This window comes from Canis lupus, chromosome 23, assembly GCF_003254725.2.
Source record: "Canis lupus dingo isolate Sandy chromosome 23, ASM325472v2, whole genome shotgun sequence".
Taxonomy (NCBI): Eukaryota; Metazoa; Chordata; class Mammalia; order Carnivora; family Canidae; genus Canis; species Canis lupus.
Window position 1 is genome coordinate 45,521,534 of NC_064265.1, and position 144,179 is coordinate 45,665,712.

The 144,179-nt window shown below is 44.0% G+C and overlaps 2 protein-coding genes across 3 annotated transcripts; both read right to left on the reverse strand.

Moving 5' to 3' along the window:
- Nucleotides 1-4,586: 4,586 nt before the first annotated feature.
- MINDY4B (MINDY family member 4B) lies at nucleotides 4,587-39,322 on the reverse strand. Its single transcript, XM_035705113.2, has 12 exons — nucleotides 39,216-39,322; nucleotides 38,958-38,985; nucleotides 37,073-37,240; nucleotides 29,390-29,509; nucleotides 28,552-28,643; nucleotides 25,380-25,545; nucleotides 24,748-24,813; nucleotides 20,445-20,515; nucleotides 18,755-18,827; nucleotides 17,800-17,961; nucleotides 6,859-7,039; nucleotides 4,587-4,797 (listed from the first exon to the last, which is right to left on the reverse strand). Exons 1-12 carry the CDS (start codon nucleotides 39,320-39,322, stop codon nucleotides 4,655-4,657), a joined length of 1,377 nt encoding a protein of 458 aa, XP_035561006.1. The 3' UTR covers nucleotides 4,587-4,654.
- Nucleotides 39,323-60,668: 21,346 nt separating this feature from the next.
- On the reverse strand, nucleotides 60,669-99,261 carry CLRN1 (clarin 1). Of its 2 annotated transcripts, none has more exons than XM_025436190.3 (4): nucleotides 98,695-99,261; nucleotides 76,058-76,237; nucleotides 62,779-63,071; nucleotides 60,669-61,716 (listed from the first exon to the last, which is right to left on the reverse strand). In XM_025436190.3, the coding sequence occupies exons 1-3, from the start codon at nucleotides 98,945-98,947 to the stop codon at nucleotides 62,806-62,808; spliced, it is 699 nt and encodes a 232-aa protein (XP_025291975.1). In that variant the 5' UTR covers nucleotides 98,948-99,261; the 3' UTR covers nucleotides 60,669-61,716; nucleotides 62,779-62,805. The 2 variants fall into 2 exon arrangements, with proteins under 2 accessions (XP_025291975.1, XP_025291976.1); XM_025436191.2 differs by lacking the exon at nucleotides 60,669-61,716 and having other exon boundaries at nucleotides 62,693-63,071; nucleotides 98,695-98,962; nucleotides 99,080-99,261.
- Between the last annotated feature and the right edge of the window lie 44,918 nt (nucleotides 99,262-144,179).

Consider the following 144,179-nt stretch of genomic DNA (forward strand, 5'->3'; position numbering starts at 1 on the left):
AGGAGAGTGGCAGGGGATGGATCAGGAGCTAAATCCTACAGGCTCTCACAGATCACGTTGAGATTTTGGCATTTTGTCCTAATTACATAAAAATGACGGTGATGTGAATTACTTATAATATGATCAGATTCAAATTTTAAAAAGAGAACTGATGGCTGTGTTGAAAAAGGACTGGAAAGGGTTGGGAGAGAAGTCAGGGGAGTACGTGGATGGCTCTCCTAATAGTACAGGGAGAGCAAGCGGTGCCAGCATCGGGGAGGTAGTGGTGCACGTGGGGCGATTCCCAAGTTAACATTTCTAGTTCTTGCTCTCCCCCTTGGAGCAGAGGAGAGCGGAAGACTCCTAGGTTAGAGCACTTCTACCCACCATGCTTAGAGATACCTGTTCCAGGTGCCACAAAGATGAAATATCCTTTACATTAATTTTATAATTATTTACTGGTTTTTGTGTGTGTGACCGAGTCACTCGCATGTATTTGATAATTAGATTTGATAATGATATTGAAAAAAGTCACTCTCATGGCACCACCTTGTGGAGGGTAGTGAGAAGTTTTCTTATTGGGTTCAACACCCAGTTCTCTAAGAGGTTCACCAGTTACCAGCCATTCCAAGTACTTCGTGGAAGAAAATGAGAAATGAATATGTTCTTTAGAATTAAAGTTAGACTGCTATCCTGGAAACAACTGTCTGGATTTATTCAGACTTGACTTGATCCCCCCTCTTGTTGACCTTAACATCAAGAATCATTGACCGAAGATACCTTTTATTTAGATATCACTGGACAGCCACCTCTTATATCCATCTGCTCCTCCTTTACCTCCTTCCCCGGCCCATCATACCTTACTCAACTACTGACCCTGGAAGTCCTCAGGGCTCAGTTTTAGACCAGCCCTCTTCTTGCTTCCTACTCTCCTTAGGCACATTTATTCCAGACCCTCACGTTACTTCCCATCAAGACTCCCAGATGTGTTTGGTCCAAGCCTCTCCTCTGAGTGCCTGGTCCCTATTTCTAACCCACTGTTCTACTTCTCCACATAAATGTTCCACACAAGCCTGACCTTAGGGTTTCTTCCTCTCCAAATCTGCCATGCTTTTAGTGTTTCCCAATTCAGTGGAGGCACAGCCTTCCACCAGTTTCCAAATCAGAAACTTGGAAGTCATTCTTGAGCCCTCCCTCCCCCTCCTCTGCCTACCCCTGAAATCAATCTCTTGGCCTTGTCTGCTTTACTGGTGGGTATCTCCCGAGTGGCCCGCTTTGGTCTGCTGTTTATTGCCAGTGCCTTTTCTGACTGTCTCTAGCCTTGTACCACAGCCATAGCCTCCTCACTAGTCTCTGCATCCCCTCCAGGCTCTCTCCAGCCCATTCTCCACACTGAGGCACTTGCTTCAAAATGCACATCTTGCCAGGCCCCTTACAACCTTCCAAGTTTGCCCTACAGCAGGTCCTGCCCTCCCCTGACCACAAGCTGCTTCCCGGCCATTCTCTGCCTTGCTCTCTGCACCTCGGCCCCACTGGTTTCTCTGTTCCTAAAGCACCTTCACCACCGGGATCTGCCCCTGCCATTCCCTCTACAACTCTCCTGGTTATTTCTACTGAGCTTCCTATCTCAGCTTAACCATCTGTTCTCAGAGAAGCCTTTTCCTGAACTTCCAGGCCTTTATTCTCAATGCTTATCTCAGTCTTCAAGCTTATATTCATTGAAGTGGTGTTATGATTAATGCCATCTCCTTGGAAGGGCCTAAGCTCCATGAGAGAAGAGAGCCCATGGTCGAGGTGCTCACCATATTCCTCTAGCACCCAACAGACTGCCTGGCACCCAGGAGCTGTTAGAAGAGTTCCCCGAATGAATGAACAAACGGTTGTGTCTCTAAGGCCCTGAAAAGGCCATTGCAACAGTCAACAGTATATATTCACAGTTTGGGTTACTTACCTGTAAACAGAGTCAGGCCCGGGGTGACTGCAGGTTGCACAGACCTGGTGAGCACAAGGCCAAACCCAGCCAGTATGGGGGAAGGGACTCTTGGGCTGCCCACCCCCGGGGCCAGCTCCCACCTAGTCTTGCCACATTGGTGAACATGTACTTGAAAAAATCACACATGTATCTTCTCTAAGAACAAACAATAATTTTTAAGGGAGAGACCATTCCGAATCAATATTAAGGAAACAAAAAGTATTTGCCATCTCCTCAGAGGCCTGGTCTCACTATGGATACAGTCAGTTTAGGTAACTATTCAGAAAAATTGTTAGTCTCTGTCTTCAAGCAATCAGCTTTTTCCTGATTAATGAAGCTGATAGGACAGGGGCACCTGCGTGGCTCAGTCAGTTAAGTGACTCCTGGTTTTGGCTCAGGCCATGATCTCAGGATCGTGAGATGGAGCCGCACGTAGGGCTCCAGTCTCAGCAAGGAGTCTGCTTGAGATTCTCTCTCTCTCCCTCTCCCTCTGTGCCTCCCCCCCACACACACTCATGCTCTCTCTCTCTCAAATAAATAAATCTAAAATTAAAAAAAACAAACAAGAAGCTGATAAGATAAAGTCATTTTTCGCAAAACATGAAAGTTCAAAGGTGATCTAATTGTCCCAGAGCATTTCTAGCTACTTTAAAAGAACATGTTTCCACCCTAAAAAAAAATTACTGGGTGCCCTGTTAATAAGACAAAATAAAAACTCATTTACCAATGTTGACATGAAAAGTGATTAACACCTTTATTTTTTATGTCAAAGTATATATATATATCTCAAAATTATTATACCTTTATATATAAGACATAGGTTCTTAATCTTTCCTCTATTATTTTACTTATTTATAGATTTGTTCCAGGAATAATTTAAGACAGATTACAACACATAAAATATGACAAAATGCCACAAATCATAAATAAATTAGAAATTCAAAGGAAAAATAGGGTAGGGACCAAAAATAGACTCAGAAAATGAGGCCAATTAAAAAATGCCTTTTGCGAGGACAGATACACTGCCAGGCGGTGCGGCCGGTTGTCTACACAACAGTCATCCTGTTGTAGACTCTGTCCTTTGGTAGAGCCCCGATTTTGTCCTGGTAACAAGTGTCCTGTTCTCAGCCTTAGAAGATGAATCATGATTGACCTAAGAGAGCCACAGATCCCTTGCTGGACCAATCTTGTTGGAAAAGCATGTCCTTATTGTTTGAGACACTTGGAGTGAAATCTCTTACTCATGCTGGAAGCTTCCTCCCTGAGGCCTGTGTGGTTGTTTCTCCGTGTCTCTAAGCTTTCCAGCAGTCCACTCCAACAGGGACATTTGGTTAGAAGTAACCCAGTACGCATAAAACAAAACAAAAAACCCAGATCTGCACCTCAGGAAAAGCCCATTATTGCTAAGACTAAAACCAAAGAAAACAAGGGTTGAAAAGGATCCACTTATTTGTCCAATGGATTTTAAATCCCTCATGAAAACACCAATGTAATAAAGATACTGTAATCAGCAATCCAAGCCAAACTGGCTTTCTTTTTTGACATAATTTATTATTCACCTTGAAGTTTCATTTTCTACTGCTCCTTAAGTTAAAATATTATTCTTTGAGCCAAATGAAAGTGCATTTCACAGATTAATTCGGACAACGGGTGCAGAAAAGGTGTTCTTAGCAATCTAACCTTTACCTTGCGAATACAGAGCCCTGGCTGTGCGTTGGCAGATGGGTGGAGTGGGTAGGAAAAAAGGTCTAGATGGCTTCCAAGTACTTTTTAAAGAAAGACTATGTGTCCTACTCTGTGTATGTCTTCAGAAACAAGCGTAAGCATTCAACAGGACAGGGAAAGATCACATTCTAAAAAGGACTGTTTCCCCTTTTAACAATGACATAAGAAGAGATTCTATTTTTACATGTAATTTTGTTTTATCTAGGAATAAGATTTCTTTCTCATTTTATCTGTGTGTCTGTCTATGTGTTTATATTCAGCTTGTAAAGACAAGAAACATAGCATTGGTAGAAAGAATGTCTCCTTCCGTGTGTTCGCCTTGACTGCTTGAACCCAGAAGTCAACTACTATAGCTGCCAGAACCAGGAATAGTCCCTGCTTCAAGCCCAAAGAAGCCCATTTACTATTTTAATGACCAGATCTTGCTAATGTGGGCATGTGAAATGTAACCTTGGAAAGGAATGCTCTCTCTACCAGGAAGTCTTTGAGAAGGCTTGAGTTCTTGCCATAACTAAAAATCTGATGATGCATTACTGATGACTTCATCCCCAAATGAAAGCTAACTGCCTGCGTCCATAATCCTCAGGGAGAGTCACACCAGGAAAAGACTAATTCGAAAATAACATACAGGAAAGACACTTCATTTGCTCTATTGAATAAAATGAAGGAACCAGTCTATGCAAGTATAGAGGATACACCTTGCAAGGCCCTGCTGGAAGGGCCTGTGTTTCTTCCATAGCACTTAGAGGAACTGCAGAGGGCTTCACAGAGATGAGAAAGAGAGAGAGAGAGAGAGAGAGAGAGAGAGAGAGAGAGAGAGAGAGAATGAGAATGGCTAACGTGTTTTTTCACTGGGGTTCATGAATGAGGAATGTATGAAGCGGTCTCCCCCCCGCCCCCCCCCCCCCACACACACATTAGCTTCATACCCCAGCAGCTTTCACGCTTCAGACGTCGTTGCACATCCTGGCTTTCTCTTTAGAGAAAGGGAATGGTTCCATTCCAGTTGACAGTGGCTTCTCTCCACTTGGTTCTGATTGCCATCTCCACTGGAGAAAACCGTCTTCCTGGTCCATGTTCATCTTCATGTTGGTTCCTTTCCCAGTGATGGGAGTGAGTATCTGAGTGGGGAAGAGCCGGAGTGTTTTTTTTTTTTTTTTTTTTTAAGATTTTATTGATTTGAGAGAGAAAGAGCATGAGCGAGGGGAGGGGCAGAGGGAGAGGGAGAGGGAGAAGCAGGCTCCCCGCTGAGCCTACTGTGGGGCCAGATCCCAGGACCCCAAGATCAGGACCTGAGCCAAAGTCAGACACCCAACTGACTGAGCTACGCAGGTGCCCCGAATGGCCAGCATTTAGGCCCTAGCATCCACACATGATTCTAGAGGAAGCCAGGAGGGAAGGAAAACACCACAGGTAGGCAGGAGTTGGGCCTGTGTTCCTAGAACTGGTTAAACAGAGGGGGATTCCAGTAGATGGTATGTAGAAATGCCCATACAAAACAAGTCTATGGTTACACGGGTTGTGTATTTTAGACCATGAATATTTGTGTCATGTGATACATATTCCAACACCATGATGTGACACATAGAGCCAAGTGTAGGTCACAGGATGTTGTCAGGAAAACCAGGAGAAAGGAGAGCTCATCGCTTCTAAGAATACAGTCACATGTTTGTGTGAAGGGCGAAGGAGTTGAGTGAGGTAGTCAAGGACTAGGTTCAAGAGCCAGCTTTGTCTCATGTGACATTTGAGAGGGCATTAACATCTCTCAGCCTCATTTAGTCAGTTAATAACTGCTTATTTTCTACCTCAGTTTCTTCTTTGTGAAAATAACTTCACAGTACTACCTCATATGACTTCTGGGAGAACTTAATGGGATTACATGTATAGCTTCCAAGACAGTGCCCAGAAGAGAATGCTCGCAATGCATGTGAGTTAATTAAAAAAAAAAAAAAAATATATATATATATATATATATTTTTTTTTTTTTTTTTCTGGGGTGCTTGGGTCACTCAGTTGGTTAAGCAAGACCCTTGGTTTTGGCTCAGGTCATGATCTCAGAGTCCTGGGATCAAGCCCCATGTTGGGCTCTGGACTGAGCGCAGTCTGCTTGGGATTCTCTCTCTCCCTCTCTCTCTGTCCCTCCCCCATCCTTGCGAGCACACATGGGCTCTCTCTCTCTGTCTCCAATAAAGAAATAAAATCTTTCAAAAAATGATACTTTCCTCAAAGAAGAGAATAAAGTAGAAACGATAACATACTTGAAGGAACGTCTTGTCAACGTCCCCCTAAATTAAATGAGCAAATATATATTTCTCATAATTAAGGAAAAATTAGGAGCCAGACAGATAAGAGTCACCAAGATACTTTTCCAGATTTGCTCATTAGACCAAAAAGTTGCTTAACACCAGGCCCATGATGCTAAATGCCAAGAGTGAAACATCAAACCAGCAAGGCTCCACCAGTAGAGCCGAGGTACCCAGTACAGACTCCCAGTCTCATCATGTTTATTCCCCTGTCCGAAGGGCCAGTGTGTAAACACACTTAAAGTTTAGTCCTTTTTCCTTACGAGTTTAAGCAAGTATGGTTGTAATTGAAATAAAATGACCTGCGTGGTCGTCTGCTTCTCCCATTGGACTGGAACCTCTTAAGTTTTGCTGGGACTCTGTCTTAGTTATTGTTGCTTTCCCAGTGTCAGGCACTTAGTAGGCCCTCAAATATCTGAACAGAAATGCCCTCTGGGTTTGCTTGCTTAGGTCACTGGATGATCAGCCCATCAGTTGTAGGATAGAACTGACCAAGTCCAACACCCCTGCCCCAATCCCTCCCTTTTTCCAGTTCTTCCTTCAGGCATTAAATGCCTCCTGCTCACAGATCAAAGACCCTGGAGGGGGCTTCTTGGAAATTTGACTCTCCCCCTTTTATTTTTTCTCATCACCCAAAGCTTCTGTGCTGCTTCTCAAGGCCCCTGCTCTCACTGAGAGCAGCTTTGGATGGCCCAGGCTGCAATGCTTGGGTTCAGGCCCGTGGGACTCGTGCACGGGTTTCATTTCAGAGCTCAAGCCGAAGCATCTTCCTGCAGAGCTAGTGTGAATGTGCACAGGGCTGTGAAACATCGGCAGGTGCATCTTTCCGAGCGCACTGCAGCGCCCACGAGGGGGGCCCTCGGAGCCAGAAATGCTCACCTACTGTAAGATGCACAGGCTTCTGCTGGGGGGGGCGGCCCCTGTAAAGGTACAGATCGAAGCGACGCTCCGCTTTCCAGTCTGACAAGAGCTGCCTGTTGGTGCTAAAAAGGACACTGGGATTTCCATTGATGTTGCACAGCCAAATAGGTAATTTGGGAGTCTTCAGCATGCTGCCCACCTGGAAGGGGAGAGCAAATGCAGATGAATATAGAAATTTGGTCACATCAAGGCAGATGCTGACACATCATCGTGATCAAAAAGCAGCTCGGAGGCTTCTTGTTGCACTTGCAGGTGTGCAGGGCGCCCCGCGTGCGTGTGCTTTCAAGTGGAGGCTGCGTCATGAGTGAATTTCCATGTACAAATGGTGTGGCCCAGGGGGGCTGCTGCAGTTTGGGGATGGCCTCACCGGGGACGTGGAAACGCCTCAGTTTGGCTTTGACGTTAAGGAGAGAACAAATAGATAAACTGAAATACAAGTGTGGGAGTGGAATACCAGAACTTCAGTTTGTCTTCATCACCGACTGGTGTCCTATGTCCTATGCCCAAGATAGGGCAATATTTCCTTCAGCAGGTGCTCAGACCTCTGGAAGCACTAACTATTTAGAATATAGGAAAAAAGAGAGGGGCACTTGGGGGGTTCCATTGGGTAGGTGTCTGCCTTCGGCTCAAGTCATCATCCCAGGGTCCTGGGCTCCAGGCCGGCAGCAGGCTCCCTCTGCAATTCCCCCCCCACCTCGCCCCTGTTCATGCTCTCTCTCCTACTCATTCTTTCAAATAAATAAAATCTTAAAAAAAATATTTAGAATAGAGAAATAGGGAATATTTTGAATGGAGGACAGGGCTCCCAGGAAATGAGGGGGATGCACAGTCATATACACATTCAAATGCTCATACATATATCCACGTATCTGCATATCAACATGCACATGGGATGGGAGAGGGGCTGAGAGCCGAGTACACTAGTTTAGCATTACAGTAATAATACGCAGTTCACTCTTTTAACTAGTTCATCTCGTTTTTCCAGGCAACTTTCAATCCGGCCTGGAGTTCTCATAGCTAGTGAGTTAGATTGGCCAAGTAGCACTCCGAGAGGCACACGCCACAGCCCCCGAGGGTATCTCGGTATGACAGTGCATTTCTATTTATGATATCTACCACTTTGTTTAAAGAGGCAAGAAAGCACATATTGCCATCAAGACTCATTAATATTAAAAACTTTTCTTTTTCTAGTTAGAGACATGAGCATGAACTACTTAGGGAAAAAAAAAAACACATCATTTTCATGTGATGCCAGGGAAACCTACTGGACCCTCAGCCTTAGTGTGTCTTCCCATAATGACCCAATTCTGTTTCTTTTCTTCGTCAGTCCTTAGAGTCTCACTGCGTGTTCAAGAACAGGTTCTGTGTTAGGGAAGATTCCGCTTTGAGAAATTACCACGTTGCATAAACCCAAGTATTAAGGGCTAATAACTTGACATTTTGATTTTTCAATAGTTCTATTCAAGTCTCTTCGTTTTGCTTTAAATTCTTCGGTTGTGGGTGAGTGGGTGAATCAGAAATGCTTTTGTCTTTAAGTTTTTGGCTTTTAGCTGCCGGAGGAAAATTTTATCACTGCGTTTGAAAGACACAAAGTCAGGGTTAGCGAGCAGTTTTGAAAAGGGGGTGCCGGCCTAGCACCTCAGTTTGGACATGCTCATGGGGGGTGCAGGATTTGCTTATCTACTCACACTAGAATTAGCCCCCTCTGGGCTGAATATAATATGAGCATCTCACATATCAAACGGGCAAGTCGCCCACTGGCTCCATCGGAAATAAAACACAGAGGATGTGCCATGGAAGCAGCCCAATGTGTTTACGTTCCAAGAATCCACCCACAAGTTCCAAATAACCTTGTAACCATTCATTAGTTATAAGAGAAGCATTTTCTTTCTTAGGCCTGCTTGCCGGGGCACCTAGTGCACTAAGGTCATATGTAATCAAAATACGATCTGCAGAACGTGGAATCAGTAAGGTTGGAAAACTTGGGCAAACTAGGAAATCGAGGGCTGTTTGGAATAAAGTGTTACTTCTGTTGAAATGGAGAAAAAAAAAAAAACCCTGAATTTTGGCTGATTTCCAACCAATGAAAGTTCCTGTAAATTGTGACTGGGGTGGAGGGGGGGATGTCATAGCGTATAGGCACGCATGATATTGTTGCACAGAGTTTTTGTAACGTAGGCAAAATTCAGCTGGCGCTCAGATTGAACACCCTGCAAGGTGCTGACACCACACTCTTGGTACTTCCTGCAACAAGGCAACGGTTTTCTCTTCTGAGCTCAAAGCTACTCAAGATTTTATTAGAGTAGGAGGAAGATGAAGTAGTTATAAATACAACCATCTCCAACCCCCAAAGTCACCATACAGAGACTGCACAACTGAGTGGGCAGGGCCTCGCTTGCCTTGAGAGATCCTAGTGGAAAGGAAAATGTCATGTGTGACTGTCAAGGCACTCTGGGGGTATTAACCCTGAGAGGCAAGCCTTAAGATCACAGCTGAGAATACACCTGGTGTAAAGTGAGTCCTGCAAAAAACCAAAAACAAACAAACAAACAAAAAAAACAAAGCACCTCCCGATGGAATCCAGCCGTATATTATAGCCCCTTCTCTTCTTAATACGCCACAGAATGTATTTGACTGGAACCTTCGGTGGAGGATGTGTATCGCTGTTGGGTAGACGGTGGATCTGCTAACCTCCAGCCCCAAAAAGCAGCGTTCTAAATATGTTTTATTGGTGAGATTCCCCCAATGCAGAATTTGTGCGTGTTGCCTCACGTTGCCATGGTGAACAAGGAAATTAGCTTGTGATACAGTAGTGCTATAAATAAAATACCTTTCTCCTTAAGTTCACTCATTGTGTAATAAGCCCAGCGTTACATGCAGTAATCAAGGCTTTCATAACCTGTATCCTTTAAGTCAGCGTGACACTATAGGGACAGGACGAAGGGTGGACAAATTGCACACATGCCAAGGCAAGGATGGAGTCCAGCAATTTTTTTTTGGGGCGGGGGGAGGGCATCTAGAACGATGGTACTTGGAACGTGCCCTTGCATTAACGAGCTTTGCTATGGCAAGTCCCAAGGGCCCAGGGTGGCAATCGGAGTGGGAGAAAGGTGGACATTTGTGCTTTCTTCCCTCATGCCTGGTGACGGTTCGCGTGCATAACCGTGAGAGGCCTGGCTTTCATCTCTGCAGCTGCAACACGGAGTCGATGGAACTCCCCTCAGCGAGTTTGCAGGTATGTGGTCCTTTTATGGTTGGATTCCTCCCTCCTGATCTCTTTAAAGGGACTTTAAAGAGGGAAGAGGGTATGGCTGGGATGCTGGTGTGCTTTGCCAGGCCTGCCAGGGGAGTGATTCCAGCAAGGCCTAAATGGCTTCGGTCCCTCCTAAAAAATCAGAGTTGATTTTTCTTCTCGGTGGCAGGTGCGAAGATAATGCGAACCTCCTAAGGCTTTCCAGATGGCGTTAGACTCAAACTGCTTTATGTTCTCACTTAGGTATTGGAACCTCACACTGAAACCTGTACCTCCAAATAGAAAAGTGACGGGAGGCTTCAAAACAGCGCCTCATCTTGCGGGTAGCTGGCTGTGTTCCGCAGGAGCTGTCAGTCTGGTGGGCTCTGGGGGGCTCGCCGTGTCATCTAATGAGAACTCCAAGGTTTTTTTTGTTTTGTTTTGTTTTGTTTTTTTTAAATCTCACCCACTGGGTTGTGACATTGGGACTGAAAGGCAGTGTGTTTTTGCAGTCTCTGCAATTTTACCCCAGACTAAGAAGAGATTTACTTTAGGAAGACAGATGCAGCATTACAGGATGGGATTCACCTGGCCAGCAGAATCTGTTGGCACGTTGGTTTTCTTTTGAACTCGGGAACCTTTCCTATATCCTATCTTTAGTATCCGTGGATACATACAGTCTTCTGACCTGCAGCACTCACCGGAGGCAGGAGCCCCTAAATGCCCATAAAGCGTTTAAGGACCCAGGTGGCACATTCGTGAGTCCTGTGTGGAGGAGTTACCCTGCTCGGAGCAGAAAGGAAGGGATTCTTCAATCCATCGGGGATCTTCAATCCAGTGATACAGAGAGCATTGTTCTGGAACCACATCTAGTTCTTTCTGAGCAGACTTTTGCTCTGCAAAGTATTTCAGTTCTATGATAAAATACTGTGAACTATTCGGCTTCTGGATACATGGCAGTCGTATGAGTCTTCTGGTTGGCACGAGTCTCAGGGCCATATAATTGGCCACAGGTGAAGGGGGGCAGATACTTTTCAGAGTATGTGCCCCACATATGTGTAGTTCACTATCAGCTCAAACTCGCATCTGTTTTAACCTAGAAGTCAATGTAAAAAGGTCTCGCTTGTTGAGTCATGACTTCTAAAACCTAGCCCTGGTGTTGCCACCAACTAAATGTTAGCATCTAGGGCATCTGGGTGGCTCAGTTGATTGAGCACCCAATTCTTGATTCTGGCTTGGGTCATGATCTCAGGATCCTGGGATTGAGCCCCCCAATTTGGCCTCTGTGTTCAATGAGTCTGCTTGAGGACCCTCTCTCCCTCTCTCTCTGCCCTTCCTCCTTGTCTCTCTCCAAAATCAATCAATAAATCTCTAAAAACAAATAAATGTTTGAGGGGCACCTGTGGCTCAGTCCAATAAGCCTCTGCCTTCAGCTCAGGTCACGATCCCAGGGCCCTGGAGTCAAGGCCTGAGTTGGGCTCTGTGTTTGGCGGGGAGCCTGTGTCTCCCTTTCCCTCTGCCCTTTCCCCCTGCTCATGCTTGCTCGCTCTCTCATGCTCTCTCTCTCTCTCTCAAATGAATAAACGAAATCTTTTAAAATAAATAAATGTTCGAGTCTAACATCAGTGCATCTATAATAGACACTACAGATGATATAATACACATCCACATCTATATGTAAATAGATAAGATATGATAGATTATAAAAGCACTTGTGAAGGACTAACATTCTAAGAACTGGCATTTTGCATTGAGCACTTTATCCGAAGACAAGAAAAGATGCTAAGGACAGCATGGCCCAGTAGCAGAAGATGGGCTTTGATACAGGTGGAATCTGGCATCCTAGCACCGGCTCTGACACCCAGCTGGTGGCCGTGGGCAAGTTCCTGCACTTGTCTCTGGCTGGATTTTCTCATATACAAAATTAATGGCCAAACGACAGACCCTGGACTAAAACTAATACTACAACTTTGAGGGGAAGGGAGGATCGGACAAAATGAGGCATCGCGAATGGCTCAGAGAGAACCTAGCACATAGTGCGTGCTCTATACAAGAGGCCGTTGGGCTACAACAAATAAATACACTTCGTGTATACTTTCTTTAATTACCACCCTCAGGGATGTGAAAAATACATTTAAAATTATATATATATAATATCGTATATTTATATATAAAGCATAATTATATATAATTATTTTAATAATACAAATGAGTTCTGAATGGCTTCTATCCCCAATAATGAGCTGCTCGAGAAAGAATAAAAAAGCACCTTCCACTAAAAAACTTTCTATGTATATGTGTATATGTCTAACACATTCATAGATCTCGGCGGTTCAAGCAAGCAAACTAACCACCAGCCAGTATTTGCTCTTTCATACATTTGTTCCGAAGCCAAACTCCAGGTGCATGACAGAGACAGCATAATAAACATCCTTGGGGCTTCAAGCCATTAGTGTACAATTGCAGGCAATTTTCACTGAGGGCAGGATTCATAGGAGTCTCCCTGGAGAGAGAACACTGAGTCCAAGAAGGAAGGATGAAGAGTCACATGAGTCACTTTTCTAAAAGATAGAAGCATTGCAGATTTGACTTCTACGTAGATTTTAAAGCTAACGTGGGCAGCTTCCGTGCTTTGCCCTACTTCCAATTTATGAGCAAGCATTTGGACGGTGGTCCTGTCGTCTGGTACATTTTGCCCTCTTCTCATAGGAAAGCTCCTAATTTTTTATCTATGCCTTGGCCTTTTGGCTTACTTTAAGGTCCCAACAAATATCCACTTTATTATTGGAGGATATTTTAGGCTCTGCAGGTAATTTTCTGTAAATCATGACTTAGCAGCTCTACGGGTCTGAGCTGACTCGCGTAGAAAGAAATGTGTTCCAGAGAAAACGGTAGCACTGGATCTCTGAATTCTTGACTCTGAGGCACGTGCTCAGTGTCACCTCCCTCCCTTCCATGTGGCACAGTCTTTGACATCGTCCCTTCTCTCAGAGCCACTTAGTAGCTATTTAGCAAACACCTCCTTAATTTTAATTGAAGATAAGTTCTTAGACTTGTCCCTAAAGCCTTGCAGATGTTTACAGGAGCAGAAAGCTGTCAACCATGCTGATACCACTTGAAAGAAGATGTGCTTTCTTGTAATTTTAGTTGCAATAGTGGGTTTTTCAATTCTACACACATGGATTTAATCAGTTAGATCTAACGAGAGTTTCCTTTCCTTTAAAGCATTAGTTCAACCAGGGCAATTTTGTCCCCCAGAGAATATTTGGCAATGTCTGGAGACAGTTTTGGTTGTCACATTGAAGGGCAGAGCTACTGGCATCTAGTGGGTAGAGGCCAGGGGTTTGCTAAACATCCCATGGTGCACAGGACAGGCCCCACCACAAGGAGATTATCCAGTCTAACATGTCAATAGGACTAAGGTGGAGCAGCCCTGCTCTAGAACAGAGGTTGGCCCATTAGAATCACTTGTGGGCTTTCAAATTCTAATGCTTAGATGTTCTCTAGATCAAATAGAATAGGGGCATTGGCCCTATTGGCTAGGACTGGCCTTGCCATTGGGGCCCAGGGTGAAATGAAAATGCAGGGATCCTTATTGAAAAATTATTAAGAATTTTTTAGGCGGTGACAGCAAGGGCAGGGCCTTCTGAGCATGGGTCCCTGTGTGCCTACACAGGTCCTATATCCATGAATCTGACAGTGTTCTGGGGGATGAGCTGCCACTGGTAGTTTTAAAAGCTCTCGAAGTAGGCCAAAGGCTTTAAGAGATGCCTCGCCAAACAAAATATACAGATGCAAATGAGCATATGCAAAGATGTTCCTCACCACATATTATCCTGGAAATGAAAATGGAAACAGCAATGAGATACCGCTACACACCTACGAGAATGGCCAAAATCCAGAACACTGACGACACCAAGTGCTCGTGAGGATGGGGAGTAATAGGAACTCTCACTCACTGCTGGTGGGGACGCGAGAATGCACAGCCACTGGCGAGACAGTTTGGCAGTTTCTTACAAAACTACACACTCTTACCGTATAGCCAGCAATCATGCTCCCCGGTATCTATCTAAAGATGTTGAAAACTCCCGTCCCCCAAAAATCTGTACATGGGTGTTTATAGCAGCGTTTGCCAAAACTCGGAAGTATCCAAGAGGTCCTTTGCAGGTGAATGGACGAATAAACTGTGGTGCAGCAACGGAATATTATTTAGTCAAGGGAATATAATCAGCATTATGAAGAAATGAGCAACTGAGCTGTGAAAAGACCTAGAAGAACCTTGAACTTACATATTACTACGTGAAAGAAGCCAATCTGAAAAGGCTACAGGCTTTCTCCTTCCAACCATACGACATTCTGGAAAAGGTAGAACCAGGGAGGCAGTAAAAAGAGCAGTTATTGGGGCGCCTGGGTGGCTCAGTGGTTGAGCATCTGCCTTTGGCTCAGGTTGTGATGCCGGGGTCCCAGGATCCAGACCCACGTCGGGCTCCCTGCATGGAGCCTGCTTCTCCCTCTGTCTATGTCTCTGCTTCTCTCTGTGTGTCTCTCAGGAATAAATAAATAAAATTAAAAAAAAAAAAAAAGATCAGTTGTCCCTGGGGGTGGGGGAGGGAGGGGTGACTAGTTAGAGTGCGGAGGATATTTAGGGCAGTGAAACTACTCTGTATCATGTTATAATGGTGGACACGTGTCATTATACATTTGCTGCAAATCCATACAGTATACAACGTCAAGACTGTACTGTAAACTATGGACTTTGAGTAATTTTGATGTGTCGGTGTAGGCTCATCAATTTTAACAAATACACCATTCTGGTGGGAGATGTTGACAATGGGGAAGGCTATGCGTGTTTGAGGGCAGGGAATATATGGAAAGTCTCTGTCTTCCACATAATTTTGTTGAGGAAGAAAACTAAAAAAAATAAATTCAGTTAAAGAACCAACCTCTCCAGGTGATTTCAGTGTACAGCCAGTGTCAAGACCACTGTTCTCCATCATTTAGTGCCTATATCCTTCCTCAAACAATCGGTGTATGTATATGTACTGGCCCATGTGTGACTCATCTTTGTATCTGGATACAGAGCCTCACAATCAGGAGATGATCAATGAATGCACTCTACTGTCCTTTTTTTTTTTTTTTTTTTTTTAGATTTTATTTATTTGAGAGAGAGAGAGGGTACAAGAGAGAGCACAAGCAGGGCAGAGGGAGAAGCAGAGGGTGAATCCAGGACCTCTGGATCATGACCTGAGCTGAAGGCAGACCCTTAAGCGGCTGAGCCACCCCGGTGGTGGTTTACTACTACTTCTTTATCATCCATCATAAACTTATAGGCATATGGGCCATTTTTGGCTTTTCAGTGGGCTTTGGCATTTATTATCTTGTTTGCTCTTCACCTCAGTCCTGTGGTTGCAGAGCAGATGTTAGGACACTAGTCTGAGTGAGGAAATAGGCCTAGAGAAGGTAAGTGACCAGCCCAAGTGATGATCCTGTGAGTGGCGGGGCAAAGCCTCCAACGGAGTCTCCTGGTTTTCAGGTCAGGGCCACTTCCTACGCATTATAGAACCTCCCTCACTTTTAAATCAGGTTTCCAAAGTGTGGCACAAATGCCGATTGGTGGCATGTGGCAGGAAAGCCAGTGGCCCTGGGGTGAGCTTTCAAACAAAACCTGTTTATTTACTTATGTGAACATGTATTAGGAAAAAAAAAAAAACAAAAAACACCTGTCAAATCCATGGCTTGTATTACTGCTGCAGAAGAGGTTACATTCAAATTTTTACAAGGATTTGATTTAAAGAAAAATATTAATCAAATAATAGCAGAGTGTGGAGCAGGTGTGGAGACGCGACAGAGCTGTGAATTACCTACGCAAACGACTGAAGTACGAGAAACGCTTTTTAAAATCTTTGTAGTTTATAATGAGAATATAGTGAAACAGTGTGAAAGAGCTTTGTAATCACAGACAAAGCAGTACAATTACTATTATGGTTTCTGTGCCCCACTCTTTGAAACTTGCCCCTGGTGTATCCTCCCTTTTTTTTTTTTCCAAACTGAGTCTTGGCCTCTTACTGGGCTGGGAGAGGTACGGAGTGCTTGACCCCATATGGACATCAAATGACCGTGTGTGGTTGAAAAAAAAAAAAAAGAAAAATACGTAAAATGAAATCTATAGATCCCTTTCCTGTTTATTATCGATATATCAAATTCTAAGATGAGTCCTCAGATGATCTAGGACCGAATGGTTAGGAATCTTATAACAATAACAAATCCTTTCTGTGTTCAGGATATATTCAAAACACCGTCTTTCATATCCACGCAGTGGAATTCTTTGCATCCATTACATATGACGAAGGGCATACATCCATTGACACATTACAGATATCTGTGTCAAATGATAAAAATCATGTTTTGAAGAGTAGAATAGGACATATTCATATAAGAAGGAAAAAGACATGGAAGCATTTCTGAAAGGATTGATCCCTGGGTGCTGGGAATGGGTTCATTTCTTTTGCTTTTAGCTTATCAGTCACTTCTCATTTTTCTACGATGGGCCTGGATTTCAAACCCAAGGAATAGCAAACAAACTTTTAAACATGCTCGTAATGCAACACGTACTTAATTCTGCTATGGTCAAACTCTACTCCTCTGGTGCCATCCGATATAGGATTTGTAGGTGGCACGAGATGCGGATTTCATGAACGAGGCATTGTGGCCGGAGCCAATGGCAGGAGGGAAGGTGAGAAGCTCTGGATGGAAGAGGATCTTCTAAAGCGTGAAGTCTCATGTCCATGAAAGGGATTCTGAGCTGAAGGAGGAGAGTGAAGGACAGGACAGGCCCCCATTTGGTGCTGGTGAGGGGGGAAGGGCTGGGGGGTCCGTCCTCATCCTGTTGAATCACAGCCCTGCTCATCTCATGGCCACTCCAGAGAAGCGCTGCTTTTCACAGGACCCGCCTTGCCCTCCCTGGGTTCTAGGGTGATGATCTTCGTGACACTATCACAGAAGTGTCTTTGATATCTGGTTTGGGGTTGGGTGTATTTGCCTCCTCACCCTCTCTCCTGTTTATTTCTGCAGAATCACATCTGACTTAATTCTCTCGTGATGTTTTTCAACAGCACATTCTCCTTTCTGGTTGTCGGAGGCTGTGAATCCCCTGAGCTGGAAATCTTTAGGGGAGGAGTTTCATAAAGGGGGAGTTTCATAAAAGTTTTTTTCCCCAGTGATTTTTTTCTTCAAGCTTTAAGCAATAGATAGGAAATATGGATTCATTTGCATAAATAAATTGGGACCATACCCATGGGCTGCTGACAGTACTGATCTCTGAGAAGGAGGCCTGTCCCTGGATGAGGATGAAGGGAGCTTTCTTTTCGTCTGAATATTTCAAGTATTGTTTTTCAAAAAGTTATTTGCATTTTACTTATACTACCTGTACTCTCTATACACAAAAATGCATAAAATAAATATGAAACAAGTACAGGAGACTCGGATATTTACATTTAGACTCTGAAAGTCTCTGTTTGTATATGTGTATGTGGTGGGTGGGAAGCGTGCGGGAATATAGTAAAGGACAAAGTTAGCTCAGATTTTCATTGCCTGAATATAGAGACCGAAAAAAAAATAGCAAAATGTTTACACTTAGGTTGTGTGGCTGAGAATCAAAGCACACTCACCTGCGCAAGCCTGTCATCCTCAGAGGCATCCTTACCCCACTGCAAATACCCGACGTCACTGCGGGTCAGGACTCCATGTAATATTTCTTGAGACTTGCCCTCCTGATAGCCATTAAAGACATTTGGACTTGCTCTTCCAGTTAAAATCATGTTCAAAATTGCCTGGAGGACATATTTTACAAATATTTACATTCTTGGTAGCAATGACAAAAGGACTTAATTTCTTTTTCCTTTTAATGATCACTGAAGAATTACCAGTTTTGCTTCAAAAATATCCACTTTTGGATCCCTTAATATCCACTTTGGGAAAAACATGTCAGCAACCTCTGGTAGGGTTAAAACAGGAGTCTATTGACTTGTTTCCTGAGCCATACCCCATATGGCCGCACTCAGATCTTATTGCCCTTCCTCCCTTTACATTCCTTTTAAACTCTGCTTTCTCATAGTTGCAATTTAAGAAGCAATCAGCTAAACTGTTTTTCTAGTACTTTTCTTTCCATTATTAGGGATTCCTGGTGGGTCTCGTCAAGGTATTTTCTAATAGGTCTATGGAGTCTCAGGGAGAGGGCACCTGGGCGGCTCAGTTGGTTTTGCGGCTGCCTTCGCTCAGGTCATAGTCTTGGGGTCTTGGGATGGAGCCCTGCTTCGGGCTCCCCACTCAGCTGAGAGTCTGCTTTTCCCCCTCCCTCTGCCCCAACTTCCTCCTGGTGCTCTGTCTCTTTCTCTCTCTCATTCTCACTCTCAAACAAATAAATAAAATCTTGGGGGGGAAAAAAAGACTCCCAGGGATATGGGGCCCTCAGAGGTTAAGTGGGAAGGTAGAGTCTGATAACAAACTTCTCAGTCCTTCAGAGGTAGCTCGATCACTCTTCACTTCAGGAGAGAATATACTTAATTGGGGGGGAAAAAGCCTTATTCAGATTCTACAATAGAAAGGCAAAGTCTCCCAACCTACCTGCCTGCACAGGAAGCCCCCCGCACTTGGCTGTAACAGATGAGTGGTGGAGGCATCTAGGTCCTTCTGAAGCCTGCAGAATGTGAGACACCATCAGCCTTTGGTCAGAGACGATGACTGCACCAGGGACCTGCAACCTCTCCTTCTCCACCTTCCAACACAAAGCAGCGGTCCAGTGGGTCACCTAGCCACTGCGTGCCTCACACCTGCGTATCTCCCTGGAAAAGCCTCTGAGGCTGCGGAGGTGATGGGAGAGCAAGGCATGCAGTTGGGGGAAGCTGCTGATAGGCGGTGAGGGAGAAGGCTCAAGTGTCAGGCTCACACGTGTGTGTGTGTGTGTGTGTGTGTGTGTGTGTGTGTTAGAATCCCAGTGGGTGCTGGGGTGGGGGCACGGGAGAGAAACTGTTTGCTCTGGGCAACAAGGGATGCTTGGCTTAGGGTAGTGACACATGAGCACTGCAGAGAGTGCTGGCCCAAGGTAGAGTTGAACAGATTGTTCAAGGGGGAAAATACCAGTTTGAGGGTTAAGCCCATTTCCTGGCAGCAGAAGGGGCGGCCTCTGCTGTTTCACCAGGGACCAGGACTTGGGGTCCTAGCCTGGACTGTGTGAGGTCAAGGTGGAATGTGGCTCCTGCTCTCACCCAGGGAGAAGTGCTGAGTACTGGCGTGTGACCTGTGATGAAGGAACCTATTCACAGGAGGCATCCTTACCCCACCGCCCTTCTATGAATAGGAACTGCAAACTTGGGTCAAGCATCATGAGTGCCTTGGTGGCCTCAGATATGCTTCAGGGCAGCATTGCCCAAAGTGCAGCGTGATTTAAAAAAAAAAAAAAGTGTTATAGTGATGAGCTTAATACGTTTTTCTTTAGTACAGCAAATACATGATTTAAAGGATATGAAGGTTTAGGGGGGAATTTAATAGTCAAATATGTATTGATTTAAAGAAAACTGTTAAGCAAATAATAATAGAGACCACAAAAATGTGACGATGTTATGCAAAAGCCAGGTGTTGGGAACACTGCTTTGGGGCCTGGAAATCTTCCTTTCCATCTCTCTCTAACTCTTAAAAGGTTACCTTCTTTTCAGAGCCCACATCTTCTAACGAGTCTTCTTTGACTAGTCTATCTGCTGAGGATCCTTCCTCCCCTGGAATCCCCTAAGACCCCTTGTCTTTACACCTCATTTAGTACATGAAGTACCACCTGCACCTTGCCTAGTACCCCTGTGTACACCTCCTGTCTTTCCCAGACCAGACCCTGCAGGCCAGGCCACCTCTTCTTTCATTTATATTTTCCATGGTGCCAAGAATAGGGCTTTGCATATCATAGAGGCAAAAAAAAAAATCTGTGGATATATCTTTTTGTGCATATAAATAATAAAATATTCCTATTATGAAAATTATGCGAAGAAGCTTCGGCGTTCTCTGTCCACAGTTATAACCACCAGAAGCAGGAAGCCACCAGTGTCCTAGAAAAGCAAATCCAAACCTTCCTGGTGACGTCCACTCACCCATTAATACAGCCAAACCGACTACAGAAAAGGGTAAATCCACCGAAGAGCATCCAGGAGAAGCCACACTGTACTCATGTTTCCAACAGGGCGTGAAAGTATTTTCCGACCCCGGAGTATATCACCTATGTGATCTCAGAGCTATAGGAAATGCCTGTGCAAATATTTGTTGGATTTACCTTTCAAATGTTCTGGAGAAGATCAGGCTATAAAGAAACAAGATGACACCATGGCTTCCTTCCCCTTTGAACTGTTTGGGAGGACAGAAAAAAAAAATAAAAATAAAAAAGCATGTTTGCCTTAAAGCAATGCAGCTATGTTTATCTCTAGGCATGAATTCAAGGATTTATAGCCCAAGAAGATTTTTTTTTTTTTTTTTTTTTTCTGAGCTGCTGATAGGACGCTGCCCTGGGTCATCTTCACTCTCAAATGCATTCTTCCCTGTTGCAGATCTGCCCAAGGCACGTCATTCTCTTGCTTTTTGACCTATTTTTCTTCCTTCCACTTGTATCACGTGAATCAGGGCTACCATGTAGTAGATCTTTCCTCTCCATTTTTCCGGCCTCCATCCTAGCCCAGGCCCGCTGTGTGTTCTTGGCTGGCCTCTCTCCCAGTCTCTCCTCGGTCGGGGTACCCTTCCCTCCTCGTTGCCCCCGGGGGGGAGCAGAGATCCTCTACAGACATAGCCTTGGCGCTAGACAGGTCTAGGTTCAAAACCAGCTCTACTCTTATTCCCATTTACTGACTTGCCTGTGAGTTTCAATCTCCTGATCTGCAACTGCAGATACATGGCAGGTTTGTTGCAAAAGTCCAATGAAATCAGGCACAGTACCAACCTTAGTTCTTGGAACGCGCTGGAACGACAGCAAAATTAGTATCCGTCCCTCTTTCAGGCATGTCTCTCCTGTGTCTTTTCTTGGCCAGGTTCTATTTCTGCTTACAAGTTTCCAAAGGTTCCCTGTGAGCTCCAGGATCAGATCCAAATTGCCCAACCAACGTTCAGGTAGTAGGCCTTAGCTTCCCGTCCGTGCTCCGGCTGCTGAAAAGTAGCTCCTTGGCTGGCTTTCAAGGTTCCCAGGGTGAAAGCCACTCCTCCAGAGGCACAGGAGGGCCTCTACTAAAATGCAGGTGCTTTCCCTTTCCTGGATTAATTTGTGCCCTTCATGCTCTGTGCCCTGGCAGGGGCAGGACCCTCAGGCAGGAGAAAACATTCCAGCACCACAGGAGCCAGACAGGAACCCGAATGGGTGTGCTGCAGGGTGTCGGAGAAATGAGCAGAGGTGGGGCCTGAGGCAGACTGGGGGCACTGGTGTGTTCGTTTCCTGTTACGACCATAACAAACCCCACAAAGTTGGTGGCGTAGAAACAGCACAAATTCATATGGTTTGGGATATGAAGTCCAACAGGGGTGTCACTTCATGAGTTTGATTCAAGCTGCTGGCAAGCCCGTGTTTCTTCTGGAGGCTTGATGGGCAATGCTGTTCACTTCCTTTTCCAGCTTCTAGAAACCGTCCTTATCCTTGGCTCATGATCCTAAAGTGTGACCCTACACCGCGACCCCTCTTCTCCCTCTGCTTCCCTCGCCACACCTCTTTCTTTCCCCCCACCCTGGCATCCACTTTCTTTTATAAGACTCCTCTTATTAACTGGGACCACCAGGAAAATTTGGATCACCTCCCTATTTCAAGATCTTTAACTTAATCACATCTGCAAAGTCCTTTTGCCAGGTGGGTGGCATCATCCAGCCTCTCCGAGCTTGCCCAATGGGAGTCACCGCCCCCATGTCAGCTAATTTGAGGACTTGCAGGGAGATAGGCCTAGGGCAACCAGATTTCCTGATTTTGGGGGGGGGGAGAAGCTACAAAATCCAGAGTTTTGTGTGGCATCTCCTGATTGTTTTCGACAGTTGCTGAGTCAAATTTTTAAAAATAACGCTGTGTGGGCTACTGCTGCAGATCATGTACGATGGGTGTATTGGTTTCCTAGGATTGCTGTCACCAATCACCAGAAATTTGAATGGCTTAAAAACAATAGGAATTTATTCTGGAGGCCAGCCATCTGAAACCAAGGTGTCAGGGCAAGGCCGTAGGGAAGGATCCTTCCTTGCGTCTTCTAGCTTCTGGTGCTACTGACAATCCCTGGGGTGCCTTGGCTTATAGGATGCACCACTCCAGCCTCTGCCCACATTACCACTGGTGCTCTCCCTGTGTCTGTGTCCAAATGTCCTTCTTCCTCTTACGACAATACCAGTCACTGGGTTAGAGCCGACCCCAATCCAGCATGCCTTCTTCTTAACTTGATTCCATTTGCAAAGACCTCCTTTCCCCATAAGATCACAGGCACTGGAGGTTAGGACTTGAACATATCTTCTTGGAGGATGAAATCCAACCCATTACAATAGGTCCTACTATTCACATGTAGCCCGCAGACCTCTGGCTTGATTTCTGTCTCGAGATGGGACACAGGAATGGGACACAGCACTGTGCATCTTGAGAGTGAATGGGCTTTGGTAAAGGTCTGGGATGGGGGCTCATCCTAGAGTGAAGTCCCTGGTCGGGGGTGCCCTTGAGAGGAGCATCAAGTGCCACCCTCACTGAGGAACTGCTGCCCACACTTCCCCAGAGTGGCTTTGGTGACAGTTGGCAGAGGTCTGTTTGACCAGGGTAGCTCCTGTGCCACGCTCACCCACACCACATGGTCTGCCTCTGCTTTGGGCCTGTTTTACTTATTCTGGCTTTACTCTTAGTCTTCAATGAGGATAGTTGTGATTCTCGACTCTGGCTACACTGAGGAATCGCCCACAGACGTGGGAGTCCTTCCTATTGCATCAGACGACCCCAGGTCTGCATTGAGGAGATAGAGGACTAAGAGGAAGGGGTTTGCCTATTTTTGCTGGAAGCCTTGTGCCTCACGTGGTTCTCTCTGTGTCACCCCATTAGACATCTCCTGCCCACAACAAAGAGTCCCTAAGCAAACTTCTCCCTTAATATTTCATGTCAGGTCTTTAAAGTCTATCATACAGCTTTGATCAGTTTTATAATGAGGCTGTAACAAATAACCATAAATTTCATAGCCTGAATAATACAAATTTTGGAGCTAATACAGCACTGCATGTTAACTCTGCCGGAATTACAACGAAAAAGTTGATAAAACGAAATACGATACAAATGTATTATCTTACAGTTCTGGAGGTCAGGAGCCCAAAGTGGGTCTAACTGGGCCAAAATCGAAATGTCAGCAGGCCTGCCGGAGGCTCTAGGGGGGAATCTGTTTCCCTGCCTTTTACAGCTTCTAGTGGTCCTGTCCGCCTGCTTCCATCTTCAAAGCCAGCAGTGGCAGGTGCCACTTTCCTCATGTTATACCCTCTGACTTCCTCTTCCACATCTAAGGGCCTTTGTGATTAATTGGGCTCACCTGGGTGATGCAGAGTACTCTCCTTATGTTGAAGCATTGTGCAATGCACAGAATTGCCAAATCACTATGTTGTGCACCTGAGGCCAGTATAATGTTGTGTGTCACCTATACTTAAATAATACAAGCTTTAAAAATGAAAAAAAAAATCAAGTCAGCTGATTAGCAACCTTAATTCCCCTTTTCTACAGAAGAATAAAATTCACAGTTTCCGGAGGTAAGGTATGGACACCTTTGTGTGGGAGGTGGCATTGGCGGGAGGGTCTTTCTTCTACCTGCCATACAGACCTATGAGACGGTGGGGGAGGTTGGCCTGGGGTAACTGGTTTAATCAAGATCGTGTGGCCAATGTATGGCCACAAGTTTTCTGCCTCTATAGACTTTGGAAGGAACGGAGCAGTGAGTTTCGTAGAACACATCTCCCCCTTCTGTATAATCCACAGTTGTGTGGCTTCGTGGCTACCCTACTAATCATCCTCTTTTACCTCTTAGGGTTCTGATTCTTTAGAAAATCAGTACTCATCCCTTTCCACTGCAAAGGAATCTTTAAAAAGCTCCTTAGATTTTCCACCAACACTGTCCCCACCTGGGAGGTGGGGAAGTTCCACTGCCAGGAGGACATTGCATGGAAGGTGCTGGTAAAACAAGGTGAAACGAGGCCACCTTTTTCAGAACAGAAGTCATTTCCTTGGAGTCATTTTGGCAATTTAGACCAGGGCTTTTGTTGTAAGGCATTTTTGTGTTTTATCCATCAGATGAGACAAGGCTGCTTTGACGTATTCTCTTCCCACAAAAGAAATCTTGGCATATGCCCTCTATAGCATTATTCTCTGGGTTTGATTAGCCAGGGACAAAGAGGCAATTGTGAGTGGCCTGTGTGTGAGCTGGCCTCTTTTTAGGTTGTGGGGAGGGAGAGGCGGGCTTCTCTTTCTCTCATTTGGCCTTTCCTTAGCTTTCAAAATGACCTGGTTTTCTTAATAAGCATCATTAGAAATACACTTTGTAAGAGAAAGAAGATTCCTGTAAGATCAGTTCAACATAAAGGAATTATCTCAACACTTAAACACTTACGCTTTGTAAATGATCATAGATGAATTTCTCAGTGGCTTCTTTCTCTACAAGTTCAAACAGCTGGAGCTATAAATCAGGAACAGAAGATAAAAATGAAAAGGAAGATGAAAGCTACATCTATAAGATGTCAACTTATGGCTATTTCCTCAAGGAAGCTTTTTGTTTCATTGCAAAATCACATTGCTAAAGCCTGACGTGTCGTCTTCCACAAGGCCGTGCAAAACATACATAGTGGAAGTGAATGACCTGGCCTCACTTCTACATTCCTTAGTTTTAAGCCAATATGATATCTTGAGCAGCAAAACCATAAACATGTTTTTCTCCTGATGGGTAGGACTCAGCAATGTTTAAGACAGTGGATGTGGAAATGCAGCCTGTAATGATCTCAGGTATGGGATAATCCCGATCATGATGAATTCTGGAAGGAAAAATTCACAGCAGGAGTCTCCTCTCCTCTTAGGCCGCCTGGATCACTTACAACCCTGGTGGTTACCTCCTTGGAAGATGCCTTTGGTCACATCGACACTTCCAGAAGCATCGATGGGGCTCTACCTTCATTTCCATGGTGAGCCTAGTACACTCTTTGGCTTCATTGGCCCTTTATGTGGCAGGACGGGCAGGGGTGCACTCACTCGCTCAGTGAAATCATCTCCAGGATAGTCAGGGGTGGAGGTGATGTAAGTGTCCTCAGTGACAAGGCAGACGGTGGCCTTCTCAGCTGCTCCTGCAGCCCACACGATGCTGGCCAGCGCCGCAGCCAGGGCTTGCTCTTGCTCCTGCTTGCTTATGGCACATAAACTACAATGCAGAAGGTTGGGTGGGGAAACACTGGCATCAATAGTCACCTAGCTGAACGCGAGGTGCGTCTACCTTTAGGTCCCTTTCTGAACACCAGGTGGGTCTCTTTGGTTCCTTCATCAACTACGCCGTGAGAACATCACGGGAACTGGCATCCTCACAGCAGCATATTATTTCTGTGGGTGATCTTAGCCAGTGCCACCCTGTGAGTCATCCCACCTTTTGTGACCCCACCAACTGTCCTCTCTCCTGAACGCCAGCAGAGACTGAGCCAACTTTTTTAACCCAATGACAGGCCCTTTGCAAGTGTGACCCCAAACAATCCTCCCAGCATTATCTCCCTGTGTTATTGTGCAAGCCCGCTGGCCCCCATGGACCAGTGACCTGAACATACATCCTACGTTGCCCCTCCACAGCTTTGCTCATGCCAAGGTGTATCTTTCATTGTCTGTCCTGCCTGCTCATGTCTGTCCTATGCCTCGCTGGAGGCCCACCTCGTGTTGTCCTTACTGACTTGTAGCTCACACTTACTTGCCTGGCATCACTGTCCCTGGCGTTGCTCTAAGTGCTTCATACACGTCACCTCATTTCATCCTCCCAAGAACCTCGTGAAGTAGATACTACAGCTACTTTGCATCTTATTTTATTTGAAAGATTTTATTTATTCATCACACACACACACACACACACACACACACACACAGAAACAGAGAGAGAAGCAGAGGGAGAAGCAGGCTCCCTGCAAGGAGCCCAATGAGGGACTCGATCCCAGGACCCCAGGATCCTGACCTGAGCAGAAGGCAGATACTCAACCACTGAGCCACCCAGGCGCCCCTGTTACTCACATTTTAGAGGTGAAGAAAGAAAGAGATGTTGAGTAATTGTCCCCCCCTACCCCGCCCCGGGGGGTCATTCACCCGGGAAATGGTAGAGCAGTGATCTGAAATCAGGCAGGCTGGCTCCTGACTCCCTGCTCTTAACCATTAGAGTCTATGGAGCAATCCCAGTCCGTCAGGATTTCCCAGGACATGGGAGCCAGTCTTTACATTGTAGACCTCTACTGTGCCGGTTTTCTAAATATTTAACACTGACAACTGTTGGAGAAACACATGATTGGGGTTCATTAAGGAACTCAGTAATGATTTATGTATATCATCCTTCTAGCTCTGCGGTGGTACAGAACTGGGCATCAGGGAGTTCCATACTCCAAAACCTAGTCTGAGGAGGTGGATGAGAATAAACCAAAGGGCTATGACAGTCCAGAAGAGGGAGACAGCTTTTGACTCAGAAGGTTCAGGAAGTCTTCATGGAGCAGGTCTCGGATAGCGGTTCCTCATCACCACATATTTAATATTTAAATTAAATTTGCATACCAGGTGCTGTGCGAGATGCTTTATGTGTGGAGCAAATGTGTGTGTACTTCATCTGGATTCCCTGAGGCCCCTTTTACTTACTTGGCGGACACCTCTCCCACCTGCTCTTGGGGATGGCTACCCGTGACTCCTACTTTTCAACTCTCTCTGAAGATCAGGAACCGCCTGGCCTGGGAGTGATTAGGAGTTATGCCTGCCTTTTGAGGGATGGCTGAAAGCCAAAGGCCGACTGGGTGGGAAGCCCAAAGGCCCCACTTACTTCTTTGAAAATGGGGCAGCTGAGGCTGCAGAACTCCCATGGGATCAGACCAAGGCTGGACATCGCTGGACACCACATCCCCAGCTTCTCCTTCCCTACCCTGCATCCCTCGCTCTTACAGGTTCCTCCTGCGGGCTGAAGGGGAGTGAGTCTTGCCACCCCAACCTCTTTGGCATATTGATTATTTTAAGCTGGTTTATTTTTCCTTTTTTAACTACAGACTTCAGAGCAGGTCTGAAAGCTCAGTAGAAGTTAGCCTTTTGCAAAAGACATTATAAGGGAAATCGCCATTTGTAAGGGTATCTCTCTCACTGGAAGAGGGGGGTGGCTCTAAATCTCCAGAAACTTCTATTGGTCAAGAACGCACGGATGTAAATCAGCACAACAACCTTACCCCTCGTTTGCTCTGCTTTTCCTGGTAATCTCCCATGACGGACTCCCCTCCCTCAACATCTTCCTTGGTCTTTAGCCAAAGATGGTATTTCAGGTGATGCCTTTGGCTATTCTGGGGAGTTACTCCATTTTCCTGGGTCTCTCCCATGTATACAGGATGTATACGTGTCATTAAACTTATGTTCGTTTTTCTCCTATTAATCTGTCCTCTGTCAGGTTAATTATTAGACCAGCCAAAGAAGCTAGAAGGATAAAAGATTTTTTTTTCTCTCTCCAACAAGGCATTCCCTTCATAAATCACTTGTATAAAGAACTCCCATCTCTGGCTCCGCTTCTCAGGAAACTGGCAATTCATGATCTTAGAATAAATTATACATTTAGCTCCTGTTTTGAGGGATAACTCACCCTGCTGAAGGCAGATACATACGTTTTACTTATTTTTATTTCTTCTGATATCGAGCATAGAGCTTTGCACACGATAGGGGTTTATTGACTTCTACATCAAGTCAGATGAACTGATTTTCTTAAGTTGGCAACTACCAAACACTGTACTTTATCAGCCTGGTTAAATAGGAGAATTAATCCTTCATTTACCAGGGTTTCTAAAAAGCAGCCCTTTTGTTCCTCCTTGAAATTGTTAGTCTGGGGCTTCCCATCAAATATTGTCAAGTAAGCCCACCTGAGACCAGGTGCATCATTTTACCTGACAGGATGGTTTGCAGTGGAGCATAAAAACTGTCAACATTATTCCTGCAGCCATTGAGAGTGGCTTCAGAAGAGTCCTCCCCAGTCACAAAATCCAGTCCCTCCAGGAGAACCAGAGCCACTTTGGTCTCATGAGGCAAGTCCCCTTCCAGAGCCCGCCCCCCATCCCCCCCCCCCCACCGCCCCACCAGCCAGGGGAACTTCCATATTGACTATTTGGCACATAAAGGTTCTCCTGAAATGCGTAACTCTTTCAAGTAGTTCTAGGCCTCTTACCTTTGAAAGTTGGAGTCTTTTCCCTTCCTTGTAAACAACAAGTATTTGATGATAGATCCTTGTACAGCCATCTGAATACTTCGGGCACCTCCCTGAAATGGGGAAGGTGAATACAGTGAGGCATGTGAAGGCTGGGAGCGGGGCTCTAATGGAATTCCTTCGGGGCCAACATGACAAAGGAGAATTCTTGGAAATGGATGCTGTCTATTCTCGGCAACTCTCTGCCTCCTGGGGTACAGCATCCCTGAGCGTGGCAAAGGGACACTGTGTTATATAGACATGGGGCCATGGTCAGATGCCATGGCTGGGCCAGAATCTGCAATGACCAGCTCCTTCGAGGAGCTCTGTAGACTGGCACCTGGGGATGTGTGTCCTCCTCCACCCTTCCTCCACCATGCCCCTGCTTCATATCAAACTTGTAGATTTGTAGGATGCAAGGAACTTGTTGGCTAGTCCTTGAAATTCTGTGCGACTGGTAACTGATGACATGAATTCCTGAGATTTCAAACAAGACAGAAAGAAGCTCCTGGGTCTCCTGCTGCCTTCTAAATCCTCAGGGATACTTCGAACCTGGAGGGAAGAGCCAGGAAAGCTAGAATTGGGGAGGGCGGGGTATATGGGGGGGATGGGGGGGAAGTTGAGACTTTGCTACAATCCTGGCAGTAAGTTTATAGTTGCAAACAGTCTCTTGTCATTTAAAGTTAAATTTTAAAGTATATTAAATATGCTTCTAGAAATGATTGTAATGAAAACATGCATTCCTGATGGGTGAGGATGGAGGGAAACATGGATAGGGAGTATAGGATTAGAATATCTACAAAATTTTGCCTATTATTACCTTTCCTACTTCCAAAGCGAAAGCCAGGTCAGAAAAAGGATCATGGAACCTGAAATAGGCCTTTTTCCAGTCATGGCTGAAGACATGGATGGTATTGCCAAAGAGGCTCTGCCGTAACTTCTGAGAAGAGGGGAAATAAATGATTCAAACAAAGATAATTCTTCTTGGACACAATCCTCATAAAGAGCCTTAAGTATGCTGGTGAAGTTATGGAGGGAGGCCCGTCCCCTTCCTTCATTCTGGTTTACATGTTACCTTATTCCCCTATCTTAAGTGTAGAGTCATGTGCAGAAGAATCACACCAGGTTCCCTTAGACTATTTTTTTTTAAGATTTTGTTTATTTATTTGAGAAAGCACAAGGGGCAAGGGTCAGAGGGAGAGGGAGACGCAGACTCCCCACTGAGTAAGGAGCCCAACATGGGGCTTAGTCCCAGGACCTTGGGATCATGACCTAGGCTGAAGTCGGACGCTTAATTGACTGAGCCAACCAGGTGCCCTTTGACTATTTTATCCTGAAGGCTCAGTGTGTCGACTTTGCACCCTGTGGTCCCCAACCAATTTTTGTCCCTTGTGTCTGTCTCACCTTCCATTGCCAGCCATGTCTCCCTTACACCTTGCAGTCCACCGCGGGCTGCTGCGCTGGCCCTCTGCCTCTTGTCCCTATCTATATCCATGACTCTACAGCCCCTACCCATCCCATCTTTGAGTCTTTCTCTCTTGCTCTAGGAAAAAGAAACAGGACGAAACAGGACTCTGCATTTCTAGCTTGAGTACAACATTGATTCCAATGACACTAAACAAAGCATTCTCCGTTCTCTTGCCCCAGAATCTTTAAGGTTTTCCTGGCTACTCTATAGCGTGTTGAGATTAGAGAGGGTCTTTTAGAGCTTCCCAGAAAAAAAAAAAAAAAAAAAAAGCCTTTATAAACCAAACACATGAAAAAAAAAAAAAGAGAGAGAGAATCTATTCATGATCAAGGACATATAAATTGTTTAGCATGCGCTTGGCCCTATTTGGGATATAGAGAAATAAAAAGTCTGATACCCCACAACTATGTATAAGATAGAAGGTGTGAAGTTCCGTAAGTACAAGGTAGCTTGAGAGAACAGAGGAAGGAGAACTTCTGACTGAAGCACTCCAGAAGGCTTCAGGGAAGGGGCGGCATTTGAACCAGGCTGGCAAATGGCATCTAGCGTTTATTGAGCATTTTCTATGCACCAGGCATTGGCCTAAGTGCTTTATATTCATTATGTTGATTTAATTCTTTGAGGTAGGTACTCTTATTATCCCCTTTTCACAGAGAAGTATTCGAGTAAGTTACCCAGCTGGTAGGAACAGCTGGGACTTGCATCCATTGCTCTGCTTCCCTAGCTTTAAGTATGTGTCATCCTATGATCGCTATTGTTTTTGCGTGCTGGTCTTTATTTAATTAATATTTTTTCACTAGCTGGAGCTACTCTTCGATAACTTCAAAAATATCTGTTTAGTAAGGACACTTCATATCACATCTTTAAGTAGGAATCAAAATCACTCGCCACATCTTGAAAAAAAAATAATGGAAATAAAACAATGTTCGATTGACTTATGCTAGGAACCGTTGCCTGTGAAAGCTCCACCTAAGCTGGCATTCTTTTTAAGGAATTAAGGAAGCAGGAAGTGTGAATGAGGTGTCATCCCTTACAGAGCCTTTTTCCAGGGTCTGCCTGGGTGAGGAAGGAGCTAACTTTCCCGCAAGGTGCCTCAGTCTATGTAATATGGCACTTAATGACGTATCCCTAAAAGCACTCATGCTCCAGCAGAGGCACATGTCTCACACTTTGGGACAGACCACACATTGGCCTATTGCCTGTAACAGAGGGGAGAGGAGGCAGAGAAGATCTGCAAACACACGCACACACAGAGTACTCAGAGCATCCTGGGACAGGGAGTGGTTCAGTGCAACTAGGAGACTCTGCGGTGTGTGCATGCGTATGCATGTATGTGTGTGTTCCAGAACCGTGGTACAGGAAGTCTGTGGAAGTTGAGACTGAAGAGTTCCTGGGGGCTGATCCTGGAAACCTTAATATCACATTCGGGCGCTCAAAGCCAACTGGACGGTGTGGACAAAAAAGAACATGCAGCCCAATTGGTCCAGAGCTAAATGGTTTCTAAGAAAGAGATGCAGGAGAAGCCTGCATCTGGAATGCTCGTCCCCTGGTGGGACCAGGGTCTGCTTCTGTGGCTGGAGTTTATTTCCTGGCCATCTCTGCTCCCACTGTCGAAAGAAAAGATCGCCTCTACAAAGAAATAGAGGCAGGTGCATTTCAGCATGAACAAGGGCCCAGAAGTGCACTTGAAGAAAAATAATTTGCCTGGGGGCACCTGGGTGGCTCAGTCGGTTAAGCGTCTGCCTTCTGCTCAGGTCATGATCCCAGGGTCCTTAGGATGGAGCCCTGAATTGAGCTCCCTGCTCCTCGAGGAGCTTGCTTCCCCTCTGCCTCTGCCTCTGTTTGTCTCAATCACTCCCATGAATAAAATAAAAATAAAATCTTAAAGAAAGAAAGAAAGAAAGAAAGAAAGAAAGAAAGAAAGAAAGAAAGAAAGAGAAAGAAAGAAAGAAAGAAAGAAAGAAAGAAAGAAGAAAGAAAGAAAGAATGAATGAATTTGGTTTCTCAGGGTAACAGCAAGTCAAGGAGACAGAAGAGAAGGGCGTAGAGACTGCTCTTGGGAGACACAGACCAGGTGTGTCCCATGGCCAACGGGCCACCAACCACAGGACATCCCCAGGAAGAGGGCTGACGATGAAATCGAGTGTTTCCCTGCCATCAAGGCGGCACAGCCCAGAAGACAGACCGAGCACCCCCCACTCCCGGGTTGAGAAGACGACGGGTTCGACTCCACGCCGACCGCGTGCCCTTGGACAGATTGCCCCTCCTAAGATTTTATTGCTTATCCTGACAGGCGGAGGGGAGGGGAAGTGTGTAAATATGAGAGCCTGAGACTAAGAAGGCTTAGAATTCAAATTCACTTAAAAAAACAAACCTCTGGAAGTCTAAACAAAGTCTTCTTTCTGTTGCCAGGTACCACTTCCAACTTAGGGAGTGTCACCAGCCAGCCCGACTGGGGTGGCCCTCCCAGCCTGCGTGACTTAGTAAAGGTGACTCATCTCACCTACGTTGACATTGACCTTCATAAGGTATATCGCTTGGCCCAAGCCCGGCCTGCTAGACTCAGGAGAGGTGTGGGTCATCGTGCTGTCGGCTAACGGGACGCAAATGGTGACGGTCCTAATGAGTGACCAGGACGATCGTTCTTACTTGGCACCCTCAAGCACGGTTCTGAGTTTTTCTCTTCTCCCCTGGTTAGTTTTCTAGAATTTGTAATGAATGCCTCTCTTTCCTGATCGCCAGGATGATGACAGCGGTGAGGATCGCTGTCTGACACGCTCACGCACACTCATGCACTCATGCTCACACACGCTCACATGCCCACATTCACACATTAAGTAGCATGACTTTTTGAAGCTTCTTCTCTAAACCTTTTCTTGCCTTAGGAATTACCAGCTCATCACGGGATCAGAGTTTAGAATTATTGGGTCCAAGGAAACATTACTCTCCTCGCCCGTCATATGGAGTGGTAGACGCTCGGGCCTGGTCATGTTCACCATGGATTCCTCAGCATCCAGGGCCCTGGCTGGTATGTGACAGGCTCCCAGTAAGCATCGGCTGAATTTTCTAAAAATTGAATTTGGCCCTTTCAGTGTACAATGAAAACATCTGGGGTGCGGAGCAGCTGCGTGTAGGCCCAAGATCGACTCCCTTGTAAATGGCAGCTCCAGGCCCCAAATGCAAGCCCTTCAGCTTGTACCAGTAGAGGGCCCGCAGGGACCAGATGGCGCCCTAGGTCAGGATGATCAACCTGAGGAAAGTTGAAGACAGGGACTACTTACAAAGACGTGGGCTGCATGGGTGGGGGGGAACCCAGAGGCTAATGGGGCTCCCACAGCCAGCGAGAGCATCTCCCCTAGACCTGAAGGGGGAGTGGAGGGAGTAGTGACCTGAACCACTCTGGGGAGAGAGGACTGGCTTTCTGCTGGCTGCACAGACCCTGACTCCTTTCCAAATCCTCCCTCCAGGCTCCCTCCAGGCTCCCTCCAGGTTCCCTCCAGGCTCCCTCCAGGCTCCCTCCAGGCTCCCTCCAGGCTCCCCCAGGCTCCCTCCAGGTTCCCTCCAGACTCTGTCCAGACTCCCTCCAGACTCCCTCCAGGCTCCCTCCAGGCTCCCTCCAGGCTCCCCCAGGCTCCCTCCAGGTTCCCTCCAGACTCCGTCCAGGCTCCCTCCAGGGCTCCTTCCAGAGCTCCCATGGGTCAAACTGAGTAGGGCGCCAGGAGAGGAGGGAGCCCTGTTGATGGAGTCCCTCCAGGTCAGTTTTGGCAGAGGGCAGGATGGAGAAGGGTGGAGAGTACAAGAGGGGCACCGGGATGGTACCTACTGCCCCACACTGGGCTGCTTCCCTGGGAGATTGTCCAGAACAGTGAATGAACCAAGTAAACATCCACTGAGGTCCATCTCCTGGCCAGACCTTCTGCGGGGGCACCAGGCTGTGCTTCCTACTTCCAAAAAGCCTCACCCGTTGCCTCTTAGGCTCCAGGGAAGCTCCACTCACCTGGGTCTCCACCAGAATATAATATGCTCCTGCTGGGTGGTGTTGCAAACACACCAGGGGCCTGCTTATTGGCTGCTGATGAAAGAGGCTACAGGAATGTGTTCAGGGCTGGGTTCTGGAGAAGGGCCTGGTTGCGGAGGAGGACGGGAGAGTGCCCTGGAGGGAAGGCAGGCAGTTTTGGGGTGAGGGGCGGGGAGGTGCAGGTGCAAGAGCGCAGAGGAGGCTGCTCACCTTCTCTAGTCTCTCCCGGGCCAGCCGCCTTGGCCATCATTCCTCACACCTCATGCACCCTAAGATGTTCCGTTGGGGAAAGGAAGAGGGCTGTAGTCTTGGAAATGAGTCACAAAAGGGGAGAAACAGGAGGGCTGGCATGCGCACTCCCCCCCCCCCCCCCCCCCCCCCCCCCCCCCCCCCCCCGCCACACACACACACCTCCTTTCTCAGCAGATTTCCAGCAAAGAGTGTGTGGTCCCAAGTCAGGAAATCCCATGCATCCCTACCCCAAACAGGAGGGAAGAGAGAAGGGCCCAATGACAACAAAAGGCATCCTCAAGTGAATATTAGGATTCAATAGCTCTGATAATGTGCCAGGCGGCTGCACCGCCCACCCGTCCATTAGACTTGGTCAAGCTTCCAAACCAGCTCCCTGGAACACGCGTACTCAGGATCCAAGGCTCAGCAGCTCGAAATCCCAGGGTGTGTTTAATTAATGCTACTGCTATTTAAAGGACACACTATCATCTGGCCCACACAATGGGAATAAGTCCAAATTCATTTTTTTTTTAAAGAAAAAAAATCAATTATCTCCACTTCTGGGACTTCCTTACCACTCCATCGACTCCGGATCAGGCTCTAGCCGTCTGATTCTCTTGTCCCCCAGGCTTTTCCAAAGGGAGAGAATTACCTTGGAAAAGTCACGGGGGAGGTCTGCAATCATATCACGTTTGTGTTGGTGGATAAGTGGGGGAATTCAGACCCAGGCTCTCTTGCTTCCAACAATATACGGAGAGACTAGAAGGCTTTGGAAACATCTGCGACTGCCTTTCTCCTGTTTTTAAAGTTTCTACATGTGTTTTTAAAAATACATCGCATGTTCACATGGTTCAAAATCCAGAGAGCACCAAAAGGTACACTGAGAGAAGACTCCCTCCCACCTCTGTCTCCTTCCTACCCCACTCTTTCCCTCCACCGTTACATCATACAAAGGCTTCTGGAATTTCTGGGAGCCCGGACAGGCAAATACCAATAGAGATTCATGCTTTTCTCTCTTTTTTTTTTTTTTTTTTCTCAGAGAAAAGGTAGTCTAATTTCCTGATATGTGTAAATCCTACAATGAGGGTCTTCATAGAAAGGCATCACAGAGCCAGGAATACATTCCTATTAGAGATTGCTCGTTATCTTGGAAAATGCACACAGTTGCCCTCGCTTCCGGTTCTACGGCACAGTGTAGACAGACCAATCACTGAGGCTGGAGACTCTCACGGGGTCACACGTGCATGGCCTGTCTTCGTTCCCTGAGAGGCTAGCCATTAACTGGACACGCAAGACACGAGTCAAGGTACCCGCCAGGGGCTGTGAGGCCAGTAAGCAAATGCGGCGTCTCCTGGGAGCCTGCTGACCTGTCTTCCTGTGACATCTGGCATTTGAGCAAGGGAGGGAAGGTGGATCGAGGCAAAGATTTGTGATAATAAGAAAGAACGGCGGGCCTCCTGGTACATCTGTACTGCAAGGATGACAGGAAAGAGCTGCTCTGTAAGGCCCGTGAGGATGCGCAGGGTAAAAAGGAATGTGGGGCTTGGTCCCTTACAAGTGACGATGTCCCCTCTGAGGACCTTAAGGGAAGCCTGTATTCGGGGTTGCAAATGCTGCAGTCGGGGCCAACCCAACAAGCAGATGGAGACTGTGTGGTTTCCCCAGAAGGGGTTCCAGTCCCCACTCCTGCCTGACCCTGTGTGCAGCGCACGGCCTGCGGCAGGCCTGACTACAGGGCAAGTGTTACTGGCCTTCAGCCAGGTGACCAGGCTGGTCCTGGGTGGTTTCTGCAAGCTTGCCCAGGCGTAGGGCAGCATGTCCTCAGGAAGGAAGTGCTTCCTCCAATTCTTGTTCTTAGGGCCCCCCAGGAAAAGTCTCTGCCTGAGGCTCCAGAATACAGTATGGAGGCTAAAGAGACAGGAGGAAAGTCCTGAGGAAGAAATTGTCCTAAGAAGCCCCGAGTCCCACTCTGATTGAGAGAACTATCTTGTAGGCAATTTGACTGAAGGGATCTCTCACCCTAGCTGGTCCTTTCCCTTCCCCTCCTGGCTTGACCCATGGCTTAGCTTCCCCAGTGCCCCACCGTGCCTCTTTGACCTTGACAGCTGGGCCTTCGGACCATTGCCAAGGCATTTGGCTCCAGCCCTGGCCTGTTTGACCCCATGAGATGCTGCTGGTTTGCCCCCTAGCTGGGTCTCCGCCTCAGCCCTTTGCCCCCACCCAGCAAGTTTGGAATTGAGCGAATTGTCCCTGGGAACAGGAGATTCCAAATCCACTTGAATCCTCAATGTCAGCTTCTTTTCAACTCTGCATGTTCATTGGCAGCCCCAGAAAACATTTCCTGAGACGAGCCCCTTGCCCCAGGACCAGGCCTGGCCCAGGTGTCCCACCACCCTCCCTCCCTCCCTCCCTCCTGCCTGTGCTGGGACAGGGCTGCGACCTGGCTTTCTGGATGCTTGTTTGTGGCACTTGTCACCTGCCCTATCTTACCTTATGTAGTGATTATTTGAACTTAACTCCCTCACTCCCTCAAAGTTAATCAACAGACCAAGGAAGTGAATGGAGAGACTCTCCGAGTTTGGGAGGAAAAGATTGTTAACACCACCGACGTCCTTGAAAAATACCATAAATAAGTCATTTTAATTATATTCTCCTTTTACCAATAACAACCGTCTGTGGTCTTATCTTCCGTAATACTCTCACATGACAGCAGATAAGATTCCCCAGCCTTGTTGTTTGGGGAAGATTACATTTCCTTTCATATTTAATTGACAAGCTATACTTACCATGGCCATTGCTAGGGAGATAGGGAAGCCGCCTGATTTTGAAGAGATGATAGAGGGTTTGGGGATAGAACAAAGGCTGCTTGATGGCAAATGTCCTTGTCCTGTGGGCTGAGGCTTTCCCGGTCCATCTTCAGTTTCATCCACAGTTATATGGTTGCCTTCATGATTCTGTGTAAAATGCCATCGCCAAAAAAACCAAAAAAACAAACAAAACAAAACAAAACAAAAACAACCAAACAAACAAAAAAACCCAAAGCAAACAGAGCTGGTGATGACTTGTTCCCCCCCCCCTCCCCTTTTTCTCTCTTTCTCTCGGAAATATCAGTGTTCAGAAAATACTGTCTCCCTTTTAGAGACCTCTGAAAATTGTGATAAATAGCAATAAAAGAGGCAGAAAAATCCCAGTGTCTGTGTCAAAGGGTTTCTCCTAAGTTTTACATGACTGGGAGAGGTTAAATGTAACTATGGAAACATAATTAATGCTATCAAGACCTTGACTTGAAATTATGTTTAGAGAAGAATGTAAATGTCGCTGTCTCTTGTTTTGAGAAGACAACATTTTATAAACAGTAAATGAACCTTCCAGTGTCTACGAGGGATTTCTCACTGTGTGGTTAACTGGCCCATAAATGAAGTCGGGTTACCTCCTTTTAATTTTCTCAGATTCCTGCTCCCTAATAAGTGAGTTATAATAATTTTCGTCTTTAAGAAAACCACCCCCTATCTTTAAGAAAAAAACTTATTTTTACTCTTCTTGACCGATTCTTATGGCATTTAAATATGTTAGTGTCAAGTCTTCCTCCAATTTATTTGACTTCTATACCGATGCCGTGAAACAAATCTGCCCCGTTGGTAGCCGAAACATGAAGGAAACTGTCTCCTTAGTTTTCTAGATTCCTAGAGGCCAAGATGTTTTCTTATCTCAGAAACACAGCCTCCAAGTTGCAGACTACTGCACTCCGTAAATCAAATGGAAAATCTTTACATTTGTGGCGATGGGTTTCCCTCACCTTGTATGAAGCGTAATTTGACATTTATTTAGTTTTTTCCTTTCAAAGATTGTTTTATCTTTTGAATATTCTGTTCTCCCAAATGGTAGCTATTTCCACTGAATACTTCCAGGACTAAAATGGAAGCATTATCTCTCTGATTCTAATTTAGACTGTGGTTAGGAAAGTTTTAGCACAAATAAGGCTTTTGATGACAGGTTACTGGAAGGAAGACGCCTTAGCGTTAACAGTTAAAATATTAATTATTCAGTTGTTTGATCATATCATATATTAGTGCCAGGAAAATCGCCCTCATGTTTTGTGCTGTGTTTGTTCAGAGATTGAATTAATATCTGAAATACCAAGTTCACTACTTCGTAACCTCGGGTTACAGAGATTAAAAAAAAAAAATCCTTCGTCTTATATCGTATAACAGATTTTAAAATGCCTTGTAACCCCTGAATTCAGTCAGCTTTCCCATTTTTGAAAATGATGAAGGAAAACAGTTTTTCAGAAGCTGAATAAAGATGATAGCTACTTTCAAAATTACTTTTCTTCAGGAACGCTGAAGCATTTGGATGTCAGAATCTAGTGTTGCTTTGCACGTGTAAGAACTCTAGATTCTAATATTACTTTTTTCTAAAATAATAACCATATGGTGTTCTTAATGATGAAAAGTACTTAAAAGTGGGAAGAGATTTTTATGGAGAAAAAAGAAAAAAAGGAAAGCAAAAGAAAAGATTTCAACGGGCTTTCTAGTTTTCTGTGTTCGCACGTTAAATGCCGGGTGCCTGAGTGACATTATGTGCATAGAATAAATGCCGATTATGCCGTTAATGTGATTGTTTGAAGAAGCAACCAGAGGAAAACACACTGGTTTTGAGAAAAGTAATTACCTGAAGAGTTGTGTTATTGGCTCCCAACCTATAAATGAAAGAGGGAACATCAAGTAAATGACTCCCTCTATTCAACCCTCAAACCTCCTCCAACCCAACCTTGCTAGCAAAGTCTCTCTCCACACATGGTTATACCTGAAGCATCTTAAATGTAAACCTATAATGGAGACTTCTCATGTAGCGAGCATAAAAGCTGATTGCCTGAACACCTGAAATCCCTCTGGTTCTAGAGAAATGAGAACACAAGGACATTCTTACCGATGATAACTAAAGATTTGCCGCCATTTGTCCAGAAATGAAATTTTCCTAGTTATCTCCTCCAAATCCAGCTCCTGGGAGCATTGTTCCTTGTCCGAGACTTGCATAGTCCTCTGGGTGATGTGGTGAACTGATGAAGGGAGCTGTTAGGTTGGGAGAAGAAGGTCGGGCAGTGGGGAAGCCAGGTGCTGGCTCTCTGGACTGGGCCAGCTGGAGTGCGGCCCCTACTTTTGACCAGCGAGGAGATCACACCACACACTTGCTGCTCTGGGCTCTCTGAAAGGCCCTGCTCTCAGATGTCAATTAAACTTTCATTGGAGGCGGAATACTTTGTGTATTGCTGTTCCCTGTATAGACGCCATGAATGTTTAATCCAAGACCCAGATTTATAAACAAAAGGATTGCAATTACTTCTCAGCAGCATCAAAACAATTGGGATAATTTAATTGGCCAAGGATACCATCCTGGTGGAATGTGAGAGTAGTTGATGCCATCATGCTTCTGTGGAAGTGTTTGTGGTACAGAGATACTTAGCAAAGGGGGGTAAGAGCCATCCTGTTGATATCTAAAAACTGTATCGACTACTGTTGGATAATATGTAGGCCAAGGAAGAAATTGGCCAACAGATGTTTGGCATCGAGTCTAGTACACAGAAATCTTGCGGACAGTTTGAAGAAGGACTGGTTTGATTTGTTTCAGGGAGAGGTCTAAAATGATATCATGCCCTATTGGCTGAATGAAATGTAGCTGCGATAACTGGCATAATAAAGAATATTCCTGTTGTGATGGGTAATTTTATGTCATCTTGTTAGGCTACATAGAGAGCCCAGTTTTGGGTCAAATGCCCATCTAGATGTTGCTGCGGAGGTGTTTTTGTTTTTTGTTGTTGTTGTTTTTTTTAAGATGTGATTAACATTTAAATGGTAGGTTTTGAGTAAGATAGATTATACCCCAAAAGGTGGTTGGATCTCAACCAATCAGGTGAAGGCCTTAAAAGACGGAGGTCTCGGGAAGAAGAAGGAATCTGCCTGTCAATAGTCTTCAGACTCAAAGTGAAGCATCAACTCTTCCCTGAGTCTCCAGCCAGAGAAGCGCCCTGAACGTTCCCAGACTAGTCAACCTTCACAGTCACGTGAGCCAATTCCTTACAATAAAGGTCTCTCTCTCTCTCCCTCTCTTTCGGGAGGACCCTGAGTAATATAAATGTGTTTATCAAAAACAAATACCAATACCGGCGACCAATATAAGTTTTCTTGTCTCTTCTGATTTGGTGGAGTATCAGATTTGAGCCTCAGGAGGTCATTTTCTCTTTGAACATTTCTGATGACGAGTTTTGTAAAATCCTAAGAGGGGAAGAGGCGAAGAGGCTTTTTGGATCTATCATGACTCGCATGGCCGGGGCTGAGGAGATTGGTTATATGCAATATGGCAGAGACCTTGAGACACAGCAAGTCACTAAGTAGACCACAGGTGGATTTAGGCATCCACGGTTTTGCTTTGAACTTCTCTACCATCAGTTTCTGAAATGAACTTTTGGTGGTCGTAGAACCAATTCGTATTCACAAGTCCCATAAACTTTCATCAGATTTCACATTTTTAGTGTCAACCTAAGAGGCATAAATGATTCCTTTCTTTTTTTTTCTTCTCAAACCATAAATCCTTTTTTTAAAACCCTTACTGTCCCACTCTTCATAATTTTATCTTTCTAATAGTGGCATTAGTATTTAATATTTATTGGGCACTCTCAGTATAGAAAAAAATAAGAAATTATGTGATCCTTGCTCTTGAACAATATAATGATGAGAAATGTCTTGTCTTGGGTTTCCCTATTTAGAAAGTCATGAGAAAAAATAAATTCCGCGTCTGCCATTTCAATTGTTTAACAATCCCAGCCCAAGAAAGGAGAGTCGCTAAGAAAGTCTTTTTCTTAAGAATCATTCTTAAATCTGCATATTTTTGTTTATGTCTCTGTCCTATTTTACAGAAGATTCTGTAAAGGTAGAAGCATAAATCCCAACGAATAGACAACTCACAAATAAACTTTCCTGTTGGGTTTCATAAACATGTTTTGAGTATTTCCTATGTGCCAGGTGCTTGGAAATGCCAAGGTGAATAAGATGAAGTTCCTGCTCTCTCTAGTGGTGGAAACGGACACCAAGAGAGGGAAACGCTGTGAGAACCCAGGCTCCGCAGGCTGTGAGTAGGTACGCAGGAGGCAGGCAGGAGAGCAGAGTGGGTAAGGACGTGGTCTCTGGGCCCAGACTGCTTAGTTTTGAATCATGGCTTCACCTCTTGCTACTTGTATGGCTTCAGACAAGTTATTTAATCTCTCCATGCCTCAGTTTATTCATCTGTGAAGTGGGGATGCTTTCATATCTTCACCATATTAAGACTTCTAATCTATCCAAATGGTATGTCACTCTACTTATTTAGGCCGTATTTACCTTCCCATTGTTTGACCCCAGAAGTGGAATGCCTGAATTAAATGGTATATGGTCATTTTAAAGACTTTTGATGCATAGTCCAACTTTCATCGCTGTTTGTGAGCATCCCTTGCCCAGCCCCTCTAATTCCCTTCATTCTCAGGTTGGAATTCATGGTTCTGCTCCTTGCAATAAAGAAGTTACTGCCTTTACTTCCTCACCATTCGCTCACTTTTCCATCGGATGTTGATAAGGGCTCCACAGATGGAAAAGGCTGGTCTCTGGAAGACACCAAGAGTCAAGAATGTCATTCAGCCACATCCAGAGAAAACCACCCATCTCTTTGAGTGTTTTATCAAGACTTAGAGCAGGAGGCCTGGGTGTAAGAAATGGGGTAGACTGAAAAGATGGGATTGAAGACCCTGGGCCAGGTTGGAACGACAGGGCAAGAAGGGAGGGGTGCAGAAACATGTGAAATATGGGATTGTCCATTTCTGCATTTTTCTACCCTTGCTTCTACCCCATGGCATGGCATGTGAAGTCACCTAAAGCTCCTGTTCCAAGACCATCCCTGCTGTGGCAAAGAATTGGTTTTGCATGTGGAGTCTAGGGCAGCAGTAGGCCTACAGCAGCAAAAGGAAAGAACAAGAACAAGCAGGGATAGTGGGGGAGGGGGAGGATTTTGCAGCCATGTTTTCGGGGCAGTGGGTGACGGTAGAGGGTCCGAAATCGTTCACCTGTGAAGGAAGTACACTACATAAGTGCAAAAACCTGTGTCTGAATCCATTTGCTTTCCTTGTGGATGATTTTGAAGTAATACCAGTGATTTCATGAGAAAAGCTAGTATCTATTCCAGACTTGGAAATTACTGTGTAAAAATTTAACGTTATTAACATTTGCTATCGTTTCCCAGAAAGCTATGACTGATCTTTACAATCATTTACTCAATCTGCCTTAGAGTCAAATTTAAAAACGTTGGGCTTGCAAGCATTTTGACTAGCTTGCAAAATCATCCCCAACCTTTCTTCTTGCTGTTTTCTTATGATGCTTCATAAACAGAAATCCGGAAGTAAAATTTAGAAACTTTTGAATTTTTTTTTAAAACAGAATCTCATTAGTGTTTAATTAACCTTACCCCTGGAAAGCTCTTCCTTAGGATTAAGTTAAATCCTTTATGCTTTGAGAATCATTCATTTTCTTTAGTTCTCCTTTCTGTGGAGATGGAAATTTCCTGATTACATTCCTTACCGAAAAGAACTCTGCCAATCCACAGGAAACCAGAAGATGGCTGATATCTTCTCTTTTTGTTCTTTGGTGATGTGATGAGGACGGTGTCAAATCCCAGGGCCTCCCCCATGACTTCGTAACCTTGGAAAAGTCAGTCTCTCTGAGCTTCGTTTGCTGTGGCTCCTCTGACTTAATTCATAGAATCGTAAAGAATAGGACTTATGTGAAAATTCCTAATCTTTAACCAATGTTTTCTTGCCTCCTATATGTTAAAAACTCTCCTTTAAACATTTTTTTTCACCGCTTTATGTATTTTGAGAGTCGCATCATGAAGCTAGAAGTCAAAGTCCTAAAGTGAGAAGATGCAGACATTGGTCCCAACCAGTCCCTCATTCCATGTGGCATTTGGTTGGTCACTCAGTCACTGGTGTAGGCCCCAGTCCTCATCCGAAAGACCTTAAAGACCAGTGTGGTATAATGGGAAATATATATTTGGTCATTGTTCCTGGTTACTGGCACAGAGCTCTTAAGAAATCCTTGGGATTTCCTGAGTGACAAAGGGTGATAGGACTGCCTGGGACTTCCAGCCCTAGCCCCCAGCCTCCAGGAAGAGGATACGGGCCACAGACCGAGTTGATCACCAATGGCCAATGTTTGATCAATCATGCCTGTGTAATGAGGCCTCCATAAAACCCCTAAACATCCACGTATCAGGAGGGTGACATATTCCATCTCCACTGTGGGCAGAGATTCCTGCACTTGAGACCCATCTGGACCCCCCAGCCATGTACCTCTTCACTTGAATGTTAAAGCATATAAATTAGTATATAAACTTGTAAGTAAAGTGCTTCCTGTGAGCCCCTCTAGCAAATTACTGAGCCTCATGAGGGAGTTGTGAGAAACCCCTATTCTAACCAATTGGTCAGAATGATCTGATACTTGTGACTAGAGTCTGAAGTGAAAACATTCTTGCGAAACTGAGCTCTTAAGCCCATGGATTCTAACTCTAGATAGTTAGTGCCGGCATTGAATTAATTATAGGACACCTAGTTCACCTACTCAGAGAATTGGAGAATGGGTCGGGGCGGGGGGGGGGGGGCAGGGGGAACTTCTCACTTAGTGTCAAAAAACAACTCGGCAACTAGCATTTAAAGCACACATCCTGGAGTCAGGCTGCTTGGGTGGGGACTCCCGCACCTTCACCGTATTAGTTATCTATTACTAACAGCCTAGCACAGATTTAGCCGCTTCAAACAACACCCATTTATTATTTCATAGTTTCTATGCATCAGGAGCCCCGCCGTGAATTAAGTGGGTGCTCTGCTCAGGGTCTCACAAAACTGCAATCAAGGCGTTAGCCAGGCCTTCAGTTCCCATCAACGTAGAGGGTCCTCTTCTAAGCTCACATCATTGTTGGCCGAATCCATCTCCTTGGGATTATAGAACTAGTTTCCTCAAGACCAGCAGACAAAAGGAGTCTCTGCTGCTGTAAGTCTCTCTGACCGGGGAGGAAAGCCCTAGCATCCCAGTAAAGAATTCACTAAATTAGGCTAGACCCACCCAGAATAATCTCCCTTTTGATTAGCTCAAAGGCCAGACTAATTAGAAGCATTAATCACATCTGCAAAAGCGCTTCACCTTTGCTGGATCAGGTAACATAATGGTGGGAGCGACATCCCGTAGTCCTTTGCCATATTCTGTTGGCTAAGTCAGACTGTCTCTTTTTCGTTGTGAGTTTTAGCAGGTTGTATCTTTCAAGGAATTGGTCCATGTCATCTAGGTTATTAAATTTGTGAGCGTAGAGTTGTTTTTAGTGTTCTTATCCTTTTAATGTCCGTGGAATCTGTGATAATGTCCTCTCCTGTATTTCAGATATTAGCCATTGAATCCTCTCTCTTTCTTCGCCTGGCTGGAGACTTATTGCTTTTTTGGTTTGGTTTTTAGGTTTGCTTTTGTTTTTGTTTTCGTTTTTTAAAGATTTATTTATTTATTTTAGAGAAGGGGTGGGTAGGGGCAGAGGGAGAATGGAGGAGAGTCTTAAGCAGACTACGCTGAGCGCAGAGCGCCAGGTGAGGTGGAGCTCAATCTCAGGACCCTGAGGTCATGACCTGAGCCAAAACCAAAAGTCCAACCAGCTTCACTGACTGTGCCACCCAGATGCTTTTATTGATCTTTTCAAAGCACCAGCTTTTGGTTTCATTGATTGTTTTTTCCTATTGATTTCCTGCTTTCAATTGCTCTAATCCTTTATTATTTATTTTCTTCTCCTTACTTTGAATTTAACTTGCTTTTCTTTTTCTAATTTCCTTAGGTGGAAACTTAGATGATTGATTTTAGAGCTTTCTTCTTTTTTAATACATGCATTCAATGCTACAAATTTTCCTCCCCCCCCAAAAAAAATATTTTTTTTTTTCCCTCCCAGCATGGCTTTTGCTACATCCCACAAGTTTTGGTAAGTTGTGTTTCATTTTCATTAAGCTCAAAATATTTTTCTATTTTTCTTGAGGTTTCTTCTTTGATCCATGTGTTACTTAGTGCACTGTTTAATCTCCACATATTTAGGGATTTTCCAGTTATCTTTCTGATACCGATTTCTGGTTTAATTCCATTGTCGTTCTGCGAGCAGACATTGTATGATTTTTATTCTTTTACATCTGTTAAGTTCTATAACAACGCTAAGAGGTCAACCAGTTAACTGGGCAGATGTGTTTTCTTGCCCAGAATGTGGTCTATCTTGGTGAGACTTCCATATGAGCTTGAGAAGAACGCATGTTCTGCTGTTGGATGAAGCAGTCTATGTATGTTAATTGTATCCAGTTAATTGATGGTGCTGTTGAGATCAACTGTGTCCTCACTGATTTTATGCCTGCTGGATCTTTCCACTTCTGAAGGAAAGGTGTTGAAGTTCCCAACTATGAGAGTGGATTAATCTCTTTCTCCTTGCAATTCTATTAGTTTTTGCTTTGCATAGTTTGACACTCTGTTGTCAGGTGCTTACGCATTAAGAATTATGATGTCTTTCTGGAGAATTGACCCCTATATCATTATATAAGGCCCTTTTCCATCCCATATTGTTTTATTTTATTTTTTTAAGATTTATTTATTTATTTATTCATGAGAGACAGAGAGTCGCAGAGACACAACCAGAGGGAGAAGCAGGCTCCATGCAGGGAGCCCAATGTGGGACTCAATTCCAGATTCTGGGATCATGCCCTGGGCTGAAGGCAGACGCTCAACCACTGGGGCACCCAGGCATCCCTCATCCCATATTCTGTTAATAAGCACATCACAGGTCCCACCAACACTCAAGGGACACTTGTTGGGAGGGTCACCTAGGGTGTGTCTACCACAAGCACATGCTGGCAGTGATCTTAGGTCAATCATTTCACCTAGGTGCCTCAGTTTCTACTCTTATAAAATGGGTATAATAATATTAACCACCCCATTGGTTCACTATGAGGACTCATTAATTAATACCTAAGAAGCATTTAGAACAGAGCCACGTAGTAAGTGTTTAATGACTTTTAACTATTTCTCTTCAAAATAGGGACAATTGCTGCCAATTTCTGCTACTACTGACCACCTGCCTGGGGTTGTTACAAAACTCAGAGGGGATGAGGCATCTCTGCTAACTGAAAAATAGCACGCAACTATGGGGTTGGTGACTGTTTTAGGGCGTGTTTTCCTCATTCTTTAACGAATGTAGCTTTTCATTTCTTTCCTCTGATTGTGCAATGACCCATAATGGTCTCTTTATATTTGTGGACAGAGAGAAGTAGAGGTTCTGGATTGATTCATCTTGCTGGTGTTTCACATTTGCCTGTTCCGTGATATCTTCTGTCCTGTTTTAGGGGCTGCTTAGGTGTCAGAAAGGTCATGGAGCAGCAAGTAATGAGATGTGGGTTCACTGAATCTGCTGTGTGACCTTATGGGAGTCACTAACCCTCGCTGGGCCTGAGGAGGTAAAATAAGACATTGGACAACACTAGATCATTGCCTGATAACCCCTTCAGTGCTTACCTCCTCTGACTGGGGCCTAATCTGTCGAGTCTAACTCCACCTGGAATCTCTTGACTCAGGCCCACGAGCCCTCTCTATTTATAGGCCGTTTGTGGTTTTATAATACTTTGTACCCTCTCCCTGGACTTCAGATCATGCAGTTCTCTATGAAACCAAGAAAGCCCCTTCAGAGACAGCAGAAGTCATTCTCAGGAATGTAATTCCAGGAACCAGAAGCAAAGTAATGCTAACAACATCAAAAGCCAGGCAAAATTAACAGATGCTCCGAGTAATGAACAAGGTGCAGAGAGGTTTTTCATAATGACTGCCTCCGTAGAGTATAAATAGGAATGCATCCCTTCCCTCCCCGTCTCCCCTCACACCATCTGTTATTTGTGTCAGGCAGGCAGTAATTGCTATATGTGACCCTTGTTGTTGGTAACGGGGACAACACCGTACATCGCAGTTTTCTTTGCTTTCACCCATCTCCTGGCAGCTGTGGCTATAAGGTTTGTGTCTATCCTAAGATGGCAGATCAGGATTTCCTTGGCCCTTGTAACTAAATATAAACAAATCACTCACCCTCCCTATTGGGGAATAAGTTATAAATAACAAGTCAGAGCAATCTTTCATCAGAGAGGCTGTGGTTACTAGGAGACGGGCCCTGCAGTCAGGCTTTCTGTTGTCATTACGTATCCATATGGCATTGAATATAAGCTCTGGCTCTCAGTCTTTGGCCTTTCGAATGGTTCTTAAGTAGACTGTTCCTGCAAATTATTCAACTCTTTTAGGCATTTTGAGAGATGAAGTTGTGGGTTCTAATCTGACCTCTGTCATCAGCACGCTGTGTGACTTTGAGCGAATTCATTCATTTCTCTGGTCTTCAGTTTAATTCTTGGTAAAAGAGATGAGAAAGTTGGCTGGATCGGGGGTTGGCAAATTATGACCCATAGGCCAGCAAATCCGGTCTGCTGTCTCTTTATGTATGGCTTGTAAGCTAAGAATGGTTTTTACATTTTTAAATGGTTGAAAACAAATGAAAAGAATAACATTTTGTGATGCAAAATATTATACTATGTCATAGTATAACAGTATATAGCTATAGGATGTAACATCTAATAATATATAAAAATATCTCGTGAAAATTATGATTTTCAAAAATTTACATCCACAAATAAAGTTTTATCAGAGCACAACCACTGTTTACCTGCCACCCCCTCCCCCCCATGATTGCTTTCACAGTCAGTAGCAGAGTTGAATGGTTCCAACAGAGGCTGTTGAGGCCTGAAAAGCCTAAATAATTACTATCTGGCTCTTTACCATAAAAGTTTGCTGACCCCTGAGCTAGGCTGTCTCTCAGGTCCTGGTCACTCCATTTTACAAATTGACTAATTCTTAGCACAATTCCCTCTCACCCTGGGGAAGAAATTCCAGGCTTCCAGTGAACCACACTTGGGCTGCTCTTACAGGAAATCTGGCATTTCCAGTGAGTCCTGATTGCTGCCCTGGGGTAGCCTGAAAAAAACTAGAAATGTCTTCGATCAATATGTGATGGAATGCTAGCCTCTGGCCTGCCCTCACTCTGGGTCAGCCCAGGCCTGGGGACCAGGGCAATGAGTCAAGGGTTTACCCTGAGAGTGGGGATATGTAGTAGTTCAGGCCTAGTGAAGAGATGAGGTGTTAGGATGTCCCTGCTATGACAGAGAACCCAAATAATAGTGGCTTAAACAAACCAGAATCTCACCAGGCTTTTCCATAAAAGTCCAGGTAACTGTTACATTAAAGATATCAACTGTTTGCAATCTATAGAATTTATTTGGATCCTAAAAAAAAAATGTATGAGATAATTGGGGAAATTGAAGCACTGTATGTTTGATAATAATAGAGAATTATTGGCATGCCGGGGTAGCTCAGTGGTTGAGCATTTGCCTTTGGTTCAGGTCATGATCCTGGGGGTCCTGGGATCAAGCCCCACATCAGGCTCCCTATGGGAGTGATGTCTCCCTCTGCCTGTGTTTCTGCCTCTCTGTGTCTCTCATGAATACATAATTAAAGTCTTTTTTTTTTAAAGAATTATTGATTTTTTTAGATGTGATACTGAAACTGTGATCATGTTTTTTAAAAAAGAGTCCTTAAGATCCATACTAAAATGTTTATGAATGAAATGATGTGGTGTCTCCAATTTGCCTCAAAATGATCCAGTTGGGGAAGGTTGAAAGTGGGTGAGGATGTATAGTTTAAAAAAAAAAAAACTGGTCAGGAGTCAGCTGAAATGTGTAATAGATCAGAGGGGTTCATTCTATTACTTTCTCTAATCATAGATAACCAGGGATTAAAAGTTTATACTTAAAAGGAATTTGGTCTATGAAAAATTTCACTCAACTGCCAAAACTGTATAATTACGGTCATTGTAGATGTGTTTATAATAAAAATACTTAGAAACAAGTTTTCCTGAGAAAAAAAATTCTTTGGGGAGGAATAGTTGTGTTGTGTCAAAAGTTCCAAGCATTTAAAAATTTCGATTGATGGAATATATTTTATTAATAAGCTTTTTATTGATTAAAAAATCATTTGAAAGTTTAAAGAAGATATAGAAATTACCATTAATTTCTTAGTCAAATCAACTTTTTTTTTTAAGATTTTATCTATTTATTCATGAGAGACCCAGAGAGAGAGAGAGGCAGAGGGAGAAGCAGGCTCCATGCAGGGAGCCCAACGTGGGACTCGATCCCGGGTCTCCAGGATCACGCCCTGGGCTAAAGGCGGTGCTAAACCACTGAGCAACCCAGGCTGCCCTTTTTTTTTTTTTTTTAATTTTATTTATTTATTTATTTTAATGTGTGCCTCAGTCGTGGAAACATTTACCATTTGTCAGGTGCGTAGTATGATACTATGCATGGCATGTGGAATTTTATTTCTTCAATGTAACTGTCATAAAATTATTCCTTGGACATGAAGATAAATCTGGGTTCTCAGAGCTTAGTACAGTGGCTTCTCAATCAGCAGGCATCTGGGGCTCAGGCCACAGACACTCCCATTTTGTGGCTCTGCCATCCTCATGCTTGGCTGCATCTCATAGTCCAATACGGCGGCTTCGCCTCCTGCCATTAACTCTGCATTCCAGAATGTAGGAGAGGGAAAATGGTGAAGGGCATGCCCTTGCCGGCATGATACAGAATTTGCCCGTGTCACTTCTGCTTCCCTTCCACCGGCCAGAATCACGTGGCCACTAGTTGGAAGAGAGGTTGGAAGGGCGAAGTCCTCAGCTGGGAGCCATCCATTGCACTAGGCATGTTTTATCCACACAGTAAGGGTAGAAGAGCTGTTGGGGCACAATGACTAGCCTTTGCCATGTATGTCTATGTTTACATTTATGTTGGTATGCGAACTCCAGGAGTCTCCCTCTTGCTTGGAGTTTATTTTTTTGCCTTTCCCTCTCCTCCATCTTCATTCCGACCCCCTGTCCCTTCCCTTTTCAATACCTTCTTGTAAACAGCTTGCTGTGGGAACCCATGTGACCACATTCCTTCAGGTCTGGTGGTTCTGATCCAGACACCCACTCACCTATTGTGCATGCGTTCCTATCCACGCAGTCACCCGGCCTCTCCCCACACCCACCCACCCACCCCCACACACACCCACACCCACACCACAGTCATGCATTTGGTTTCGTAGTTTGGGAGGCATGGGTTTTTAGTCTCGCCTCCTTCATTTACCCCGTATGTAGCCTCGGCTGGGTCAACTAAACTTTGTAAGCCTCATCTTCCTCACGTGGAAGAAAGCATCGCTGCATCCCAGGAAAGAGCCCTTGCAGAGCCTACCTTAGGTGATAAGTGAGGATGTGCACAGTCGTAGGGAAGTGCCTGGGCTTTGATAAGGAGAAAGCCACATTACTGGTGCCCTGTACTGTCGCTGAATCTGATCACACTACTCTTCTCATAGGGTCACAGCTGGGTGATTCAGACATAGAATCTCATCCCAATTGGCCTGTTTCTTTTGGAAACATGCATTTGGACCTCAGGGTCAGCTGATGATGATAGAGTCCTTTTAGTGGCCAAGGTCTGCAGGGACTTCCCAGAGTCCCCGCGGTCCTGGGGTCCTCTCCGTGTCCTGGAAGTCAGCAAGTCTTGGTATTCTGTGAGATACCTTATTTCTTCAATACACTTCGCTTCTTTGCTTGCAATTTGTTAGCCTGGTTTCTCTTCCTCACAAGAACCTTAAACCAAGCAACTGGGTTATTGGGAAATTTGGCAAAATTTAACATTTGATGCCCTTGTCTTAAAAATCTGTGCCCTTTAACCCTCTCCAAGTGACTGATAAATTAGTTTCTTCCTGTTGCTATGCTTCTTCCCAAGCAAAATTAGCCATAAGAAGAGGCTCCAACCGCCACCATTGACGCTGTGAAAACACATGAGTTTTTGGATCTCTGCCTCACCTACAGTGACCATGCTATCCTTAATTCTAATTACATAAAAAAAAAAAAACATATTTTCCCTCCAATAAAGGGATTGGATGTATCGGGAAAGAGATGAGGGTGGACTTCCTGGAGGAAGGGCAGATCTTTCAACCTGGCTGCCTAGATTGCCTGTGTGCCTGTGCACATGTGCACTTCCCCGCATTGGCCCACGTCCATGCCACACTGTGGGGTCACAGGCAGGCTTAGCTATCTGGCATTTGAAGACAGAAGACCGGGATCCCTGGGTGGCGCAGCGGTTTGGCGCCTGCCTTTGGCCCAGGGCGCGATCCTGGAGACCCAGGATCGAATCCCACATCAGGCTCCCGGTGCATGGAGCCTGCTTCTCCCTCTGCCTATGTCTCTGCCTCTCTCTCTCTCTCTCTCTCTCTGTGACTATCATAAATAAATAAAAAAAAAAAATTAAAAAAAAAAAAAATGAAGACAGAAGACCTGGCTCCTCACATGTTTCACCGGAGATTTCTCCTTTTCTCTGAGGCCTACCCTCCAGCCTCTAGACCGCTGTGTGGTCTGTGTGGCTTCTCCCATCAGCTTAATTGACCCATGGGCTCCGCTTCTGTGGCTGCAGTCCTGTGTCCTGTCCTCTCAGGCCTCACCCACCTCCTGATATTTGGGTGGCCTGTGTGTGGTACAGTAGAACACACTCTCACCAGACACTTGTTCAAAATGACAGGAGGGATTTTATTCAAACCATGGAAGCAAGGGGAAGAGGCTGAACTCAACTCTGAGTATGGCAAAGACCCCAGGTCCTCATTCCTCACGTTTGGTCAATCACTGGACCCCGACTTACTTTGCCTCATAGGCATCTCTGTGTCCCTCTGCTGCCTGAGACAGCCTCTCTTCTCCTGGGTGAATTTCTATAAAATGTTCTTGTTGGTTGGCCAGTCTCTGTTTCAGTCCCTCCTCAATGGGCCCTCGCAGGTGGTTCTTCCAGGGTGGAAATCCAGCTATGCCATTTGTCTTCCGTGATTTCTGGTGGAACCACCAGCCCACATGGCCCTTCCCTGGGGTCTGTGCTTGCTCTCTTCATGCCACCTCTACGTAGCTGGCCTCCTATGGATGCTGAGCACTCTCCACACTGCCGACAGGGAATAGATCTAATCAGCCTTGCACATGCCTTCTCAGGCTACTACCTCAGCTTGCTAAACCAACACAATCCTCCCTACCCTTAGCAGGAAACCTCAGCTAAAGTCAGTGATGAATTTGACTTGGAATCTAGAACATTTCCAATTCACAAGGCGCCAGTGTATAGCTTGAAACTTTCTGAGCAAGGGGCACATATGGAAAGCCCTCGAGGTGCCCCACACAGAAACTTCCAATTTCCAAAGAGAGCCTTTTAAAGAAAAAATGGAAAGTAGTACTGATATAAAGGAAGAAGAAAAAGGAGGGAAGAAGAAACCTCAAAGATTAGATGTGCCAGGAATACCGATGGCTTAAAAAACTGACGGTCCACCGTCTTGCCTCTCTGGTCTGCACGGAGGAACCCTACACAGAACAGGCTCCTGGATGCCCATGATGTGGGACCACTGGTTATAGCAGGCCCTAGTACCCTCTGCTCACCCTTGTGCCACTGAAATCTATGCTTGTAATGATGTGTCGCTGGGCCTGGCAGTGCTGTGCCCTCAGGATGAGCTGATTCCTTCCAGTCATTGGCTGTTTTGGCCGTGAGGGATCCTAGACATCTTTCAGGGGGATCATATTTCATGTATGAATAATCCAGCTGTGGATTGAATCCTGACTCTACAGAATGTGGGTTGGGGACCCTCCTGGATGCATTGATATGCCATTGACAAGAGCCGATAAGCATGGGGCTTCTCCTTTTGGGTTGGAGAAGAAAATGTTGTGGCTGGGTGTCCGGAGAGGAGAGAAAAAAAGTCTTGTGATAGGAAAGAATGCAAGCACTTGGGTGGCATTTGTGTCGTGCTCAGCCTGTGGGTCTGGTTTTGAGATTTCTCGGAAGATATGTGACATCCCAGACGCCAACAAAGCTGGTTGGGAAAACAGATGACAAAATATGTAACAGAGTGGAGGAGGAGCTCTTCTGTCACAGACTTCAGCGCATTCTGGGTCCTTAGGGTTGCAGAGTATCCTTCACGGAACAATCCCTTTGCTCTGGGAAAGCAGTCTCCTCACAGGGGCCTGGGAGGCAGGTAGGCTGTGAGCTACCTCGATGTAGACAGACTTGTTCCTGAGGACACAGAGCTTCAGCGCTGCCAGAATGAAATGACAGGGCCCTGGGAGAGAGGGTGGAGAGCGATGCCTTGGTTCTCTGTTTGGCAGGGGGCTGACTATTAAGAGCTATCAAAATTTGGAAATTTAACCTAGTATGATTAAATTTATGCTCATGTCCTGGGGAAGTCTGCAGACATTTAGATTAGTTTCAGATAAGCACACAAAGGTCAAGAAAAGGAACTCCTGGGTGGCTCAGTGGTTGAGCGTCTGCCTTCGGCCCAGGGCATGATCCTGGAGTCCCAGGATGGAGTCCCACATCGGGCTCCCTGCGGGGAGCCTGCTTCTCTCTGCCTATGTCTCTGCCTCTCTCTGTGTGTGTCTTTCATGAATAAATAAATAAAATATTTAAAAAAAAAACAAAGGTCAGGAAAAGTTAGATGTGCTCCAGAGTTGTGCAACTGGTGAGAGCAGGAGTTTGGGCTTGAACCAAGGCTCTCCCCACCTTCAACAAGCTGGCTTAACTTGAATTCTTATTGAGAAAATTGTCTGTAATTTAGCAGCAACCTTGTTTCTGTGATTTTTTAAAAACTGATTTAAGTTCTAAGAACAGGGACTGTGTCCTGTGCTTCTCTTTCCAGTAGGCCATGTGGCTGAAGCTTAATCATTACCTCATGAATCATCTTACTCATTCCTTAGAATGGACATCATGCATCTTCTCTCGTGTGTTGTGGGCAGTTGCTGGCAAAGGATTGGGCATGGGTGGCCGTACAGTAGGCCTTATGTCTCCAAAGCATCACCCCCTTCGAAGTGAAGGCCCTGGTAGATTTATGGTTAGATGGAAACCAAGAATGGGTACGTGCAAGATGGAAGGGAGGGGACTCAGTTTAGGGACTCCAAAGATCTAGAAGCAGTCAGCTTGGGGTGTTTTGGTAGCACAACCAATTAAGTGTCTGACTCTTGGTTTCTGCTCAGGTCATGATCTCAGGGTTGTGAGATCCAGCCTTGCATTGGGCTCCGCAGTGAGCGGTCATCAGGCATGCCTTGCATCGGGCACGCAGTGAGTGTGGAGTCTACTTGAGACTCTCTCTCTTCCTCTCCCTATACCCCTCCCAGCCACTCTCTCTCTGAAATAGATAAATAAATCCTAAAAAAAAAAAAAGGAGCCAGAGTCAGCTTTTCTGGAACAGAAAGAAGGTTGAAAATTGGCTATAGTCATTCAATAGATAGTTATCAAGTGTTTAATACATGTTAGGGATTGTTCTAGGGACCAGGGATTCAGCAGTGGACAACACAAAATTGATTTAAAGTGAAAGTATGTTAAGGATGGGGTAAATATAAATTTTATTTTATGTTATGTTACTTTTTTTTTTTAGAAAGAGAGCACACTTGCTCACATACACAGGGGTGAGGGGAAAGGCAGAGGGAGAGGAGACAGAGAATCCTAAGCAGGCTCCACACCCAGGGCAGAGCCTAATGAGGGGCTCTATCCCACAACCCTAAGATCATCATTCGAGGCAAAATCAAGAGTCGAATCCTCAACCGGCCGAGCCACCCAGGCACCCCGAAGAGGGGGTGATATTTTATTCACATCTCTCCTTAATGGCCTTGTAGTCCTAGGATGATGAAAAGTCTTGGATTTGTAAAATTTATGTGCCACCTTGTTCTAAAACACTTAAAGCAACGTATAAAGTACGTTAATCAATTTGTCAAGATCAAAACAGCAGTAGAAGAGATAAGTAAATCACTAGAAAACTTACAAAACACTGGAACCCCAGAGCCAGCAGGACTAAGGCTAGTTACAAGGATATAACATGCGCCCTGGAAATCCCAGACACAGCAACAGGTGAGCCACAGATGTGGCTTTAGGCTTTTCAGTGACTAACCTACAGTGGGTGATGGTACCATTGAAACAAATCAACAGCCACAGCTCTTTGGAAGAAGCACAACGAATCCTGATCCCAAGGCCAGAAGGACATTTCTCTAAGAATCTTCCCCAAACAGGATATTCTGTGGCTGAGCTCTGGGACCGCATTAACAAGGAAAATGCCACACAGATGAGGCCGGGAGAGCTGTCACCTTGAATTGAATGGCTGAGTCCTTGTCGGTTCCTACTGCCTCTATCTCCAAGGCCAGAGCTGTGGGCCAGGAGGCCCACGTTACGTCAGTCCCCACAGCTTCATTCAGCAGATATTAAATACACAAGAAAGGTGTGGCTATTGATCTTGCGTGTGTTTCACGAGATAAAGCACTTTCATGTGATTCCCAGAAGAGCTGGAAGCAAGGCGGGAGGGAGATAAGAAGGCTTGACGTTCACTTCTTGCAGAGAAATGTGTGTCTGTAAACATGATCCGAATAATCTCAGCTCAGGACGTTTTGCTCACCCAGCGCCTCCTGCATGTGTAGCTCCGGCCATAGGCATCTGCGAAGTGAGACAAGACCAGAGGAAGGCTGAAAACATTTGGTCGTGTTTGAATAGAACGAACAAGTCTAGAAGCACAACTGCTTTGCCTACTCAGTAAAAATTGAGTGCTTTTTTTTTTTTTTTTTTTTTTTTTAAGGAAGCATTGTTCAGTCAACTGGGATATCTGTGAATGACATACACAGGGACAAGTCAGGCTGTGTCTCCATTCCTTTGTCTCAATGAGTCTCCTCTCTCTGATTTTTAGAAAAGAGTGAAATGGGTCAGGATTGATGGTCAGTCATAAAGCAGGGAACTCCACTAAAAGACTCCTGGGAGTAGAGATCAACATGCAGGATGCAGGATCACATAGCCGACCTGGGAGGGTAGCTTTGCACTACCTGCCAAACTCACGTGCTCTCCTGCTAGAACGCCCCTACACACACATGCACACACGCACACATGCATGCACACAAGCAGGTGCTCAGACACGCCCTCCATGTCCTGCCCTCCCTGCAGCTGTGACTCATCCCTCCCTCCCTGCAGGTGTGTGGAGCGCCCGTGGGCATCTGCTCCAGGAGTGGATTCAGGACTGCACATCTCTCTCTCTCTCTCTCTCTCCCTACGTCCCTCCTTCCCTCCCTCCACCATCCCCACTCTTGCTCTCACTCTCTTGCTTTTCTGCTTAAGATGTTTTAAGTGGGTTTTGTTTCTCGTATCAAATGCTCCCTGGTCAAGACACTAAGTAAAATAGGAAGATTTTTTTCCCCTTTATTGTAAAGAATAGAGGATTAATTGATATGGCAAAAGTGTATTTTATGTTTTATACTTAAGCCTCTGAAAAAGGAAATAGCAAGCATGTTGGGGGGAGGGTAGCTATGAAGAATGCTAAGAATTAAAAAAAATCTGAAGCAAAGAGCTTCCAGTTTAGTGATGATGTGTATGGAGGGACAGTTCCATACACATTGGTCTGCTGTGTTTTTCTGTGCTCACTTCATTTCTTCACCTGTACTCCAGAGGTTTCTGCCCCATCCAAACTTTGGGGGTAGGAAGTGACTGCGGTGAACAAAGAAAGTGATGTTAAGTTCAATAGTCACTAGTTTAGGTGTGAAACAGAGTCTGAGACGTTCCGTGGAATACGTTTGCTTTTATCTCCCTACTAGCTAGAAAATTCCTAGAGCTGGGGATGGGTGGGAGAGGGAGAGGAGGTACTCCTCGATTAAACCTAGAATCTGTGCTGGAGCAAGTACCATCTTCTTCCGGCACCAGAGAACACTGGGGAAACTGAGTTCATGCCCAGTTGTCATCCTCACTGCCATCCAGGTGGAGCCCAAGATGACAGCAGGGAGTGGGTCTCCCACCAACTGACCTGTAGGAGGGATGCTATTCTGGGCCCCAAGACTTCACTAAGGCTTTGTCTGACCCAGAACTGTGGAATATTCCTCCTCCAAATAGCTTGACCCCTCAGGAGGGAGAGGATGAGGGGAAGTGGTGGGTGTGGAGGGGAACAGGCGCCACCCAGGTGGCACCTCCAAAACCCACACGGTGCTGGAACCGCCCTCCCTGCTCTTTCAGTCACATCGAAGAACTTTATTTGGCCCTCTTAAATTAGGTACACAGTTCCTTACCGTTTTATGAAAATTGAAACTCTAGGATAATTGTTGATTTTCGGGTAATCAATGTAGTTAAGGAATGTCATTGGATTGGGGTTTTTACCAGCAGCCTTAAAAAACCTCTATCTTTAATAATAAATTAAAGCCTTAGAAAGAAAACAAGAATGGAGAGTCTTGAAGGATATTCATCTCTTTTTTTTTGTTTAAAAAATCAACAAAAGATTTCTTCATATTTTTTTCATCCTCTTTACATTTCCTCCCCACAATCCTCAGCGCCTTCTACACAGCTACCTCCAGTGTAAATGCAAGACAAGCTGGTTTTGAATGGATGAAAAAAGGGCTCATTAATTGTCATTTGGAAAGAATCCTGAAGGATATCAACATAAGCAAAACGTTCATTTCCTCTCTAGATATTTGTGCAGAAGATGCACCATTTGGTCTTCATTTCAGTGGGTGGGGGGTAATGTGGCCACTGGGCCACAGCTTCCTGAAGGACAGTGGTCCAGATAGAAGCTCAGTGGTGGTGGTGGTGGTGGCGGTGGTGGAAGAGGAGGACGCCCCTGGCTGTAAGCTACCACTCAAGAGGCCTAGAGAAGTGTTTCGTTGGTGTAACGCGGAAGAGCATTGCTGGACAGGCGGGCTTTGTTGGCCAGGCTAAGTTAAGCTACGCTGCAGCAACGAATAACCACCCAAACTCGGTGGCTTTCCAGGAAGGTTATTCACCACTCTTGTCATACTCTAGCGTAGGTCAGGAAACCTGTCTCCTCTGTTTTGTAGGCTCGCCGTCTGGACCCCATGAGCTCCCGGCTGCACGACCAGGCAAGGACAGGGCTGGAGATTGGATAGTATGTTCTTCCTTCCAGGATTCCAGGTGGCATGAGTCACGTCAGCCTGTATCCCATCGTTCCAGACACTATTCCATGACCCCAGCTGCGAGGGAGACTGGGAAATGTGGTCTGGCTGCGCGCCCAAGGATAATGTGGTGGAGAACACATAGCATTTGTCTGCTACAGAGAGTCAGGGGGAAAGGCTGACAGCAGAGGGGCAGGGCGAAGAGAGCACCCATGTGGCAGGAAAGCAGCGTACATGCCAGCTTCTCCCGGGGTGTCTGGCCTGGGATGGGCAACACGCGGCATCTTTCCTTATTCTTGGCTACACGGAAGGATAGCAATTTACGTGCAAATCAGTGAGCTGGGGCATCCTAGAGCCATACCTGTGAATTAGATACAATACACTTTTCTTGCACAGGTACGGTCCACGGCAGATCCAAACCCAAGGACATGGCAGGTGCGGGGTGAGCAGCCTGTGCGCACCGAGATGGCAAGTTTCTGTAGCGCCCGGGCTCAAATTACTTGAGGGACCCAGGCCACCACTGAGTGCACCTGTTTCACAAAGCCAACCGATGGACGGAGGGGACAGCGGCCCCCGGGTCTCACTTTCCTCCAGAATTAGATTCATGTCCCTCCCCCGGGGAGGACACGTCTACACCACGCTGTTCACATTGAGAGCGGATGGAAACGCCTCACACCAAGATTCTAGCAAAGAAACGTGATCCTTTAAGACACTTGCCTTTTAATTGTTGGGTGGTTTTCCCGACAACCAGGCTATTCTCTACCACTGTTGTCTGATACCGTCCTTTAGGCTCTGCAGGAAACACTCCCCGGAGACGTCCAACTTGGCTCATCCGCCACTCAGCCTCAGACTCATCCCGACTTTCCCAATAGAGCCAGTGAGTCCCCGCCCTGAGTGTGACACTGCAGGTGTAGCTGGTTATCTCAGGGGGAGGGGTGGTGGGGTGTGTGTGTGTGTGTGTGTGTGACAATGCCCATAAGTCAGAGGATAAATTTATTAAATTTGCAGGAGCATTTTTACGAGCATTTTATCTCAGGGTGTTTCCTGAGGGGGACTTTCGTCCCTGAAGCCAGGGCCCCATGCCTGCCCAGTCTCTCTCTAGTTTTAAGGAGCAGGTGCCTGTTTCTCTAAAGGGACCCACACTGCTCCGTCCCTTGCCACTTGGAGGAGGGCGCTCAGCTGCCAAACCAGCCCTCAGCCTGAGCCAGGAACGACTGCCCCATCGGAGGGGTTCAGCGCTGGCATGCCCCCAGCTCACACACTGCCACCCCGATAGCGCGGGCTCGAAATATCTAAACAGAAGGGATCAGGGACAGCGAGGCAGTTAGAAAAGCAGGGCAGACGGCTTGGGACTGGTCTTGAAGGAGCATTTCTGTAGCAACCACACTGTCACCTGTCCTGGATCTTACTGGAAGGAGAGAGGCTGAGGACAGCTGAGAAGGAGGTTAGGGCTCCCGGCTCCCAGCCCCCAGTCTCTCCCTTACCTCTGGTTCAGGATCCCGTCACTGCATGGCCCGGGTCAGTGTCCACCTTGACGGCAAGTCATGCCCACCTCCACGTGGTGGAGCCCAACGTCGCCAGGGCAGGCCCATCCTCCCTCCACCAGCCTCTCCTGAGAAATGGGGGGCGGGGGGAGCTGCCCTGAGACCTGTAATGTGCCCGCCCCTGGCCAGGCTGCTCACACTTGAAGGCTCGCAAAGTGACTTGGGAGCAGATGGGAACATGGGAGGGAGCAAAAGATGTTCGGCGGACCGCAAGGTGCGCGCAGGTGAGGTGCCCCCGGCCCCGCAGTCCATGCTGGGTGCACCTGCTTAGCGCTGGAGCCTCCTCCTGTGGCAGCGGGCGTGCCTTGCAGGTTCAGGGCAGGTGTCCCCAGAGGACCTGGGACAGGGACGGCTTTCACAGCTCCTTGCCCTTCTCCCCCGCCTTCCCCACCCATGTGATGAGCACTGATATCCTGGGAGCCAAGGGCAGCTGCCTGCCCCCGACCAGGGAGATGTGTTTGCAGCCCCGGAGCCAGCAGGGGGCCCCGTGTCCCCGAGAGAACGTGCAACTGCTGGCTGCCACCTGGGGAGGGAGGCGGGTCCTGGCATCACGGGTGACATTCCCTGGCGCCTTGGATCCTCCTAGAGCCACAGAAGCTGTCCTGTCCAGATCCCTCTTCTAAAGGTTATGCACTGGGTGTCACCCTATGTGTTGGCAAATCGAACCTCAATAAAAATATTATATTTATTAAAAAAATAAATAGAGGTTATGCAGGCCACCATCCCCACACATTTCATCTGAGACCAGAGAGGAAGACGTCGTTAAGTGCCCTCTTCCGAGGGCCCAGATGGTGTCCTGTTTTATTTCTGTGTCTGTGGCACAATTTGCAAGGACCAGCCGCCCTGCCTCTACTTCCCATCCAGGGACCATTGTTAGTCTGCCTGTTAGGTTCTCATTAGATTTTCAGCCGCTGCTGCGAGTTTTCTCTTCTTCCAGAACAGAGAACAACCAGGGACTTGTTTCCTAAAGAAGAAAGCTTGGTGTTAGAAGTTTTTTTTTTTTTTTTTTTTTTTCAAAACTCTGAGCAGAGAAAGAGAGGTCACATGAGAATGTGGGGACCCGGCCTTCTGGGATCTCACGCCAGTTGCCCACGGCGGGGAAGGTCCTCGTGCCTTCCTGCCCACCCCCAGCTGCCAATGCTTCTGGGTTTAACTGTTGCGTGAAGACTTCCAGCACTGGGCTCCAGCGGCTCGAGCTAAAATAAACGTCCCCCTCGTTGCAAGCCTGACTTGTGATCTTCTAGAAATGGTGCAGGTCTGGGGCTGGGCCTGCGTGGCTCCGTCGGTTAGGCTCAGATCGGGACCTCAGGGTCATGAGATTGAGCCCTACGTGGGCTCAGCGGGGAGTCTGCTTGAGATTCTCTCTCTCCCTCTCCCTGTGACCCTGCCTGCCAAAATAAATAAAGAAATCTTTAAAAAAGAAAAAAGAAATTTTCCAGGTGTATTTCCTGAATGAGGACTTAGGGACAGGCATCTGGAAACTAACGGTGTGTTCTGATGGCAGCCTGTGGGCCACAGAGCACCAACAGGGCAAGGTACTTATTGGAGATACAAATAGTCATTTGTTTCTCGTAAATTGTCCCAAAAGGGAAAAGGTATTATTTTTTTTTTTTAAATGAGCGTTTTCAGGACCTCTTGCAGGGAGCCTAAGCCCTGGCGGCTGTGATGAGGGTCCTGGTGGCACATTCTGTTCATCATCTGCTTCTTACTGAGCGCTCTCCTGAGGGCAGCAGGTGGGGGAGAGAAGCAGGGGGGTCTGTTCCAGGTCCAGTTGTGGTCTCTGGTCAGCTGCAGATGAACTTCATGGATAATTCAGGAAAAAAAAGAAGAAAAGGGACTTGGGTCATGGTTTGTGAGAGCCAGACCGAACCCCAAGACGGAGTGATACCATCATAATCCCAGAATGTAATGTCATTTTCATAATTGGGAATTAGCACTTGAAGACACTAAAGTTAGGAACAACAGCCCCAACGAGTCATTTTGCATTAAGTTTACTGGGAAGAATCATTTCTCATGATTCCTCAGTGGTCCCAGCAATTATGTCTGTTGAAAGCACTGCATTTCCTTTTTTTTTTTTCTTTTTTTTTCCTTCCTTTACGGGGGTTTGCCAGTTTTGACCAACAGGAATGGAAAATAAGACGGTGCTTTAAACACACTTAAAAAACAAAGTATGTTGGTACTTTTTCTCCATGCTCATTTAACGCATTGTCATTTTAGGAAAGTGATTCCCACTGTTTTCCTAGTATCCCTGCCAACAAATGTGCGGATATATCATAAATAGTATTTGTATTAAAATATATTCCTCATGACTTTGACTTCTCCCCGACGGAGGGGGCACTTTACACTTGCTGCGCAGATAGGGGAGCAATTTGTCCATTCTATTCAGCTGCCTTAAAACTCAGTTCCCAGGGGCGCCTGGGTGGTTCAGTGGGTTGCGCACTGGCTCGGGGTCCTGATCTCAGGGTGGTGAGACTGAGGCCCACACGGGGCTCCTGGCTCAGCAGGGGAGTCTGTTTGGCATTTTCTCTCCCTCTGCTCCTCCCCACTTGCCCCCTCCACCCTCACACGCAGGTGCTCACACTCTCTCTCAAAATGAATGAATGAATGAATGAATGAATGAATAAATAAATAAATAAATAAATAAATATCTTAAATTTTAAAAAAAGAGGAAGAACCCAGTTCCTACCAGGTCAATCAACCTTCTAAGACCTTCCTCTGCTCTCCCTCCTTTCCAGCCTGTGCCCTATGTAAACATCATTCATAAGCATCGTCACAGAGGGTTTGGGTGCTTTAATTTGTGCATCTGAAAGGACAGACGAAATGCACCCTTTCCAAGGACCAAAGCAGGGCTGCTCCCTTACTTGGAGGATCACAGAGATATCTGCCTTTCAGTACATTAGATCCGCAGCCACATTAGTTGTCTCCGTGTCCTTCGATTTTGCAAAAGGAAACTGAAATCCAGCAAGTCGTATCAGGAGCCCGTTCAACAGGTGAACCAGAAAGCAGATGAAAACAACCCAGAACGAAGTGGTGTATTTTTCACTTTGCGTTTTGTAGGCGTAAGTCCCTTCTTTATAATTTGCAATTTTTTCTGAGAGGTGGTGGATTTTCACTTCGGAGGCAAACAGTATCATGACCAGACAGCCGCAGGAGCCTGCAACGGAAGAACGAACAAACGCGTTGGCACCGAGGGGCAGGGAGGAGGGTCAGCGTGCAAACTCAACAACGCCTTGCCTAGCATCCTCATTTGCGTTCCTCTGTGAAAATACCCCGTTTCAAATTGGTGATCGTGGGGACTCCGTCGGTCAAGCATCTGCCTTCGGCTCAGGTCATGATCCCAGGGTCCTGGGATCGAGCCCTGTGTTGGGCTCCCTGCTCAGTGGGAAGTCTGCTTCTCTCTCTCCTCTGCTACCCCCCCTCTGGCAATAAAATAAAAATAAAATAAAATAAAATAAAATAAAATAAAATAAAATAAAATAAAAAAAATAAAATAATAAAATAAATAAATAAATAAATAAAATAAAATAAAATAAAATAAAATAAAATAAAATCTGTTTCTAAAAAAGTGGTAATCATGAGCCTGATTCTCCAACCGAGGGCGCTGGGCCAGGGTGGCGGTTCTCACAAAGACTGCAGATTCTCCTCTCTGCCTGACAAGAAGGCTGAATTGCTGGCCTCCTTAAGAGCACAGAGGTGGGATGAGGCCCCAAAGCAGCCACTGCCATGATGCAGCTTGAGGAGAAGAAATTTCTCTGCCCTTCACAGGCCATGCAAGAAAGCTGTCAGTCCCCAGCTCCCACCTGGCCACGGCTGGAGTCTCTGGGCAAAGGGAGTCATAGATGAGGTGTCGAGGCCGACAGTATCTGTCCTCTGCGTTTCTCACAATACAAGACTTTTTCCCTGGACGTGTGGCTGCCTTGAATAAAGGCTACATTGTGTGGTTGGGGTGGGGGGTGTGAGATGTAGGCGCAGCAACGTTTCCTTGAAGTCTGCCCTTTCTCCCCCCATCCACCTCTTCCTCCGTCCTGTAGCTGAAATGTGGATGCAATGGCTGGAGCTCCAGCAGGCATTTTGGAGCAGGTGGCCTCAGAAATGGAAGCCAGGCACTACAGAAAAATAAGAAAGGAGTCTGGATTCCAGATACCTGGAGCTACCAGACCAACCCTGGACTTCAAATTCTAGGTTTTTGTGTGAAAGAGAAATAAACCTCTATTTTGTTTAATCCACTATTATTATTTCCCCCTCATTGACCGATCATCGGTAGCTTAATCGAATCTTAACTGGTGCAGCTGAGGTCTGGGGTGAGCTCTCTGCAGGACAGACAGACTGGCGCCTGGAAACCCTGATAGGCCCTCTCCCCTGAGGATGGGGAATGGAGACCCCTAGATGAGTGGATGGTACAGGGGGCAGAGGCAGGCAGGAAGATCAGGAGCACAGTGGGTAGCCAGGATACCAAGGACTCCCATGGCTAGAGTTGCATCCCAAGCCACCACATCTGGGTTCCAGTTAGTAGGAAGCTTGCTAAGATGGTCTTCTGATTTAGGTCAAACCAACTGGGCTTCAGACCCTAATTCTTCCACTGACTCTGTGAAATTAGACAGTTTTCATCTCCAAGTCTCAATTTTCTCATCTATAAAATGTGGATAATAAGGATGGTGCACGATTAGCATTTGTCAGTACAATTGACACATATAAATGCTTACTAATTGGTAGCTAGTCCTCTGAACTTTATGGATTCCTTTCAAATCTTGCAAGCCCTTTATCATAATCCCTTACCCCACCCCACCACACACCCAAACACCTTATATCAAATAGACCACCCAAAGACCGCATTACAGTGCTTTGTTCCTCCAAATACTGGCCCATTAAGTTTAGGACTCCTTTAGGAGGGGTAAGTGCTGTTTGCTCCTCAATTAAAGTTAATTCAAACACCCTGGGAACAGCATTCTAGTGGCTTAAGTTCCCATTCATTAATTCACTCATTCATTTATTTATCCCACTGGTTACATGCCCAGCACCGGGACAGTGGTGGAGATTTTTAAAGAAAATGCATGAGGTTTCTTGTGAGACTCCTAACTCTGAGAAACGAACTAGGGGTGGTGGAAGGGGAGGTGGGTAGGGGTGGGGGGTGACTGGGTGACCCTCTGAGGGGGGCACTTGACGGGATGGCACTGGGTGTTATTCTATATGTTGGCAAATTGAACACCAATAAAAAATAAATTTATAAAAAAAATGCATATGGTTTCTGCGCCAGCAGAGAGTATAACCGGATGGGGTAAGACAATTGTAAGCCAATTGCAGTGAGTGTAACCACTAGGGAGGTACAGGTGGCTGTTACCGAGAGGGTGGGCAGCAGCATGGAAGGGTCTTTGGAAGTAGCGGTAGGAAGTCAGCTGAGCAAAGGGAGGCTGGACCATGTGGGGGGAGTGGGCTGGACATGAGCTGGAATGCAGATGATGGCCCCCCCCCCATTCTTTTCCCAAAATCCAGGTTTAGATTGGGATCAAGGGAGAAAATGGACCGTGTGAGGGTGAGGGGTGAGGGGTGGGGTGAGCAGGGCAGGAGAAATCACACTGCTTCCATTTTAGAACGTCACGTAGGACTGGCCCATCAGCTTGATCATCATCATAATATAGCCCCAAATAACCAAATGATCTAGTTTTCTTGAAACTTCACTTTTTACCTGCCTCAGAGCCGTAGTTGAGAATATTCCTTTGTAAAATTTGTCAGCCTATTTTTGTATTCTGAACTTAAAGCCAGAGCTCTCCGCTGGCAAAACCGTATTATTCCTTTCTTGTTAGATCCAACAAAAAGGCTGCAATGCTGTTTTCTCTTTATCTTTTATTTGAAAATTGTGGAGAAAATGCCATTGCTTTTACCAAAAGAGCCTTCTTTGTCTGAGGAGATGGTGGATTTCAGACAGGAGCGAAACACTGCGTTTCCTCCGTGCTTGAAAGGAAAATTCAAGCTTGGTTTCCTTTTCAAGTTGTTAAATATTTTAAAGGCACTACTTTGTTAAGGAGACAGCGTCATAGTGAGACTGTATTTCAAATTCTTAAAGTAAAGGTTGCTTGGGGTATGTTGAGACTCACAGCCTTTTACCCGTAGCTAATCACCCAAGCGTGTGGGCTCCCAAAACAGTGTGCACGGTCCAGTAGTTGAGAGGACGGTCTGGGGATTGTGCTCTGGCTTCTGGAGCTGACCACGAGGTCACCCTTGCCATTGCAGAGACGGAGCATAGCAACTGAGCTTGAGTCTCTGCCACCCTCGTGACTACGAAGAGATGAGAAGGGAAACAACTCATGGTGACATTAGGACGTCTTTGCTTCCCTCTGGCCACGGCTCTAAAGGAGATGTGGGACCAAGGGTGACTATGAGTTATGGCCCAAAAGATACACACGGAGTGTACCTTCTCCTTGTGGCCTGGCTACGAGGCACATGGAGAGAGGTATGTAAGGGATGGGGGTGATGGCGGAAGTAGGGCTCAGCAATTTTCCAATATGTTCTTTAGTCCCCAGCAAGGGGGCTCCTGCTATGGCTCCCCCATTTGGAGGGTGCCGCTCTCTCTTTTCTAGAGAGACCCCTTCCCACAGGAGAGGAACCCTTCAAGTCAATGGGATGAGCCCATCTTTGGTCCCTGACCCACCTTCTAGACCATACTCTTGGGGCCTGGGAATTCCTTCCCCAAACAGCTCTGAGCACATTTGCAGAACTGCATGAGCATCTTCTTCCTTGGGTCAGTCCTCCCAAGGGCAGACTTTCCAGCTGGTGGTGCACAGCGCTGAGGCCTGAGGATGGCCAAGGAGGAGCTATCTCGAGGGCATGGGCACGATCAGAGCTTGGATGTGCATGGGGAGTGTCCACACAGGGATACTCGAGGCCCATTACCGTGTGAGTGGAACCGGGCAGGGGGAGGGAAGTGGACAGACACAGACCAGCTGTCCTCCATCACCCCAGTCAAGTCCAGAATTCTAAACCTGAATCTGACCTTCCAGGTCCTTCTGGAGAGACGTTCGTCAAGGCAGAAGGATAAAACACATCTCGTTGGCTAGTTTATTAGCTTGTAACTTTTAAATGTTTAGACATGGGGTATGTGGGCTTTCATTAATACTCTTGCTCAAGGCCTCACAAATGTGAGGATCGGGCCCGCATGCTTCCTTCTTCCTTCTTCAAACTTGGCTGGGGCCGTTTGGACAGATGCCTCACATGGTTGTCTGACCAACCCCACTCCTGCTCACAAGAAAGGGTAGAGCACACTAGGTGTAGGAAAGCCTGCCAAGACTTGCCCCAGCTAGAATTTGGAACGTAACCAGGCCCAGGACCCAGGCTTTGCTGCCTTGCATCTTACTCAAAGACCGGCCATTTTCCTTTATGTGTTTGATTGCCCTGCCATCTGGCTGGTACTGTAATATTTTTTTACCCCTTTAATGACTGATTACTGAGTTAATCCCTGGCTGAAAAGGATAGCTGAGTTATAGGGCTGTCACACAATGAATTACCAGTCAATTAACAAACATTCGTAATGTGCTAGACACTGCACACTCATGACTGTCCCCTGGCAGCTGTCTGGGACGGCCTCTCTCCTCCAGCCCTTACAGTAGAGGGAACAAAGGTCACAGCCAACAAGAAAGCTGCCTCTTCATCCCTGGCTGACCCTGAGGGTGACCACGGCTTTATGGGTGGGAAACATCCTACCAGGATCCATGGGAGTCCAGGATACCATGGGTTTCAGTGAAGATGCATCCTTGCAGGTGGAAAAAAAAAAAAAAAAAAAAAAAAGCTCTGATACATTCTCTTATTATCACTAAGATTGTATTTTGGGAAATAATAAATTAGAATTTCAATTCCATTTGAAGTAATGGCCAACATTTCCAGAAAGCTAGCACGTCATCCTTAAACTCTCTCATAGATGACAAATATTAGAGGCATTCCATTTCCTCTACAGAATGATAAATTGATAATTTCCTTCTTTAAGGAGTCTTGAAAGATGATAAATGGGGGTGGGAAAGCCGCAGCTTTGCAGGTGTAGGTACTAATTTTCTGTGAAATCATGCAATCTCAGTAGAGAGCCAGCCAGCAAAGGTGAGGTCTCCAGCAATAATTTCTTCCGCAAATGATAGCAGTTCTGACTCCACCATGCTGGGGAGACCAAGCATGGACTGCCATCTAGAAGAGGGGCAGAGGGACGAGTAGAGCAAGTTAATACCTAAAAGTAGATTTTGGGGGTGTGATGGGAGCAATTTAGTCACGCATTTCCAAGGAGCAGGTGTGGATGAAGGAACACCACCAGTGTGGTTCAGCTTTTTCTCTTTGTCTTCTGTACTGGAGAGCGGAGGAGCCTACGTCTGGCTTGAGTCTTACAAATAGTGAGAGCGCGGATTTGCGCAAAGAAGAGATGATCTAAAAACACAATCTTCCTCTAATTTGAATCGACTTTCAGAAAAGGAAAATATCCTTTGCTGCCAGGAAATACACAGAGCTGCTTCGGCTTCACTCACTCATTCAACAAATATTTGTTGGGTGCCTGCTGCACTGTTGCGGGCACTGGGATCCAGTCCCGGGTGTGCGGCCAGAAAGCCCTACCCCAGGGAGCTGACGGTGGAAATGTGGCCATAAATGACAAGATAAGCAGGAACATTCCAGCGCTTAGCAGAGTGTGACATGCACTAAAGGAGAATAAAATAAAGCAGGGAAGGGGGTGGCCAGGGGAAGCGTCAGGGAGAAAATGACATTTTGGTGCCTCTTAAAGGAAGTCGGGGAATGAGAAAGTAGATTATCTGAGGGGAACAGCATTTGGGGGGTGAGGGAACAGTCTGTGCAGAGGCCCCAGGTGGTCTGGGCCGAGAGAGGCAGAGAGCCAGGAGAGAGGAGTAAGAGGGTGAGCTGTGTGGTCGGGGGTGAGGGATGGGGGCTCTGGGGTGGAGGGCACAGCAGGGTGCTGGTGGGTGGGCGGGTGGTGCTTTGGAGGTCATAGCAAGGACTTGGGCTTTGACTCCAGATCAAACAGAAAGGAGGACACACGTGCATGTTTTGAAGAGGATGAGAATCCGTTAAAAAAAAAAAAAAAAAGGTTGGGAATCTATTTGCAATTGTGATAGAACAAGATTGAGCATCTGGTTGCACAGGGTCATGGCTGGGTACAGGGCCCAGTGAGTTAGACAGTCCTTTTCTGGGGGCACCTGGGTGGCTCAGCGGTTGAGTGTCTGCCTTTGGCTCAGGTCATGATCCTGGGGTCCTGGGATCAAGTCCTGCCTCGGGCTCCCCGCAGGGAGCCTGCTTCTCCCTCTGCCTGTGTCCCTGCCTCTCTCTGTGTGTCTCTTATTAATAAATAAATAAAATATTTTTAAAAAATAAACAAAAAACACCCAGTCCTTCTCTGGCACCCTCAAGGTGAGTAACCTGGAGTACAGTTCTCTGGCCAATCTGCGGGCCACCTGCGCATCAAAGCAGAAGCCCTGGTCCCTGGCCAAGCCATTGTGGGCCGGCTCATCTTACTTCTTGCCTTCTGCGGCCTCCTAAGATCTGGGCTGAGAGACTAGCAGAATATTTTCACTGCCCATCCTTCCTCAGGTGTGGTGGCGTTGATGCCTGGACATCCCTGCATCTGCTTCTTGGACTTTAGGTAACAGTTTCTTTGTAAGGATGGAAGTGGAAATAAGGCCCAGAGAGTGTGTGACCACCAGTTGCCGAATCATATGCCCTGGACATATGACAGAGGCCGGGATGGTAGGAGTGCTAAACCTGATGTGTAACGTAAGCCGTGTTCGATTTTTGTGCCCCTCTTTATTTTCCTGTCCATGTGTTTCACTGGGACTGTGCTGATTTATCTTCCACACCATAGTTGTAATTAGCGTAATGAATTAGACCCATCCTAGGAACAACCCCCTTTTATTTATTTATTTTTTAAAGATTTATTTATTTGAAAGGGAGAGGGGAGGGGGGTGGGGGGAGGAGTAGAGGGAGAGGGAGAAAGAATCTTAAGCAGACCTCACGCTGAGCTCGGAGCCCGATGCAGGGCTCGATCTCATGACCCTGAGATCACAACCTGAGCCCAAATCAAGAGTCAGATGCTTAACTGACTGAGCCACCCAGGAGCCCGGGGAACATCCCCCACCTTTTAGAGGAAGACAGTCATTGCATCCGTTTGCCTTGCTTGGTATAACCCATAACATGATGCTACGTGGAAGAGAAGACACAATAAATACAATTTGCAGTAAGTTCACATTTTGGAGGTTCTCATCACCTCTAAAAGGCCCGAGTCAATAGCTTTCATATTGTGTTCAGTCTCCACTGAACTCTCTAGGATGTTCTGTGATTGATCCATGGCAACTCTTCCACCCAGCCCGCTCTCTTTTCTTGCAGACCTGGGACTCCACCATCAACTGGGAAACTTCTAGAATGGAATATAGGAAGATGGACCCTCATGGATCAGCGCCCCAGTGTGAGACTATGGATCCAGTTACTCCTAGGCTCAGCTGCCTCTTCTCTCCGTCCCTCTCTTTCTCTACCTCCTTAAGTTGTGTACATCTCTCTCTCCCCCGCTGCATTACACACCTTGAGGGAAGTGTATCCCACCCTGTTTGCCCCATTCTGCCTTCCCCTCCCATTTTCTCTTCCATTTATGTTTTCACAAAGCTCACTGTTCAGCAATCCTCTTGAAACATCCCTGTCTTAGAGCCTCAGGAACGACATGGCCTCCTGGTTTTCCTCTCTCTTCTCTGGACACACCTAGTCGGTGTCCTTGGCTGGCCACTCCTCAACCCCCAAAATGAACTGACAGTGTTCTTCAGAGATTGGTCCCAGGCCAATTTTTCTCTATCCACATTCTCTCTCTAGATGATGTCATCCATTTCTATTGCTTTAAATAATATCTATATCCTGACAACTCCTAAATTTATGTCTTTTGTCTAGACCTCTTCTCTGAGCTCCAGACTCATATATCCCACTGGCTACTTGCCATCTCTACTCGGGTACCTCCTAGGGCCTTAAACTTGACGTACCACAAATAGAACATTGATTTCGAATGCTAAGCTCTTCCTTCAACTTCTTTCTCCTTGACCGAATCTCTAAGTCTGTTCCTCCCCTTGTCTTATTCATCTTGGTTAATGCCACCCCTGTCTACTTGCTTAAGCCTGCCTGCATAAGGTTTTGGATTTACTCTCAAAATGTTTTTAGAGTCCATCCATCTCTCTCCATGTCCAAGGCAATAGCCTAGTCTCTCACCAGAGAGGTAAATCAACCCTCTGACATCTTCTTAAAATCTTTCACCAGCTTCTCAATGCAATTAGAGTCAATTCTAAAAGAATTATCATGGTTTTTGAAGCCTGACATTAATAGGCATCAACAAGTCTTCCTAATGATTTTTTTTCCCCATTTCTCCCTCACTACCCACCCCAAGGTACAAGGGCCTTCTTCCAGTTCCTATGGCGAGCTGATATATTCCCTTAGGGTGTTTATGTGTCTTTCTCTTCTTCTTGGGAAAGTCTCTGGGAGTCCTCAGCTCCTTTGTATCCTTAGAACTACTTGCTGACCACTGTACTACTTGCTACCCATCCTCCCTTTTCCTTCATTTTCTAGTCTAGCAGCACATTTATCACCCTTATTGGAGTGATTGTCATCTTTAATTACTTAAGTTTGCTTTTGTTTGACTCTCCCACTAAACTGTGGATTCCATGAAGGCAGGACTGTGAGCCAGATGGGTTGTGGTGTCTATCACCAGTGCCTATTCTAATGGTTGACACATAGTGGGCTCTCGGTCAGGGTTTGTTGAATCAGGGAAACATATGCACCTCCATCAGTGGTTCTCAACATGGGTCACACAGTAGAATTACTGAGAGAGCTTAAAAACACACCACTCAGGGGATCCCTGGGTGGCGCAGCAGTTTAGCGCCTGTCTTTGGCCCAGGGCACGATACTGGAGACCCGGGATCGAATCCCACGTCGGGCTCCCGGTGCATGGAGCCTGCTTCTCCCTCTGCCTGTGTCTCTGCCTCTCTCTCTCTCTGTGACTATCATAAATAAATAAAAATTAAAAAAAAAAGAAACATCATTTAAAAAAAAAAAACACACCACTCAGACTCCACCCCCAGAGACTCCAATTTAATTAGTGTAGCATGGGGCCCGGGGGTGAGCATTTTAAAAAAGTTCTTCAAGTGATTCTAGTGTAGAGTCCAGAAAGAGAATCACAGCCCAAAATGAACTAAGAGGGACCATTAAGGTATTGCTAACATCCTAACTCGGGGAAAGATTTCTCAAATCTAGTTTACAATCGACAAGATGAGAAAGAGCCAATGAACTGAGTTGCACGTGTCTCACGGACACTGCTAGTGGACAGAAATGCTGCACGAAGAAGGCTGAGGACTATGATGAACCAAACTGGAAGCCCTGAGAAGTGGAAGCAACATCTGGTCCAGGACAGCAACAAGGTTATCCGGTCATTGCATGAGCCAGCTGCAGTGCCTTAAACCTTTGGTGGCCTAATTCGAAGGTCTGTTCCCTTTCCTTCTGTGTCTCCAGGGTCTGGCGTGCACATTGCAACACATAAGGGGATGCTCAGAGCACTGCTACTCTGGGAGTACGAAAGGAAGACCGCTTCTCTTTTCTTCTCCCTATCTTCATGCCTCAGGATGCCAAGCCTTGGGTCCTCATCCAGCAAGGGAGCAGATAGGCAACCTGAATGATCTCAGCACAAGGAAAGGGGTAATCTTGAAGAGCCCAGGGGTGAGTGAGAGGAGAGAAAGGAGGTCCAAGGAGAAAGGAGTTTTGTGCTGACTATGAAGAAGGCCACCTTAGTAGAGAAACAGCAGAGGACACTCAGTGGAAGAGAGCTGCCCCTCCCCACAACCGCCCCCTGCGCCCCGTGGGCCAGGAAGGGGGTCTCCAGTGGAATGACTCACACCGGAACAAAAGGGCTCCCTAATACAAGCTCTCCCTCTTTGTGTGTGGATCTGTTGGCTCAGAGTTACAGGGTTTGTGATAAGGCTATACGTCTCCCTCCCTCCACATTGAGGGTGTAGAGCTGAGGTCTCTGTGAGTATTACAACGTCAGATAACCATTTCCAAGCCTCCAGAGCCTTCTGGTGACTGTACGTAGATTGAAGCAGAAGAAGGTGGTCTGTGATTCAAGAGTGATCTGTTATCTCCAAAGGTCACAAACCATCAGTCCCTTTGACCCCTACACATGTTTTGTAGGCATGCACAGTTTTTTAAAAAGTTATTGAGACTTTTGTTTTGTTTTTTTTAAATAAGAATCTAGAGCTTAAAAAGCAGATCATGTGCAAATACTACGCCTTCTTCTTCTGCAAGACAGACCGGGAGCCGGCTCCTTCTTTTCCTTTCTCCCCTTCTCCTCCTGCCCTCATCCACAAACCTTTATTGAGGACCTGCTTTTGCAACAAGTTCAAAGATAAATAAGATATAACGTAAGCGCGTTCCCGCATACGTTTCTGCGCTCAGGTTTTCTTTGCATTCGACTTGGCCAAGGGCCGAGATAAGATCTGGGACTTGGATTAAATTCTGCATTCTCTGAGTCATCTTGCTTTTCAAATACCGTTAGTTCAGTCGTCCGTTAGAACTGTCAAATAATTTGTCTTCCAAATGGGCTGCTCTTCTGAATTTCATTCAGAAGCTGGAGTGTGAGATGGCTGTGCCAGTTAATAAGCTGTTGTATCTCAGCTTCAAACCCACTTTTTTTTTTTTCCCTCTGCTTTGTGATGCTGGGTCAAGACTACCCGGGCTCCAATTCTGCATTGTCAGCGGCTTCCCTTTATGCTCTGTCAAAGCACAGCGCCGGAGAGGGGAAGAGGAGTGGGATCCAGGCCTGGGCGGCTTCCCCAGCCCTTTCTGCCCCTCCCCGGAGCTGTGACAGTGTCATCTCCTCCAAGGTCTGAGACCCGGGGCCCCCGGCCTCTCTCAAGCATCTAGGTTCTGCTCACTCCAAGCTCTTCCCTCGGTTCTTGAAGCCCTGGGACCGGCAGCTGCCTTCCTGAGATCCCCGTCTCTGAGCTACCTTAGGGTCTCGCTTTCGTGTTGCCCGTCCTCTAACACCTGTTGAATCGGTTCCTGACAACCCTGGCCCTCAAAGCTCAGCTTGCGTCTCGGAATCACCTGAAGGGCTCATTGGACACATTGCGGGCACCCCCCTCCTTCCGTCTCCCCACTGCCAACTCTGAGTTTCTGATGCATAGCAGGTCTGGGGGGAAGGGGGGAATGGGGCTGAGAGTTTGCTTTTTCTACCAAGTTCCCAGGTGAGGCAAAGGCTGCTAGTCTGGGGACCCTATTTAAGCCACTGCTGAACATTAGATTGCCTCCGTCAAAATAGTGTGTAGTCTGTTTTCTGGCTGGCCTCTGATGGATTTAATGGTCTTCACTAAAACAGATGCCATCCAGACCTACCAGTTTGGTAGGAGGTGGAGGGGGAGCGGGAGGTGATGTCAATATCCACTTCTCACCCAGACCCACCATGACATTGACTCACTGTCTCGCTCTGTCTGTCCATGCCTTGTACCTGTGCCCTTGCTCCTCTGCCCTCACCTTGAAACCCTCAGCCTTCCTGTAGAGACTTCATCCCACCCCTCTCCGGCTCATGTCCTCCTACCTCGGTGGGCTTGCTCTGCTAATCCCATCCATCTGAATTCTGATTTCTCTCAACTGTGCTAAGTGCCCAAGCTAACACCTTCTTCTCGGTTTGCTTTTTCAAGTCCGCAAACATGTATTGAATTGTTTGCTGTTTCCAGAGCCTCATGCTAGAGGCCCTCGCTGGAGGTACCAGGCTGAGCAAGACTCATACTCTGCCCTCCTAGGGTCACCGTTTCTGTACAATTTAAAACTGTGTTATCTGCTCGTGAAAGACATGGGGAAAATATTAGCAGAACCCCCACTCGGGAGAGGACTGCTTTAGTGAAGTGAATTATTTGATTAGCAGGATGTGGATGAGGCAAGACTCCCAGAAGTGTGCTCAAGTACTAGTGGATAAAGGCCGTATCATGCTGCGAGGTGAGGGACCCCCTGTTAACCCAAGGCTCTGTTTCATAGAGAGGGAGCTCTCCAGGTTGGTGGCTGGAGTTGATTTGTGCTGCGGGAGGGGACTGGTGTCCAGACACAGAGGGGCCTGGGGTCTGGTGGCAGCTAAAGGGCAACGTCGGAGGAGAAGGAAACAGTCTAATAGGGATCTTGAATCTACCGTTTGCTGGCGTGGGTTGTAATCTCTCCATGTCTCCCCTGGGATCATTAAGAGAACCATGGATGCCTCCTGGGAATGTGAGAAAAACACGAAGTCTTTTTGCAAGTTCGAGGTGGGGTGAAACCAGAGCCCTCCCATAGAAGAATGGCTACATGCAAGTTATGTGTACAGTTTTGATTTTTCTCATGTTTCTCTTCTCCACGTAAATAGACCTTAAGCACCTTGTGGCACCATCTGGAGTTTATATTCTTTTCCATCAGTAACAGTTTTTGAGTAGGATATGTTTATTGAAGAGCTGATTTTGAGTTTAGAGTTCATTTTTTCTCAGCTACGCCTATCATTAGCCTACCGGTAGGCCTGAATGTGACAACTCATGTGGGCAGAACACTGGCCCTTTACTTTTTTTTCGATGATTTTCATTTATTTTCCTGATGATGAATAAATAAATGCACATTATTGAACATTTGAAAACATTAAATAGTAATAAGAAAAAGTGAAAATCACCCATAATTTCACTGCTCAGCGGTAACTACTGTGAACAGTGTGTATCTATATGGAGGTTAAAAGGAATATATGTACAATATAAATATTTATAGTCGAATTTGGCTCATAAAAATCTTAGGATTATAAATCTTACATTTAGCAAATCTTATACGCTGTTTATTCACTTAACCTTTTGATGCAAGCATGCATCCTTTTGATTACATCTTCAAAGATATAATTTAATGCCAGCGTCATTTATTCATATAGACTATCACAATGTACAACTAGAATTCCCTATTGTTGGATAATTACATTTTTCTCTACTTTCACGATCATATATAATGCTACAGTGGACATCCAGGTATATGTACTGTAATTTTCCATGTAGGTAGCCCTGTCTTTTGACACCTTGGAAAGCACATGTCTTTGTGTCAACGTAGAAGTTCTTTGAAATAGAAGTTGAATTGTGTCCTTACCTGAAATGAAGCTCAAAAGATACAACCCTAGTGGACCATGCAGGGTTTCAAAGGGCTTGCCAAAAGCATTGTACATGAAGAAGGCTGTTCCCACCATGGTTAAAACAACCAGGATCGTAGAAAAGAGGATGACGTTGACATGGATGCTCACGGGGATCACTTTGAGCAAATCTGGGAAAACTAAAGATAAAACAAAGATTAGAAGAAATTTCATTAGTGGTAGTCTGCAAATGTAATTTCAAAAATTAAATCCTTCTTTTCAACTTCAAAAATCACTACAAGCCTTCAGATGAATACATTGTCACTTACTAATTTACAAGGGATTTAGAAAAAGGTTTAAACACAGGATTATTTTATAGAACTCACCAGTAAAGACCAACAAAGTGGAGATTGGAGGGAATTTTTTCTGCCCTTGGTTACATATAATTACTTAAATAAACAACTGCTGGCTTTGTAGCCAAAACCTGTACATGTTGATGACCAAACTTCTACTGTCCTTTCTCAGTTGTCTTTTTTTTTTTTTTCTTTTTTTTTTAAATCTGTCTTGAAATGAGATTTTCAGTTTGGGGCTATCCAGGGGAGTTCAAACATCAAGAAGTATTTCTATTTCCTTTGCTACCAAAAAAGAAAAAAAAATGTTTCTAGTCCACACCAAGATTTAAAAATGGGATATTTTTCAGTCAACTTCAATATTCTGATGTCACACAAGCTGTGGGAAAGTAATTTCTGGTGATACAAGAAATATTTTCCATTTAGAAAACGTGCCAAATCTATTTCTAGATTTTGTGTTCAGGGCAAGTTTTTCTTGTTTGCAGAAGAAATGAAATATTTTATAAATGTAGGGTTTCTCTTATCCGGTGAGGCATCGGTATGCATAGCATCAGCAAACCTGGCAAGACCAGTCTGGGGACGTTTTGCTCAGTCCATTTTAGTTTCCCAAACATTGATCAAGTGCATCTTAACTTATTTACTGAGCACCTAGTATGTGCCAGGCACTGTTCTGGGCCCTGGAAATAGAGCCATAAAACAAGATTAGACAAGGTCCATTAGACAAGGTCTGTGTTGTCTCGTGGAGATTAGAACCTAATGGGAATAAACAGACAGCAAGTAAACCAATAAATTCCATAGTTTATCTCCAAAGATGGCCACCGTCAATTCCTTCCCTCCTTCTACGTACGTCACTTCCCTTTAGAGGAACTTATTTTCCCCAATTCTCTTGAACCTGGGTTGGCCCAGATACTTTCACAGAATGCTGCTGTTAATGAAGAAACTAAACAGGGTAATGGAATTTTGAGTGATTGAGTGAATGGATGTGGGTGGTCAGCAGAGTTACACCTGAGCTGGAACCTAAATGCCAGGAAGGGAGCGGTTGTATAAAGATCTGGGGGAGAGCATTCCAGGGTTAGGAGCGTAAGGTGGGGCGACAGCAAGTTGGTGAGTCTAGTGAGTGAGAGGAGGTGACGTGTGATTGCAAGTCAGAGATCAGACTCTTGCGTCCACTGGGTCCTGGTCTCCTGACCACGGTAAGGAGTTGGCTTTTAATTCTAAATTCACTGGGAAGCCAGTGGAAAGTTTTAAGTAAGAGAGGGACCCAATCTCCTTAATGATGTGAAAAGATGGCTCTGGTTGCTGATTAGCAGGTAGAAGGGGGTAGGGAGAGGAAGGAGGGCAGGTGTGAAAGCAGGGAGACCTGGGTGTGGGGGGAAGAGCATTCCCAGTGGCAAGAGACAGGGGCCTGGCCTAATGTGCAGCAGTAGAGGTGGTGAGTGGATATCAGATTTGGAATGTATCTTGGAGATAGAAGATAGGACTTGTTGAAAGAAGGGAATCAAGGATAAGCAACTGAATAAACGGTGATGCTATTAACTGACACAGAGAAGTAGAAGGTGTGGATTTGAACATGGGAGTGGGAAGTGAGGCAGGTGTTCTGTTTTATATATTTAAAGTTTGAGTTGCAGCTAAGATATGTGAGTAGAGGTGCCAAATAGGATTTATGTGTCCAGAGGTCTAGGGAGAAGGTGGAAGTATTTAGGGAGGTGGAAATAGGGTGAGGCGAGCAAGGTGCCTGGGGCATGCAATTGAAAGGGACCATCACTCCCTGGGTTTAACCTCCTCTTGCATGAGCCCTGAGAGTGAATATCTCTTTAGATTTTATGACATAGGGCTCCCTTGGCCTCCTCCCTATATGGAAAGCCAGAGAAATGGATACCACCTGTGGAGAAACTGTAACTAGAGGAGAGAAGGGCCCTATGGCTCGCCTACATTTACCCGCCAGGGACAGAAGAGAAACCAACCAAGGAGCCTGAGAAACAGAGATTTTTGAGTTAGGAACAAATCCACAGATGGAAGAGCAAAGAAGCCAACGGAAGAAAACGTTCCAAACACGATGACGTGAATCTATGAGAACAGGTATGGAATTATCATCAAAATATGTTCGGGGGAAAAAATAGAAATGCGTACCGTTCTACCATTTGGGAAAAAGCCAAAGGGAAATGTATATAATAACAAATAATTAATTTAAGTAATTCCCTGATTTAATTCTCTCAACGACCTACCTACCTCAGGGAAAACCAGGGTTCAGGGGTGAGGTAACACACCCAAGATTGACTTGCTTAGTAAGTAGCAGAGATTTGAACTCCTGTCTGTACTCTTAACCCCCGTGCTACAGCAGCTCCAGGGACAGGCATGCTTATCCAGGCAGACACCATTTCTAGAAGGCTACACACAAAACTTATAACATTGCTCCTGCAGAAGGAGACTGAGGGATACGTCATTATGTAGCTTTTGTATTTTTTTTCTACCACCTTGGAAGCATTCTCTATCCCATGAAAACACAAATACCTAAAATGAATGAATGAATGAGTGAATGAATGATTGAAAACTTCTGTGACTTTTCTAGCTTAGAGGCGGCTTCAGAGACTTATTGCTAAAAAAAAAAAAAATTTGAACAAATGCTTTCTACAAGTCATTTTTGGAGAAAACCAGAGAAAATTGAACATGGACTGAATAGTAGATGATATTACATAAGTATTATTGATTTCGTTGGTTACGTTCATGGTATTGTGGTTGGAATTTTTTTTTTAATTATTTCTTTTTCGTGCTTGTGCTTTTAAAAGTCCTGATCAATTTTGAATGATGTAGATGGGTAGGTTGTTGGGTGAAATAAGGAAATTCCTCAGCTATTTGGAGGAATGGCAGAGTGGCAATATAGATCTTAGAGTTTGCAGGTGCTGAGCCTCTGTTCCCCCGCCTAGAACACAGGACGGGGTGTTCTGTGTTCTGGGGGCACAGAGTGAGGTAGCTGGTCTTGTTCTGCGGTGCCCTGCCCTCCTGAGCTTCCAGCTGCTGAGACCATACCATCGACCCAACCTGCTATTCTTGGCTCGAGATCAGCTATTGATTTTGGTTCTTACCAGCAGTTATCAAAAAACCCGCCTCCATCTATCTCCCCACCTACTAAAAGCCGTGGCAACCTCCGTGTCTCTGATAGGGTGGCTACCTGGGGGAAGCCTGTCCCAAAACGCAGGCTTGTTAACCAAAACGAAGCAAAGGCAGAAAGAAAAGTTGCACCGATTTGCCTCCTAGATAGAAAAGCCAGGCGGTAAAATAATAGTCACATGGAGTGTTCCCATTCTTAAGAAGTCTCTTCCAATTTCCACTCTGGTGAGAGAGTGACCCAGCGGGGCACTAATCCCTGCGAGTTATACAGTTAACTTACATTTTCTCAGGTTTTTCGGGTGGTTTGTTTATTTTGTTTTAAAGATATTTATTTATTTATTTATTTATTTATTTATTTATTTATTTATTTATTTATTTATTTAACAAAGAGAGCGCAAGCAGGGGAGCAGCTGAGGGAGAGGGAGAAGCAGACTCCCCACTGAGCAGGGCACCCCATGTGGGGCTCAATCCTGGGATCATGACCCGAGCCTCCCAAGCGCCCTCAGGTTTCTATTTCTGATGAAAATCCCCTGAGTCTATACTGACCCCCCAGAACCCTGGTAATAACCCTCCATTTGCCGACCAACGCCCAGGTACCTTTGCTTGGCGGAAGCTGAGAGCAGACCATTGAAACAAACCTGGGCAGGTGTCACTTGAACCCTATGGGCTATGGTGTATCTGGATTGGTTTGGTCTTGTTCTTTTGGGTTTGGGAGGCTATAATGCAGAGAAAGGATTTGAACATTTTGAGCTGGGGAGGGGCTGTCATTAAATCCGGCAAGTCACTTCTGGCCTCCAGAAATTACTTAATTAGCTGTTGACAAGTGAAAGGGAATTATTTATTGAAGCAGGCAGCCCATGCCACAGTAGTAGGACAGGACTGGCCTGCGCATTCAGAACCAGTCCTCGGCCTTCATTCTCCTATCACGGATTTCCTCCACTCTCTGCAGGAGGCAGAGGGCCTCGCTCTCCCATCTTCAGACACCCCCAGAGCCCTTCTTTTCTGTCCTTTCATCGCCCAACTTCCTCAAAGAACAATGCATGAGTAATGATGATAGGACTCAAGCAGCCAACAATGATACAGCACTTGCTCTGTTCCGGGTCTTTACCTGTATTGCATAGAGACTCAAATCTTTTCATTCTTACAAGATACAGTGAAACCTAAATGACAGACTTAAATCTTCTAATTCTTACGATAGTATAGATTTAAAAAAAAAAAAAAAAAAGACACAAAAAACCAACAACAAGCCTGAAGCATCGAGAAGTTAAATTGCCTAGGCACACATGGCGTTGCTTTCTCTGCTTTTGACTCCAACCCCCCCCCCCATTTTTAAGATTCGAGTAAAATTAACACAGTAAAAAAATTCTCCCTTTTTAGTGTCTATTTCTAAAAAAATTCTCCCTTTTTAGTGTCTATTTCTGTGAATTTTGACGCTCAGCCCTGTAACCACCACCTCGATCGACACCGAAAACAATTTCCCCATTCCCCAAACTTGCAGCTTCCCCCCTGCAGTCCACCTGCCGCCTCTCCCCCACCAGCTCCTGCACGTGTAATTTTGCAAGAAACTGCCAATTGGTTTTTTCCGAGTGACTGTGCCGTTTCACCCTCCCACCAGCCGTGTAGGATTCCCCGTCGTTCCGCATCCTCGCTGGCACTTGGCAGCGTTTTAAAATTGTAGCCCTTTAAATAGGTGTGTAGTTTACCTCCTTGGAGTTTTAATTTGCGTTTTCCAAGTGACTAATGATACCGAGCGTCACTTTGTGAGTTTATTTGCCTTCTATATATCTTCTTGGGTGAAGTGCATTCATATCTTTTGTGCATTTTTAAAAATCGGATTGTTTCTTATTATTGAGTTCTGAGAATTCTTTACACATGCTGGATATGAGCTCTTTATCAGATAAGTAATTCGCAAATATTTTCTCCAAGTATGCCGCTGGTCTGTTCATTCTCTTATCAGCGCCTTTTGAAAGGCAGCTCTTATTTTTATGAAATCTAGTTTCTCAATTGTTTTTCTTTTATGTATCACGTTATGGATGTCAAATCTAAGAAGTTTTTGCCTCATGCAAGATCACAAATAGGTTCGCCTGTGTTTTTCCTCTAGACATTTTTTTAGTTTTAGGTTCCCACTTCAGTCTGTGATCCATCGTGAGTTATTTTTTGTACAGGGTCAAGGCTAATTTTCTTTTTTTTTTTTGCATATGGATATTGAATTGTTTCAGTGTTTAAAAAGCTGAACATAGACTTAACATATGACCCAGCAATCACATTTCTGGATATTTGTCTAAGAGCATTCAAAAAAACAAACAAACAAACAAACAAACAAAAAAAAACAAAAACCATAGGTCCACGCAAAAAACCGTATGCAAATATTCACATTTACAGTGGCTTTATTTGTATTTGCCTCAAATTGGAGACATCTTAAATATCCATCAACTGGTGAATGGATAAACAAGCTTTGGCCCGTCCGTAAGATAACAGACTTCTCAGTAATAAAAAGGAACAGACTACTGGTACATACAATAACGTGGAGGGATCTGAAATGCATTATGCTAACTGAAATGAACTACACTCAAAAGACTGCATGTTGTATGATTCCATACGTATGGCATTCTGGAAAGAACAAAATAATAAGGATGGAAAACAGAATCCGCTTTTGCCCAGGGTTGGCCATAAAGGAGAACATTGACCACAAAGGGGGCACAGGGGAAATTTTGAGGGTGATGGAAGTGTTCTATATCTTTTTTTTTTTAAGATTTTTATTTATTCATGAGAGAGACAGAGAGAGAGACAGAGAGAGAGAGAGAGGCTGAGACCCAGGCAGAGGGAGAAGCAGGCTCCATGCAGGGAGCCCAATGCAGGACTTGATCCCAGGACCCCAGGGTCACACCCTGGGCTGAAGGCAGACGCTCAACCACCGAGCCACCAGGCACCTGAAGTGTTCTATATCTTGACTGTGATGGCACTTACTTGCCTTTATTATGTATTAGTCAAATTCATGGACCCGTGCACCTAAGAAGGGGGAATTTCACTGTATGTAATCATATGTGTAACCTCAATAAACCGGAGTAAAACCAAAAAAGAATGGGAAGGTAAGGCCTGGGCTGAGTAGGCTCTTCCAGACGTGAACAGGGGCCTCAGCAACGGTGACCATTTGGCCCAGAGAGGGACGAGCTCCGTAAAAGAGAAGAAAAGTAACACAGGCCCAAGAGCCAGGCGCCGGGGCCTAGTCCACCGTGTGACCTTGAGCAGGTGCAAGGGTTCCTGTTTCTCCTAGAAGACAGAGTGTTCCACGGGGCCACCGGGGAAGGGACCGGGCACTTGGAATGCAGGAGAGCTTCAGACTGCAGCTCCTTTGCTAAGTCTTACACCCTAACCCTCGATTTCCTTGTCTGGAAACAAAATTTTACCTTTCTCTCAACTGTGCGGGGCCTCCGCGGCCTCGGAGCGAGCAGTACTAGCTCAGGGCAGGTGCTGGGTGGACGTCTGGCGGGGTGCCCCCTCCGGGCTGGCTCCGCGGGGTTCACGGTACCTCCCTTACCACCTATGCAGAGGTGCCCCCCCCCCCCCCCCCGCCTCATAGTCTCGCCCCTTCTTTAGATCAGTCCCATCAGCACGCAGGTAACTCACTGTCCTTTTCTCGTCTTAAATAAGATGGGTGGCTCAGTCGGCTAGGCGCCGGACTCTAGATTTCAGCTCAGGGCCTGGTCTCGGGGTTGTGAGCTCCAGCCCAGCATTGGCCTTGGCCTCTCCCTCTGCTCCTCCTCCTGCACGCGTGCGTGCTCTCTCTCTCTCTCTCTTTCAATCAATAAAATCATAAAAGCAAATCTCACCAAAGCCCTCCAGCTATTACTCTTTTTTTTTTTTTTTCCTATTTCCCCTTCTGGCAAAACCTCCCCAGGACTTAGCTGCGCTCTGAGCATCTCATCTCCTCCCTCCACATTCCCGCTTGAATCCACTGCACCCACCCTGCATCTCCCAAGGCCCCGAGGAGCTTCAAGCTGCCAGACCCAAGGGGCAGTCTCTGCCCCCCTCTCTGTCCCCCTCTCACCTGATCTATATCTGGCTCAATGGTTCACTCCCTCCTCCTGGAAATGCTTCCCTCCCAGACATGACACGCTCGGGGCTCTGCTATGTCACTGGCTGCTGTCCTGACCCACCTTGTGGGTTTGTCCTCGCCTCTGGATCCCTCTAGAGGATGACTCCGTTCTTGTACCATCTCTCTTCTCCCTCTTGGCTCACTTCCTTGGAGCTCCATCCAGTAGCATGGCTTTTACTGGAAAAACTTTCAGACCGGTATCTCCAGCCTGGATTCCCCTTGAATCCCAAACTTGTAGGTCCTCAAAGTCTTACTGAACATCTTGACAGAGATATGAGGCGTCTCACTGTGTCCCAAACTGCACCCATAGTCTTCCCTTCCTTGCACTTGCTTCCCTCAGCCTCCCTCGCCTCAGTTGCCTTGGCGTCGTCCTGGAGTCTTACTCTTGCACCTCATGTTAAATCCATGAGGAAAACCTGCTGGCACTCCCTTCAGAATCTGACTGCTCCCCTCCATCCCCACTGCTCCATCCCAGTCCAGGCCACCATCAGCTCCCACCCAAGGGCTTCCTGACTGGTCTCTCTGCTTCCACTCCTCCTTACGATCTCCTATCAGTGCAGCAGCCAGAGAGATCTTTAAAAACTGAATGGGTGTATGTCAATTCCCTGCCTAGACCCTTCCAGTGGGTTCTTCTCCATTCAGAGTATAAGCCAACTCATGAAAATGGACCTGTGGTAGGACTCCTTGCCAGACCTCTGACTTTATCTGCTACCCATCTCCTTAAGCAGTGTGCCCCAGCCACTGGCCTCCTTACTGTACTTCAATCGCACCTGGACCATTTCTACCTCAGGGCCTTTGCACATACTGTTCCCTCGGATATTCCCCTAGGTATCCTCATGGCTTGCTCCCTCACCTGCATGCCTTGACTTAAATGCCACTCTGTCAGGAGTGCCTTCCTTAACCACCGTATTTAAAGTTGTCACCTCCTGCCTAGACGTCTCCCCTTTCTAATTCTCCAACCCCTCTCCTTGCATTTCCTTTTCTCCTTAGCAGTTATTAACCACCTGACCAATTCTATATTTTTGCTTGTTTCTCTCATGACTTGTTTGTTGGTCTGTTTTCTTCACTGCTGTATTCCTAGCACCTAAGCATGCCTGGCACAGTGTAGATCAGTATTTGTCAACTTTTTTTTTTAAGATCTTATTTATTTATTTATTTATTTATTTATTTATTTTAAGATCTTATTTATTTTTTATTTATTTTTATTTATTCATGACAGAGAGAGGCAAAGACACATGCAGAGGGAGAAGCAGGCTCCAAGCAGGGAGCCCGATGTGGGATTCGATCCCAGGTCTCCAGGATCAGGCCCCGGGCTGAAGGCGGAGCTAAACCACTGGGCCACGGGGGCTGCCCTTTGTCAACCTTTTAATTTCACTATTGCTCATCATTGCAGGAGTCCTTTCAGATATTTCTCCTAATCACCCTTTCCCAGTGAAATTTTAATACCGCAGTTATACTGTGTATTGATTTCTGTGTTGGATTTACACCTGTGCTTCATATACATACACACTTTTTAAAGAGTAAGAGCTTTTTTTCTCACCGCCAAGAACCCATTTTCACCCCCTTAGGGGGATTATGGCAGCCATTGAGAATGAATGATGTAACTGCTGGACACATGTATGTTGGATGGATATATATTGCTTGGAGTAGGATGTGGGGATGGAGTCTGATGTGGTTAGCAGGTCTGGGGTTTCTTGGCAGAAGTCAGTGGTTTCTACTAAGGGAATTAGTGCCACAAAGTCAAAAAAGGGAAGGAAGAAGATGAAGAGAGGACACTCCATTTGGTGACCCAAGGCCAGAGGAGAAGAAGGGGGTTGACTGCTTTAAGTGTAATGGGAATTTCTGGTTATAAACTTGAATTTAACCATAGAGTCAAGCAGTCACCGTTGACCTTGATGTAAGCTGCCGATGGTAATAGAAACTGGATTGAGAGAGTTTTTGGAGAGAATCTGGGGCAATGGAGATAAAATACAGTAGTCACCAGAGGGATAATAGGAACCTTTTTTTTTTCTTTTTTTTAAAGAAGTTGAAAGACCTAGTTGGTAACTGGAATAGAATTTCAAATCTCTTTATTAAAAGAAAAATTTTAATCCAACATATTTGGGGGATTGTCAACCTGTTACATGGAAACTGATGGCTGTTTAATAACAAGGTTTAAAGTTTGGAATTTGTAAAAGAATTCATCTCAACCCTGAACATAGCAAAGCCCTTTTTTGTTAGCAAGGCAGGAGGATTAGGAGAAGATGGACATGCTCCTCACTGTGTTTCTGTTCAAATGTCCAACTATTCATAGAGAAATGTTTAAAAATAAATGAGCAACATTATAACAATGAAATGGAAGTTAAGATAATCCTACCGCTAGAAAAGTAAGATTTTCCTTTATTTTTATTTGCTTCAAATCTTTGTCCATCTTAATATTCATTTCCTATATTATAATAATGCAGTTTTGAGGTTATATTCTGTACTTCCTATATCGAATATAAGCATTTTTTTCATGTCAGGCATGTTGCCATCGTCACTCATGTAGGTACCAATATGGATTTTTCCATCAAACTATAGGCTGCTGTCTGTCAGGCTGTCTTTCCATTGTTTCAGTGTTCTGGCTAACACTGTAGCAAACCTCTCCAAGCACATTCCTTCTTTTTTTTTTTTTTTTTTTTTAATCATGGGTGTGGATGATGAGCAGGACCAACTTTTTTGGATGAACTTCCAGGCAAGGAATCACTCGGATCAGAGTGCTTTCTAAAAGAATGCTGTACATGTATTGATAAGACATAACCTCAAGAAGGCGGGTTATATTTTATAACATCCGCATTAAACTCCTGGTTCAAAGCTCGATTTCTCTTCCCTGCAGTCTGCAGGCAGAGATTTCTGACAAGATAGCTATTCAGAAACAGAAACCTAGAAGAAACTAGTCATTGAGGTCACTCTCCTAATAGCAGAATAGAAGGCACCTGTCACAGAAGGGTGGAGGAGGGGGCAGGAAATCCACATTGCATAACCAGCCCAGTGCACAGAGCAAGGCTGTCACACCCTCAGTTCTACAGTTTGCAATTACAAAACCGAGCTAAGTCACAAGGGAATGGCCTGGAGTGAAAACGCAGCCCCAGGGGAGCTCTCCGTGGGAAACATACCCTCCTCCCACAGTCATTTGGGGGTGGCTTCTGTTCTTTGGGCTCCGTCCCTTACCTCTGTGCCCCCATTCCAACCTGGGCCCCTGACTGTGGCCTACCACAGCCCAGCCATTCTGCAAAGTCTTCCCCAGTCTTTGGCTCTTCCATCCCCCGTCAGATATTCCAGGCCTCCTCCGCTCATGCCTCCCTGCCTCCATTTCCTCCCCCCGTTTGTGTGCCTGGCTTACAGAAGGCCCCAAAACATCCAGTGAGTGGAACGCCTCCATTTCAGAGAGAAAAGTGAGGTTATCAGGGGGACTGCCTCACCTTGCAGCTCCCCACTGCCAGTTTTAGGAAAATTTTTTTCCTCTTGTCCATGGTTTGGCCTTCTCCCTGTGTTGTCAGACTCCTCCTTTTCTACCTCATGGGTCCCTCCTCATTCCATTACCTCCCCTGTCTCTCCTCAGCATACTCCTCCCTACTACTTTATCTCCTCAGGATAGACTCACACTCAAGACCCTTCTGTGCACAATCCACGTGGACACACACACACACACACACGGGCATGCACGCATATGTTCCTAGCCATGGGCCTCTCTAGGAGCCTGGCCACAGCCTTGCTCTGAGTCCTTGCCCTCCATTCCCTCCTCAGCTCCTACAAGGGCCTCTCTTACCATCCCTCTATCAGGACTGCTTGAGAAAAGGTCCCCTGTGACCTTACGGTGTTAAAATTCAAGGGACTATTTTCACCGTCTCTTAGTCGATACCTCAGTGGCATTTGAGGCTGCTGACAATTCCTGCCTTCTGAAAGTTTCTCTTCCCTTGGCTTCCCCTCTGCTGGTCCCCCCTGTAGCTCACTGATCCTCCGCTCCTCAGCCTGCCTTGCCAGTCCTTCCTCCTCAACCCTTAAGTATTTGTGTTTTCTAGAACCCACCCCTTTACCTTCTTATTTGATTCGCCTCCCTAGGAACCTCTCCTTGCATTGGAGCTCCTGCTACCACCTCTAATCTGCTGGTTCCCACCTCTCCGCCTCTACTCCAGGCCACTCCCATGACCTTCAAATCTGCCCAACTGACGGACATCACGGGTTGCTGGCCTATACGTGGATCTCACTAAATATGACCGAACACAATTTCATCTTCCCTCTAAACCTTCTGTATTCCTGATCTCAGGGAGTTGCTACAGCTCTCTATCCTGCAGAAAGTGGGGCCCATCTCCTATCACTAAGTTCTGTTGTTTTGGTTTTTTTTTTTTGTTTTTTTCATCTGATTATTTTGGAAATATTTCCCCTCCTTTGCAGCCCTCTGGCAATGCTTTGGTTTGGGCCACCAAATATTGGATGGAGGAGCCTCTTGACTGGCCTCTTCACTTCTCTTTTGGTCTTTGAATCCATCTTCTGCTTCATCACATACCCACTTACTTCCCTTGAGTGGCTTCCCATTGCCTACAAGGTCAAATCCAGTGCCTCGGGACAGCAAAGTCTCTCCTGTTCTGGTCACCACCATCTCCCCAGCCTTGTCTTTCTTCTCCTTTCTCTAGTATCCTCTGTACTCCGGCCGCAGTAGGCTCTTCGTAACTTGCTCATGATATTCCTTTGCTCAGAATGGCTTCTTCAATGCCATCAAGTGAACTCTACTTCTAATTCTGAAGAAGTTTCTTCCAATTTCCCTGTGCCTTGCCCTGACAAAGAGTAATTCTCCTTGTTGGAGCTTCCTGAATAAAAACAATAATTGCAATCGTAATTAGTGCTATTCAACCTTCTACAATTCCGGTTCTTTCCCATCCGGAGCTCATGATAGGATTGCACATCCTGGCCCCTTTGCAGTTAGATGTGGCTGTGTAACAACCTTGCCCAATAAGGTATCAGTGGAAGTGGCATGGGTCAGTTCTGAGGATCTCAGAGGATTAGTTGCCAGAGTGAGAGCCTCCACAATCCTCGGTCTCTGTTATAACAACTGGCGACATTCCAGATGGTGGCTGCATCCTTGAAAGGACCGGCAGCTGATCTCTGATGCATATGTACTATGAGCAAGAGATCGATCTTTGATTTCCCCATGACGTATGAACTTACTTGTAATTAAAGCATAACGTAGTCCATCTTGACTGACGTACCTGTGTGGCTTTTACAAATTGTCAGTTATTTAAAAACACTCTTGCTACATTCTTCATTATTTATAAACAAGTACCCTCTTTCACTCCCTTCATATCTGCAAAGTCTGGAATGCTTAGGCACATAATAGGCCCCAGTGAAGTTTCCCCGCCTTGGGGTGGTAAGGGCACACATACCCTAACTTACAAAGAATTTGTATAAAGTCATGCTGTTTTCAATAGATCATTGGAGAGTAATAAGAATAAGATAAAAAAATCATTTGTTTTTACAAACTGCTAAGTATGTTCCTTTATTACTTGCCATTAATCCATGTTTTATTTGATACCTCGAAATGTATGGCTTTCATTTCGGTGGCCTTAAAATTTATTTCTATCTGCTGGGTTCCTCTGTTGTATTTTATCCTGAAACTTTGTTCCCATTTTTAGCCATTACTGATTCCAGTCTAACAGTCACATTTTTAAATTTCTTAAATAGGAATTTAGTATGTCCAATCTAAACCCGTATTTGGGCATTAACCAAGAGTATCAGGTAGTTGGAATATCATGCAATGCCAAAGCAAGAAGAATGGAGATGCTGGTGGGAAGAGAGACAAATAGGCATTAGCTGAAAGGCCACATGGCAGGTTAAAAAACAAACAAACAAACAAAAACATAGCATTTGGAGTTAGGAAAGTTGGGGATTAATCTGGTTTTGCCATTTACTTCTCACGTGGACCTCTGTATGCCTCAGCTCCCTTATGTGTAAATGTGAGTTGCGACAGAAATAAGTCACAGAACTTTCAAGAGACACAAGTGAAGTCATTTATATGGATGCTCTATGTAAATTGTAAGGAATTGCATAAATATATTTTTTAACATGATTAGAATGGCAGGGGCGTTGTATTTCCACCAAGAGCAACAGGAGATCTAAAAGCCCAATGCTGTGAGAGTGTCAGCATTTTCAAATCTCATGATCAGTCATTGGGGGTAGGAGGGACTCCTGTGGCTCACAGGTGGTCAGAGCACTTATCTATTCACTGAGACCAAAGATCCCTCCACAGGAGTCCCTAGATACATGGAATTCAGGCAAACTTTCTACCTTGTAGCTCAAATTTTTACTTTTTCCTTCTCTCCCTGACCAGGCGGTGACTATTTCTGTACATAACCCAGGAACTTTAGATTTATAGCTAATTACTTATTTGGTACCTGTCACACACTTTCCTCAGCATCTGATATACCTTCTCATTCTCATTTCTATTTCCCTTGTGCAATTCTTGGGCATTCTCTGTAATGACTTATCTTGAATGATTTTTAGGCTGATGGCACACCTCTAAAGAGGACCCCTGATATTCTCTTTGGAAGGACCAGAGCCATTTCACAGAAGACGGGCAGGTAAAGGTCAAAATGTTAGCTTTATTTCTGCTAAAGTGTTGGAAAGTGTGGCTTAGATCTTCCATCAAGTTCTTTTGAATTAGGCAGCCTCATCCACCCAGGCATAGGAGGGGCTGGACAGTTGAAAGCCTCCCAGTCCAGGGCCAACCTGCCTCCCCTATCCCTCCCCTATAGCAGGCTCCTATAACTGGTGGGCAGACTCAGAAAGAGGGGAAGCCTCTAGGGCTGAGAGCCAAGTATGTGATTTCTTACTCAAACTCATCGATCACATCTCTGATTCCCGCTGAGGCCAGGAAGGTGTAAGGAAAGTGGAAATACGCAGCTAAAGGAGTAAAGCTAAGGATCCCCAAAACTTAGCATGTGTGGAAACCATGCTAAATACCTCTGCTCCTTCCTGCCCTCCTTCTGGTGGTCTTGCCCTTCCCTAATGTGGAGGACTCCTGACTCCTCACCGACTTCCACCCGTCTTGGCCATCATCCACCTCAGTAGTTCTCAGCCTTGGATACACATTAGAATCACCCGAGGAGCTTCTAAACCATTCCAATTCTCATGCCCTCTGCCCCTGCCCCAAGATCCTGGTTCCATTGGCCTGGGATGAAGCCTTGGCATCATAGTTATAAAGACTCTCCAGGTGATTCTAAAGCGCAGCCAGGGTTACGGACCATTGACCTGATGGTGTAGGTTTCATCAACCCTTTTCACCTTCAGCTGGCCAGATGTAAAATGCAGGTAACACCATCTGGGAGGCTCTCAGAATGAAGCCAGCCTCTGATAATGATGCCAGCAATGGTGCAGCAACTTATTCCTAGATTAAAGCCATATGGTAGCTTCAGAGGTCCTGTTTTCCTTCTCAACTTGTCCTCCTCCACATAAAAGATGTGTAAAAAGAGAAGTTGTATTTGGCCCCTTGGTGCTCAGCTATTCATTTTCTTGAAAGGGAATAAGAAGGAAGATTTCTTTCTTCTTAACAGAAATGCTCTTGATCTGACTTTGCCCTCAGCCCATCTGCAGCCAGTCATTATGAAAATCCAGTAAAAGACATTCCCTGACATAAGCTCAATGCATCCACCTCCTTTAATATCCCCCATAATCTCACACCCAGGTATTGAGGCAGGCTTCCTTCTGACGGCTGCATAGTCAGGGAGAATGAAATCCGTGACCCCAACACTTCAGAGGAGGAGATGTGATGGCAAGATAGAACCGTTTAAAATACCATTTTTTTTTCCAGTATCTTGCTCGAATTCCTCTCAGCCAAAGTCTATCTACCTGACTCAACCCGATTCAGAGGCAGCCCCACCAGTGAGTCTTAATCACCCATGGTGGCTGCGGGACGACAGCTGCTTTGGTGCATATGTGTCTCTGATAACAGAACCCATTTAACTGCTCCAAATCCACAGGGTATGATTACGTTGGGGTAATAACTCCCGAGAATGGCTTTGCTACAGTTATAACATGCTGAGAGGGAGCGAAATACGAATCCTGCATAAATTAGCCTGCCAGGTACAGTTTGCTATTACTCAGCTCTATCATACCTGTAATAAAAGTGTATCATCTCCCAACCAGCCTGGGTGTTTAGGTGCATGACTAGATGAAAGGCTAATTTGTCACTGTTTAATTTAAATAACTTCTGTTTTAGAAAAAGGTCTTTAACTTTATGAAATCTCTGATCTTCTTCAGAGATAAAAATGAGCTTTTTCATTTTTTTTAAATGAGATTTTAATTTACGCTGTAATTCTAATCCATTGGCTCAAAATAAAACACCAGATTCTGAAGTGCATCAAATGCTGCGTACCTGCTTTTCTTTTTGTTCCTGCCTGTTTTGAAACCACTCATGACAACTCTGGTAAGAGCCTGCCATTTTGGTCATTGCTGCGGAAAAGTAATGGTTGCAGTCCAGGTAACTAACTCTGAAGATCATACCATGAAGATTTTCACTGGCAGTGAGCTTACATCAGCTAGCCACATGTGTCATCAGATATCTCCACCTCCAGCATGAATTATCAACATTAATATGCTCACATAAGCCAAAGATCAGCCATAAGCATGTGACCCACTCAACCTAGACTTTTTTTTTTTCAACCTAGATTATTAAACAGGCTTGACTTGATGATTTTACCTTCCAAAGGTCAAAGATTAGGGCTTAGATAGACATCAGGGACACGGAAATGAACTCAACTCGTAAAGCCAAGTGCTAGCACATGGATATACAAGATCCAGCTGCTGAGAAAATAGCAGCATCATTGTCTAAATAGCTGGTGCAACTGAAGTTTACTCTTATGCTTTTTCATTTCTTTGCATCCTTTGTGCAGATTGTAAGGAGACAGATGTCATACACATCCTATGTGTCTGAATTTCAATCTCAGGATGGCTACCTACTTGATCTGTGACTTTGAAACAGTTGTAACCTCTCTGAGTTTATGGTTTCCATTTTTATTCAAGAGGAATAGCATCATTGCACCTCCCACTTAAGGGCTGGAGATGATCTAGGCACCATGCCTGGCACCTCTGAGGCACCCAGTAATTGGGCAGCTGAAATAAGTATTTTTTCCTTCTGAGTTGTCTGAAAATCCTTGGGGAAGATAAATTACTCTCAGAGATTAGAAGAGAAAGCACAGCAGCAAATTGTAAGAATGATTTGGAGTCCTCCTCCAAGGGGTGAAGTTCACACGTACCAGGCTTAAGTTCCAGAAGCTCCATGCTTCATGTCTCACGTGAGCCCAGGTCAGTGACTTAATGGCTTTTAGAGTAGAGAGTAATTTCGAGGTACGGAAGGTGTGTGCTTGAGTGTGTGTGTGTGTGTGTGTGTGTGTGTGTGTGTGTACGTGCATGTGTGCATGCATCTTTGCAAAACTATAATTGTCGAACGAAGCTGATTCTGTGAGGAATTTTTCCTGGTAAGGCTACCGGAAGTAGTTGCTAGGAAGGAAGGAGAAAGATCTTTTCCTGGCTGAGACAAGGAGAGCCAGAAGTTCCTTTCCTCCGTGGCCTTTTCCCAATATTTCTCATGATTTTGAGGACGATGTCTGTTCAGTTCCTCCTTTGGGTAAAGAAAACCCTGAGTGTTAAACATAGTGGTCATTCTTAATTTCTTGCTATTATCAGTTTATGAATGCAGGAAAGAGGAGTTTTTCCAGTGAGGATAGAAGAGAAGTTTCCAGGAAAAAATGGAGGAAGTAGAAGGTCAGCCTCTCCCTTGTATTTTGACCTTCTCTTTTACTTTCTGAATGATACCATCTAGACTATGTGGGGGTTTATGGCTGCCCCTGCTCTCTGCAACCCGCTAACCCACGTCCCTAGAATTCCAGAACATTCCATTCTTCATTTTCTCCTCCTTTTACCTGTGGTTTCCCACACAAATAGTAAAAGGTTTGGATGGGGAAGAAGAGAAGCACTCGCTTTGATAATAAAATTCATTTGGGTCCTGATGAATGGTGGGCATTTCAGAATACTTTAAAAATCATGAGCTTTGAGGACCAAAGAGTAAAGGCACACAAAACTCACCACTTCAATGATAGTGGCTGGAATCTGTCAGCAGAAGCTTCAAGCGACAGAGCAGAAGGTCAAGTGATTTTAAAGCTGGAAGGACCTTGTCTAGGACAGCTGGCCCCTCATTATATATAGATCATAAAGCATTTGAACTAGAAGAAATGTTAAAAATCACCTAGTTTCACCTCCCATTTTACAGATGCAAGAACGGAAAACCAATGAAATGTGATTTGTTCCGAGTCTAATCCCCAGTGAGCAACACAGACCTCCATAGCTTCTGTTGACCCAACATTTACTGAGCACCTCTTTGTGACATGCGCTGTGCTAGGTCCTGCCTGAGGGAGTTCTAGAATGAATAATACCCAGCCCCTGCCTTCTGAGGGCTCAGGATCTCCTTGCAGAGAAATACACATTCTCAAATACTCATAATCCAAGGTGACTTGAAATAACAGAGTAAACATCAAGGTCAGTGAAGGACAAAGTAGGAGACAATTATTTAGCTGAGAGAAGTTGAAGATTTTTCTCTTCGTGTTAGTGTTCCTCAACCATTACCATCTTTTATCCCACAATTACCTCCTCCCTCCCCCCCCAGTGGAAGGAAAACAAAATCTCTATGTGCTGGACTATTTGAATGGGTGAGTGAGACTAGACAAGAGGATCCTGAGCTAAAAGGCAGGAGGGCCCACATTAGCTAGGTGAAATCATGAGACCATCTTTCCCCTCTCCTCCCACCAGGGAATCAGTCTTCCCTGGTGAACTCTATAGGTTCTCCTCCCACTAGACCACCCATTAAGGAAGGGAGGAAGGGCAGGCGGTGTTATCAGAAGGGGTACCTAAAGACCTGGGGTGACAGCAGAGAAGAGGATGTGCCGGATGGTGACAGGGCAGGTGGCGGGGTCACGCTCACCGGAGACCGTGGAGGTACAATGCCAACTCTCGGTGGTGGTGGCAAAGACCCCAGTCCCAACTATTCTACCCCAAAATATGTTTGAGAAGCTACCTGCTTGCTGACACAAGTAGTTTCAACATCCCCTGTGTAATCTGGGTGAGGTACCTCATTTGGTAAAGAAAGCCTGCTTTTTAAAAATATAAAGTAGGCTAAATCTCTGTTAAGCTTTTTTAACACATTTTCAATCATAAGGTCCCAATTAAAATGCTTTAGAAGCATGACTAAAGTTGTAAGCTGTGACACACGATTGGTTAGATTTTAGTTTTCACGTTTCAAAAACACACACACACACACACACTCCATATGTTTTTACCAGCTCATTGAACTATCTTGGCAATAAATAGATCGGCATATCTAGGAATGATTGATGCCATATGATTCCTGGGTATCATAGTTGATGTTCTGCGGTGTTTCAAACCACCAAGACGGAAACCCACCCACACATACCACGCTCAAAACCGGCAGTTTTCTGTCTTGATGGCTACAGTTAGAGTTTAAACAGCATCATTAAAATTTCACAGGTGACATATCAAGAAAAATTAAGCCCACCAGTTGGGTTTCCTTGAAAGGAAAACAGTCCTTCATTATAACGAATGAAATTGTGCGCTAGGTATGAATGCGAGTGACCTCTAGAAAATGAAGCGCTGACCCATAAATGGATGAGAATCAGCCAGAGTAAACGAGGCAAACGTTTTCCCAGCATAACTGTGCATGCTGGCAGAGAAGATTCTTGTTATAATTAAAAGAGATGGAGTGGTCAACAGGGAACATTTAATAGGAACAAACATGACAACATTGCCTAACTATCTTTCTGGTCCATTCTTTATCCTCATGTTATACTATGTGTCTGGGTTTTAGAAGTGACACATGCATTCCCCATAAAAATAACACATAAACTTGTACGGCAGAACCAAGCAGAAATTCATTTAGAATATGGATATGGACACGGTCAATGCCCAATTTACTCAGAGTAAATCTCTAGCTAAATCGGCGCTGTCCGGTTGTGAGCTGTTAGCCACACCGAAATGGCCAGCGAGCATTTGAAATGTGGCTAGTTTGGATTGAGAAGGGTTGTAAGTGTAAAATACACACTAGATTTCAAAGACTTAGCATCAGAAAAAAGAACTAAAGGTAAAATATCTCCTATCTTATATTGCCTGCATGTTAAAATGGCATCTGGGTATCTTGGGTTAAAGAAATGGATCAGGGGATCCCTGAGTGGCTCATCGGTTTAGCGCCTGCCTTCAGCCCAGTGCCTGATCCTGGAGTCCCAGGATCAAGTCCCACATCAGGCTCCCTGCAGGGAGCCTGCTTCTCTGTGTGTCTCTCATGAATAAATAAATAAAATCTTTAAAAAAAAAAAAAAAGAAAGAAAGAAATGGATCATTAAAATTCATTTCACTTGGTTCCTTTTACTCTTTTCTTCTAATACAGCTCCTAGACCTTTTAAAGTTTCTCATATGCGGCTTGCATTTTTTGGCTCGCGTTGTATTTCTGTTGACCAATACTGATCTAAGTGAAAACTTTGGTACGCAAAGTAGCATTTAGCCATTCCACAGAACTGAAATGTAAATTCATATCAACTGACAATAACACGACAACATGAAGAAAACTGGCCACGAAGTGATTGGGGCTTTGATGAGTTGCCTTTTCCATTCCTCCTACCCTGGAAAGTTTCTTAAAATCCACGTGTTTGCTTCATAACCTTCTAAAGGGAAAATGAGAAAGGAGGACATTCTGGGAAATGAGTTGGGCCCTAATAATAAGTTGGGCCCAAGAAGTAGAAAATCTTCTTCCCTGAGCAATTTGAGGGCCCGGGATTTTGCTCAAAGGGTGCTATTATTGAGAAACGGGGTTAGGCCTCTCCTTCTCTCATATTAATGAAGTCCTACTTTTCTCTCGGGGAGATGATCAGAGGGCTCCCTTCCTTCAAGAATATGCTGTTAGAACATCACTGGAAGGGTGATGGCATTTCGAATGGGAAGATATGGACCACGAAGCTATCTTGCAATACGAGTGTAAACTTGGAGGGTGTGGTGTGGAAGCTGTTTATTTAAATGAACATTATGCTTTTTAGGGAATCCTTTGGATGTATTCGGTTTTCCCCACTTTCTCTCCTGTTCCACTGAAAGAAATACTTCTACGCTTAGGCAGAAAAAGTGATATTGTAAGTACACCTTGTTAGGTCTCATTGAAACTAATGAGGCTTTGACAGGCCCAGCACCTAGAGAGGGTCTATAGAGAGGCTGTCGTTACAGAACCAACAAACAAATGTCAGATCTTCTTCACAAGGCTGGGGGGAAATGTTCAGAGTGTCATAGGGACGAATGAAATTCTGTGGTAGTGGGGCTTAAACCATACCTTCACCTGACTCTGAGTCCTCACAAAAGCAAAGGGAAGGACACCTGATTAGAACAACTGCATCCCAGACCGAGCCAGCAGAGAACACAGACATAAATAAAAAAGTCACACATCAAACTGCTGAGGAATGTAGCTGTGTGAGGATTAAATAAGACAAAATATGTGTAGTAAGTGTTCGGAGAACATATTGTTTCAAAACCTGTCCTGTGGTATGAGTAAAGTTCATCTCTATTTCACTGTACCAAATGCAAAAGCTCCTGAAAATTCACTGTCTGTTCCCTGCTTTTGTCTAAACTCATTTGTGAGAAGCTTTACTCGCGCTTTAGCTGCCAATGACTCATGGTTAAATCATTTCACTCATCTTTTTTCCTTTTTTATTTTTTAATACAGTTGCAAATCATGTGATAGTCTGCTTTGTTCTCTTCCCCCCCTAAGGAAAGGGAAGCAACTCTAACAGCCCCATTACCTTAATGAACTAAAGCCATTCAGTGAAAAGAGTTGGTATTCATTTCATCAAATCTAGGGATGATAATTTTTTGAAAAGCTGAAGACTAATTCTTGGGGATTTTTGTGGAGCCCTGTGACAATTCATATCACCTAATAACCAACGTGAGTGAAGGCTGGTGTCCAATGACTGTTAAGAAGATACAAGGAATGTTGCAGAAATAGAAATAGGCCAGCACTGAAATTTAATTAGACACTGCATAGGTTAATAATAAATTCAATTAATTTAGCTTTCTACCTATGCTAGAGAAAAAAAAAATACCCAGGCAAATAATAATTCATTTTAAATGCCTCAATTGGTAACCTCCTTTCCTGAAGAGTGATTTATGCAGTAATTTACTGGCTGTTTCTTCGTAAGATTGTTCCAAACCAGCCCTTTTGAAATAATAATAATTTCTGAATGTGTGTTGTGAGAGATATAACAAATGACTTCTTATTAATTTTCATTTAATGGGTTGCCTATTCACATGGTAATTTTTAAAAATTCCCTTCTTAAGATAAACAGGTTATAAATACTGTGGGTAACACTTCCATTTCACAAAAATTGAACAGGAAAATCTGTCTCATAGTACCTACATGATTTGAAGGTCAATCAGTTGCAAATTTTCTATACTAAATAGGCATCTATTTCTTTCCCAGTTAGCATAGCAGATCATTTTATATTTCTATGGCCAAGTGATTCAAATTGGTTAAAAAAGGAAAAAAACAAACAAACAAGAATATTAGCAGCAGGAAAGGTCCTAGCAGAGATCATACAGAGATAGACAGGGTACAAAGTCATGAGCAAGGTGGAAAAGCAGCTACTGAGCCCTTGACACTGATTCTTTTTTTTTTTTTTAAGTAAAAAATGAAGCTCGTCTCTCCTAGCTATTCCTCTAAGTTGCTTCTCCCCTTTTAAAATGACACCAAAACTTCTAGCATAAATATTGATGTTTCAGAATTAAATTGCTTATCCTTTCAAAGTTGAATTCCATAGCGGCTCATTAACCATATGCTGTCATGATAAAAACAGAATGAAGTAATTAATAAAAACAAAATCATAAAAACCAGGGAGAGGAAATTGCTTGGAAAAGACCTGGGCATTTCCAAAGGTTCGTGTCTGTTTTAGAAGGCCTGTACTAGACAGGGCCAGGCTCTTAAAAAGATCCCTTGCAACCGTGGAAAGAGTACGCCTAAAGTATTAAATAATTCAAATGCAACTGTTACTTACGTGAGAACCGAAAGGGCCTGGCTCCCAACCCGCACTGCCTGATGCCCTCTCCGTGGAAAAGCCCGTACTGCATTTCACCCATGAACTTGTCCAGCTCCTGCCCGGAGGCATTGACCAGCAGAGCCCCCGTTTTGCACAGGAAGGTGGCTTTGATCCACAACGGTGTCCCCAGGGCTGTCACCACTCCGAGGGCGCACACGAAGCTTAGCACCCCAGCTGTGCAAAAAACGACTTTCTTCTGTTGGTTTGGCATGATGAGAGATGGCTTCTGTGAAGGTGAGGTTCAGAAACGAGACCTTGGTGACTGATGAGAAGTGACTGGCCCTTTGGCTGCATTTATTAGAGTGGCTGAAAGGACAGATCCCAGCCCCATAGGCACCCTCACCGTCGTCGGTGGTTCTGGCCAGGAGAACGCCAGGAGGATGGAGGCTGCTTCATCACACTTCCTTGACTTTTCTCCTTTCCTGCTGCTGTTTCTCTCTAATTTGAAATCTTTGGGCTAAGAATCTGTGAAACAGAGTGTTCACACTGCCTTCGAGTATCTCTTGTGTCACTTGGTAACAAAGGTCTAAGATAGCAGATGGAATCCTCCCTGTAACTTGATAAATGCCTCCCCTTTCCCCAGCCTTTTGTCTGATTGGGTGAGTTGAGACTTTCAGAAACAGGCTTGGCTCTGATGGTAAATTTTCAGCCACTCGAGCAGCTCATTTATTGACATATTTTTTTGTCTTTGTTTTTGGTGGGGGGTTGAAGAGGAGTTTGGATGGAGGGAGGATGATCCGATGTCTACTTATTGGCAATTAATTGATTTTGAAAAATGTTCATTGTAGCAGGATAAAATCTCAAACTGGGGTAGACCAACCATCAGGGCTTGTCATCCTAACTTCTTTTCTCCCAGATCCATGATTTAGAATCAGTGTGTCAATAGAGAAGTCGATTCCAATTTTTCCTGGCACCCAGGTGCAAATATCTAGATTTCTAAAAGCTTTCCTTCACAACGCTTGGCTGCTTCAGGACTATCGCAAGGAAATGAGGTTCTGGGTCTGAGAAGTATCAGAACCTATAAAGAAGACAAGAGCATTGTCATGGAAAGAAGAGATTGTGCTCAGATAGCCGGCTCTAAGAGTTCATCACAGAAAAGCAAGGATCCCAGCAGAAATCATGAGTTAGGGAGACAAGAGACAAAGTCATGAGCAAGATTAAATAGCAAAATGAGTCCGGTTACATTGTCAAGATCTGAAAACTAAAGTCCAGAATTTAGTAATAGCTCTTTATTTTTTTAAAAAAAGATGTTATTCACTTATTTGGAGAGAGAGAGAGACAGGAGGAGGGGCAGAGGCAGAGAGAGAATCTCCAGCAGACGCCCCACTGAGCATAGAGCTCTACACATGGCTCTATCTCATGACCCTGAGATCATGACCTGAGCGAAATCAAGAGTCAATGGTCAACCGACCGAGCCCACTAGGTGCCCCATAACAGCTTTTTAACTCAATATTCTCAATAAGATCTTTCCTTCTGCAGATACAGGTTGTGTGTGTGTGTGTGTGTGTGTGTGTGTGTGTGTGTGATGTATGTTGAATATCTATCATATGCCACATTATTGTGCTAGGTTCTGACATACAAAGTTAACTTTTAGTGAGAACTTGGTATGTATAGTACATTGTTAAGTATTTTACCTAAATCATCTTATTTAGTCCTCACACCGTACAAAATGATGATGAGAAAGGTGAATGGAAATGATCTCTCCATTTTATAGATAGGAAACTGAGGCTCAGAGAGACCAAGCAACTTGCCCAAGAGAGTACTGGAGCTGGGATTCAAATCTGGATCTTCTTCTTTTTACTTTTCTTTTTAAGTTTTTATTTATTTATTAGAGAGAGAGAGCACAAGCAGGGGGAGAAGCAGAGGGTAAGGGAAAGGAGGAGGAAGATGGAGGGGAGAGAATCTCAAGCAGACTCCACATTGAGCTGAACACAGAGCCTGATGCAGGGCTCCATTTCCCAAAGTTGAGATCATGACCTGAGCTGAAACAAAGGGTCAGACCCTTAACCGGCTGAGCCACCCAGGCAGCTCTCAAATCTGGGTCTTCTAATTTTGAGGTTTATGCGCTATTCTAAGCAAAGTCCTTGGCCTTGAGGAGAAGACTAGCTCTTCATTTAGGGTTGTGTTGGCCTGGGAGTAATAAGGGCAGAGTAGCCCATTATTCACCGTGTATCTTGGTGCTTAGAGAATATCGACATCTGCAAACAGAACTTTCCCAGTTGGTCAAAAGCACATATTGTCTCTATTCACTTGATCCACCTTAAGCATGTCTGCTTAAGAGAAATTAGGTGCCAAAGTATGTCTTCTTAAAGATAGACAATCAAGGGATCCCTGGATGGCTCAGCAGTTTAACGCCTGCCTTCAGCCCAGGGCGTGATCCTGGAGACCCGGGATCGAGTCCCATGTTGGGCTCCCTGTGTGGAACCTGCTTCTCTCTCTGTATATATCTCTGCCCCCTCCTCTCTCTCTCTCTCTGTCTCTCATAAAGAAATAAAATCTTAAAAAAAAAAAAAGACAACCAAGTATAGAACTGATCCCCAAATACCAATGTCCCTTCAAAGGAAAAAGGGGGCAACACTAACCATGACCACAGAGGAACAGAACACACCCTAGATTCCAGATGGGCACCCAAAATTAGGTTTAAAATATAGGTAAGTTTTTGGTTTTTTATGTCATGGCCCTTGAGACGCACAATAAGCAACTCACCACAGGTTATCTGCTTTCCAGTGAAGTCTCCACTGGATTTAGAATAATTGCCATCATTGTCCACTAGCAAAACAAGGGAGCAGCGATGGCCCCAGTAAATAGTTATCTGGGGATGCATATGCTGTACCCCGTCCCGAAACCTTAGTTTAAGATGTCTGAGAAGAGCTATGCTAATTAAATCAACATATTCTGTAATTGGAAGAGACCAAACACTTCCAAGCCTGGGAGCAGAAATCACAACTTAATCGATATTGTTAGTATGTCTACAGAAAGGACATGGTAAGAGAGGAATCGTTGACACAGGACAGTGGATTAATGAACCAGACCCAGCCACGTGTATGTAAAGAGGTCCAAGAAAAAAAGCCCTGCCTCTGGGTGTAGAGAGCAGTTCGATCATACCAGTTCTGTGTGCATCAGTCGGTGACGTTTCCTGGGATCTGGAGAAACGTGAGCAAAAGAAATATAACATAGTGAGTTCTTTTATCATAAAATTGTGTCCTTAATTTTTGTTCTTAAAATTTCTTGAAGCAGGGAAGGGTTCGTAGCAGGTTCTCTGGGGGATGAAAGGCAGGCATGTTGGGTTTCTCAGTAGAGGGATGAAAGGAGCCACAGCCTTGAGGACATGAAGGCTGGTTGCCCAGGTTAGGGCATGAAGGGATGTAGGGGACGAGTCAGGACAGGTAAGCCAGAATCAAATCATGGAGGTCATTGATGTAGCTATAAAAAGTTGGACTTCATTCAGGGGACAAATACCCAGCTATAGAGAGTTTTTGAGGGGCACCTGGGTGGCTCAGTGGTTAAGTCTTTAGTTCAGGTCATGATCCTGTGGTCCTGGGATCGAGTCCTGCATCAGACTCCCTGCATGGAGCCTGCTTCTTCCTCTGCCTCTGTGTGTCTCTCATGAAAAAATAAAATAAAATAAAATAAAATCTTTAAAAAAAAAAGTTTTTGAGCAGAGGAACAGCTGGCTTAGGGTTGTGCTTTGAACTGATAAATCTGATTTTTTTTAAAAAAATCCCTTCTTTAATGAGATAGTAATAGTTGAATTTTTAATATCCTTGCTTGGCAAATTAAAAAATTGCAAAGCCTATCTGTTCCAAGTTTCAACATCCCACTGGTTGCAAAGGCATGGACTGTTGTGTGGAAAGGATGAGTTCTCAGGCTCTTGGTAACTGGATGGATGGCCTCTACTCTAATCCAGTGGTTCTCAGACTTGGGCGTTCATTGGAATCACTTGAGGAGATTTTAAAAATACTAATGCCCGCATCCTATTCCTTGAGATTCAGATTTATTTGATTTTAGAGTGTGGCCTAATGTTAAAATACCTTAGGTGATTGCAATGGACAGTCAATGTTGAAAACTGGGGCTCTTCTCACACAGCTGCCTCCTAATCACTAACTAGGCTTTGTAGGCATCTCGATCCTGGAGTGCATTCAAACATGAACATCCAGGCACTAGAGAGGAATATTCTTATTATAAATTAATAAATGGGTGCTACCATTTATAACTCAAATCTCCTGAATTTTGTTCCATACCAAGAGCATGATCTTGCCAAAAATGCCCTGATGGGCCAGGTCTCAGCATATCTAAGACTAAAAACTAGGCCCTGGACCATAGATTTACCCCCAAGTCACCATGAGAATGTCAACGGTGATGTGTCCGGGTTGTGAAGCAGCCCCTCTTGGGTCTTACGCCCCCACCCCACCTCCTCTCTGCATCTTCCTTTCAAACTTCAATATCAACCACCCACAGGCTGAATAGGCTGAATAGTAGTGTGTGTGATCCACCCTCTGAGAATGATATAATAGAACCTGGCAGTCATTATGCTTGACAGCCTCCTTTTGAAATTTCATCTTAAATGTCTTGAATGACAGTGATGACACCATTTTCCTTGCAGTCTCTCTGAGAATTTGAGTCATTAATGTCAGCAAGTTTTCACCAAGTATCCTACTGAAATCTTTACTTCTCTCAATCTTAATAGCAATACATTTGGTGACATAAGAAAATGAAACTAGGCCTTTCTACCCTCCTTCATGACCCCCTTCAGGTGCTAGCTGATGATATGATTCTTCGGTGTGGCTGGAAACAATATAGACAAAGGAATGCAACTGAAGATTATGCTTTTACTTTCAACATAACATTTATGCCTCTTCTCATACTAATTTGGCTTCCTTGGTATTTTTTCCTTATGGTTGTTCAAAAACAAAAGCAAATAAATAAATAAAAATAAAAACAAAAGGTTCAAATCCAAAGGTGTGGGAATTCTCACCTGATTTGCTCCCCAAGAGTAAGAGACAGCATGGTGCTGTAAGGAAGAGCACTGGGGAGAAAGATGTGACCCAAGGTCTGGTTCCACATCCAACACTAAGTTAGGAATTCCCTAATTGCCCTAGCATTCATTTTACTCCCTTATGAAAAGAGAGGTCTTGGCTACATAGGCGATTCTTGAATTATTTTTAACCAGAGAAACCATTTCCTCAACTGAACTTTTGGGTAGAATAAGAGATAAAAATTGAGCTTCTATACTGGAAGGGGCAGGGATCAAGTAGCTGTGCTATGGGCTCCCCTCACTCCTTTTTCCCTACAAGCCCCCATTTGCAACCCTAAAGTCAACTCTGAGCTGCACAATGATAAGCATGGGCCAGATGATCCTTAAACTAAAATTTTTTTTGCAAGTGATAAGATTTCAAATTTGCCCATTTGCTAGATTATTTCTCTTTTTTTCTTTGCTACACTAACCTGGTCGCTATTATAGAACATTGTATTGCTTAGAGATACTAGATGGTTGATTATTCCAATTACTAATTTTTAGACTTTTTAAATGAGAATTTCTGGGGTTTTGTCCAATTTGTCACCGGTAATACTGATTTTGATTTTCTTCCAAATGGATCATTATACTCCAAGGCCTCTCTAAGAGGGATTCCACAAGGGTTTATCAAGCTTCCTATTCGAAGACAAGAGGCCTTTGTGAATCTCTTTCATTTTTCTCATCTTTAAAGCAAAATCTGGCAAATTTGATTGACGTTTCTTGACTAATTCAAGTTGCTGGTGATCCTCAAGTAGCATTGTAATTCTCTAATGATTGTGAGGGGTAAAAAAAAAAAAAAAAAAAAAAAAAAAACACTCCACAGAAAGAATTGATTGATTTATTAGGGGGAAAATTACCACATGTGCTAGACCTTGATTGCAGCTAATATTTGTAGAGCTAATTGCTTGAACTAGAGGATTAAAAGGGTTGAGAGAAGGGAAGAAAAAGAAAACAAAGTTCTTCTGGAATACAGATGAAGCTACTGTGGATTTGGACTGAGCGGGTGAATTCAGTGCAGGGATTTTCAGAGTTGATGATGATTGTGAGGACTTTTAAAGTAAGTGCAGGAGCTGGGCTTTCCACAACAGAGCAGCCACGAAGAGAGCCGAGGTGGAGGAAAGCTGTCATCCCCATCAAAGAAGATCTGTGACACCCTCTGATTTTTCTAGGTTTCTTGTTGGTCTCTCATGCAGAGGCTCTGGAGATTCTTTTTTTTTTTTTTTAAATTTTTATTTATTTATGATAGAGAGAGAGAGAGAGAGGCAGAGACACAGGCAGAGGGAGAAGCAGGCTCCATGCACCGGGAGCCCGACGTGGGATCCGATCCCAGGTCTCCAGGATCGCGCCCTGGGCCAAAGGCAGGCGCCAAACCGCTGCGCCACCCAGGGATCCCGGCTCTGGAGATTCTTAAACTTTAATTACCAGCATCCTGACAAGAAAGAGGGAAAAGTTACCTAAAGAAGGAGAGAAGGAAGTCACCATGTGAGATGCCTCCTTTAACAAAAATAGATAAACCAGGGGCCCAGGGTGGCTCAGTGGTTGAGCGTCTGCCTTGGGCTCAGGTTGTGATCCCAAGATCCTGGGATCAAGTCCTGCATCAGGCTCCCCACATGGAGCCTGCTTCTCCCTCTGCCTATGTCTCTGCCTCTCTCTCTGTGTGTCTCATAAATAAACAGATAAAATCTTAAAAAAAAAAAAAAAAAAAAAAAAAAAGGATGGCCCAGATTCCTAGTACAGGAAAATTGATAATCTTCCTCATTGATACAGCCTGGGGGAGATGTGTTGTGATGGCAAACTTTGGAGCAGTTTGATTCCTGTCTCACTATTATTGTATAAATATTGTCTTTTGTGTGGGTGCATGACACTTGAAATACTGATAATTTCTTTAATTACTTACATCAAAATAATAGCAATATTAACAAAAACACAAACCCTATCGAGGTTTACTCAATCCTGTGTGCTCTCCATGTATCAACTCATTTCTTTTCAGACACACCGGGGCAATTATTGGGTTTCCTGCCCCTCCTCTGTTAAGATGTACGAGGCTGTAGGATGGCTTAATTTTTAGTCAGATAGATTACAAAATTTCCTAAAATATTCCCGTGATGAAGAACTGAATAATAGCACAATGAGACAGATTTATATCTCATCAAATCTCTGGAAGCGAGGAGTGTTGACTTACGGAGCTATGCTAGCTAGAGCCATCTTTGGACCGATCCACCCGTGCATTATTATCAGTGACTCATAAAAATAGAACGTGTATCTCATACAAAAATTTAGCTTCCTATCAAACCTTTATTTGAGCCCTGACGATGGGCAGAGACAGTGAAAAATAACGGAGGACCAAAAGGAGATTCAAGATTGTCTTCATGTTCCTAAGGATCAAAGCAACAAGATGTCTTCAGGTTTAAAAATGTAATTGCCTGGGGGAATCTGGGTTGGCAGGCCTTCCTGTGAGAAGACAATTAGCTAGACAATGAGCTCGACAGGAGCCAACAGTGTGAAGTGACAATTGCCAAGTGTTACTACCGGGAGATATCCACCTTTGGGGTGATTGCCCAGCCCTAGGTCCTTCCTTGGTGAAATTCCTTTAATACCCCCAGATAAGGGCTCTGTGGCAGCTACCTTTGTGCTCTAACTCATGCTTCCCAGCCTGCTATGGTTAGGAATGGATGTCTGGGCCATTCGGAATCCATCTCCTGAAGGTTGACAAGTGATCCTGAGAGACGCAAGGTCAAAGCACCTGGAGGCCAGTCTGCAGAGAGGAGGAGGAGGCAGTGTCTAGTCCCAGAGAGAAGGCCTTGAGTTGCTCTCTCTTCCCAAGCTGTCTCCTTAGGTTTTCTACCCGCTGTCACCCTTCTCCTTCCCAGAAGTCAAATGTAGGGCTCTGCTTTCGAAGCATTCTTACTCTCTTACCTGTTTGTTTTCTGAACAAAGCTCCTGGGAAGCATCGACTTCAGTTCTTCCTGCCATCTGGTTGTGGGTGCAGTGCACCAGGTGAGGCTGGCTGGACAGTCATCTGAGCAAAGGACACGGGCTGGCTGCCTCGGACCCCACGTGTGGTGTGCAATCACATGCATGTTGGTGCCACCTTCCCCAGTCCTGGGGGCTCTGTGTCCACCACTGCCCTAGCTGTGTGGGGAGCCTCCACTCAGGCTGGTCTTGTCTGCGCCCTCCTTCGTCAGGCATGGGCATGCCCCTATCTTGAGGTCACTACCTCACAGGTCCCCAGGGCCTCACCCTCCCAGCGTAGAGGGATCACAAGGCTCTGGACTGCTGAACTTCCTGGGATTGACTTTAGGAGAGGAATGGAGGGGAGGCGGAGGGCCCAGTGGAGTCCTGGAGCACAGATAGGCCAGACTCCTGTGTGTCCAGTGCTGGCAGCGTGCTGGCTGCTGTCCCGTGGGGGCCTCATTGGCCTCCCTGAGAAGGACTGCATAACAGTGTGATTATGGGACTTGACTGCCATTCTGGGCCCCAGCTCCAGCTGATGCTCCCAACACACCTGAGTATTGTGTCCCTCCCTCTTCTTCACCTTCCCAGACAACAGTGTCCTTCAGCAAATCTGCAAGGGGTATGCAGGCCCTACTCAGATCTGACTCTTTCTGCCCCCACTCAGGGTAGATCACACATGAATGAATCCTTCAAATATTTTCCCTTCCCTCTGTCACTCTCTTTTTCGGTCTTTCTTCCCTAGTTTAGTCAGCAAAAGTAAATATTTCATCCATGCATGAGAAGATCCTGAATGAAGTGGATATTTATGCACCTTAGAAAAAACACTACTGTCCCATTGGATGGTAAAACCTAGGCTGGTCATTAAGGCATGAAGTGTTAAAACTAAACATTATAAACCTGGTGGCCAAGATGTTTCATTAAGTACTTATAAAGCAGAGCAAAACTTCAAGATTAAAAATCCCTTTCCAGGAAATTCAGATTGAAATGAACGTAAATCTTTATTAATTTTCTGACTCCTCTCTCTATATTCTCTGTGCATGGTCCTTATTTGAGAAAAATAACAAAGGCAAATTGTAGACAAAACAACGTAGAGAGCTATGAATGCTTTATCTTTAAAGTCTCTTTCCAGGGGTACCTGGGTGGCTCAGTGGGTTAAGCGTCCAACTCTTGATTTTGGCTCAGGTCGTGATCTCAGGGTCCTGGGATTGAGCCGTGGGTCAAGCTCAGGGCTCAGTAGGGAGGCTACTTAAGGATTCTCTCTTTTCTTCTCCCTCTGCCCCTCCCCCGGCTTATACTCACCTTTCTCTCTCTCAAATAAATAAATAAATCTCAAAAGAAAAGAAAAGAAAAAAGACAACCACACTGTATCAAAAAATTAGAAATTTATTATAGATCCCAGTGTAAAGCCTAAACTATAAAACTTCTAGATGAAAACAGGAGAAAATCTTTGTCTGAAGTAAAATATAAATAAAATTTATTTTAATTTAACTTAAAATCTTTGTGAACTTAAGGTAGGTAAAGAGTCTTACACAAAAAGAATATCAACAGTAAAATTTTTTTAAAAATTGATAAAATTTCCTGCTCTTTGAGAGCTACTATAAAAAAAATGAAAAAATAAGCCATAGACTGGGATAAAATACATTAAAAAATACATATGTGATAAAGGATTTGTGTACAGAATATATACAAAAAACCTCAAAACTCAGAAAACACCCCAATTTTTAAAAAGTGGACAAAATATTTTAATAGACACTTCATCAAAGAAGATATATGGGTGACAAATAATCCCGTGAAAATATGCTCATTATCATTAGTCAAAATAAAACCACAAGAGAATACCACAACCCACTTATTAAGATGATTTAAATTAAAACAAACAAACAACAACCTGACAATACCAAGTCCTGGCAAGAATGCAAAATAACTGGAACTCATGTTGTATGTTGATGGGATGGCAAAATGGCACAGCTGCTTTGGAAAAGTTTTAGAATTCCTTAAAAATGTAAACACTCACTTATAATATAACCCGTAATCAGACTTCACATATTTACCAAAGAGAACTGAAAGCATATGGCCGTGTAAAAACATATACACAAATGCTTATAGTGGTTTTATTTGTAATTGCCCCCAAATGGAAATAACCCAAATGCCCACCAACTGTGACTAGATAAACAAACCGTGGTACATCTGGAATACTACTCAGGAATAAAAAGGAACAGGGGCACCTGGGTGGCTCAGTGCTTGAGCATCTGTCTTCGGCTCAGGTCGTGATCCCGGGGTCCTGGGATAGAGACCCGAGTCGGGTCCTTTGCTCAGCAGGGAGCCTGCTTCTCCCTCTGCCTGCGTCTCTGCCTCTCTCTCTCTGTGTGTTTCTCATGAATAAATAAATAAAATCTTAAAAAAAAAAAAGAATAAAAAGGAACAAACTACTAACAAGCACCAAAACGGATGAATCTCAATTGGTTTTGCCAAGTGAAAGAAGAGACTCAACTGTATGACTTCATTTCTATGACACCTGGAAAGAGCAAAAGTATTGGGATAAAAATTATATCAATAACTATCAGAGACTGGGACCCCTGGCTGGCTCAGTTGGTTAAGTGTTGCCTTCGGCTCAGGTTATGATCTCAGAGTCCTGGGATGGAGCCCTACTTGGGCTCCCTGCTCAGCGGGGAGTCTGCTTCTCCTTCTCCCTCTCCTTCTCCCTTTGCCCTTCACCCTGCTTGTGCTCTCTCGGTCTCTCTCAAATAAATAAATAAAATCTTAAAAAAATAATAAACATCAGGGGCTGGAAAAGGGACTGGAAGGTGTTGACTCTTAAGGGGCAGGAGGGAACTTCATGGGGTGATGATTGTTGCGGGGTTACATGCCTGAAAACTTCTGTTGACTTTTGTTAAAATTGGAACTGTGTACCTAAAAAGAGAGAATTCTACTACATGTAAATTAAACCCTAAAAAAGGGAACACCATTTGAATATCTTGCAATGCCAACACTCAGCATATAGCTCTCCAGATATTTTCTCATGCAAGAAGTTAAACATGAATTAACCTCTTTCTTAGAATAGAAAAACAGGATATTCTAGTCAACTTAATATTTTGCTTAACAGAGTTATTGTGTATACTACTATGCACAGGAATCACTGCTTCCAAAAGAATTATAATTCAAGAAATATCTCTTTCAAAATTTGTTCTGCTATAAATACTGAATGCGTTTTGGCAGACGTGGCACAGTCAGGAGACCTGGGTTGGACTATGTAGGTCCTGTGACCATGGACAAGTAGCTTTCCTCTTTGGTGTTTATTTTTCCTACTTTCCACAAGTAGATTTGACATGATTCATACTTTTTTTTAAAGATTTTATTTATTTGAGAGAGAGAGCATGAGTAGGGGAGAGGGGAGAGGGAAAGAGAGAAGCAGACTCCCCACTGAGCAGGGAGCCCAATGCAGGGCTTGCTCCCAGGACCCTCAGAGCATGACCTGAGCTGAAGGCAGATGCTTAAGCAACTGAGCCACCCAGGCGCCCCGACATGATTCATATTTCTTAACCTTTCCTCTTCCTGTATGGGTGCAAATAAGGGACACTGTCATTGGGAAGAGCTTTCTTCTGCTCAATCCTGAGCCTTTCCCTTCTCATTAATGGCACCCCTGTCACTGTTCAGATCAGGCCAAGACTTAAAGAGTTGTTCCTGATTTTTGCCACCATCCCCTACTCCGCCACAATCTATCAGCACTTTCTTGCAGTGCCACTTCCAAATGTACCCTGATCCTGACCATGTGTTACTGCGTCTCCTGCCATCACCCTTGTGTTGATCACTATTGTCTCTGCCCTGGACTCTTGTGTTTGCTTCTTAACATCTTCCCCTTGTGCAATTCATTCTCAATTCAGGAGACACAGTGGTTCTTTATAAATGTAAATGTAAATCAGATCCCACCCCACCCCTGATGGATGCATTCTGGTGACTTCCCATTGCACTGGTAATGCAATCTGGACTCTACTATGGCCTACAAATCCCTCTGTGGTCCACCCCATCTACTCAAGACATCTCCTCTTATCACTCTCTCTCAAGGCTCAGCACATAAGTCTACTTTCTGTTTTGGGACTCTATGTTTAGGTCAACCTCAGGGACTTTGCCCTTGCCCTTCCCTCTGCTAGAAATCATTGTCCCCCGGAACTTCCAGTAGTTGGTTCCTTCTCTCTTTGCAGAATTCAGCTCAAATAATGACCTCAGAGGTTCTTTCTGGATCACCCTACCTAAACAGCACCCTACCTTGACCAGCTGCTCTCTATCCCATTGCTCTGTTTTATTTTCTTCATGTTGCCACCTAAAATTGTATTATATGATTGATTTGTTGGTCAATGTGACTACTGTCTTTCCATGTAAATGTGAGTTCCATGAAAACAGAGAACTTTCCTTATTCCCCATTATACCTTCTGGGCAGGGGACAGATATCTCCTGACACAGGGTAGATCCTCAATATCAATAAATACCATTAACTGCCAGAATAAGTGAATGTATATATGCAAACTGACCCCTAAAGACAAAATGTTTCTCCAGATCAGAAGTGAGAAGAGCAAGCAAATCCGGCTGTAATAGTCTGTCTAAAGCCTTTGCAGAGTAAATGGCATTAACATGTCTAAAGAGAATAATGTGTCAATCAGACGAAACAGCAAAAAAAAAAAAAAAAAAAAAAATTGAAGAGACTGTCAGAAAGAAAAAAGTTAGCAACGTACATTCAGTTCCTGGGAGAGGGAGCTTTGGGTCCCTAAACCTGATGTATTGGGTCCCTGACACGGGGATGTCTGGCTGATGGATGGCTAGATCCTTTAAATAAGAGACTCAGCAAACTCTGTTCTCTGACCACACTTGTCTGTCCTGGTAATCTAGTGTATGTGTGGATTCTTCTGTTGAGTAGAAGGTGCTGTCCAGCACAGGCGATTGGTGTGTCCCTTTGGAAGTTCTAGTCTTTTTGCTTTGAATAAGGAACCTGGTGTGTTGATTTTATTCTTCAGTCTTGTGTGATCTTAGTGGGAGTCTACCTGTATTCTCAAAGCCCTAGCAAAATCAAGCTAATGTATCTGTAGTGCTGAGGACCTGACTCTGGAATACAGTGCCTTGGTAAATCACAGCTCTGGACCACCGCCTTGCACATTTATTTTCTTCTAGTTATGACTCTTTCCCTCTACTTTCCTCCCTCCTCACCCTTTCTTTCTATCTTCTACCTATCTAGTCTATCTATCTATCTATCCATCCTATCTAATCATGATCATCATCTGTTTCTTAGGGTCTCAGAAGGAATCTTTGGCTCACTCAAATATAGTCATCTGAGCAAGAGACTTTAACAAAGAGAATTTACAAAAGTACGGGCAGGGTTTAGGGCAATGACAAGGGATGATGCCATCTGCTCTGAGAACTGAAAGGGTCTGAGGAGGATACAGTTTTTAGAATCTACAGATAGAGAAGGCCATGTGGGGAGGGCCACCAGACAGCAACTGTGCTCTTTTGCTGACTTCTGGAATCTGCCACGATCCCACAGGAAAAGGGATGGGACAATAACTATTTTGCCTTGACTCTCTTCCTTTTCTGTCCTCCAATCTTCTAGTGCTCCCATGGGCCAAATCCAACTGGAAACCAAGGGTTAGCCTCTCAAGGCACAGGGAAGGTTGGAGAAGAGTAGAAAATGGATATGAAGGGGCAAATGTAAGAAATCCTGCTGACTATCAATATCTATCTATCCATCTACCTACCATCTAGCCTACCTGAAATAGTAAAGCATATAAACGGTTTATAAAATTAAGTGGTAAAAGTATAAAGAGGGAAAACCAATTATTCTCCTATCCCTGACCTTTAGCCTCCCAGGCTCTCTTCTGCAAGGTAATTTCTTTTTTTTAAAAAGATTTTATTTACTTATTCATGAGAGACACACACAGAGAGAAAGGCAGAGACACCGGCAGAGGGAGAAGCAGGCTCCATGCAGGAAGCCTGATGTGGGACTCGATCCCAGGACCCCGGAATCACGATCTGAGCCAAAGACAAATGCTCAACCACTGAGCCACTCAGGCATCCCTGCAAGGTAATTTCTTATACAACTTTTCTGTTATATCCTCTGGCCATCTTAGCATAGATGTAAATACATCTTTCCTCTACCACCTGCTTCATAAACCAATGGTATATGCCCTGCAAACTCTTCTACATCTGACTTTTCACTTAATAAAATGTCTTTGTGAACATTCTAATGGAAACATCCATATGACTGAATCTGATTGTTTGACAGTAACAAGTTCAATTTTTAATAGCTCCATTTGGAGTGGGATCTCATTGATGATGCAAGTGCCCTGTCCACACAGGTAGCCACAGTCACCTACTGCACCTTCCCAGGATGTACCCATTCTTTCCTTAATCCCAGACCTAGAAGCAATTCTCCTCTGCTTCCTCATTGGACACCCTCTCCTGGCAACCACCAGTCCAAGATACAAAAGGCTAAAATTTCTAGGTTTGGACTCTCCAAACACCGGGGGTGGAACCAAGAGCTTACGATCTACTTTGTGCTATAACCAATCTGGGCAATTTACTCTCAGCTATGGAGCAGCTCCAAATATCTGATTTGGACAAGATTTTCTTGCCTAAATATTTTTGAAATCATTCAGTGTCCTGTCACTCCAAAGCAACACCCTGGTTAAGCAGTCCTTGAATCTATACTACCCAATAGGAACCAGAAGTCAGGGAGGGTCATATGTTTAACATGGGAAATAATAGACTGTGCAGGTGGAATGGGATAGTAACATGAAAACCTTGAAAAAGTGCCTAGCACATAATAAATGCTCAAGAATGTTAGCTATTCCTTATTTAATAATTATTGTTCATATTACTTTCTGAACTGGGGAGATGCCTCATTGGAAACAGTTAAAACATGAAGCACATTTTAAGAAAAACCAATAGACCAAGAATTAACATTTGCTACATATTAGTTTCTTTTTTTAAGATTTTATTTATTTATTCATGAGAGACACAGAGAGAGGGAGGCAGAGACATAGAGGGAGAAGTGGGCTCCATGCAGGAAACCTGAAGTGGAACTCGATCCTGGGACTCCAGGATCATGCCCTAAGCCAAAGGCAGATATTCAACCACTGAGCCACCCAGGTGGCCACCCAGGTGTCCTAGTTTCTATCTTTATATCAAGTTAAACATATTTAACGTAGACCTACATTTTTGAAAGACCTTACTATGTGCAATATGATGTATTTTACCTCCCTGAAAACAAGGTAGACTGTTTTTCCTCTAAAAATTTGAATATATATATTTATATTTATAATATATCATATAATATATATTTATATTATTTATATTATATTATATATTTAAATATATATATATAAAGTTGTGTATGTGTGTGTGAGTGATTCTATTCAGGTGCAGTTGCATATGCCATCAAAATCATCTCTTCACATCCTGTAACATATGTCTTATTTTTAATTTGTAGAAGTAACATTAGCCAGGTGACAGGAGAAAGAAAAATTTCTGTAGCTAATTCTCCACGGAAAAGCTGATGCACATACGAATAGTCCCGTTGGCATTTCCAGGGCATTGAATACCAAAGAGAATATATTTTATAGTTAACTTTGGGGATGAACGTACCTGTATTATAGGGGAGTTGTTAACAGGGTAGGTTTATCAATTTCATTGCTGGTACATTAATATTGCGATGTTGGGCAGCAATTTTTTGGTTTCTATGAATGACTGTGCTGCATGGCTCTGTGACAGAGCCCAGAATGAACTCCCGGAGATGTGGTTTTTGGAAGAAGTGTCATCACTGAAACTGTCCTGCTTCCTGAAACTTTGCCCAGTGCTGCAATACTCATGGTTGATTGCAAACATTCTCTCTAGAATCTTGAATGATTTGGCAAGATGTCTTGTAGCAGAAGTGCTCTCTGTGTTTAAAAAATTAACTGAGTTGGGCATGAGCACGGAGGACCATCTGAAGGAACACACCAAAATATTAACAGTGTCTTTGCCTCGGGGAATGGCACTGGGGGAAAGGGGGAAGAGGAGAAAGGACTTTCACTTGTTACTTCTTCTTCTTCTGCATTATTGAATTGTTTGCGACCTGCATCTATTCCAGAAAAGAAGTGCTAGTCTCTACCATGGTCTCTATCATCCACTCTGTTGGCCAGCTCAAAACCAGAGAGGCAGATTTGCCTTTCTTTTTGCTTTAAATCCCCTCATCTGATCAGTGATTAAGCCTTATGGATTTCTTTCCTAAATCCCTCTCAAATGCACCTCAGCTCCTCATCACCACAGTCCTGCTTAAGGTAGGTGCTCCTGAGCTCTCCTCTAATGCAGCACGCTCTGACCCTGACTCCTTGTAACTCCATCTAGTGTCCTCTCAGCATCTCACAGGCACCCCAACCTGGCCCTACCCCAAGAGCAAATCTGACCAGGTCCCTTTAATGTTTAAAATCCCCTGCTCGTAAGCCTACCCTACTCTAACCCCTACTCCACTTTTACAATTTTGATTTGTTGGGGCACCTGGGTGGCTCAGTGAGTTAAGTGTCTTGACTCTTGATTTTGGCTCTGGTCATCTCAGGGTTGTGGGATTGAGCCCCAAGTCAGGCTCCATGCTCAGTGGGGAGTCTGCTTGAGATTCTCCCTCTCTCTCTGAGCCACCCACTCTCTCTTCTCTTAAAATTTTTTTCTGATTTGCTTCCAATGATAAATCTGACCAAGAACACCTGTGCTGCCAAAAATGAATTATTCCTCAGCCTGGCATGAGAAATTCTTGCGACCCTGTGTGCCCATCTTCCCAGCCTCACTTTCTGCAACCAGACTCCTGCAGTTCCCCAGACGCTTCACCCGCTGTCTCACTTGTCTTCCTGATGGCTGTTCCATGACTTGGCTTCCTTTGAAAGCTCCTGCTCTTCATTCCCATGTGAAGTCTTCCTCCCTCCATCTGGGAGATGGAGTTGACTCCTCCTTCTCTAAGTGACTGATTAGTGTATTCTCACACTCTATGATAACGACTTAACCCCTTCTCCCCAACACTGTTGTGTCTTGTTTATTTTGCTTCTATGTTTATATTTTTAATTTTGGCATGCCTAACATTTCCAATGGGATGAACTCTTTCTTTGGAATGCTGATGCTGAATAAATGAATGAGTGAATGAGCGAGTAAAGGAATGAATCTAGACAGCATAGACTAGAAAATACTCGATATGTGATCTAGTTTCATTTCAAATATTCTGGCTTAGGTCTTATTTTTCTCTCACCTTAATGGCACATTGGACACTCCCAAGGTCTGTGATTCTAACATAATTTTCCAGCTCCTAATTTCATTAGACACCATGTTGTGATCATGGGGAGTCTAGGAGCAACCCCGGAGGCCAGTGCCACCACTAATGCTTTTTTTGCTCCATTATTGTCTTCAGCTTCGTGATGGTTCCACTTTGAGAGGTTGCCTAACTTCTCTGCACCTTAACTTCTTCTGCTGCTGCAATAAGAGATGCATAATGTGGTTACCTCATAGAGTTTTGGTGAGACTTAGATCAGATAATGTATGAGACTTTTTAGAACAATGCCTAGCATATGGAACATGTAATAAATGTTCAATAAATATTGATGATGGTGATGATGTTTCCTTGACATTATTGAGTGCACTTGGCACTTTTCTGCATAGGAGGAGGGTAAATTATGAGGCCTACTGTGAACCGCTATATTCTATAAAGATTAATAAAGTACTGTATCATTGTGTTACATGATCAATATAGAGGTTTATAAGCATAGACAAATTCAATCGTCTGCAATGAGTTAGGTTTCAAAAGCAGTACAGTGAACCAAGGCAAATTAAAATATTAAGTGACTACGCTCATATGTCTAAAAAAATTCCATCACTAGAAATGTTATCATTATTGGAATACTTTGTCCCTTTGAAATGTTAGATGTTCTAACAACTAGAAACATACAAGTCACGTAAACCTTAGAATGAGTGACTTAACTACATCCTCTCCTGAAAGCAGTGACGATGGGCAGAATGTTGGTGCTGGGGGCCTATGGGACAGAGGCAGAATAGAAGAGTGGCCTGCAAGGAATTGTCAGATGTGACAATTCAGGGAATGCGGCCCTTTTTGCAAGGCTGCAAGCTGGGCCAACTTTTTAAATTGCAGACTGGCCTCAACCAGCATTCTGCTCAGGGACAGCATTATTATGGTTGCTGAAGGCTCATGCCCAGGACTGCTTGTCTGGGTTGTGACTGCCTAGCCACCCACTCTCTGACCAGCTGTCTTATTTTCCAGATCAGCAAGGATCTTAGTTGCAAGTGACGGAAATGCCAATCAAACACTGGCTTAGGCATCAAGGGAATTGTTTGGGCTCATATAAGTGGAAAGATCAGGAATAACGATGGCTTCAGGGTTCAGAAGAACTCATCCTGGCTCAGTTTCACTCCATCCCTTGTCTCAGCCTTTTACCGTGTTGACCTCCATCTCAGGCTTCATGGCTACATGATGCCAATCACTTCAGTCTCTCAGACATCCCCTCAGGTTCAAGGGACATGGGAATGGAGCTCACATTTGCTTCAGAAATCTCAAAAAAAAAAAAAAAATTCTCCTTGTGTCTCATTGGCTCAAACCAGTCAATGTGCCCATCTCTGAAGAAATTGCTGTGCCCAGGGGAAATACAAACTCTGTGGTCCACAAATAAATGGAAAGACATCCTGTGTTCATGGAGTGGAAGACTTAATATTATTAAGATGTTGACACTGTTCAAAGTGATTTACAGGTTTAATGTAATTCCTATGAAAATCTCAAAGGCATTTTTTTTCAGAAATAAAAAATTTCATCCTAAAATGTATGTGGAATCTCAAGGGACCTTGAATAGCCAAAAGAATTTTGAAAAAGAACAACATTTGGAGGACTTACACTTCCTGATCTCAAAACATATTATGAAGCTATAGTCATCCAAATAGTGTGAAATTGACATAAAGACAGACATATAGACCAGTGAAACAGAACAGAGAGCTCAGAAATAAGCCCTTGTTTTTGGTCAACTGATCTTTGACAAGGGTACCAAGACCACACAATGGAGAAAGGAAGTCTCTTCAACAAATGGTATTAGGACAATCGGATATCTGTGTTTTAAAAAATGGAGTTGGACCCTTATTTTACACCCTATACAAAATTAACTCAAAATGGATTTAATCAACAGAGTAAAAAAGCAACATAGGGAATGGGAGAAAATATTTGGAAATCATACATCTGATAAGAATTTAATATTCAGAATATATAAAGAACTCCTACAACTCAACAATAATCACAAAATCAAATAACCTGATTTAAAAATGGCCAAAGACTAGAATACATAGTTCTTCAAAGATGATATATAATGGCCAACAGGCATATGAAAAGATGCTCAGTGTCACTAATCATCAGAGAAATTCAAATCAAAACCACAATGAGATGTCTCTATAATTCCTCACACCCATTAGGATTTCTACTATTAAAAACAACAACAACAAAAACAGAAGCAAAAAACCAAAACTATCTAGAAAATAGCAAGCGTTGTCAAGAACATGAAGAAATTGGAAGTCTTGGGTCCTGTTGTTGGGAAAGTAAAATGGTGCAGCCACTGTGGAAACTGATACGGAGTTTTCTCCAAAAATTAAAAATAAAATATATGATAATATATATGATCCAGAAATCCCACTTCTGGATATATACCCCCCAAAAAATCCAAAGCAGAGTTCTGAAGAGGTATTTGCACACCCAAATTTATAGCAGCAGCATCCCCAATAGCTAAGAGATGGAAGCAAACCAAATGTCCATCCAAAGATGAATGAATAAGCAAAATGTGGTCTATGCATACAATGGAATATTATTCAGTGTCAAAAAGGAAGTAAATCCTGTCACATGCCATCCTATGGGTGAACCTGGAGGACATTCTGCTAGGTGAAATAAGCCAATCATAAAAACCAAATATTGCATGATTTCGCGGACATAATATTTCTGAAGCAGTCAAATTCGTAGAGACAGAAAATAGTAGAGCGATTACCTACCAGAGTCTGGGAGGAGGGGGGAAAGGAAGTTGTTTAATGGGTATAGAGTTTTGGTTTTGCAAGATGAAAAAGTTCTGGAGGTCTGATTCACAACAATGTGAATATACTTACCACTACTGAAATTGTACATTTAGAAATGGCTATGACGGTAAATTGTGTTTTCTACCACAATTTTTAAAAGTACCTGTCCTGAGTCCCATATTAATTAAATCAGTAAGGTGGGGATAGGACTTCGATATTCTGTAAGGACTCCCTGGATGATTTGATGGTACAGTCGGGTTTGCCAAGTAGCTGCCCTATTCTCTAATCTTGAATCTAATCTGTCAGCCCAATTCTTCCTCTTTAGCCAGTTACTGCGGTGGGTAGGCTTTACGCTTCCACGCAGAGTAGTATGGAGTCAGAAATTTGCTGAGCACCTTCATTCAGAGCTGGCCTGGGATGCCAATTCTAGAAGGGCCACCAAATCATCATCCTCGTAGATGAGACGTGGGGCATTAGTCACCTCCGGTTTCCATACACAACCCTTTGTGTAACTTCTAGGTGACCCAAAATAGGAAATGCCTGCTGTAGCTTCAAAAGAGATCTCAGGCAACAGCAGGCTTTCCCTTAGGGGTTATTAGCAGAAGGAAGAGAGCAGGAGGAGAGAAAGAGACGGTGGTAGCCCAGAGTGCTGCCCCAAGAATGGAAGCCACAGTGGGCAGCAGGAGAAAAGTGGCCACTGTGATGGGGTGGTTAGGGTAGCACAGAAAGTCCCAGAAGCCAGAAACAGAAAGCTTCAGGATGGGAAAGGGGAGACAATGTAATTCCTTTTTGTCCCAAACTGGACCTATTTCATTTGTTTTTAAATAGCATAAAAACTGCTGGGGTGAGGGTTAGGGAAGAAGAAACCGTTTTTATTGGGATGAGAGTAGGGAGCAGGGAATGGAGTTTTTGTGCAGACAACAGTAATCAATATTCAAAATCTTACTTCTTAATTCACCGATGGATTAAATTCAGACTTTAGCATAATTTAATTAAATGGACTATTGTTTTTCTTTCTCACTGGTTTTAGTGAGAGCATTACAAGTATGAGGTGAGCAGGATTAGGTTCTATAATTGAAGCAGCTCTATCTGCCTCAAAGCCAACGAGGCCTGTATAAACAGACCGAGAAAGCTTTTATATCAGTTTCATATTCAGCAGGGTGTGGGTGCACAGATGGGTGCACATTACCTGCTTGCTTTCCAGTTTTCAGAAAGCCGGGGGCAAAATGTTGGACGAGTTGTAAATTTTTTAAATTATGGTTGGGTTTGTTCATAGGACACATTAGCTCGGCGGCGTTGGAACGTGACTATGTAATTTGTGCTTCTGCAAGACTTTCTTCCAGAAAATGTGTTCAGATTTTATTTTCAATTGAAAAGAGGACTGATACTAACTGTCTGTTATGTGATAATAGGCTAAGAGTTTCAGATAGACCATCCTATGTTAATTCCCACAGCAATACCCATTTTACAGTTGAGGAAACAGAGACTTGTGATGATTTTTGTACATTTTTCAAGGGCGCTTGGCTGATAAAAAGCCAGTTATTTCTGGCTCCAATGCCAATATTCCTTCTGGTGGTTAACCCAGATTTTGAAGGCAGTGAAGCCAAGGCGTATAATTCCTTTGATTCAATTTTCACAGAGTCACATTTAGATACAGATAGAAATCTTAGTCCTCAAACTCAGAGGTCCGATCACTTCTATACATCAACTTAATCCTATGTTAAGCCTCCATCCTGATAGGCATTCTGCTAATTTCTGTTGAAGTGCTCACGTCCCAGGCCAAGTGTGTCCCGCAGGGACACATGCAGCTATTTCCATACCATGCTTTGGCCTTGCTGCCCCTTGGCACACCATGGCTGAAGGTTGGGGCCCCACCACTGAGGTCTGCTCCAGTGCCTGGGGCCTTTATTCTAAGCAAATCCTTCTTTAATCATGCTTCCCAGGAAAGTAGTCCTCTCTCACCTCAAATTTTGGTCTCGACAAGGGGCTTAGGCTTTTACAAATAATGGTCAGAAAAGATGAGTGATGGCTACCTCAAAAAGTTGCTGTAAAGACTAAAGAAATTATCTATTAATGCTCAGCGCAGTACCAGAATGCATGGTACATGCTCATAAATGTGAAATGTGATTACATATTTTGGAATATATTTACATGTATATTTTTCTCTAGTTTTTGCCGAGGTGGCTTACAAAATACATTTAAATACATTGGATTTGTAATCACTTGCGTGTAAGCAGAGCTGATACTGTTTTATGCCCCACAGGAACAAAATTTTACTATTCTGTTTCACACAATTCCCATCAAAAAAGAGGGGGAAAGTATGATGATGCTACAATTGAATGCAATGAATTACACACTATATTCTTGCCTCTTCCATTGTGTCTAGGCATCGCTGAGAATTCAATCCTCCCCTTACAATCTTACACATATGACGACTGGAAGAATTTTCCGGAAACTAGCTTTGGCTCCGTTTCATTCAACCCTTGTTTCTCCCCAACGGCCACATCTCCAGTGTGATGTGTTATAGGTCAGTGTCGCATCATGATCTGATCCCTGTCCCTGAAGATTTGTTTGTGATCAATCAGCACAGTGGATAGAAGGGGCGTTCCCGGAAGCCTTTCCTACACCAGAATGATTGTAAGCCACCCAAAAATATCCCACTGGCTCCAAATTAAGTGTGATCCCAACTCAGCTTCTTATTAGCCAGATCCAGAAAATTCCCACCGATCACTAGTGCCCCCTGATAAGAAGGGAAACGTGATGGTAAGGAAGTTTGAATGGAAAGAGATACTAATCTGAATTAAGGTCAATATATCTTAACATTTGCACATTTTTTCAAAAGTATGAGTTTTGGAAGGTTCCCCCTAAGGAACTTGAAAGATGTCTCTGCAGGTAAGAGGCTCTGAAGCTTCAAGCTGATTATTTTCATAGTAAATCACAAGTATTGCATGCTGTGCTTCCTGCGGAGGACAAAAGACCGTGCCTCACCCATCCAACCAATGATAACCGCTGTTGGCGGTTGAGTTGCAAGGCAGGTGGTAGAGACACCTGTGCTGACTCCTGTCCACATGTCCTCTCCGACTCACCCACACCTTCTCCACCCTTCTCTGACTTGCTGCACACCCACGAAGCTGACCCCTGTGTTTTGTCCTTACACACACACTTCCTTGCCCTGGCTTCCTGGTGGCTTCGGCCAGCACGAGCCATTGGCAGGAGTTTGGTGAGTAAAAAGAAGGACAGCCTGGGATTCCTATCACCCACCCCCCCACCCCCCCAGTTTTCTTCTGGTGCTGACCCTTCTGCATACACCTAGAGCTCCTCGGGCTGCAGAGCTTGCTGGGTACCATGATGCCACTTCCACCCTCTGCTCTCATCAGGCCTCAGAGGAGGTACCAACTTCCTCCTGCCGTTGGCTCCTTGTTAGGCTCACTCTCCCCTGTTGGTTTCCTTAATCTGTTCACACGTCCATAACCAGGCCCTTCACAAAATCCTTTGAGCCAGTCCTTCTGCGTATCTGTTTCCTGCTGGATTCCCAATGGATGGATACCTTGTTCTGACCCCAAATACTATGGCCGATGGTCGTGTGTGGCTGTATTGCTTTCTCTTTCCCCCTGGTGCCCTGACATAGAAAGTGTTGCTTATTTTCTTCACAGAGTCACAAAAACTGTACTTAAAGTCCTTCGCTCCTCCCGTAGCTCATAGCACGGTCATAAACCTGTATGGGCTTGCTGTGTCCCTTGCAAAAGAGCTCTGCTTGTTGACCCTGCTGTGAATTTCCCCTGGGGGTGACACGTCCCTCGGAGTATTTAGCCTCTCTTTAAAGTTTCCATATGTGTTTATGTAACCACTTAGCTCTGTCCTATGTAGCTCTAGGGAAATTTGCTGCACTCATTGGAGGTTGAATTGTCCCATCATATTACATAAGATGAAAACCTGACCCCGTTCGACTGCCAGAGCAATAGCCAGAGAAGACATTAAGGGAGAACTGATTTTCAATCCAGAGATCCCTTTCCATTCATGAGTCCTTTAGGGTTTCACCAAGGCTGCACAGATGGCTGTTTTTCGAAACGAATATAGTGTTTTCTACCCTTAGGAAATACTTAATCTGGACAATAGAAATGTTTCTGAGAGTGGGGAGGAACACAGGAAAAACACCAGCACTTGTTTATCTTTATTAGGAGAAGGCGGGGGGCAGGGAATGAGCAGATATAGAACATTTTTATGTCTTCTTCTTCCTACAGCTGCAGGTGAGATCTCCAGAGATCGCCTTTAAAGGGCACTAGGCCAGGACTCATTATGACAATACTGCCTTTGAAAAACACTCCTTAGGTTCTTGCCCCATCGACAGTCATGGCCACTGGTGGAGACGATGCACTCCCTGAATATTCCAAGGGGGTCGGTCTAGGCCTAACTGTTGATCGTTTGTCTCTCCAGCCAGTATTCGTTGGTACCTGTGATGGGGGATGCCCTGTTCAAGCTGCTAACGATCCTGAAGGGAATATGACAAGCCCCTTACCCTCCTTACAGAGGAGCTCACATTCCAGCAGGAGAGACAGAAAAGTAAACAACTAGGCAACTAAGAACATATATATATATTATATTATAATTTTAGTGATTAGGGCCCCTAGGATCAGGATCGCCAAGTCAATTAATTATAACCAATAAATATCTTCATGAGGTTAGTGTGCAGAAAATAATTACCATAGGGGCACCTCGCTGCCTCAGTCTAAAGAGCATGGGATTCTTGATCTTGAGTTTGTGAGTTTGAGCTCCACGTTTGATGTAGAGATCGTTAAATAAACTTTAAAAAGGAAAGAATTATCGTAGCAGGTCTGAGGCTGCCACACTTAGAAAGACCTCTTGCAAAGTGAGCCGTTGGCTGGTGTCTAGGAATTAAATGGTAAACTGTTCTCTACGCTGATGGAAAACAAAGTGGTAAGAGTAGCCCGGTAGGCCTCCACTGTCTGAACACCTGCTTTCCCTCTGGTGGTCTAGAATTTCGGTATGTGCTATGCATGGGGTGGCTATGTGACAAGCTGCTGGTGAAAACCTAGACACTGAGTCTCTGACGAGCTTCCTTGGAAAACATTTCACACTTGACGTCACAACTCATTGTGGGAGGAATTAAGTGCATCCTGCGTGACTCCACTGAGAGAGGTTCTTTTGTGCCTGGAAGATTGAGCCTGCTTTTCCTCAGACTTCACCTCAAGTGCCTTTTCCCCTTGCTGACTTTGTATGCTTTCACTATCATCAACAGTAGCCATGAGTGTGATTATTTGCTGAATTCTTTGAGTCCTTCTAGTGAATCACTGAACGTAGGGATGGTCTTAGAGACCCATGACATGATTGAGAACTCCAGAGTTTCTAGAAACAAGGGGATTAAGGAAGTAGTCAAGTTGAAAGATGGTAATAGGGTAGCTAAGAGCACCATGTAAACACTGGGCGGGGGTGTGTGTGTCTTTTTTTAAGATTTTATTTATTTTGAGAGAGAAGAATGCATGTGCTTGCTCGTGAGCTGGGGGAGGGGTAGAGGAAGAGGGAGAGAAAAGCTCCAGCAGACTCCATGCTCCAACTAGGGGGTAGATCTCAGGACCCTAAGATACAACCTGAGCTGAAATCAAGAGTGGGACACTCAACCGACTGAGCCCCCAGGTACCCCTAGTTTGGGTCTTAATAAAGCTGTTCCTTCAAACAAGCAAACAAAAAATAACCACAATAAAGAACTGGGGTAAAGTCCCAAGAAATATTTAGAGGAAGCTATCAGCATCCAAGCCAACGGACACCCTGGCACTATAGCCACACCTCATACTCAGAGAAGGTCATTTTTGTAAAATGATGAGATGAGCAGATTCTTATTTATGGACTTTTTAAATCATATTATTTTGGTTTTATTCCATCATGATAAGTGGTGGGAAAACTGGACTCTTTAATCTCCACCTCTGTTTAACCCATCCCCCACCAACCTCCCCTCTGGTAATCGTCAATTTGTTCTCTGTAATTAAGAGCCTGTTTCTTCGTTTCTCTCTCTTTCCTTCCTTTGCTCGTTTGTTTTGTTTCTCAAATTCCACATTTGAGTGAGATAATTTGGTATTTATCTTTCTCTGACAGAGTTATGTTCCTCAGCATTCTACTTTCTAGCTCCATCCATGTCACTGCAAATGGCAAAATTTCATTCTTCTTTATGGCTGAGTAATACTCCACTGTACGTGTACACACCTGTCCTTTAGCCACTCATCAGTCGATGGACACTGGGCTGCTTCCAGAGTTGGCTATTGTAAATAATGCTGCAATGAACATAGGGGCGCATCTATCCTTTTGAACTACTGTTTTTGTATTCTTGGGGTAAATACCCAGTAATGTGATTCCTAGATTATAGGGTAGTTCTATTTTTAATTTTTTGAGGCACCTCCTTACTGTTTTCCAGAGTGGCTGCACCAGTTTGCATTCCCACCAACAGTGTGCAAGGGTCCCTTTGTCTCTGCATTCTTGCCAACACCTGTTGCTTCCTACGTTTTTGATTTTAGCCACTCTGGCAGGTATAAGGCGATATCTCATTGTACTTTTGATTAGCATTTCCCTAAAGATGAGTAATGTTGAGCACTTATTCACGTATCTGTTGGCCATCTACATGTCTTCTTTGGAGAAATGCCTATTTATGTCTTCTGCCCATTTTTTAATCGGATTATTTGTATTGGGGGTATTGAGTTGTATTCGTTCTTTATTTTGGATATTAAGCCCTTATCAGATATATCATTTGCAAATATCTTCTCCCAATCAGTAGGTTACCTTGTAGTCTTGTTAATGGTTTCCTTCTCTGTGCAGAAGCTTTTTATTTTGCTGTAGTCCCAATAGTTTATTCTTGCTTTTATTTCCCTTGCCTCAGGAGACGTACCTAGAAAAATGTTGCTACAGCCAATGTCAGAGAGATTACTGCCTGTGCTTTCCTCAAGGATTTTTATGGTTTCAGGTCTGACATTTAGGTCTTGAACCCATTTTGAGTTTATTTTTGTGTATGGAGACAGAAAGTAGTCCAGTTTCATTGTTTTGCATGTGACCGTCCAGTTTTCCCAACACTTTTTGTTAAAGAAACTGTCTTTTTCCCATTGGATATTCTCTCCTCCTTTGTTAAAGACGAATTGACCATATAATTATGGGTTTATTTCTGGATTTTGTGTTCTGTTCCATTGATCAATGTGTCTGTTTTTATGCCAGTACCATACTGTTTTAGTTACTACAGCTTTGTAATGTAACTTGAAACCTGGAATTGTAATACCTCTGGCTTTGTTTTTCTTTTTTAAGATTGCTTTGGTTGTTCAGGGTCTTTTGTGGTTCCATACAAATTTTAAGATTCTTTTTTCTAGCTCTGTGAAAAATGCTGTTGTTATTTTGGTAGGGATTGCATTAAATCTGTAGAATGCTTTGAGTAGTATGGACATTTTAACAATATTTATTCTCCTAATCCATGAGCATGGAATAGCTCTCCATTTGTTTGCTGTTTTGAATTTCTTTCATCGGTGTTTTATAGTTTTCAGTATATAGCCTTTCACCTCTTTGGTTAAGTTTATTCCTAGATATTTTATTATTTTTGGTGCAATTGTCAGTGGGATTATTTCCTTAATTTCACTTTCTGCTGCTTCATTATTAATGCATAGAAATGCAACAGATTTCTGTACATGGCTTTTGTAGTCTGTGACCTTATTGAATTTGTTTATCAGTTTTAGTAGTTTTTTGGTGGAATCTTTGGGGTTTTCTGCATATAGGATCATGTCAACTATAAATAGTGAGAGTTTTACTTTTTCCTTACCAATTTGGATGCCTTTTATTTATTTTTCTTGTCTGATTTCTGTGGCTAGGACTTCCAATACTATGTTGAATAAAGGTAGAGAGAGTGGACATCCTTGTCTTGTTCCTGACCTTAGGAAAAAAGCTCTCATTTTTCCCTATTGGGTATGACATTTGCTGTGGGTTTTTCATATAAAGCCTTTATTATGTTGAGATATGTTCCCTCTATACCTACTTTGTAGAGAGTTTTTATCGTGAATGGCTGTTATACTTTGTCAAATGCTTTTTCTGCATCTATTGAAGATATCATGTGCTTTTTATCCAGTCTCTTATTGATGTGATGTATCACGTTGATTGTTTTGCAAATATTAAACCATCCTTATAGCCCAGGAATAAATCTCCCTTGACGATGATGAATGATTTTTTTAAATGTATTATTGGATTTGGTTTGCTAATATTTTGTTGAGTATTTTTGCATCTATATTCATGGGACATGTGGGCCTGTAGTTCTCTTTTTCTGTGGTTTTATTATCTGGTTTTGGTATCAGGATGATACTGGCCTCGTAGTATGAATTTAGAAGTTTTCCTTCCTCTTGTATTTTTTTGGAATAGTTGAGAAGAATGGATATTAGCTCTTCTTTAAATGTTTGGTAGAATTCACCTATGAAGCCTGGTGGTCCTGAACTTTTGTTTGTTGGGAGTTTTTTGATTACTGATTCCATTTCATTATTGGTCAGTTCAAATTTTCTATTCCTTCCTGCTTTAGTTTTGGTAAGTTATATGTTTCTAGGAATTTGTCCATTTTTCTTAAGTTGTCCAGTTTGTTTGCATGTAAGTTTTCATACATTCTGTTACACTTGTTTGTACTTCTGTAGTCTTGATTGTTGTTTCCCATTTTTCATTAGTAATTTTGTTTGTTTGGGTCCTCTCTTTTTTTTTTTTTTAATGAATCTTGCTAGAGGTTTATCAATTTTGTTGATCTTCTCAAAGAAGCTGCTCTTGGTTTCACTGATCTGTGTTGTGTGTGTGTATGTGTTTAGTTTCTGTATCACTTCTTTTTGCTCTAGTCTTTATTATTTCCTTTGTTTTGCTGGGTTTGAGTTTTATTTGTTCTTCTTTTTCTAGCTCCTTTAGGTATAAGATTAGGTTGTTTCTTTGAGATTTTCTTGTTTCTCAAGATAGGCCTGTGTTGTTATAAACTTCCCTCTTAGAACCACTTTTACTGAATCCCACTGAATGATTTTGGACCATGTGTTTTCATTTTCTTTTGTTTCAATGTAATTTTTTTATTTCTTCTTTGATTTCTTAGTTGACCCATTCTTTGTTTAATAGTATGTTATCTAACTTCCATGTATTTGTGCTCATCTCACATTGTTTCTTGTGGTTGGTTTCTAGTTTCAGAGCATTGTGGTCAGAAACCAATGCATGGTATGACTTTGACTTTTTTTAATTTGTTGAGACTTATTTTGTGGCTTAATATGTGATTTTTTCCTGGAAAATATTCCATGTATACTTGAAAAGAATGTGTATTCTGCTGTTTTAGGATGGAATGTTCTGAATATGTCTGTTAAACCCATCTGGTCCAGTGTATCATTCAGAGTCACTGTTTCCTTGTTAATTTTCTATTTGGATGATCTGTCCACTGATGTAAATGGGGTGTTAAGATCCCCTACTATTATTGTATTACTATCTATTATTTCTTGTTATTAACTATTTATGTATTTGGGTACTCCTATGTTGGATGCATAAGTATTTACAATTGTTATATCTTCTTGTTGGAACATTCCTTTTATTATTATATAGTGTTTTTCCTTGTCTTTTGTTACAGTCTTTGCTTTAAAGTCTATTTTATCTGGAGGCCCCTGGGTGGCTCAGTTGTTAAGCATCTGACTCTTGATTTCAGCCCCGGTTATGATTTCAGGGTCATGGGATTGAGCCCCACCTTGGGCTCTATGCTCAGTAGGAAGTCTGCTTGAGATTCTCTCTCTCCTCTCCCTCTACCCTCTGCCCCCCACCCCCACTTATGTTCATGCTCTCTCTTTCGCAAATAAATAAATAAATCTTTATAAAGTCTATTTTATCTGATAGAAGTACTGCTACCCCAGCTTTCTTTTGGTATCCATTTGCATGATAAATGTTTCTCCATCGCCTCACTTTCTTTTTATTTTATTTTATTTTTAAATGTTGAAATGCCACTGATACAGGAATAGCCCAGGAGCTTTAGAGGACTATTTCTGGTGGTATCTACCTACTTACCATCAAATAGGTAACTTTTTTTTAACTTTTTGGCAGTGGTTTTTTGTTTTGTTTTGTTTTAAATTCAATTTGACAACATCTAACACCAGTGCTCATCACATCACATGCTCTCCTTAGTGCCCATCACCCAGTTACCCCATCCCCTCACCAACTCCCCTTCTGCAACTCTTTTTTTGTTTCCCAGAGTCAGAAGTCTCTCATGGTTTGTCTTCCTTTCTAATTTTTCCCCACTTAGTTTCTTCCCCTCCCTTCCCTTATGGTCCCCTTTCAGTATTTCTTATATTCCACAAATGAGTGAAACCATATGATAATTCTCTTTCTACAATTGACTTATTTCACTCAGCATAATACCTTCCAGTTCCATCCATGTTGATGTAAATGGTAGGTATTCACTTTTTCTGATTACTCAGTTGAGTAATATTCCATTATATGTATCACATCTTCTTTATCCATTCGCCTGTGGAAGGACATCTCCATTCCTTCCACAGTTAGGCTATTGTGGACATTGCTGCTATGAACATTGGAGTACAAGTGTCCCAGAGTTTCACTACATCTGTATCTTTGAGGTAAATACCCGGTAGTGCAATTGCTGGGTTGTAGGGTAGCTCTATTTTCAACTTTTTGAGGAAGCTCCACACTTTTCCAGAGTGGTTTCATCAGCTTGTATTTCCACCAACAGTGTAGGAGGGTTCCCCTTTCTCCACATCCTCTCCAAATTTGCTGTTTCCTGTCTTGTTAATTTTAGCCATTCTCACCAGTGTGAAGTGGTATCTCATTGTGATTTTGATTTGTATTTCCCTGACGACAAGGGATGTGGAGCATTTTTTCATGTGTTTGTTGGCCATGTGTAGGTCTTCTTTAGGGAAATGTCTGTTCATGTCTTCCGCCCATTTCTTGACTGCATTATTTATTTTTTGGGTGTTGAGTGATAAGATCTTTATAGATCTTGGATACTAGCTCTTTATCTGATATGTCATTTGCAAATATATTCTCCCATTCTGTAGGTTGTCTTTTAGTTTCGTTGACTGTTTCTTTTGTTGTGCAGAAGCTCTTTATCTTAATGAAGTCCCAATAGTTCATTTTGCTTTTGTTTCTCTTGCCTTCATAGCTGTATCTTGCAAGAAGTTGCTGTGGCCAACTTCAAAAAGGGTGTTGCCTGTGTTCTCCTCTAGGATTCTGATGGATTCTTGTCTCACATTTAGATATTTCATCCATTTTGAGTTTCACTTTGTGTCTGGTATAAGAGAATGGTCCAGTTTCATTCTTCTGTATGTGGCTGTCCAATTTTCCCAGTACCGTTTGTTGAAGAGTCTGTCCTTTTTCCATTGGATATTCTTTCCTGCCTTGTCAAAAATTAGTTGACCATAGAGTTGAGGGCCCATTTCTGGATTCTCTGTTCTGTTCCATTGATCTGTGTCTGTTTTTGTGCCAGTACCGTATTGTCTTGATGATCACAGCTTTGTAATACAGCTTGAAGTCAGGCATTGCGATGCCCCAGCTTTGGTTTTCTTTTTCAACACCCCTTTGACTACTTGGGGTCTTTTCTGGTTCCATACAAACCTTAGGATTATTTGTTCCAACTCTCTGAAGAAAGTCCATGGTATTTTGATAGGGATTGCATTGAGTGTGTAAATTGCCCTGGGGAGCATTGACATTTTCACAATATTAATTCTTCCAATCCATGAGCATGGAATGTATTCCCATCTCTTTGTGTCTTCCTCAATTTCTTTCAGAAGTGTTCTGTAGTTTTTTGAGTACAGATCCTTTACCTCTTTGGTTAGATGTATTCCTAGGTATCTTACAGTTTTTGGTACAATAATAAATGGGACCAATTCCTTAATTTCTCTTTCTTCAGTCTCATTGTTAGTGTATAGAAATCCAGCTAGTTTCTGTGCATTAATTTTGTATCCTGTCACATTGCTGAGTTGCTGTATGAGTTCTAGCAGCTTTGGGGTAGAGTCTTTTGTGTTCTCCATATATAGTATCATGTCATCTTCAAAGAGTAAGAGTTTGACTTCTTTGTCAATTTGAATGCTTTTTATTTTTGTTGTCTGATTGCTGAGGCTAGGACTTCTAGTACTATGTTGAACAACTGTGATGAGAGTGGGCATCCCTGTCATGTTCCTGACCTTAGGGGAAAAGCTCTCAGTTTCCCCCCATTGAGAATGATATTCCCTGTGGGCTTTTCATAGATGGCTTCTATGGTATTGAGGCATGTTCTTTCTATCCTTACACTTTGAAGAATTTTAATCAAGAAAGGATGCTGTAATTTGTCAAATGCTCTCTCTGCATCAATTGAGAGGATCATATGGTTTTTGTCTTATCCTTTATTAATGTTATCTATCACATTGATTGATTTACAAATGTTGAACCACCCTTCCATACCAGGGATAAATCTCCTTGGTCGTGGTGAATAATCCTCTTAATGAACTGTTGGATCCTACTGACTAGTATTCTGGTGAGTCTTATGACATATGTGTTCATCAGTGATATTGGTCTGTAATTCTTTTTGATGGGGTCTGGTTTTGATCACCCCATCACTTTCAATCTGCAGGTATCTTTAGGTCTGAAGTGAGCCTCTTGTAGGCAGCATATAGATGGGTCTTGTTTTTTATCTACTCTGTCACCCTATGTCTTTTGAATTATTGTTTTAGAGAGAAAGTGAAAGTATGGGGATACGGGAGGGCACAGGGAGAGAGAGAATCTTAAGTAGATTCCATATCCAGCATGGAGCCTGACCTGGGGCTCAGTCTCAGGTCCTGAGATCATGATCTGAGCCAAAATCGAGTCAGACCTTTAACCGAGTCACCCAGGCACTCCTATCCTATGTCTTTTGATTGGAGTGTTTAGTCCATTTACATTCAAAGTAATTATTAGCTTTATGTATCTATTGTCATTTTGTTTCTTGTTTTGTGGTTGTTTTTGTAGTTTTTTTCTCTTCTTTTCTTCTCTTGCTTTCTTTCATGGTTTGTTGGCTTTCTTTAGTGATTCACTTGGATTCTTTTTCTTCTTTGAATATCTATTGCTGGTTTTTGATTTGTGGTTATATTATTATATAATACATCCTCTGCATATAGCAGTCTACATTAAGTTGATGGTAACTTAAGTTTAAACCCACTCTTTACTCCTCTCCCTCCCATGTTTTAGATATCTGGTGTCATATTTTACAACCTTTTATTTTATAAATTCCTTGACTGATTTGTATAGAAATACCCATTTTTATTGCTTTTGTGTTTTTTCTTTTTATGCTCTCACTTATGATCTCTTCTTCCCACTCAAAGTGTCCCCTTTAATATTGTTTGTAGGGCTGGTTTAGTGGCCATAAACTCCTTTAGTTTTTGTTTGCTGAGAAACTTTTTATCTCTCCTTCTACTCTGAATAATAGCCTTGCTGGATAGAGTATTCATGGCTATAGATTTTTCCCTTTCATTACTTTGAATATCTCATGCCATTCTCTTCTGGCTTGCAAGGTTTCTGCTGAAAAATCCACTGATAGCCTTATGGGGGTTCCCTTGTGTGTAATTGTCTTTTTTTTCTCTTGCTGATTTTTAAATTCTCTCTTTATCACTACCTTTTGCCATTTTAATTACTATGTGTCTTGATACAGGTTGAGTTTTGGGAGAATCTCTCTGCCTCCTGGATCTGGATATCTGTTTCCTACCCCAGATTAAGGAAGTTTTCAGCTATTATTTCTTCAGATAAATTTTCTGCCCCCTTTCTCTCTCTTCTTCTTCTGAGATCCCTATAATATGAATGTTACCATTTGATGGAGTCACTGAGTTTCTTAAGACTGTTCCCAATTTACAGTTTTCCCAATTTTTCCCAATTTTCTTCCCTCTCCTTTGCTCAACTTGGTTATCTTCCTCTACTCTGATTCTCCAGGTCATTAATTCATTCCTCTGCTTCTAGTCTGCTATTTATTACATCAAGTGTATGTTTTATTTCATTGTATTCTTATTCTTTGATTAGTTCCCTTTTTTTACCTCTGTGCTAAGGGTCTCACTGATATCCTCCACTCTTTTCTACAGTCTAGTGAGTATCTTTATGATCATTGCTTTAAATTCTCTATGGGGCATATTACCTATATCTGTTTTGCTTTGGTTTCTTGCTGCAATTTGGTCTTGTTCCTTCATTTGGAAGATATTTATCTCCTTATTTTGTCTGACTTTCTGTCTGTTGCTGTGTATTAGAAAAGTCAGCTACTTCTCCTAACAGTGATAGCCTTATGACAAAGAGGTCCTATAGTGTCCTACAATGCAATGCCCCTTGTTCCCTAGGGGGTGGCACTTCAGAGAGTGTCCCCTATTTGTGCTGTGTATGCTCTCCTATTGAGTCTTGGCCTCTTTTTCCTTCAGTCCAGTTGTCTGCAGAGATTGTCTTTACCTATTGTGGGTAGCAAGGTATGCAGCAGTCTCCTTGCAAAAGGAGACCTGCCTCTGCTGCTGCCAGAACTGAGGTCCTACAAAACACATGGATCAGGATATGTGGTACAGCAGAGTGTGCTCTGGTCTTCTGGGAAAAGGGTAGGGAGGGATGATGGTACAAGCAAGTTAGGTAAAGAGTGTTGGTATGGCACTGGTTACTGCAGGTGGCCATACTTTGTGCTGGGGGGCTAAGGGAGGGAAATGGTACCTGCCAGTTCCTTTGCTCCTGGAGGGGTCTCCAAATTTATAGACTTTTAAAAATTTATATAAACCCAGCTTAAGTGGAGGACCTGTGATCACATAATCAACCAATGGTTAAAGATTTTTTTTTAAGATTTTATTTATTTATTCATGAGAGAGAGAGAGAGGCACAGACACAGGCAGAGGGAGAAGCAGGCTCATGCAGGGAGCCCAACATGGGACTCAATCCCAGGTCTCCAGGATCACACCCTGGGCTGAAGGTAGCGCTAAACTGCCAAGTCACCTGGGTGGCCCTAAAGTTTTTTTTTTTTTAAGATTTATTTATTTATTTATGAGAGAGAGAGAGAGAGAGAGAGAGAGCGCGCATTGAGAGAGAGAGAGAGAGAGAATCTGAAGCAGACTCCCTGCTGAGCACAGAACCACACATGGGGCTCAATCTCATTACCCAGAGATCATGCTTTGGTTGACCTTAGCCAAAATCAAGAATCAGATAGATGCCCAACTGACTGAGCCACCCAGGCTTTCCAACTAATAGTTAAAATTTTAAACTCAATTTGTCTTAACTTTTGTTAGCAAAACAGACCTCATTTTGAGGCTAGTGTTTACCTGGAAGTGAAACAATAAAACAAAACTTCGGCCGAGTTATCTTCTTATAGCTTCTCTGTCCATTTAATCTCTTTTTTAAAAAAGGCCTGTTCTTTCAGTGGCAGGGTGGAGAGTGCGGTTGGGAATGGGTATGTCCCCTTGCATTTATAGTATCAAGAAAGAGAGATTTACAAATAGGGCCACAGACCCAACTGCCAAGGCAAATGGGGAAAGTCTGATTCCAGGTAGATTTCTTGGTTCCAGAATTGCAATTATCTTTTTTGTTGTTGTTGTTGTTGTTTTTCCTTTAGGCCTCACATTTCTTTCTTTTTTAATGTCTCTCTCTCTCTCTCCTTTCAGACTTCTCCCTTCCTCTCTTCTCTCACCTTATTCTCCTTCCTTTTGTTCCCTCTGTCCTTGACTCTGACCCAACCCTTAATTCTTACCATCTTCTCATTAGCTCCTTCTCAATAACATCTTATTGATTCAAGTTTTAACCCTCCCTTTGGCTAGGTTTTGATCTATACCTCTGCCTATGCTTTGCATCTCCCCCAAAACATCATCAACTACTCTAGATAAGACTGAGCACTCTCAGTCAGCTGAAAACTGGAAAAATCAATTGTAGTAAGGTCTTCTTGAACCAAATAATATCTTCCTCCTGTTGCTAGAACTTGGGAAATGTATAAAAGGTGACACTAAAAGTTCAGTTAACATCTCTAGAGAATTGATGCCTTAGAAACAACAGTAATACTTGCTTTTTCAATAGGTTTGTATTTTTAGCTATAGTATTTGCCACCCCTAAAGATAGTATTGCCATGTGCAGTGGTGAATACACTGCATACCTAAGCATGTTCCTCAGAGACTAGAGAAAATCACTCAACCATCCAGACTAGTATTACAAAATTCCCAACCTCCAGCCTTGGCTAGGCCCTTGGGGCTACTCAACAACCCTTTCCATGGTCCTCGGTGAGCCCCCTACCCCCCTTCCCACCCAAGAACTCTGACAACCCTTCACCATCCTTTTTTTTTTTTTTAAGACTGATTCATTTTATAGAGAGAACAAGAGAGAGTCTGTACATGTGGAGGGGCAGAAGGAAAAGGGGAGGGAGAAAGGCAGACTCCTATGCTAAGCACAGAGCCTGATGTGGACTTGAGGCGGGGCTCTACTTGAGGCTCCATCTCATAACCTTGAGATCATGACCCCAGTGAGCAGAAACCAAGAATTGGACACTTAACCCACTGAGCTGCCTAGGCACTCCAACCCTTCACTATTTTTAGATCTTTGCCTGCCATCACAATTCTTACATTTAGCAGATGATCCTGCCTCTATTTTATTAAGAATATGATTGGATAAGATATTTGAGGTTACAAATTTACCTTCTCCTGTTATTTGTGAGGATTAAAAGTTCCTTTTTCAGTTTAAAGCCAGTCCCTTCCATCATACTCTTGATCTCATTCCCTCCCATCTCTGACACTTTGTTCTATGAATTATTATCTCTCTTATATATCACCAATTTTTCTTTCTACTGGCTCTTTCCATAGAAATATGCTCAAAGACTTCTCTCTGAGGAAGAATAATCTTATTTGGCCCTTTACATCTCTGGATACTTCCCAGATCTCTGATTCCCTTTCTAGTCAAGTTTCTGGGAAGAGAAAAATTAACTTGTTTATCCATTCACTCACCTCCCATTCACTCTTCACATCCCTGAGATCTCACTTCCATCATTCATCCCTCTGTTGAAAATTATTCTGGAAAAAAAAAAGAAAATTATTGTGGCAAATATCTCTAATGTTCTTCATATGGACAAACCCAATAGGCACTTTTCAATCCCTAGCTTATTAGACTTCTCTATAGTGCTTGACACTATTGAACTTCCATTCTTGAAACTTCTTGGCAACTAGGATATTTCTCTTCTTGTTTCTTTCCATTTCTCTGACTGTGCTTCTTAATCTCTCTAATGAAATCCTCTTGCTTTACTCACTTTTAAGCTGAGAATTAAAAATTCAAGCATCTATTGGGGCCAGGCAAGTGATATAAATAAATGAAGCAAATATATGAAATAGAAGTACCATGGTAGTGGTTATTGGGAGTTGACATTAGTCGTGGTGTTAGAAGTACAGTGAGAAGTAGTGAGGACTATAAAGAATTTGAGAACATGTATCCTGTTTCAGAGGAGAAGCTAGTATTCAGTTTTGGTAGAATGTTGTTTTGTGAAAATACAAGCCCAGTGGATCCAAAACCCCTGATTTCAAGAAAATCTAGAAATCCTTGTTTTGAGTTAAAATTTTCTGATTTTTAAATGTTAGCAACAAAATCAAATTTGGCTGTGTCAACCAAAGAAAACATGCTGAACATGTTTGTAAAATCTGTCCTAAATATTGGTATACCTCATAGTCATATACTAGTTTCATGGCTATTTTATATACTCTCTTTGTACTGGTTCATCTACTCTTATGATTTTAACTCCCTCTAATAAACTGACGATCTCCATCTCCTGGCCTGGTATCTCCTGTAACATTCAGATACATAGATACAGTCATTTGCTGGGCATTATTATTGTTTGTTCAATAAATGATTCAAGTTCTACACATCCAAACTTGGACTCATGTTTCCCCCAGACAAGTCCTCTATCCTCTCAGCTGGTTGTATAATCATTTTCCATTGAATTTTCATTCAATCCAGATTTCTGGGAGTTAATCTGTTACTGTTGTCCTCTGTTAGACACAGCTTTCCATAACCAAGGCTTGCCAATGGTACCCAATGCATTGCTCGGTCTGTCCCATCCTTCTACCACCATCTTCATTAATATCCTCAACATCTCTTGCTTTAACTAACCGACTAGACTCCTACACCTTCCATGGAGTGCCTGGGTGACTCAGTCAGTTAAGTGACTCAGTTTCAGCTCAGGTCACAATTGAGTCCCCTGTTGGGCTCATGCTCATCACAGAGTCTGCTTGTCCCTCTCCCTTTGGTCCCACCCCCCGTTTGCACACACTCTCATAAATAAATAAATAAATAAATAAATAAATAAATAAATAAATAAATATTTTAGACCCCTAAGTACTCCTAACCCATGTGCCTGCCTCTAGATTAGCCATCTTAAAATCCATTCTTCTTACTAAGTCAAATTTGATTACTTTCCCATCTTCTTGAAACATTTTAAGGGCTCCCCATTGCCTACTGAATCCAGCCTAAGGTGGAAAGTAAGGTTTTCAGTGACCTTGCCCCTACTTATCTGGTACTTGGTGCTCTAGTACTACCAGATAAATAGCCTGTAGCTCCACATATATGCCAAAATGCTTCCTGCCTCCCTAACTTTACTCTTTTTGCCTTTCTATCTTCCCACATTCTTCCCAGTATCCTCTAATTCTTAATGTTAAAGATATTTCTCTTTCTGGGAACCTCTTCTTGAATTTCCAATTTGGGCCAAGAGTGCCTCATCTGGGCCCTCATAACCACTGTGTTTATGTTACAGGTTTTTTTTTTTTATAGCACATTGTAATGATGTGTCTATGTGGGTGTCTTCTCTTAGCCAGTAAGCTGCCCTAAGGTAAAAATCATAATCTAATTCATTTGACCCTTTCCCCTTACCTTAACATCTAATAAAATTCCTGGTACATCGCAATGACACAATAAATATTGCTAAACTAAACCCAACTTATACCTTATGGCACTTAGTAATAAGTTTTCCAGGGATGAGAAAGAGGTGTAGAATTTAGCCCAAGACTTCAGAGACAAAGAATTTATGACAAGCTTTATATGTGCCTATAGTTACAAAACCACAAGAAGGAAATAGAGCTAAGTGGCAGTACACTGAAATCCCAGAAGATGGGGTTATGGCCTCATCAGACCAAGGAAAAGAATGCACCCTGGGACTATAGCAGTTGTATCAGGGGTGGTCCAGTTTAGAGGAAGGAATTGTCCCAATGTACCTCATCCTGGTCAGCCTACATCCTAATGCTGTGTCCAGGTCTGGGGGCCTCCTGCTTGCATTACCAGCTAAGAGATGAGGACCAGCATGGTGAGGAGTTCCAAAGCCCTGTTGCTGAAGGGGAAGTTAAGAAACTGACGTTGTAAGGTAAGCTTTTTTTGTCTCAAGAAAAAGAGAATATTAGTGGGAACCTAAGAGGAGCATTGGAACACCGATAAGTTTCTCATTTGAAAGAGGAAAAACATCTACTTCATGAGGTACCAGAGAATAAAATTGGGACAAATAGAGGAAAGCTACTGGGAAGCAAATGACAATCCCATGTCAGGGATAGTTGTCTAAGAATCAGGCCTGTCAGAAAGTAATACACTGTTCCACCAAGTAATCAGCTCCTCCCCCACCGGAAGTGTTTGAGAAGACGTGAAACAGCCACTTGCCAAGGCAGTTTCGGAAGTTCTTGCTGCTTTGGGTGACATCCTGGACTAGACCAGTAGATAACCTTCTACTACTAAGAACCTAGAATTCTGTGAGACTAGAGAAACTCTCTATCTCTCCTACAGAGAAGGTTAAAAGAGAAGTTCTTTCCTCAGGTGAAGATGTGGAGAGACAAAAGCTTTATCATTTGATTTCATCAGTTCAGAAATCAGTTCAGCATTCTTGGTGTTCTCTTCACCACGCCCTCCCACTTTCTTGGACTTAAATGTCTATCCACAATAGATCCTTAGGTCACTCTCAATGTACTGATCTCCTGCTTCTTCCCATGGTGTTGCAGGAGTGCGAGGAACTTCCCCCAAACCGAGGATGACTCTGGAAGGCCACAGAAGTGTAGACAACCATCCTGTGACAAGAGGGCGGCTAACTCTACATCGCTGCCGCTGCTGGTTGAAATTATGTAGGAGGTGCCCACATGTACTCCTTCTAAGCTAAAGCCTTCTCATAGGAGAGGGGAGGTTTGGAGAGCCCTGCTCTTAAATATGCAAGAATAAGAGACAAAGCATAAAAATAGAAGGAAATATCTCAGTCCAGCAAGACTTAAGAGTTAACCCCTTAGAAGTGATTTGGGATCTGGAGCTAAAGTTCTATTACACAAGCATTTTGCTAGCGCCTAGAGCCAGGCTAATTTCTTCATAATTGTGATTCCCACTATGCCAAGCTACCTCTGGCATCCTGCAGTTGCTTTCAAAGGGAGAGAAACCTGAAGGGATAATGAGTATAGAAGAAGAAAAGCTGGAGGCTTAATCATAGAGAGTTGACTTCCTGAATGCTCTCCCTGCCTGGTCTGGATCCTAGTCAGCCTCCCTACCTAGTCATCGGGAACACTCCTGCCATCCTCACGCCATGGCCATTACCAACCCTGGGCCATCCCTGACCTTTAGCTCAGTTTCCACTCCTGAACTGCAGCTGTGGAAACTGGAAATCTGCAGGCCTGAATCATGACAAGTTTTATCATTCTATCAGCCAAGCCAGCTTTCTGCAGCCCTGTATGTCCCCACACTGGCCATTTCCAATCCAGTCCCTCAGTGTGGCCCAACCTCGCTTCCAGAGGACCTTGCCTCCCACTCTAACATGACTGCCATACCCAAATGGTTCTGTCTGCACCACCTCCTCTTCAGACCAACCCTTGTCTACAGAGGGAGTATTTCACTTAGTCCTGAAAAGAAAGTCTTCCCCTAATCTCTCAGTTTAGAATCCTCCTACCTTCTCAGCCCCAAGTCATCCTCCTTAACTCTGATTTCTGTCCCCAAATACAGTTCTGTATCTTTAATTGCCTCTAGGACCAGTCTGCTGAGTGCCATCATATCACCAAGTCCCCGGACTCAACAGTTCCCCAAACAAGAGTTGTCATTCCCCCAACCCTCTTCTGACATCACCATCACTGACCCTTGTCCTCATGTCCCTTTACACTTCGCAGATATTGGATCACCCCAAAGCCATGGGTAGAAGAGAAAGGCCAGCAACATTGCAGAAATGGGGCCCCTCATGGTCAAGGCCCCAGACCACAGGCAACTGTTTCCCTTCAGACATCTAGTAATTGGACAAAAATTAAAAAGGTTAGTTTGGGCCAGTGGAAGTCTGGTACTCTGCGACTTGAACCAAAATGTATTCAGAACTGGTGCCCCAATTCTGGTCGACTTCAGAGCCAGTGTTCTTTCAGGTATAGTTCACTGAGATTAAAATAAACATTAATCATTAGAAACCTTGTGAGTGGGTTCGAAGTCTAATTTTGTTTTATCGAGAGCATCTAGGAGATTTCCAGGCTGCTGAATTTAAATATAAATAATCTTATGGGATTTTTTTTTTTCTTTACAAGCAGAGGTAGTGATGAATACATTTTGATTAGACTAATACTTTTTTTTTTTAAGGCAGCACAGTCACAGCTTCAATAGGCTAGGGATTTTCTAGTCGGTCACAGTGGTTTGTTAGGATTGGGTCTAAACCCCTTTTGTAAACCCAGGGATTACTAATCGGCACTTGTTTTCCCAGCCCTGGTTGTTAACTGCTCATTTGGCAGAATGCCAACATGGTTAATCACGTCCTGGCTTCCTAAATCTCCATGTTTTTAACAAGAGCCTTCATTTCCTGGGCTAAGCTGCTCCAAAGTGTTTGATAACCGAGGCGTAAAGGATGAGTTTTCAGGGAGATGAGATATTTCCTGACCAGGTGGCCTGCAACGTGTAGCTGTCAGTTGTATCTCGTGTGTTCTAGAAGTCAGACTTGGATTACAAAAAGGAGGCCTCACCGAGAAGTTGTCAGGTGGGAAAATGGAAGCTTCCAGGTTTCCTGGTCACTTACACCTGTGGCTGTCACACTGTTTCCCTTGAGTCTGTCCATTTGAGCAGTCCCCGATGTCAAAGCAGGCCGGTGAGACTGATGTCAAACTCCTGCGTTAATCAAAAATCTCATTAGTGTTCTCTTTGGTTAGCCCCAAAGTAAGGATATGTGAATTTACATTTCTAAATTTCCACAAATAAATACTGCTTTATTAATTTCATATATTAGGGTTCCTGTCAAGTTTTGTTTTTTACAAACAGAACTTCTGGGGCACCTGGGTTGTTCAGTCAGTTAAGCATCTGACTCTTGGGCTCAGGTCATGATCTCAGGGTCCTGGGATAGAGCCCTATGTAGGGCTCCAAGCTCAGAAGGGGGTCTGTTTGAAGATCCTCTCTCTCTCTCTCTCTCTCTCTCTCAAATAAATAAAGATTTAAAAAGAGAGAAAACTTCCATTTAAAAAATCAAAAAATAAAAATAAAAAATCGAAAAATGCTAAGAGGTCAACAGGACAGAGGATGCTTACGTGGTGAAGGGCAATAGTCCCTGCCTGAGGATTTTTAAAAGTTAAATTTACGTACAAAAATTAGTAAGGTCTAGTGGGAGGGAGCAAGGAAGGAAGTTAGTTAGTTAATGAGTGATTTCGTTCAGAGCAGGCATGCCAGATACCTTTGGTTTGCCTCTCCAGATTCACTCTTTTTCCACCCGACCTTCTGTCTAGAGGCTAACCTATATGGACATTCCCCCAGAGCTCCCTTGCCTTAGCCTCCAGTTTGTGTTGGCCAGTAGGGAGCCCTAGTGGAAGACCGGAAGGTGAGGTCAGGGTGTCACTCCCTCAATCCTCCATTAGGTTGGTTGTGTCCCTTCACCAAAGCTCACTGCTCCTCTGAGGTGGTATCTTCTACACACACTGTCCTTTTGGGTTCTAAAATCAGTGCTCTCCCTTGTCTCTTTGGGGCTGGGTGCTGTGATATTATGACTTATTTCATATATATATTTGGTCTCTGGGAGAGAAGAGGGGCTGGAGATTGAGTCCAATCACCAAGAACCAATGATTTAATCAAGTGTGCCTGCATAACAAAGCCTTAATAAAAACCCAAAATGAAAGGGTTTGGGGACTCTCCAAGTTGGTGAACTGGAACATTTCCATGTCCCACTGAGCCGGGCCCCAAACTCCATGGGGACAGAAGTTCCCTTGCTTGAGATCTCGCCTTACGTATTTCTTTACCTGGCTATTCATTTGTATCCTTTAATATACTTTGTAGTAAACCAGTAATCTAGTAAGTCAAATGGTTTCCTGAATTCTGTGAGCTGCCCTACCAAATTTAAACCCAAGGAGGGGTTATGGGAACCTCTGGTTTATAGCCACTCGGTAGAAGCACAGGTAACAAAACAAACTAGACTTGCGATTGACATCTGAAGTGGAGGCAGTTTTATAGGACTGAGCCCTTAATCTATGGAATCTGATGCTATCCCTGGGTAGATAGGGTCAGAATTGAGTTGAATTGTAGGACCCCCCACTGGTGTTGTAGAATTGCTTAGTGGTGTGGGGAGAAAACCCACACACTGGAATCAGTACCAGAATCATTAGGCAGTAACAGCTCCACTACTAGTAACTCCAGGTAACTGCATAATCTTTTGTGGTTCCCCTGTGTCCTGCCCACATTTTGTAAAAAGACGTCTCATATATGAACTTTTCCATTTGTCCCTGTTGAACTCTGACTGATGTCAATGGGCGGCTATGTATTGTTTGTTTGACCCTCCAAAGATAGTCTTCCTTTTCCCACCAACTCCCCAGATACAGAATGTATCCCTGGAAGGAGATCTCTGGAAACCTCTAGTTGGGTCTGGCCAATGGGAGCTGCCATCGGGAGATCTGAGGGCAGGTGGGAAAAGGATGGGTTACTGATTCCTTGACAGGTTTTGGTTTGGTAGTTGTGTTCCTCTACTCAAGACCACGGCTTCTACCAGGGAGCCTCTCTCCCAGGGCTCAGCTTCTAACACAACTGTCACTCGGCCCTTCCAACTCTACAGATGGTAACAGCCCCCCAGTGTGGCTCATCCCTGGGTGCTTCACCATTTCTTGTTGTGCTCATAACTCCAGCCTATTTTTGTGAAATAATCCTTTCATCAAACTCTTCTCAATTATACTCAGAGTGTGTCATCTCTTCCCTGCGAGGACCTTGACTGGATTTCAAAATCTACTGACTAGATAGTACATTTTAATACTTGTGGCATTATATGCAGATTAGAGTTTTATTCACTGCCAGGGACTCATTTTTAAAGAAGTCTTAGTAAAGCTACAAGATGATTCAAATTCAGACAAGTAACAAAGACAGTGTTTTTCTCTTTTTTGCCCTTTTCCCACTCAACATAGTAGAGTTCACAGGAGAAACAATACATTAATTGGTTCTTTGTCCAGCCCAGGCAGGGTGTATAGCCAGGGAAGGAGCAAGCTGACAGTACAGGGATGTGAGAAACTTGCAACTGAAGAATTCATTACATGTAGCAAACAGAGCAGTAAATCTTCAGCTAGAGAATATTCATACTAAAGGATATCTTGTAGATTTAAACTCCAAAGGGACATGACCAGTAACATTTCACTCTTGAAAATTTAGTAAGTCAGCTACCTCCATGGACAGGAGTATCAGTTTCTCAGTTTAGGACTTGGAGGGTCTGGCTGTGAGAAATAAAAAGGAGTAATAGAAGGCGACATCGTGGCTCCATGGTCCATGAGTCCTATGGTATTCCAAGTGAAAACACTTGTTCTGTATTAAACAGCTTTCAAGAACATCAGCCTGTCTCTCCTGATCACTGTCACTTAAGGCGCTGTACTAGGTATCGTGGATACAAAAATGAATGAGCGCAGCCGATGACTCCAACTCAGAGCACACTATAACTACACCCATGGATAAACATGAATGACTTGGGAGCGTGAAGCGGTCCTGCTGCACCCTTTTATCTAGCATGAATTCCTCAGGCTGCAGTTCAAGCCCAATTCCATTTCATTTTTAAGAAGAGATGGATAGCAGCCGTTCTCTATCTTTCATGTAATTGCATCTCAAAGGGTAATTTAACGATGACTTCACCTCTTTGCTCTCAATCCTGCCTGCTAATCCATCTTCATTATCTCAATGCGAAGGTTCCAGGTCTTCTATACTATGAGCATTTTTTTTTTTTTTGGCATCCAGAAGATGCCAGAGAAGCTCAGAAAGTTTTGAGTTGGAGGTGACCACTCAATGAAGAGGGGTAGTGACCAGAGTTCATCACTGCTCCCCATTGCAAGAGTGCTTTTTCACCTGTCAACACACAGGAAATAGTAATATGTTTAAGCTCACATCAAGCTAACTGGCAGGAGTTATCTGTGGCTGAAGCAAAGGGCCCAGGACGATGATTGTCCCAGGTCCTGCCTAATTACCCTAGGTTCCAAAAGGATCTGTGTAGCCCATTTACTGTTATTCACTGGAATCT

Coding starts and splice junctions, on each gene's coding strand:
- CLRN1 (XM_025436190.3), bottom strand. CDS start 98,947: ATGCCAAACCAACAGAAGAAAGTCGTTTTTTGCACAGCTGGGGTGCTA. Junction 76,238..98,694: donor CAGGCCCTTTCGGTTCTCAC/GTAAGTAACAGT, acceptor TTTTATCTTTAG/TTTTCCCAGATTTGCTCAAA. Junction 63,072..76,057: donor TCTTTTGAGCTTCATTTCAG/GTAAGGACACAA, acceptor CTTCCGTTGCAG/GCTCCTGCGGCTGTCTGGTC.
- MINDY4B (XM_035705113.2), bottom strand. CDS start 39,322: ATGCAAGTCTCGGACAAGGAACAATGCTCCCAGGAGCTGGATTTGGAG. Junction 25,546..28,551: donor AAAGACTCCAACTTTCAAAG/GTAAGAGGCCTA, acceptor TCTGCATTGTAG/TTTATGTGCCATAAGCAAGC. Junction 24,814..25,379: donor GAGATGATTTCACTGAGCGA/GTGAGTGCACCC, acceptor CCTGATTTATAG/CTCCAGCTGTTTGAACTTGT.